The sequence below is a fragment of the Typopeltis vanoorti genome, chromosome 3 (assembly GCF_054136105.1).
Source record: "Typopeltis vanoorti isolate ZY-2024b chromosome 3, IOZ_Tvanoo_1.0, whole genome shotgun sequence".
NCBI classification, from domain to species: domain Eukaryota; kingdom Metazoa; phylum Arthropoda; class Arachnida; order Uropygi; family Thelyphonidae; genus Typopeltis; species Typopeltis vanoorti.
In genome coordinates this window covers 16,552,028-16,696,206 of record NC_143551.1, presented here as the reverse complement: position 1 = coordinate 16,696,206, position 144,179 = coordinate 16,552,028, and the positions used below count along the sequence as shown (strand labels likewise).

The following is a 144,179-nucleotide window of genomic DNA, read 5'->3' as shown; positions in this document are numbered from 1 at the left end:
GAAGCATGGTTATCAACACTATCCTATCTTTCAGGTATTTTGTTCGAAATTAAATGAACCAAATCTCTCCCGGAAATTCTTTAACTGTTCTTGATGATGCCTACGACAAAATAAATGCATTTGTGAAAATAAAAAACGGGTGTTGTGCATTAGTTATGTAAAAGACAGATAATTTGCACCTTTTCCAACATTGGAATCCTTTTTAGTGGAAAATGATCTTTTTGTTGATTTTGAGACTTCTGGAAATTGTTCGTCACCACCTCAAAACTCTGAAACAGAAATTTGAAATATATTTTCGGAATAATTTTATAAGAAATTTCTGTGGGTTCGAGATCTATTTCAGGCTTATAGTCACGAAAACGACCTTTCATTATCGAAAAAAGAACACTTAATCGAACTTTCAAGTAACAGTGGGCTTAAAATGCAATTCCGTGACCTTGGTTTGGCTAGATTCTGGATCTCGCCTTCAGTGAGAAGTGAATTTCCTGAATTATCTGAAGAAGCATTGAAAGTCGTCATGCAGTTTTTTAACAATTTGTCTTTGCGAGAAGGGATTTTCATTGCTCCTTCAAATAAAAACAAAATACAGAAAACACCCACACACTAACGTATACAAAATACGTTATTGTGTGTGTGTGTGTGTGTGTGTGTGTGTGTGTGTGTGTGTGTGTGTGTGTGTGTGTGTGTGTGTGTGTGTGTGTGTGTGTGTGTGTGTGTGTGTGTGTGTGTGTGTGTGTGTGCGTGCGTGCGTGCGTGCGTGCGTGCGTGCGTGCGTGCGCGTGTGTGTGTGTGCCTATCTTCGACTGAAGTTGACCAATATTAAGCAAGATATCCAGCAACTCTGAAAAGGCCGAGAAGCTGAACTCTCATTAAAAGTAAGTAGTAACATAATTAGATCATATTATTTATTTGTACTACAGTTTCCGATTATTCTCGTTACTGGTTTTGGAATTAATCCATTTCCAAAATCGAACAAAATCGGGGATGAAACGAAAGTTACGCAAATTGACTTCACGATGAGGCTCAGCTCTGCAGGCGAGAAGGATAGCTGCTCGCGTTCCGTTTAGTGAAGTTCCGTATCTCGAATCCGTCACATGCAGACAACAACATCCTTACGGTTATGGATTGTACAGAAACACACATCAGAACGTAACGAATACAAGCATCACACAGGACGGATATAAATAAGACCACCACACGATTAATGGATCTGCCAGATTTACGATGACTACTGTTTTGACTCTGGATAAAACAGGACGGATATAATTAAAACCCCATCATAACACGATTAGTACAGATTGTATGCGTGTGGTATATACGGCATACGGTCGATGGCGGGAAAACGCACCCGATCACGTGGATGGCACTTTGCGACTGACATCGTGGGTTGGACTGTTTATAGATATCGGGAATGACCTCACATAAAAGGATGTCTTAAATTTTTTTTGCTGGTCATGGAAAACCCATCAGGGAAATAAGGCGATTCGTATCGTCCGGAAGTGTGTGTGTGTGTAAGGGGGGTGGATGGGGGCACTAATAGCTTTGGGGTGTTCTGAGTGAAATTTTTGGGTATATGCAGGGAATGGTTTGGACAGGACAAGGAATGTCATCCATCATGGAATCCATGGATGTCAAGTTCGTATTCAGTATTATGATGAATGGAGTAAGATAAGAACAACATTTTACCCTCGTCTCACAACGCACTTAGCGAATGTAACAGTTTACATGTCGCAGGTCGAATCAGAGAGTACGTGAAGATCAAAGTTGCTGTGGGTAGATGTTGGCAGATGAATGAAGGTATCTTCATTCATCTGCCAATTCAATTCAATGAAGATGAATGAAAGGCGCTGACATTCCCCATTCATTTGCCCATGGTACCATTGGCGCTAAAAATGTTGTTGTGGGGTGAGCTTAATTGGTGAGGGCAGATGAATGGGGATAACATATAAAATATAAAATTTGTAGTAGGCAGATGAATGGGGATATCAGCGGGACGGCGCTGACATACCCATTTATTTACCCACAGCAAATCGGAAACTGATAACCTTTATTATTATTATTATTATTATTATTATTATTATTATTATTATTATTATTATTATTATTATTATTATTATTATTATTATTATTATTATTATTATTACGGAAGACTCCAGTGGGTCCTTAGACTCATCGAAGGAGGCCCTAAACATCATGTTCACACAAGTATACGACATTCTCACAGTATCCCTCATACCTTGCCTTGAACTCACTCACCGTCATAGCACCCACAACAGACTCTGGCAGCTTATTCCACTCATTTACCACTCTAAAAGTAAAGAACCCCGCTCTAACGCCCCTGCTAACCACACTCTAGCCCATCTTCCATAGGTGTCCCCCTAGTTCTCCCACCACCAGTCCTGATCTAAAACATATCCTCTGAATTAATCCTGTAGAAACCCTATAGCAATTTGAATGGCTCAATCATATCTCCCATTTTCCGTCTATCAACTAATTTCTGCAACCCACAAATCTTCAGCCTGTTCTCATAACGTTCATTCCATAGACCTGCTATCATCTTGGTCACTCGCCTCTGGATCCTCTGCACCTCCTCCCCATCAAGAAGAAACCTAGGTGACCAAATCTGGGCACAGTAGTCGAGATGAGATCTTATCAAGGCTCGGTATAGAGGTACAATAACTTGCTTGTCTCTGCTCGTCAAAGTATTAGTCAACAACCAAGTGAGTTGATGAGCTGATTTAGCCACTTTTTCAATGTGCCCCCTAAACTTCAACTCCTTATCCACCAACACTCCCAAGTCCCTGGCCTCATCAATTTCCTGGAGTGGAGTACAGTTCCACCAATGTGGTATACTGCTGCTAATCTTTTCACCCCAAAATGCATAACCTTACATTTTGGCAGATTAAATTGACATCCATTCTCCTTAGCCCAGAACTCCAATCTATCCAAGTCGTCCTGCAAGATTTCGACATCTTCTGCATTCACTATTGCCCTACCCAACTTTGCATCATCAGGGAACAAATGAACTGTTCCTCTTAGTTCCTTCGCCATATCGCTAATGAACAAATTAAACAGCAGTGGTCCAAGAACAGAACGCTGCGGCACACCACTAGTCACAGGCCGTCTTTTGGACTCTACTCCTGAATAAACTACTCTCTGATATCTCTCCATCAACCACCCACCTATTCATCTCACCAACCCTATATCCATTCCCATATGTTGTAGTTTACGGATTAGAATTCCATGTGGTATCCTGTCAAATGCCTTAGCCAGGTCCAGCAGTATCACGGTTAACCCATTACCCTTATCCAGTTCAGCCGTCACTGTGTTATAAAACTTGAGCAAGTTACTAAGGCATGATCTACCCTTCACAAAGCCATGCTGTCCCCCATACAATATCTCATTTTCATCAATCCATTCCTGTATTTTTCCCTTGACTACTTTCTCCAAGACCTTGACAATGACTCCTGCTATGCTGATCGGTCGGTAATTTGCAACAGTAGTCTTGGATCATCCTTTATGCAGTGGAACTATTTACCCCTCTTTCCACACCTGCGGGACTAAACCAGACCCAAGACTCAGATTAAACAACATGGTCAAGGGCACTGATAATTCTTTAGCCGTTTCACGTAAGACTCGAGTTAGTATACCATCCAATCCCACAGATGTTTTCACATTAAGGTTCTGTAATAGACTATTCACCTCCACTTCATTCATCACAATTCCCGTATAAACTAATGGTTCCTTCATTTTTTTCAATGTCACCACCTGGATGATATATTCTTGCAAAGTGCTCTCTCAGTAATTCCTCTATATTGACTGATTCAGTGACCTCCTTACCCTCGTCATTCCTTAAAATCATTCTGCTGTGTACAGTTTTTTTTTTTGCTTGCAGCATATTGAAAGAACTGTTTGGGATTCTCTTTAGCTTGCATAGCTAGCTTCCTTTCATAATCCACATCCACTTTTGCTTTTTTTTACCACACTCGTTACAACTTCTGGCCTGCGCCTTATACCGTTCGTGTGCCTTCAGGTCACCTTTCTCTATAAATTCCCTTCACAGTTGTTGTTGTTTTTTTTTTTTTTTGCAGCTCAAGCTTAATGGTGCTATTCACCCATTTAACCCCTTCTTGATTTACTATTCGGATCCTAGGTATACAATCAGCCATAACCTCCTGTAAATGCTCCTTGACCACTTCCCATGCTCCATCGACATCCAGCCCTTGCAGTTTTACATGACATGGCACTGAACCAAGCAATCTCCTAAGCTTGTCATACTTGCCAGCACGGTAATTCCACATATACCCCGTCTTAATCGAAAACTCCACACCTTTAGCCACCTCCCAGGTCAAGACCTTATGATCACTCTTACCAATAGGTGGCAACATGGTCATATTCATTACAGTCAAATTCTGAGATGCTATTACCAGGTCAAGCACTCTCACACCCCTAGTATTTTCAATTATATGCTGTCTCAGATAGTTATCCCTTAATAATTGAATAAAATCCAGTTCCTTCCTCACATATGTCCTCTCCTCCTTCCAATCAATGTTACCATAGTTGAAATCCAAATAATAATTACCCTCCTTCCACTCATTGCTTCTATTTGCTTATGCATACTATCTCCACCATTTATTCCATCACCTGGTCTATAGCAGCACCCAACTGTATATTTTGTTCTGCCAGTCAAAATCTCACACCAAATAGCCTCAAATAAGCTCTTTTCATTATCCTGCAATACACCTTCAATTCTCCTTGGCTGTAGTTCATCCGCTATCATCAATAACACTCCTCCCCCATTTTATTCTCTCTGTCCCTCCTGAACACATTACACCCTACACATTCTATCCCACTAACTATATCATCTTCCGTCAGCCATGTTTCACTAATGCCAATAACCTGTGGCCAGGAAGAGCCAATTAAGGCCAAAAATTCTTCCTTCTTGTTCCTAATACTCCTGGCATTAGTATACATGAAATGCAGTGATCCCTTTGTCCCACCGCTACCTTGATGCGTTATTCTAAATGTCCCAATCTCATTTTTTGTCCTTAGTGCTCGCTCAGGTACATTATATGCATTCTTACACTCAACTGTATCACTGATGTCCGCATATCCACTCTCCCCCCTCCTTGGTAGTTCTAGTTTCCCTGGTTCTGCACATCCATTTTCACTTCATTCAGCAACACTTTTTCCAGTCTCCGCGCACCACAACCATTCAAATGCAGGCCATCCATCTTGTATAAATCCTTTCGCCCATCAAACTCATTCCACAAGTCCACGAATTCCACACCACACCGTCTGCATAACTTGCGCATAAAGTCATTTGCGATTATGGCCCTCCTTCTAAACTCCTCTCTATCGTACCGTGGAAACAGACTTACCATCCTAACTCTGTCACTCTTTTATTTCGCTTCCTTTAACAATACTTTCAAGTCCTCTCTCATAAAAAATTTATCTCCTTTCAACTCATTCGTAACCGCAACAACTTTACATTCTTTGAATTCTGTCACCCTCTGATTTTGCACTCGAATACTCTCACCTACATTCTTAAATTTCGCACCCGGTAAGTACGATTTAGTTCTTTGTTTAATAAAAATTAAAACGTTGTTCAGTGATGATACACTTCTAATCGTTTACTTCCAACTTAATTAAGTTTCCATATGTATTTATCAATGTTTGTGCACATGTAAAATGTTGTACATGTAATATGTTAATATTTGTAAATATGCAAATGTAATATGTATATGTATATGTTGTAAATGTATATGTAAATATTGGTAATCCGCACATACATTTAAAACCAATTACATAACTTAGTGGTCCGTAGAATTGTTTTAGGCATTTTATTGGTCCTTGGCTTAGAAAGGTTGAGAAACGCTAGTATAAAGTGTTTTTTACTACCTTCGTTTTCTGCCAGGAAAGCGCATTAAAAATCATAAGTGTGTTAATCTCAAGCTGAGCACTTTATTTTTTGGTGAGTTACATACAATATGTAATGCTTTTTTTATGTTTCGATTTATGTTTTTGCACAAGCAAAAACGTAAATCCAAGTCCATCCGCATCTCTGGTCGAAAGTGACAAAACTAACATTTGGTCAATTGAAAAAAGGAAAACAATCATCCAACCACGAGCTTATTTAAACTTGAAATAATTCAATATCAGATTTAGTTTTTATACCTCTATCCAACTTGGCTTCGTCTGAAGAAAATTGAATTTCTCCATTTAAATCAGAAGGCATATCATTAATATATAAGCTAAATATGAGGGAATGCACTTGTAACTGTCCCTATCTCTCTCTTTCTGATACATCACTGCTCTATGACCAATAACTGGATATCTGTCTCTTAAACATTTTCCAGTCCTTGACACCAACCTCACAATTCAAAACTATAATGGTGGGAATACTAAAACAGAGGGAATTATAGACTTGTTCCGAAGAAAAGCCTTATATTAGTACAAAAGACAGTGTCTCTTTCCTAATGAGAGAGAGAGAGATAGAGAGAGAGAGAAATGAATGCGAAGTATTTTTAATGATAATTAACCTTATCTTAAGAAGGTAATTCATGTATATAATAAAGAGGGTAGATATAATTGCATTTGTCGACAAATTTGAACCGAGAGAGAGAGAGAGAGAGAGAGAGAGAACACCATCACAATTAAATGGACAGAAGCGAGAGAAAACTGGCGCCAACTTATAGTTTGAAACAGGGTGCTGGCTCATAACATGGAAATTTCCTCAAACTCTCTAAACCAGAGCCTAAATCAGATTTATCAAAACCTCACGACGCATGCAACTCCAGTGATGTAATAAATATAGTTTAATCCTTTATCCAAGTGTGTAAGCAAACAAAGTTTATCCCTGATGTATCTTCAGGACTGAGGAATCTCTTGGTAAAGGTGGCCCTTCCCTTAATGCATAGCATTATACATGTCCGCAAGGAGATGTGCTTTGAATTATGGGAGATACAAAGACAAAGAGGGATGAGAGCTTGGTCCACCTTTACCACGAGTTGCCTCAGTCCTGGAGATACTTCAGGCGAAAACTGTGTTTGCTTACACTTGAATAAAGGATTAAACTAAATTTATTATAGTCTAACCAAGTGGGGAAAAAACTTCCAACAACTTGAGAGATGGATTCCATCCTTGTTGTTTACGGTATAAACAACACCAAGAGAGGGGAAAATGTATTCATTAACATGATCACCATATATCTCTGATACGTACACAGCACTAAACTACATAATTCACGAAAACAATTTAAATTATAAGTTTAAATTTTAACTAGCAATAGACCTGATGCACTTACATGGCGCCCTCGATTGTCCGGATAATCACAAAGCTAATTTAGAGAAGTTATTCTCTAAATTACCCAGGTCTTAAAATGATCTCCTGGATCTTTCATAAATTAATGCAACCATATTAAAATTTTCACGACCCAGGAATCCATTGAAATGGTATTTATATTCCGAGATGTCGGAACATAAATTCTATTTCAAAATGTATAAGTTTCCGAATGAACTTTCATTCCGCAAATGATAAACATATATATATAGCCTTCTCGTCCGTCCTAGGACAGGTTTCGTCCCTAATGAGGGTTTACCGGCGTATTTGTGCAGCCGGTTCGCTAATCCTCTGCTGCATCCCATAAGGGCGAGATTCATGACTGGCTAACTTGGCTATGACTGAGGAATATCCTGAGCTCCTCACGTCATCGACGAGAATCGAACCTAGGACACTCCTTCTTCTGGCATATGGTTGCGTAGCGCATAGCCACTAGGCTAATCGCGGGGACTATATATATGAACAGCTTTCGTAAATATTTAATCCAAAACTATGGCCAATTCTCATCACCATCTCTGAAAATGCTGCAAGTATAGAATTTGATAAATTTAAGAAATCCCATCTTAAAAAAATTTGCAACTCTTCAACAGTGAAGCTATTCTCGATTGTAACTGTGATAAGAACGCGCACTAATGAAATCAACTAAAGTATCCACTTTCAGTTTCAGAAGACGCGGTCATGGCGGCTTGTACATAACACTGTGACACTGCAGAATCCCCAAGGAAAAAACGAAAAAATTAAATTTTGTTTGTGTTTATAAATAATAGCAATGCTTACAACAAAATGCGATGCATGTTAAAGGTTACGGCTTGAGTTTGGTCTTTGACTGAAAAGTTAATAACTGGAATTGTTCGATTAACGCTTTAGATTACGAAACAAATGCACTGCGATCTAACTCAGAGTCAGAATTATCACGATCGATCAGTTGAGGCTAGACTCGCTGATATTCGTTTGCATTGCCACTGCACGTAAAAAGTGAATCCTACACTGCACGCAGAGTATTGTCGCTACAGATAAATTGTATGCTTGCGTTCGTTATTTCTGTGAGATACAAAACTTTTATTATTGGTGTGGGTGCGTGGTGAGTGTGAAATATTTTTGGTAAATCTGATTTTATTCTCTTAACCTAACATATAATTATTTATTTATTACAGATAAAAGGCTGAATTTTCAATTTAAAAAAAAACATGATTTCATAAATTACAAATTTTAATGAAAAGGTTATTGAAAAATTTTGTCAAAGCAAAAACAGAAGAATGGATTTTATTTTCTAGTAACATTTTAACATGTTCATTGCCAATCAAGCGATATCGCTTGATGCGAATCCTCACCAAACGGCCGATCACGCGTTATCGCGTGGACGTCGCTAACTAAATAAAAAAATAAAAAAATTTGGACATCACACGAAATTCCAATTTTCAGCTTGGCAATGAAAGTGTTAAGAAAGCAAATTTTAATATGTATTACTTATTAATAAATTGGTTACTGATTAGGAAAAATGAATTATTTTCTTATTTTCTATATGCAGCATCCCCACTTAAAATTTCCACGTGCCACCACTGCAGTCAATGCAACTAGTTGTGGGCATTATTTCTCCATCGTGAACTAAAAAAAATATCAATTCTGGAAATTGTGACAAGCTTAGAATATGGTATGCATGATCTCACACCCAACTGGGCTAACAACATTCGTTAGGATGTGGCTGGTATTCTAAAAACATCCAAAACTCTTAAGAGTAACATTCCAACTAATTAAATATCAACACTTAAAAATTTATATAGGAACAAACGAATTATATTAACTAAAGCCGAAAACGGAAAGCGTACTGTAATTATGAACCAAATAGATTACAATAGAAAAATGAAGCAGCTTCTTCATTCAACTCCTTCATGAAGCAGCCAACAGCCGAAAACAAACTTCATCATAATAAACGAAAGTACAATTGTCTTCCCTTTTTAGATACACTAATCACACGACCTCGTAATGGCTCTTTTCCCTCTATTTGCAGAACGCTCACTCATAGAAGAAGGTAACATGCTTATTAAACAATCACACCACCACTCATTCCAACAGTATGGCATCCTATAAAAACTTGCTCACCGAGCCAAGGATATTTATTCAAATCACACACAGCACTTGAAACTGAGCTCAGGGACCTTAACAACAACGTATTAGCCAATGGCTACAGCCAACACCATATAGATAAATATTGCATGGACCCATATCCTTCCAACATGTTAACACACAGGATCACAAAAATAACCATTCCCATGCTATGTGTTGAAGGTCTATCTGAAAACAAATAGCCAAACGTCTATGCAAATATGATCTACATGCCATTCGCAAACATTTTATTCAGCTAACTCCCTTTATGCGTTCTCTTAAAGATCAACTGCATCTTTTTTAACATCTCAGAGGTCCTTTTGTCTGCTGCTTGGCCTACTTTGGAAAGGCTAGTACAGTTAATATCTGCCTTTAAAGAACGCAAACATTATATCGGCACTCATCTATATGCCAAATCAGGATTGTCAAGCTATGCTCTGGATATTCCTTCACATAGGATCAGATGGATTAAAACATCTCTATTATATTGAAGGAGAGAATAATTATCTTTGCAATTATCATCATTTTGAAGCACTCTTCCAACCTCAACAATTATGGCTGTATTAATTTACGAAAGTTTGGGCGACTATCATTTTAGAGCCTGATATCATGACATCTATATATTAAGTTTGTGATTATCGGACAAATAGAAGGAGCCATCTCAGGACATTAGTTTCTATTGTCAGTTAAAATTTAAATTGTTTATCCCACAGTTATGTTTAGTGCTGATCATTAACCCAAAAATTTCAGTGATTTTAATAAATATATATTTTCCCTCTCTTCGTGTTGTTTATACCGTTAAATATTATTATGTATCATCAACTACACCTATGCCTTTCTATACGTATCCTGGAGACTTTACTAGAAAATATAAATATCTATCCATGTTATCCACTGTAAATGTCCTAACCACATATTCGAGTAACAGAACTACTCGGTCGTCATGAGAAAAACCTTCTTTTACTGTTATGAAAAAAAGTGTTAGTAACCTGCCACAGAGACGATCTCTTGTTCTTCTACTACTCTTGTTCTTGTTCTTCAAGCTATTAAAGAAGGGATTAAAGGCAGTTGATTATCATGTAATCAACTGCCTTTAATCCCTTCTTTAATAGCTTATTTCGTGAAGCTTCCTGTAAGATGATTCCGTCCTCAAGAACTTATCATACACAGATTTGGATGATATTGTATATTTCATGTACAAGGATGAAATAACTATTTCGCAGGACACTCAGTAATCCTGGAAGTCACAATGTAAGGAGTGAGTTTTACATAGATTGCGAGTATAACACATTGGGATGTTTCTGGTATTATTTTGCAGGAGGATAATAATGACCACTTGGGTATCCACACCTTGTTTCTTACTGATGTACAGGTAAACCAACACAAGGCAGAATTGCCATCATTAAACATGAGAAAAAGAGAAAGATTTCGGAATATATTTCTTAGCAGTTTTAATGGTAAGGGCTAAAGCGGAAAGTGCCATCAACAGCAAATGGACACGCCAGGAATAATTCTCAGAACGTAAAATCAATCACAAGTGAAAGAATTCAAGCGCTTTCAGAACGTAACTATGTGATAATGCATTCTGTAAGATTACACAGAAGAAAGCTTTCAGTACCTGGGGAGTAGGGTGAAAAGAAGGGGTCACATTTAAATATTTTCTAAGTGTGTGGTTATTAAGAGTGTACGGACTAGCGTTTTTACTTGGAGAGTGGTGAAGGAGCGGAATGCATTGCCGGAGGCAATTGTGATTGAGCCAACAGTGAATAGGTTTAAGGAGATGTATGGTAGTTATTGTGTGAATGGATAGACTGAGTTTCCCGCGTCAAGTCTTTTGACTCTACGAAGTACTAACATAAATAATAATAATAACAAACTGATAATGATAATTCATTTGTCGTCTATGTTTTGCATAATGTTCTGGTACGTAGCAGTTCCGTTTGTAATGTCTCCAAAGTTAACCTTTAATATGATCACTCATATGAAGGAATACACATGTGAGTCATAAGAAGAAACTGAATAATCTTTGGAGTTTACAGCAGATGTTTTTTGATTAAAACAAATAAGACAATGTGACGAATATGTAAAGATTAAAGTAGAGTGAATTTAAAAAAATGTAGCAAGTGCAGAAAATCAGTTGCCTCACACCAAAATATACTAGGTGGAGATTTATTCTTTTGAATAGGTTTTCAAAAGGATCACTCTGTGTGGTGGCCCATTCGATGACGCAGTGAGCTTGGGATGATGGTAAATAAAATTAAAGAAAAAAATTTTTAAATTTTGCCCATTCCCCAGTGACATCACACACAAGTATACTGAGTTGTCCCATTAAAGAATGTTGCTGACCCTTGATTTAAGACATCCTTTTTTTCCAGACGTATAAGTCATATGCGAAGTGACGGGAATAATTAAAATATCGCATCATTATTAAAGCGATATCGCAATAAAATATCATTAGTCTTTATGTGTTTCAGCCCTGATGGGAATTTATATTATTATTTTGTCTTTCAGTAGAGAGAGCTTAAACAAAAAGCGATGTTATCATTCCGATTGTTTTTCCAAAGTATACGTCATCTGCAAACATTTCCACTAGATGATGGGTGGGGGGGGGGGGGGGTGGGGGGGGGGGGGGGTGGGGGGGGGGGGGGGTGGGGGGGGGGGGGGGTGGGGGGGGGGGGGGGTGGGGGGGGGGGGGGGTGGGGGGGGGGGGGGGTGGGGGGGGGGGGGGGTGGGGGGGGGGGGGGGTGGGGGGGGGGGGGGGTGGGGGGGGGGGGGGGTGGGGGGGGGGGGGGGTGGGGGGGGGGGGGGGTGGGGGGGGGGGGGGGTGGGGGGGGGGGGGGGTGGGGGGGGGGGGGGGTGGGGGGGGGGGGGGGTGGGGGGGGGGGGGGGTGGGGGGGGGGGGGGGTGGGGGGGGGGGGGGGTGGGGGGGGGGGGGGGTGGGGGGGGGGGGGGGTGGGGGGGGGGGGGGGTGGGGGGGGGGGGGGGTGGGGGGGGGGGGGGGTGGGGGGGGGGGGGGGTGGGGGGGGGGGGGGGTGGGGGGGGGGGGGGGTGGGGGGGGGGGGGGGTGGGGGGGGGGGGGGGTGGGGGGGGGGGGGGGAAAAATACTCTAAAAAGCAGAGACAAACAGGTTATTGTTCCTTTGTATCGAGCCTTGTTAAGATCCCATCTAGACTACTGTGCCCAGATGTGGGCGCCAGTGTTTTTTTCTTGATGGGGAGGAGGTGGAGAGGATCCAGTGACGAGTAACCAAGATGACAGCAGGTCTATGGAGTGAACCTTATGAGAACAGGTTGAAGATCTGTGGGTTGCAGAAATTGGTTGATAGGAGGAAAAGTGGTGATATGATTGAGACATTCAAATTACTGAAGAGTTTCTATAAGATTAATTCAGAAGATATTTTTGAGAATAGGACTGGTGATGGGAGAACTATGGGCCATCCATGGAAACTGAGCAAGAGTGTAATTTGCAAGGGTGTTAGAACTAGGTTTTTTAATTGGAGAGTGGTAAATGAGTGGAATGGGCTGCCAGAGTCTGTTGTGGGTGCCATGACTGTGAATGAGTTCAAGGCCAAGTAAGATAGATACTGTGAGAATGTACTGTCATCATATAGTTTTAGGAATGTTTCGTGCAGACAAAACCAAACGCGTATGCGTCTATTTGGAATAGCCAATGACGTTGTTTGCAATGAAATCGACGATTTTTATTCGATAAATTCATCCAGCTCTCGATTATCAGTGAATGTTTTTGTTATTGTTGCGTTTTGAGAAACAACACCAGTCGTTTCGACTTCTGGACAGCCATTGACCGAATCCTTGTCCCTGAAACGGTATCTTCGGCATCATCATGTTCAATACTATATATAGAAGTCTTTATATGGAACTGAATGTACTTCTTGAATTCCACTGCTAGTACACACTTGCCCATCTTTAAGTGTAGAGAGAGATTACTCTAGGTTTTTTACCCTGATTGATTCTTTTCAAATTCAATTATTTTCGGAATCGGGGGGACCATACTGCATGCCTGGTTTTCTGATTTAGCTGGCTAGAGAATGTGTTATAACATAATTTGGTTGGCAGGCTTACAAGTGCCAGGCGATAGTATCATCTTTCGTTTCTGAATTCAAATATATTTTTCTTGACATAATCTTGTGATTTCTTTCCGGACACTCAATACAAAGCAAGTGAAGAGGACAGTAAGTTATTTTATGTAATTAAAAACTTTATTTTAGCGATTCCAATGAAATATACATAAAGGCCACGGAACTGAAACTATCAAGCAGATATATATTGTACTTCACTCACGCCACACACACTTGGTAAGGTGTGTCACCACTCCTTCTAGGCAATTATTTAAGAAGGCTACGTGTAAGTAATTGTCAATAGTGTTTCTTGCATTGGTAAAAACAAATGATCTTTCGGAAGTCGACAAAGGACTTATTGTGGATGCCAGTCTGGCTGAGGCCACGATTTTGAAAACAACAGAGCTGAAATGGTTTCTCAAAGGGTGAGCTATCTCGGCTGTTTAATCAGTGGAAAAACAAAACACTTCTGTGAGAGGTGTAACTGTGTTCTTAAGACAGTGATGTGTCTTAAGCGAAATGTATCTCAAGAAAGAGATACATTTCGCTTGATGAGGCGTCTATGGGCAAACAGAACTTCCTGATTGAAGCACTGAATGAAGATTGTTTTCTTCGCAATCTCACCTACTTATGCAAAGCGAAATATAGAGGATCGATATTTGCAATTGAATGCCTAAACTTAAAATCTCTCCTCTCTTCTTCCTGTAAGTATTAGGTATAGTCGCCTATTACGATTTGAAACTAGAAATCCCGACGGAATCGGTCGGTGAATCCTATTCCAGGAGTGTCCAATGTCTGTTATAGATGCGTGTGTTCACCGGCTTTTTCCAGTTCTGGGAGACGAAAATCCGGGTTTCCGGGTGAACCCCCCCCTATCTCCGTATGAGACCGGCTAATTCACCTTTCGTCTAGATAATAGACGAAAGGGGTGAGACTAGATAAAGGTTCCTCAGGTCACTGAAAGAAATCGAACCCAGGTCTTTACGACCAAAGGGCTTTCTCTGTACCTACTGAGCTACGAAGGCTCTATACTTAAAACAAAATTTATAATTCAGTTTCTGATATGTGTAGATATAAAACTATGTAATTAATAAATTATACAGAAACATCGTGTATTAGTAGTAGTGAAGAAAACCTATTTCTGCTATGCTTCTTCCCGATCACTTGTCGAATACGTTTGCCAAGTCGTGCCTTCAGAAAAGCTGATTACAACAACAGAAGAAGTGTAGACCCTGTATTGGTCTCTTAAACTAAGTACAGGCATGGTCTGGACTTAGATCAAGAGGACTAAGTTCAGGCCAACAAGCCAACCAGGCCTGGTTGGCTAAGTGGCTAGCGTACCCAATCTCCATCCATTAGGAAGCGACTTCGAATCTCGCCGAGGGCATGAATGTTTGGGATTGTCTGTAGGTGAGTATCATAGCCCTGTTTGAAACCAGCTCTCCCTTTATTGAAGGTCTGAAGGTGCTTGAAAAACTTCCCTACTTGCTCTCTATTTTCCGGACCAAGTCAAATTAAATATGAATTACAAAAAAAAATTGAAAATTGATAAAAATGGAAAACAATTCTTACCCCAACCACGGTACAAATGTACTACAGGTTAACAAATAAATTTTGAAACACTTAAAAATATTTTCTTCGTTTGAGAGTAATGCGCACAACTCAATCATATCTCAGGTATCTCCTCTGTTGAATGTTACTGTAATTACGGATAAAAAAAATCCCACTAAAAGCAACAATTAATATTTTAAACATATAAAAGGTAAAGTGCAAAAAATACGAAATATATTCCCAAAATGCCAAAATTTAACCAAACTTTCACTAATAAAATATTCCTATTTAACCAACATCGAAGACATCAACACAAATACTTTTAATGTACAACAACACTTGCAGGCATCAAAATTCGTTCTGCTGTTCCTTCCAGATCCCACACGAGCATCTTTAATTACCACTGTTCGCTTCAACAATCTTGACGACATCTTGCATGATACCTTTATTTAAAAGGCATCATGCAACAACAACATGCTCTCTGTCATTGCTAAAGATTTAGAATGCTGTAATTCATAATCTCCTTACCTCAGGTTATAGCTTTCATTCACTCCTTTAAGCTGTCCGAATTCAGATAACCATTGCTATCCACTTACGCTCGTTATCTATTGCAGTTGATTTCAAACAGTCTGTTTACCAAGCTATGAGGTTATCATGAAAGGAGGTTTAACTTCATAACACGAACTGACTCCTCTTCTACATCACATCGAGCAGGAAGAGATGACAAATTCTTGCTGAAAATCATGATTTAACTCAATCTGTCAAACTAACATTCAGAATACTAGATAATAATCATCGGGTTTTCAAACATTTTGGTCATTTATTAAGATTCTATCTACAAACATTGATGAATATTTCTTTCGTTTTATCAACTCCTGAACATTCGGCCATAACCTTATGAGCGTATCAAACGTTACGATTTGTTCTCCCACCGATCACATCCTCTACCCTATGTTATTATAGTGGTACTGGAGATTGGAGAGCCTCTACAATTTTGGACTTTTATTCCATGTTTTGATTTCTCCAGTCCAAGCACTTGCTTTGGCGAAGTACTGGAAATAATTTTTACTGAAAAAAGGGTTTTTATTCGCAACTCCATTCTAAATTCCGCCATCTTTCCAAGTTATTCTCCAGAAATTGCCAAGATATAAATACAACATACTGTCAATTGCTCAAGTCAAAACTACAACTTATCCCTCAGCTTACACTAAAAAGGGAAACGTTTTTAGAAAATCCCCCCCCCCAAAAAAAACCGAAGAGCCAAGTGCATAAATCTACTGCTCAAGTGTGTTCGAGCCTTCCTTTTCCTAAATAAATCGGGCATAACTTCTTCCTTCTGCTTTCCACTTTTCTCATATTCTAATGCAACAATGGAAACATAACCAAATAACATTAATAATTAGCCAAATATCTTAATCAGTCTCTTCCCCAGCTCAAGTATCATTCAACTCTAATAAACGCATGAGTAACTTCACTTAATAGAGCACCACAAACCGCCCATAGTATTCGTCTTCTGCCCTTTCACAGGACATCAATATAGCAATATAGTTTTGTTCTTTTATACAAAGTACTGCTTTAGATCATGTACTTCCAGACTATCAGCATAACCTTAAAAACCTGTGCCCTAGAATTCGCTCCTATCCTGTATTGGCTTTGCAAGCTGCCATGCTAATGACTCATTTTTAAACACCAAACCAGCCACTGCCATTCCACAACTTTCCTGTAATCAAGTGCGAAGAAAAATAGCCAGAAGTCGACATTCCAGCGCAGTTCAACTGCAAGCATGTGAAACCGATTTCTTAATTTTACCCTTCAGTCCATCCACGTCTAATTTTTGTAACATCTTTTCCGATATTATTTTTCTCGGTGTATAATATACCGCAACTTTTCAAGAGTATTATCAATACGATAGCTTCTAGTCGAGTACCGATTAGATTATAACGTAGATGATTAGCAGCTAGAAACACATTTCGTAGTATAGATTTGATTCTAATATCAGGCAAACATATTTATTTCAGCCGATTTACTGCTTATTCGAATCTTAGTATAGGCTAGTAAATGTTTTAATCCTAATTTCAATTCCTGATGACAGAATCACAATATATTGCACAATAACACCAATCAGGACTGTTCACTTTTTCGTTTACCATACCAGCACTTTTTCGATTACGGACTTAGATCACGCCTCCTCCTCTCCTGAAGCGTTCCAGTGTCCTGTATTGGCTGTGATGTACACGCCACAATAGACCTTATTCCTTGACATAAATTCCTTTCATCACTGCATTCAACTTTCTCCTCAATGTACTCTACTAGATTCTTGAACCTTTTTTCTATAAAGTAAAAAAGTTTCTTTTCTTTTTTTAGTGCTTCAGCATTGCATTTATGAAGTTCACTTTTTGGTAGATGCTGACGATGTTTCTATTGCTTGATAGCAATTGAAACAAGACTCGCTTATAAATATGACAACAACAACAAAACATCTTGACTTTTTGTAGATTTTGGTTCTATTCAATAATGTGGATTATAAACTACCACCTTAATTCATTTTCCAATTCTATAACCATTTTCTGGAATGTTTCATGGTATATCAATATACCTAAGTTACATAAGTATTTTAATTCTGAATTAATAATATACTGGCAATTTATACTCAATTGATACTTAATCATAGATTTCGTAGCTTCCCAACACAGCAAAAAAAACCCAATAAATAATAACCAACTGGTGACATTCTCAGATAAGCTTACATATAAGCTTCGAGGATGAAAGCAGAGAAATTAGTTCTCATCCAAGATGTATCATATGTAAACAAATGCATGTAATGTACGTATCACATGTAAACCAATGTATGTAATGTATGTATTATATATAAACTAATGTATGTAATGTAAGTATCATATGCAATCAAATGTGTGTAATGTAAGTATCATATGTAAACAAATGTAAGTAATGTATCATATGTAATCAATTGTATGTAATGTATGTAATAACTGTAACAAAAGTATGCAATATAGAGTGATTATTTCCATTGATATTGTATATATAGAGTGTCAAATTGCAAAGAAACATCTGTAATAATCATCATTATGAATACTATAATAACATACGTTGTAAACAGTTATTGTTGTTATTATTATTTTAAAAAATTTATGTACGAGAAAGTATTTGTTATGCATAATTGTGTTCATATAATGTATGTAATTTATTTGAGAAATAATATAAATAATAATAATAAATAAATATAAACATTTTATTATTATAGGCCGCTGTGTAGGCATACGAACGGGTGCATGGTGATATCGCTGCTCCCATTTTTTATACTTTTTAAAGTGGTTCCAACTCCTGTTTTTATTTTGAAAGTGTTCCCAAGTAACTTGATTCTCTAAAACTTGATTCTCTAAAACTACAATATGAACGTTTAAATCAGAAACAACATAAAGATGATCTTGTCATAAACGGTCTTCCTGAAACTGCACCTACAAAAAACCTCAGAGACGTAGTTTTGAATTTAGGCCATGCAATTGATATCCCCCTACAGCTTAACGAAATTCAGACCGTCAATCGGATTCCTAGGAAGAACAAAAAATAAGGCTTGTCACGACCTGCACCAATCATAGTTCGTCTTACAAGCAAGTCCACAAGAGACAATCTAAATCCAGCAGACAAAAAAAAAAAAAAAACAGTCACCAAGGACTTGAACGCATTGCAAGACACCTTACTACACTAATCTTCCTATCCGAATATTTAACTCCATTCAACCAGATTCTGTTATATCAAGCAAAAAAAGCAAAAACAGAAAAACGTACCAATTTTGGTGGATCAGAGATTGCCAAGATATTCTTGAGAAAGTCATAAACTTCAAAACCGATACATATTAAAAGCTCAGAAAACATAGAAAGGCTGCGACAGTGAAAACAAAAAACCTCTCCTAATTAGTTCAAAAAAGTTATAATATTATTTTATAATATTTCGTTATAATATTTCCAGGGAGTCAAGAACTCGTCAAGGAAGGCTAAAAATCGCCCAAACCAGGTGTCGTATACTCCCTTAAATTCATTCAGACTAGATGCACTCACTACCCCTAAGAGTAAATTATTCCACTCACTCACTGCTCTCAGGGAGAAAAACCTAGCTCTTATCTCTATTTCTTGACTGTGAACAAACCTAACCTCCATCGATGCCCCCGTGTTCTTTCCCCACCTTCCACATAACGAAAAATTTCATCAGTTGAAATGCTATAACAGTCATTCAAATGTTTAGAGACCCCCTATCATATCACCCCTCTTTCTCCTGTTAACCAGCTGCAATCCACATACTCACAATATGTCCTCATAATCTGTTCTTTGAACCCTTTCCACCATCACTCTTCTTTGCACCCTTTCCACAGCTTCTTTATCCCCTTGGAACCCGGGAGACGAAATCTGCGCACAGTAATCCAGGTGTGATCTTATCAAAGCCTTATAAAGAGGCAAAATGGCTTCCTTATGCTTACATGTCAAGGTTCGCTACAACATCGAAATTATCCACTGAGTTGTATTTGCAACTTTTGCTACGTGACCTTTCAACTTTGAATTCCTATCCACCAATATGACAGGATCCCTAGCCTCTTCAATTTCTTTTAGCATAACCCGACTAATATAACATGCCTCTGGAACTCTAATCACGCCAAAGTGCATAACTTTACACTTACAAACATTAAACTGGTAGTCATTTTCGTTTACTTAAATTTCCAACCTGTTCAAATCAGTTTGTGAGTGCTGAATATCGGTCGCATCCATGATTGCTCTGCATCTTCGCATCATCAACAAACAATTGTGCGTCTTCTGTTAGACCCTGATTGATGTCATTTATATATAAATAATAATGGATAATAAATACTTATATTTGCCCAAGCATTAAACCCTGAGGTCACCTTAGATCTATCTGATTCACACCCACTGTATACTTTTTGATATCTGTCTGTCAACCATCCCCTGATCCAAGTCAATAGATTATGTTCCAATCCCATATTTTCCAGTTTACACAACAGCCTATCGTGTGGTATCCTATCAAATGCCTTAGAAATATCCAACATTATCATATTGTATTCATTCTCTTCATCCAACTCTACCCGAGCATTGTTATAAAATATGAGCAAATTGCCAAAACAAGTTCTTCCTTTTGTAAACCCATGCTGTTCCTCGCCGAGTATAGCATGATTGTGTACCCATTTCTGTATGCAAAAACTGATGTGTCTAACTACCGACCTATCAGTATCTCTAAAATCTTCACTACTACACCAAAGATACTGAGAGATCGGTAGTTAAGCCCATCAGATTTTGCATCACCCTTGTTCATTGGAACTATCATACATTCCTGTGGTATCGTTCCTGAGATGAGACTCAAGTTATACGAACATGTGAAAGACGTAGCCGTTTCGGCTGACCATTCTTTTAGCAAACGGGCTGATATTCCATCTGTCCCTATTGACAAATTATTATCCAGGTTATGCAATAGCTCTTCAACCTCATTTTGATGCACATCTAACTCTTTTTCTAATGTAGCAGTAGCGCAGTGAACGACGTTTACATCTGGGTAATACATCTTAGCAAATATACGTCTATATTTCTGAAATCTTTTTTTTTTTTCTTATAATGTAATTATTAGAGCCCTGAAGCTGCTTGAAACATTCCATGTCTAATCTCTAGAGGAAAAATTCCCAACTATGTGAAATATAAATAAATATGCAAAAAATATACTAATGAAATCACTAAAAAAAGGCCTTAGCCCGTCTGCTGTACAAATCTTCAAAATGTTTACAAATAAATATTTCGTGGGCTAGAATGCCTCTAGCCCACCAAACAAAAATGCTTTATCCTTCTTTTGAATAAGTTTACATGCTGAATGGTTCCATCTTAGTTTAATATCAGCAAATGGGGTGAATATATCCTATCGCAATATTTCTGACATCTTTGTAATTTCATCAGAATCAGCCTTGCATTTATTAGAGCCATAGTAAAAACAAAACTACTGTTACTCCACGGTACTCTTAGTGATGTGCAATCCACATAGTGAAAAAAAGATGACGAAATCCCGTACAAAGAAACAAAATATATATAAAAAAACACCTCACAATTTCAGTTTGTGCACTGCGCCTCTTATAAGAAACTTGACACTCGAAAAAGTAAGTTAAGAATCACATACACTTACATTCTATAAGTGAGTCAGATTTCTGTCTGTCTGCGGCGATACCATCCCGATAAACGGCTACACTTCCTCCTGTCTCACCAATTCACCAAGGGCAAAAGGACTCCCTTGCAAAGCACCATAGTTTAAGCAGTAGATCGCTGTAGTCAAAGGTGTAGTCTCACGTAATACAGTTGTAAATCGGTGTTTCATGAGTCATTAATAGATGTAGTATAGACGAATTATAGGCCAACTAAATAGACGTCTCTTGTCGTTGTCAACCAAATATTTCTCAACATATAAGAGGTATTGCATAAATCTTCCCACACGCAAAAGACAAAGACATAAATTTTCTTAATATATATTGTGACGCAAAACTTACATTGCAATTTCATACGAAGATTTATGTGAGGTAAATGGGTAATAAAATGCAAGTTTATTGGTAGCTTTCATTTTGAAACTAGAAATTCGGAATGAATCAGTTAGTAGATGGATGGAAAGATAAGAGAGCAATATTTATTCCAAACATTATTTTCAAAAAATACAATATACATCTGCTAACTTTGGCATGTGATCATCCGATTAATTAATGCGTTGATTCAACTCCAAACCGATAACATAACCTTTCCTTCAAAAAAGGCCGAGGATATCAACTACTAATCAGAATCAAAACTAAAGTTTCATCGGTTACTCGAAGTTATCAATCCCCTGTTAGCATAACCAATCCCAGTTCTGAATCATGCATCCAATCCTATCCAAACCACAGTGATATAGATCCTCATCTGATTCATTAAAAAAATAGGAACTTTCTATTTAAGTTCAGTGTTGTGACATCATCAACCGACAGTATATTTAAATTCGTAATGGCCCACGCTGTATCAGATTGACAGATTCACATTGTAATGGTTCTTCGAAATAGTCATGACTTATGAATTGCATTCTCTGTTTTTCTTCTTCTGCTTCGTTTAGCTTTGGGGGTTCTACCTCCCAATGCTTTCCGATGTTCATTTGGAGGCTGATCATATGCTGGAAACTTAAAGAACACATTAGCTCCAATGTGCAGTAAGTGTTATTGTTATTTATATTATTACGTATTTGGCAATTTTAGATTTCTTTATGTAATGTTTCTGCATGTCATAAGCTGATTACCTTAATTTGTTGAAGATAATTCTAGGAATCACAGATATGAGTTAACTTCTCCGTATATGGAAATTAACCTTGTGTGATCTCTTTTGTTTTGTAGTTAATGGTTTGACGGCAACAACCGTCATCTTTAATTAGGATAAAAAATAATGAGCATTGGTCTGTTTTCCTCTTGCTGGAAAATATTTTATAAAAAATACTTCTGCGGAAGAGAATATAAGTGAGTGGATGTTGAAGGAAGATCCAGAAAATGAACTTTATTACAACAAAATGTCCCCATACAGACGTTTGCTAGTATCAGAATTATAATGTGACTTCTTTCTGGAACTGCTCTCCTTCTTGTTTCCAGTGTCATTGATGGTAAGATCCATCTTTAGCATCCGAGTGATCTCTGCACTTCGAAAACAAATGGAAGAGTACTGGGGAAGCCACATTGCTGACTACATCGCTAGAACTCATCTCCCACGATGAGGCGATTCGTTCTGAATGAATTTTCTACATACAGTGCCAACCTACAAAACACCCGGTTCAGGAGATTAGATCAACCTTCTACTCATTTTTTGTAAAATAACAATATTTAGAGTTAATGATGATAACAACTGCTAATGTTTGCGCGAATGTCACCCATCATCCACGATAGACTAAAAATGATGAGTTCGAAACGAGATCGTGTTGATGAGAAAGAACTTTTATTCACTTGGTGTAGTTAAATCGAAAGAACATGTGGTTCTCAAACATGATGCTTTCACAACACGACCATAATCACTGTGAGTGTTTCTAATAAACAGGAACCTCAGTCATTCATTTATATTACAAATTCACAGCACATAATGCACGTGATATTTCTTTCTAGCAACGGAATTATACAAAGAAAACTTTATATGATTTACATTTTTTCAAGCTCAGAAACGTATTTTATCAGACAAAAGTACAGAAATAAAGTACAAAAAGAAAAGAAAAAACTAATTTTACAAATTGTATAGTATTGTTTACTTCGATGCATATTTTTTCTAAATGTTGTAATTGTTATTTTTATTCTTGTTGCATGCTATTTATATATAACTTCTTCAGAAATTAAGAATTTTATCTAATTGCATTTATCGAGATTGTTATGATTTGATAGCATGATGCATTGTTTTTCAAGATGTAGCAAAAGTTATCTTTTGTGCGGTGAATCGTACGAGTCTAGAAGTGGATATGGTATAAGTACGAGTCTAGAAGTGGAAGTGGATAACTCTTTGGATATGGTAGCTGATCTGATAAAGGTAAAGAAGTTTTTCTAACAAATATTCAACGAATTGCATGCAAGATTTTATATAAAATCAGAAGAGGTACTTTCTGGTACTGTAGATTATGCAACACACACACACACACACACGCACGCACGTGCGTGCGTATGCTGGGCAATCCCATTATTGTTCCTTTATACATGCCTAGTCAATATATTTTGGGCGTGCAGCTCAGCTCCGCCAGAAATGTATGTCCTTGATGTTGGGGTTGTTACAGGAATGAAAGTATGTTTTTATTACTTTATGTTTGTTATCTGAATTCGACCCACGAAAAAGTCTAAACCATTCGTATCTTAGTACAACTGGCTCTTTGACCTCTCCTGTAGGGATCAAACACGGAACTTTTTCAAGCTATTTCATGCCTCGCAAACAGTACCCCTCTGACAGATGTTTTGCTGAGAACCACCAGAATAACTCAGTGTTCAGTGTAAAATAAACTCCGAACTTGTCAGGAATATTAGGAGGTATCCTACTGAAAGAGGAATGGCTAGTATTAATTTGAAGATTGGAATAGAGTTTAGTGACACAGCAGAATGGAACTCAGGAAAGAGGAGTCACAATCACCTTTCATGCATGAATTTTGCAAGCAGAAAATAATACTGTTTTATTTCTGCCAACGGACCTCGATATCACACTCTAGCAATATGGCATATCTCATACATTGCTACTGTATTCGGATATACAGTTGTTCTTTTGCTCACAAAAGCAGCAGCTGCTACCAACTGATGCAGCCTGTTTTCAGTAAATCAGAAAAATTTCCAACGTGTCAAAATTACTCATACATTTAATAGGTCTATTTGTTATTCCAAATTGAGAAATGTCAGAGAGTAATACAGTGCATGTACTACTCTTTATGTATCAGCAGACTCTCTGATAGCGAGTTGATCAGAGACGAAGAAGGAACCATAATATTCGATTAGGTTGATACCTGCCATATTCATATGCTAAGGTACTGCAACTAAAAAGAAAGTTTAAGTCGCCTCAGGCTAGTTAAACGAAATACTTTTTGAGGAAAAAGAAAGCTGTGATTTTCATTTGGATTCCGTCCTATCCAATATGGTGATGTGGTAAGCTTATCATAGTACTATCGTATCGTCTCTCTTCTAAACTGTGTATTTTAATTACTCCTAAAAGTGTAGTTGTGCATAGGATCCCCACATCATGCCACTGTTGTTGCCAGCTGCGAATCTGACTCACTTACAGGATGTAGCAGTGACACTCTCAAGCGTGATACATCCTAACGCTTTCTCAGTAGATATCGTTCATATCTTCCTGTTTTTTGTCATTTTTTCTCACTACTCATTATGATTATGATCATGAAGATTATCTAATGATTATGCAAGTAGGTTTTTGAGTGAATCTGTTAGTAGAGATTGAAGAAGAGACAGAAAGAGAGAGAGACAGAGAGAGAGAGAGAGAGAGAGAGAGAGATCCGGTAGAAATTCAAAGTTCTCTTTTCTGTGCGTCAACATGACATATTAATGCAAAAAAAAATCAGCTTTCCAAAAATGAATGACGTGCTTTATTTTGCAATCAATTTTCCAAAGTCAAGCTGCAACAGAATGAATTTGGAATGTTCGCTAGTGAAGTTACCGTGATATTACGAAAATTCATATTATCCAATCAGATTCAAAGAGTGTTCATTTTTGGGCAATAGACAATATTGTCTAATTGTACAATATTGCCTATTGCCTGAACTCCTAGTTTATACTCTGCCGGCATGGTTGGCCGAGTGGTTAATCGAGGGGTCGCCAAACTTCTTTGACCATCGACCCCTTCAAGAGTTTCGTTGACATTTTATCGACCCCCTCTATTTTACTGTTATGTAATTATAATATAATTATAATAGGACAAGCAAAAATATGCTTATGTGAGTTTTAGATTGTTTATTTTATAGTTACGGTGTTAATTGTATGTATAATATAGTATATATTATTATATTACTATTACTACTACTATTACTATCACTAGTAATATCACTGTTATTACTAGTGATATTAATATCACTGGTATTACTACCAGTCCTGCTCAACTCTTCAACATAGAGAAGTTTAATTAGTGAATGAATAGCGATTGAATTATAATCTGTATGTTGATGAATTTTAGAACGCTAACGCTCACTTGTATGTCGATGCGCAAAAATGAGACTGGGGTCGAATACGTGTAAGTAAATGAGAACCGCGCACGTGTTGCAATCTCACTCCCGCCGCGCTGGTTGGGCAGGAACCACCACATCCGTTTATTGGTAAATACGTCATTTTGGCCTACTTGATTGTCCTATAACTATTTTCATGACCTTGCTCCATCTTACAGGTCCTATTCATGTCACTGTTCCCACGATTCACTCATTATTGCGTTGTCATTCAGGATGGAGGTAATCCAAGTTAACCAAATTAAATATTACCTGTACAATGATGTTTTATATTTTTCTATCGACCCCTGAGCCCGAATCGACCCCTAACAATGTTATATCGACCCCTGGGAGTCGATATCGACCACTTTGGCGACCACTGGGTTAACCTATTCGCTCTCCAACCAGAAGACTGCGGGTTCGAATCCCGCTGTGGGCATGGATGTTTGCGATTGTCTGTGAAAGTTGTTGATTTCTTTAGCTGTATACAAAATGTTCAAATAATAGTATTAGATTTCTATAACAATAATCTTCATCAACTACTTAGTATAAGCCGTCAATAAGCTGCAAATACTTATCGGGAATTCTGCTACTCTCTTGTAGCAGAATTCCAGGAACTCTCTTGTTGCTGGACACATTACTTCATTTACTGGCGATAATATCGCTGAAAATATATTAGAAACAAGAAACAATCTAAAAATAGTTTGACTTAGCTCCTCAAATAGTAACAATTTTTCTAATTTTTCTCTTTAAAGTTTTATCTTGGGACCATATTTTTATTTTGGGTTTCAGTACTAAAATAGAAAGGTTCAAAACCAAGGACCAAGTTAACCAGTTTAGAGATTCATAAATCTGAATTTCATTCTCTATCCTAGATATCCAAGTTCGCAACTCATGTGTTTACCTACAAAGCGCTACTTGGTAAGAAAGGTGAAGATCGTTGAGTTTTTTTTCTCTGCATACTAAATCAAATCCATTACTCTACAGACATATATATAGACACTTTATAGACATATATAGACACTTTAAACCTCCGAATTCGTGCTGCAAAAAACCTCTTTCAAGTTATCAAAGGAATATACTTATGAGAAGATGAGACACTGGATGGAAAAAATGCTTCAACCCACAAACATATCATGTCTGTAATCCGAGAGTTGTTGTCGGAAAAACATAAATATTGAAATGCTACTCACAATTCTAAACCGTTTTACACAAATCCCAAATTTCAGTGACGTAATAGCCCTTGTGTTCCTGGTAGAGGAATATTTCTTCCTCCTATATTATTCTGGCTTTTAATTGATTAAGTCAGCAACCTGAAAGATGCAACAGGTTTGCATCCGCGAAGATTGGATGTCAGCAATCATGTCGTCCTCAAAATCGGATAATTCCTACGTTCAAATCAATCAATACAGCGAGAAAGTGATAGAATTATTTAGGCTGCATAGGTTTGGTAAGAAGCAATCATCAATAGAAAAATAACTACTGATGGATACGTCATCATCTGGCTACAAATAAGGTAGTTAAGAGTGGTCAAGGCTTATCCTTTCACATTCTCTTTCAAGGAAACTTTGGATGGCTTTATGATTTTATTTGTGATAAACGCCGTGAAATAGCCAGAAATTAACTTCTTCAGCACCTCTCATTCAAGAGCCTTATACACTGTTTCGCGGTTCATCATCATTTCTTCTAGAATATCTAAATCTGTACTACTACTACTGTGTTAAAGATACTGTAAAAAAGATGAAGGCAACGATGACTGCTTTAAATTTCTATTATGATTATCCAACCAGATTTCAAAAAATATCTTATACAACCTTTATATTTTGTGACATGTTCGTGATCAAAAAATAAAAACAAATCAACTAACGCCTTTTATTCCCTAATAAGGAGTAAGCGAGGCCTTTATACCCTATCTAGCTTTTGGAGACTGAGTGGGCAGTTCAATCTCCACCAGTAGCCAATCAGAGATAGCTGGCCCATGTCTATCATTAATTATAGCAGCCGCCGATGAAGAGGCTGGCAAACAAGTGCTGCCATCTCTTGGTACCTAACCCTAACAAGAGAGGTCACTGTCTGAAATAATGTGGGTACTACGGTCGATTTTCTTGAGTTTACGGGACGAAAAACCCGAGTTTCCGGGAGGAAAAACCCGCTTGCCTGTGCCAAAGATCGACTAACTCGGGAACCGGTCGAAGATAGGCTTAGAAAAAGCTCCTCCAGTCAGCGACTAGACTAGAACCTAGGTCTAACTTCAAGCGGTCAAGCGCAGAGGACGCAAGCGCCACTTCAACTGAGCTACCAGGCCTTTCATGTTCGTGATAATTACAAATAAATTTACAGCTGTGATATTTACTAAAAAATAAAATGAACGTACAAAAAAAATGCAAAATCTTTAAATTAAACGAAGTCGCTAACACCTGATGGCTCGAATTTTAGTCCATTTGGGAATAAAATTCGTTCTCATAAATCTGGAAATACTTTAATTATTAACCATATTCAGGATATTATTTTTACTTTCCTTAAATTAATTATGTAGTAGAAATTTTAATCCACGATTTCTCAAAATGATTTCGAATGCATTTGTCCACTTTGGTTGTGAATCACACAGTTATTACTGTAGTAATCGTTATTTTAAAAATATTAAGACAATGCCTCAGGTGGCGCTCTGAGTGTAACATATATACTACAGTTGTGGTTGCAAGATATCTTTGTACTGTAGATTGGCGAGTTTGAGTTACCCTCAAACTTGCCGTATGGACATTTTCAGGTAATAATTTGAAAAATATTATATGAGGTTGTCCTTATAATGTAATTTAAAGAAATATAGTTTTGGGGCTTAAATTATAATTTTAAAAACTGGGCCAACTGCATTAAAACTCGTTTACTAATGAAGTAGTTGTGTCGTCTGCTCAATTCGGAGAGTGGCATTAACGAGTAAGTATTTAAGCATTTTTTTCCAGCAATTCCTACGTAATTGTTCAAATCTCACATTGAATGTAATTTCAAGAAGCATCTAAATACAATTACAAAAATCCAGAAAGTATAACTATGACAGTCATACTAATTTTTATAGCAATGAGCGCTATCAGCTTAACAACAAATAAGTGTTTGCAGAAATATCGCCAATTCAGTTGGAATAATGGCTAATTTCTCCCACGTTATAAAGAACTACTGAGACAGAAGAGGCTGGAAATATCTGTTTTAACGTTTTTATTAAGTTAATAATGCGTTTCCTGACTTAAGACGCTACGTTTTTTCGAAGATTGTAGATTCAATACATATTTCTGTTATTTCCTTTATGGCTCGTTAGCTGCATTTTTGTTTTTATAGGGTCGTTTCTCTTTCTTGAACGACATGATCAGTGGCGCACCCAGAGGGGGGAAAGGGGGCCCTGGAAATCCCCAAAGAAAAACGAAAAAAAAAAAAAAAACACTAGAAAATTCCCCAAAAATCTTTTCCTAATTAAAATTCATTCTTTTTATTTATGTTGTGGCGTGTCTTATATTTCTATACTACTTAAGAATTAGCGGTCACATAAGGTGGAAATACTCTATAGCTCTGGGGAATCACTGCCGCTGTGAATATAAGGCGAAAAGTAGTGCTGGGGCGTACTGAGCACTACTCAGTTGAGTGGAGTAGCGCTTTAAATTAAATTAAATTAAATTTAAAAAAAAAACGAAATAAATAAATCCTATAACGGCTTTCATTCTCTAACGGAAGTGGAACTGTTTGAGCACTAAATTTTGGAAATCTTCAGAAGTTTGTCTTCCCCCTCAGCAATCACTAACTATTCATCGCATGGCAACCAATGATTTGTTGACATCCGGTGAGGGAGTACGGCAGACAATGGTAGACATCTACACTTCGAAACTTGAACTATTATTGTTTGAATAATGTGAGGTCTATGGGCTGATTTCTCCGCGTTTCGGGGAGGAAACCCTAACCGACTATCGCATCGCATCTCAAATGGTACACTCCGAAAAAGCAAACATTCCAATATCTTCTACAGTCACTTTACAGATATAAGTGGTCTTAGGTTCTGACTTCAGTGATGTTCAGTTCCTTCTACAGTCTAGAAAACCACACATACTATTGTTCAAAGAAATCTTAAATTTTAACGTCACCAATCACTATTCGTTTGATTTTCCCAGTTACGCTCTTTTTTGATTAGTTTCGTCCAATGGTGGCGCTTATGTGTATGATCGTTCTGAAATACCATATCATAGAAGCTCCAACTCAGAATCGCCATCTTTTTAATCTTCATTTGCTAAAAACTTCTCCGTCTCATGCTATCAAATCCATTTGTCTCTGTCTGTCTCCTACTACCACCAACTATTTTAACCTATTTTTGATTTCCTTTCTTTAAATGTGAATTTTTATAAGTCTGACTTTCTGAACATTAAAGTTAGAAAAGTCAGCCTTACGATGCTATTCACATCGTTAGTCCATTTTTCTGATATTCAATTTCATCTGCGCTAAGCACATGTCGAGATTCAGGTGAAAATTCAGTATGCACATTCCAACATTTACTCAACTCTTTTTAGAAATGCTGGCTAATATTTAAATCAAAATAATCTTCCTTTATGTTGCATTGTCGTGAAGGAATCGCTTAACAATTATAAATGCCAAATATATATCGAAAAGATTCGAATATTGTGAATATGGCAACTTAACTAATCTTCTCCACTTCATTTTAGTTTCCATAAATGAAATAGACCTTGAAATTTGGAACATTTGCTGTCTGACCCAACGTTCTAAGATAGAGATACAAAACGGAACAATTTCTACCGTTTTCCATACATCCCCCATTGTCCTCGAGTGTTCTCCTGAATGGCAGTCAGAATTTCGAAAAACAAATACCTTCAGATTCTAGACTTTTAAAGGCACATTTCGATATAAACTCTCTGGTGAATGTAAGGGACAAAGTCTTATTGCTCTCCTTCGCTGATAGTAATTCTATCTGCGAAGAGCAGATAATAGAATTACTTTTAATAGGAGTGGTAAATGAGTCAAATGACAGTAATTCTATCAGCTGATCTTCGCTGTCTTCAAATAATACTATTTCATTTATTATTCAGCGACCTATTTTGTTGGAATTAAGATTCGTAACGACGACAATGCAGTTGAATTCAAATCCGTTCGATTCTTCCATTCATATTATGTACCGCGGTGACGAGCGTGTTGAGTTCAATTGGTCTGTCTCATAGTCTATTTATTAATACAGTTTGGGATCGAGGAAGTTTATAAAAGTTGACACACAATGTAGGAGTTTTGTAAGTATCAAATAATGTTGAAGATAATCATTACAAGCAGTATTGGTTTCTTAGTTAAATTCTTACGTCTCTGTAGCACCGTTCAACACAGAAGATACCCTTTGGTTAGACAGACCTGGGTTTCAATATGGTCCAGGATTGGAGGGGTTTAATGACACTCCCTTCCCCTGGAACCAGACAGAGAAGCGGGTCGCATTGAATACTTTTCGTGGTGATACACACTCCTCAAACTCTCTTCTTCTTCGGCTGTAATTTCGCTGTGTGTGTGTGTGTGTGTGCGTGTGTGTGTGTGTGTGTGTGTGTGTGTGTGTGTGTGTGTGTGTGTGTGTGTGTGTGTGTGTGTGTGTGTGTGTGTGTGTGTGTGTGTGTGTGTGTGTGTGTGTGTGTGTGTGTGTGTGTGTGTGTGTGTGTGTAACAACTCTTCTTGTCTTTAATTTCAGAATAAAGATGTTTTCGTTTATCATATGTTCAGTTACTCGTCACATACATATTCGCGCGCGTGCATCCATAGTTTTCTTAACTTCATGTGACTGATTATGCTGGAAGCAACCATGGTAAAGATGGAACAATTAACATAATTTTTGTACCAAATTTTACTTATAGGATGAATCAAGTTGTGTAATGAGCGCTTAAATCTAGTCAAATCACTGATTTGGCGCTCCACTCCCTCTTCATACTGTTTTCTATTTTTAGCTACTAAGCTAATGTGTGAGGTTTCAAATTATATCGGAGGCCCATTTATTAAAACCCTTAATTAATAAATTCTCTGATCATCTTTACAACACTTCAGAGATGTGAGAAATGGTTAAGAATTAGGTTAATCATCGCCATCCGAAATGCATGGATTATTTCTGTGATTATTTCTTGCGTTTTAGAGTGGCGTATTGGAATGGCAAAATTGTAGTTGATTCCCTCCTAATAACGTTTTCATTTTGAGTGAAGGCCTGAAGGCCTCTTGATTTTTGACAACATTTTATCCACTGAACAGTTATGCGAAGTGGTGATTGTACCGACCTAGATCCTAAGGTAAATGAATCAGCTTGACCAATACACGACACGAGATCCTCGCTATGAGTTGTGTGTTGTGTGCTTCCATTGATTTTGAAGGCTGTGCTTCAAATTGCTCTTCGTCACCATAGTCTGGTGAAGATGAGCAAAGTTTTCAAGCAGTCCATGAAGAAAAAACTCTTCATGGACAGCTTGGAAACAACGAGCAGATGCGACGAAAATAACTTTAAATTGCACTGTGAATGGGCGATTCATGCAACCTTTAATTAACAGTAATCCGACCTTGGAGCGAAAGATAAATAAAAATCATTTGTCTTGCCTCCGTGGAAAATTTTGTTGAATCGCTAGCAACTTCCTTCACTTCTCGTGACTCTGGTTTCTTTATTTCTGATGGTTAGTGTCGCTACGACTGCAGTCAGTGAACGTTTTCCTGGTCCATCACACTTTTTTCACTTCACAGTAACATTTCTGCCCACATCTCTCTCTCTCTCTCTCTCTTTCTCTCTCTCTCTCGCTCTCTCTCTCTCTTGGTGACTACTGACATATCTCATTTCTTTTGTTGTTGTAGCAAATAATTCATGGTTTCGTTCATTACGACACTTAATCTGTGTAATGCTGCATGTTCAGTGGGCTTTCTTTCCAGTCTACATATATTTTGTGATTCATTTTTACTGTGCAGTAACCTGAAAGAAAAGTGCCCATAATATTTTTAAAAATAAATATATTTATGAGTGAGCTCAGTCGACTGACTAAGCCCAAATCAGCAAAATTCACTATAGAGAATTATGTCAATTTCAATATTCCGTATCACACTATGAGGCATTAGGAATAACAATTTCTAGAAATAACGTGGAAGCTGATCTGGTTGTTCTTTTTCTAGTTATTTATTGACATTTCACGTCACTCAGTTCCCCGTGGTCATTCCCGTACCTCATAGGGTTTTTGGGAATGAACCCTTCTGCTAGAAAAAGTGACAAGGTCGCAGATACCCTTTCCACGCAGAATTAGTAAGACAGTCACAAACAACCATGCTTCTGGCTGGATTCGAATCAACAACCTCTTACCTGGAGAACGGATAAATGCTTGTTTGTTTGGATTTACTGCCGAAGATTGTTTGCCAGTTTTGTGGGATGAAAAACCGAGTTTGGGGTAACATATTTCTATTACCTTCTTATGAGACGGGCTAACTCACTCTCAGTTGAAAATCGTGATAAAAAGTCTTCGCTTTGTAGACAGGATTCGAACCCATGTCTTTCCAACTAAAGAGAAATGACATGCAACAGCGTGGAATTGTTACGGAATAAATTTTAAAATTTGTGAGTAACTCTGATCCTAGATAACCTACCCTTATTTCAACAGTTGATTTATTTCAAACGTTATAACCGAGAAATTTAACTTATTGAAACAGCGATAATTACAAAGGGAAAAGAATTTCAAACTTCTGCAGGTAAGAATTGTATGTTTCAGAATGATGCGAAATAGGAAAAGAAATGAATCCACATGCAGAAAAGGAAATATGCGAGAAAACTGTTTAACGTTTCTTCTAATAAAAAAAAACACATGAAAAGTGGTAAACCAGGCGTCTTTTGTGTTTGAATGGTCTTTCTCCCAGTTATTTAAAAGTAATCTATCGCTTTGTGTCACGAATCGACTTATAATTGTAACCAACGGGAGAAACGTTTTGTTCTGATATCATAAAAGAAGTTTGGACTTACATGGACACGCAATGCGTTAGTCGTATTGATTTATCGGTTTTATTGTCAGTGTTATTATTATAATAATTATTTTGTTTTATAAAAATGTAGAGTTCATGTTTTGCAGTTAGTCCTATTCTGTTATCATTTTTTACTTTTGCTACCCTAGAAACTCGACTTTTTCGTCCCGTAAGCTCAAGAAAATTGACTGTCGAGCCCTCACTAACAATGGCATATGGTTAGGATTAGGATACACGAGATGGCAGCACTTGTTTGCCGTCTCCTCACTGGATGCCGCTTAAAAAATTAGTCTTGGGCCTGCGATCTCTGATTGGCTACCAGTGGAGATTAAACTGCTCGCTCGGTATCTAAAAGTTAGAAATGGCTAAAACGGCTTCGCCTACTCCCTATAAATGAATAAAAAGAGCATTTTTTATTACTATAAACTTTCGTCTTCTTCTGTGACAACAGAAAACTGAATCTTTGCCTATGATGTATATGCAAACATATCATTTCTAAATAGCGACTAAGTTATTTGAAAATACCTTTGAATAACTCTAAAAATACTTTATTAGTATTTTTATTTTCTGCATTTTTAACTCGAATACCTTTTAGCGCTTACTTTTTTTTTAGTTGGCATTTTGATAAGTAGAAAGCAAATGCTGTTTTCTGTTTGATTCGTTTGTTTTGATTAACATATACTGTATGTGTGTAGTGCGATTGTAATGAAATGGTTTAAAGATCAATTTGATATTCTGTGGATTCGTCGCTGCTTATTTATGATTGGGTATATATGTATCTATGTGGTACTATAAACATATCGTGAGAAACTTTTGATTTTATTCTGTTTTACTTATTCTCAAGTGACTGATTTCACAGAATAATGTGTTAAAAAAACAGGTATTATATAAGCCTGACAAACTGGCGAACAGTTACAATCTCTGTCATAGAAACTACATGAATACCCTTGTTTTTGATGATGGGCGAGAAACGGCTTGATCCACATAAATATGCGAAACAGTTGGTTCCCTGTTCTTTGGATCAGAGCGAAACAAGAAATACAATAAATCCGTATGTCTTCGTTGACGTTGTGGATATTGAGAACTAGGAAAGGACATTTGTGCTCCTACGAAGGCTCCTTCCCAAGGTAAATTATATGGGTGATGATAATCGAAAATTGGCATTGGATGTGTTTGTGGCTGTGGCGGGACTACATCTGGGGGTGGATAGCCACCTCGAAAATTTGGGCTATTTGAATCTCCCGTTGTAATATGTCCGTGCCATCCTGGATGAGTTTGGTATACAGGTGGATACTGTGGCTGTGGTTGATGATGATCACGATAACGATGTAAGTAATCATCTACTGCTGTGGTCTGGAATGGTGCTGCGTCCAGTAGCTTGGTGTTATTTATACGATGTTCATTTAATTCAGGTTTTGCCTGAAAGAAAATATAAGTGTGACCATTAAATAAAGATTTTACTCTCTTTAGAACAACTACTTTGGTTTAGCTAATCAAAGTATGAACTATAATAATATGGTATGATTTCAAAAATGAATTCTTTATTCTCCACTTTTATGCAAATTCACATTTTAAGCGAGTAGAACTGTACAAAGTTAGGAAAGCATTTTATACTTATAACCACTACTTAGTAGCATTTGCAGTAGATTTTTAATGGTTCTGTGACAGGGAAAGTTTTATCAGATCAGATTTTGAAAAATTACCAAAAACTATCATTCGTAGAACACCAAGAAAAAGCTTTCGAAAAAATTTTGAAGATTAATTAGTGGCGAAGCCATTTGAGCTGAAAAGCTGAGTTGAACAAAATGAAATGCATTATTTTGTTAAAAAAAGTCATACATAATTAAAATGCCACTTTTTTTTTGAGGACTATATCTATTATAGAGTCAGTACCGCTTTCATAAAATTCTACGATTTATCTAAGGGATGTAACAGATATCTAATAAATTAAACCTTTGTTGTTTATTTAATTACTGTATATTAGACTAGAGGTGACGGTTGTATGATAGGCAGGCTGTCCTAAATCTTTAACTTTCTGTTTTCGCTTTTTAATCTTAAGTCTTTTTTTAATCTTTACTGGAAGATAATTTTAATAGGACTAATCCATTACGTTAACCATAATTTTCAACATTTTAAGACTCCTCATTGTTACAAAAATGCTGAAGTATTTTTTAATACTGTAACATAATTTATGATGTTATAGTTGTATACGGTAATATAGCCTTACTGTAATTAGCGCTACGTAATATTGGACGTTCATAACAGGCCTCAGATGCTGTTGCAACAGAGAAAAAATAAATATTTTTAGTTGTGAGTGTGTTGCAATTTCTCGAATCTTTTAAACCAATAACCAATAAGGTACTCACCAAATGTGGTGGATTGCTTTCACATTGCTGCAAGAAATAAAAGAAGGTATTACTTTAAACAGAATTAATTTAAACGTAATTATTAATTTAAAACAAAACATTGACCATTGATATGTCTAATAAATATGTAAGCTCATAAAGAATTAAAAACTGAAGAAAGCAATTTATTTCATGAGTATATGTTTAAACTAAATTGACTAGAAACGACATTATCGTTACGTAAAATATTAAACATTCAAGTTTCCTAGCAGCCCCCATATGCTGTTGCAACAGAACATATGTTCGTAGTTTAGTGTATCTGAAATAAGAGTATTGTCAAAACATTGTGACACATACTACCTGAATTCGGAGACAACCTAGCAACGATCTGGAGTCGAATCGCGTCTAGAATATGCAATTTCATTTTATAAAGGCTTTTTCAGCTAAAGGTGAGTTAGCGGTCTCGTGGCAACGAGAAAAATGGCTAGAAAAGTGGCTAGAAAAAAAACACACTCGTTTTATTGACATAATACGCTGGTTTCATAGCCTTAAATGTTTCGGCTGTAATTTCAAATAGCCACATCCAATATACAAAACTGTTTCGTGAAAAATATATATAAAATATTAATTGGCAATCTTATTATTTTATTGATTACAAAAAATAATGCAAGTGTTTAAGTAAAAGTCTGATTTCAGAGAACTACGAATTTTTACTTGATTGTATTTCACATTTTATATTGCGTTATTCATTTGGTAATTTTTGAAACTAGAAAATGATAGATGTATTAGAAAATCAAATTATACAAGAAAATTATTCGTACCTTAACTACGCTGAAAAGTATTTTTAAGACATTTTGTAGAAACATTCCATTCTCCATTATGCCGTCGAAGATGCACTGGTTTGCTTGAAAATGACTCTGCAGTGAGAAAATAATAATAATTTTATGTTACATTACATACCACTGCCTAACAGACTAAGACTAGAATTCGAAGTTTTTTTTTCACAAAATCTTTTAATGATCCTTTTCGTTAATTGATTCAAGAATAAAACGGAATCACTTATTAAATGAATGCTGTGGTGTTCGTTTATTCACAAACTTTATTAGCTAATTTATTTCTGATCAATCTTTGGTACTATAAGCCATGTCGAAACTTGATTTATAGTACCAAACTCAGAAAACGTGGATATAGAACTAACTCTGCTTCATACAGCAAGCTTGGTTTAGCAACACCAGATATCAGCAATTGTCTGCCGTAATTTTATCAAAAGTCTACAAATCGTCAGAAGTACTGAACTCAACTACTGATGATGACTGACATTGGAATCGATTGTCGCCGATTTCTAAAATTTAAGACAAAAATGAAATGTTTCGCATGTTCCTATTAATGCGAAAAGAGACCACAGATTATTTATTTATTTCAGTTTTTTTTAATTTATGGATATATGGTTTCATTTATTCCTCCTCTTATACCTGCAACGTTCCTTATAATCCAATGTCCCGTATTTTAATGAAAATATAAAATTATAAATATTATGTTAAGCAATTATAATTTTCAATATTCTTTTCGAATAATTGTGTTTACAGTTTACGGTGGCGGCATGGTGGCGACGGTCCCTTCCATTGGTCGCTTTTTATTTAGTATTTTTTTTAATTAATTTTTTTATTTTTTATTTAGTTTATTTTATTTATATTTCTGTATTTGCTTATTTTCAAACAGTTCTTATTTGGATATTGTGAGGTGCGGTATCGGTACAGTACGTGAATGTTTTTGCAATAATTAAAAACTAATATCTCTCCTTTTTCGAATGTGCGATATTTGGTTAACGTATGAAATATATAATTAAAGGTAAATTAATTTTCTTTATTAATTATTCAATGATTATACGATGATTATTCGAAAAAAAATGGAATTTTATTGCAAAAAAGAAAACATAACGACGAAGTTGAATTCAAAATCTGTAGACCGGCGTATGGGACATGATCGGATATTACACAACACATTAACATACAGAAACACAAATTGAACATTTCCAGTTCCAGTTCCAAAAGTATTGATACTTATTTTGTAAAACCAAATACCAGCAATGTAAGAAAGTTATTGCTGCCCAAATAACTATGGCATTTCATGGCATAAAGCATCGTCATTCTTTTAACTCTAATGATTGCAGCAGCAAAGTTATTCCTATAATATTTTCAGACCGGCCCAAATCAGCCATGTCCTGTATTCGAAAAACCGAATAAAGGCCATGGCTGATCCATGTCCCGTATTTGGTTTTCCAAAATCTAGCAACCCTAACACCAGCCCATATCTCAAACTATTCAGCTTTTGTTTTCCATTTTATTTCCATTATGCATTGCATGGCATCTAATAATTATTCATAAAGTCTCTCTATCAATACTGTGAAATGTTTTGGCAAAATCTAAAATTTAGTTATAACGAGCTTCTAAATTCTATAGTTTGTTCACTGATATTACTTAAAGTAAAATGAGATGTACTAGACTCCCACCTGTTCTAAAACCAACGTGCCCATTCCTTAATAACCTTTCTATTTCAATTATTAATTCTTATTCAAAATCGTATTTCGCTTTTCTTGAGATCTTTTTATGGAATTATAGTTATTCTGTCATTGCATTGTTTTGGAATCTTTCCAGTCTCTGGCGGCACATTACTAAAGATCATTTGCAGTTAATCAGCAGCAATTTCGTTAGTTGCTTTTTTGCATTTCTGTTGTTCTATTTAGCATTGCTGCTTTGTGTAATCACTGTCTTCAACAATGTCTCTTCACCATTCTCCAAACGGAGTGGAATTCTATTATATTAAGACATTAAAAAATATCTGGTCATGCTAAAGTTCTTAACCGATTCTACAGTTATGACTGTCGTAAACACAACGTTATGCTTTGATTTTAATGCAAGAAAGAACTGCTTTCTTTAGCTGGTGTACTGTAAGAATATCAAAATTATTCAGCTGCTCTGACTCTAACGGTTTTAAAATATAGGTTTAGTTTTGGGAAGAGATAGAAATCAGAGGGAGCCAAATCTGGGGAATAGGATGGATCTTCCAACAAATCATAGTGCAGATCCCTTAATTTCTCCATTGCCAAAACACCTTTGTGGGCAGGTGCATTGTCCTGATGAAAGATGATTTTTTTCTTCTGCAAAACAGGTCTTTTCTCACGAATATTTTCGTCTCAGCTGTTTAAAAGATCGTAATAATATTCCAAGGTTATTGTTTCCATTTTCAAGATAATTAATAAACAAAATGCCTTTAGCATCCCAAAACACCGATGCCATGACCTTTCCTGTTGATGGAACTGACTTTGTCTTCTTTGGCGCTGAACAACTGACTCTGTCCACTGTTCTGACTGCTGTTTGGATTCTGGTGTGTAATGGTGAATTCAAGTCTCATCCATAGTAATAAATCGATGCACAAAATCAATTTTATTCTTGTTAAAACGCTCCAAGCTCTGTTCAGAGATTTTCATGCCAGGGTGTTTTTTAATCTGTGAGCAAGCGCGGCACCCATCTTGCGAAAACCTTTTTCATTTCCAATTCTTTCTTCATGCAAAATATATCCTACACGTTCTTTTGAAATGCCTATAGTCTCAGCAATTTCACGTACTTTGACTCGCATCGTCGCATAACATATCACGCACTTGATCAATGATTTCTGGTGTTGTTACACTTTTTGGACGTCCTTCACGTGGATCATCTTCAAGGTTGGTACGCCCACGTTTAAACTCGCAGCCTATTTCGTAATTGTCGAAAACGAAGGGGAAGAGTGCCCATAAACGTTTATGAACTTGGGACGAATTTCCTTTGCCGTTAAACCTTCCTTTACAGAGAATTTTATAACCGCTTGATACTCAATTTTATCCATTTCAAGGGATACAGACAACACTTTTGCTTCAGACAGCTGTATGAAACAAATTACTCGATAGAATGACTTGCAATTTCACGTCAATGCTTATGACAGATTTACCAACGTAGAAAAAAAAACATTTTCCGGTATTGTTGCCATCTACAGTCGAGGCCGAGAACTTTTCAGCCCACCCTCGTATTCAAACTGTTTAAAATGGCTGATTTTGATACAATACAGACGATAAAAATGCATATTGTTTTAAATTTTATATGATTTTGGGAAGGAAAATCTTGTTGCTAGTAGGTCTTATATTTCAAAGATTTATTCTGTTCCTATTCAATAGCGACTTTTAATATGTGGGAGAAACTATTGAACTCATCTGATACTCTAAGATCAGCACATTCATTTCCAGTATTCCTCAGAAAGAAAGAAATGCCAGTGGAAAGGGAAAGAAAACTAATTGAAACTACAATAAGTTAGAAATAATTCAGTGGGTTGACCACTAATGTCTTGAACGGCTAGAATTCCAAAATTCTAGCCGCTGAAGAATTAGAATGCGGCTGATATCATAGTCGCATTTGTTTGTTGATTTAACTGTGAGCAAGAAAGTATCAGGGGATGTTAATTTAGTAGTGGTTCTATGAGTGTCTGTTATATCGTTAATTAGCAAAAATGGACAACAGTGTATTCGTAACTTGAACACTTTATATAATGACATTGCATCAAAGAATAAAGCATATTATCTTGAGAAAAGCTTTAGTCTTTTATAAGAACAAAATAAGCATCGATTTCTGAATAACGAGAGGAACCTTTAGTAAAAGTGGAAGGTTTTTTCCTACTGGAAACTCAGGTTGTTTTTTTATCTCTGAAAACAGGCAAACTTGCCCGTGACCACACATAATTCCAGACATGGAACACTTCAGGGAATGATGACAGCATGCATTGCTCCAGCTAGGAAGTAGTAACTTGTGACCTTTACCTCATCTCCAATCCAAATGCCAATTCTGGTATCCTGGATATTCCCATACACTAACAACAACAGCAAAGCCATCAGCGTTTAAACTGGAATTAAGAAATCGAATTATAACTGGAACTAACAAAACACTGCTTGAATATTAATTTTTGATCATATTTAGCACAAGTGGGGACGGGAGCGAGACGTATATTTATACGAAGTGACAGCTCGTATCGGATAACCAGGTTTATAAAATTTTCCCCTGACCAAAAACGAGGGATAAATAATGGTATACGGGACAGTATTCTTTACTTGGTTAAATTAAGAATTTTATTCTATTTAAGATTTTGCAGTGATAAAGCATTTTATTAATGTTCGTAGAAGAATTCACTCTAATTTTCTGTTTAGAGTTGTTAAGAATTTCATCATGATAATCTTTTTATTTTGTATTTAACGTGACTGTAAAATCACTCCTCTGAAATCGTCTAATAATAAAAATTTGGTTGCTTTTTTTTAACTATTTGTTGCATAATAAGATGAGGTGGGCGATCTTGTCGCTAATTGTAATATTAATACTACCATTTAGTTTCTTAAAGAAAATCTCTTTAATGAGGCCTTGCCATCTAATTTCGTTTGTATTTTAATAATGAATTCGTTTTCGAAACATCTGGTAGGATGAAGTACGAAACGTAAACTATTACTTAAGATTTCTACCCCGGTAACACTGCAAGTATAGTTATATAGATGTGTTACTACTACTACTATGTTTGTCTGGCTGCTTCATAGCGCCAATAGAATGCGGTAGTTAAGATCAAGGGGGAGGGGAGGGAGAATAAGCAATCCCTCCACCGAGATCGGTTAGTTTACTTTTCCAATAAATTTCTCTGGGTTCATAAAGAAAGATCGTATATTACACAGTGAAGAAAGGATTTTACCTCTGGTACGATATGTTCTCCATGGATAAACTGGCACTGATATGTAATCAGGTCTTCAAGTGCCAATAACTTCGTTCCAACGCCCACAACGCATTGTTGGAATATCTGCACTAACTGAAAATAAAAGAAACTATTAAAACTATCAAAAATGTAAGACATTTTTACATTTTCATTCAGAGTTTAATCGACATCTGTTGGAATACACTTGGATTAAAAATTGTTGTCAAATATTCTCAGAAGGCCATAAAAACGTGAGAAAAATAAACAGAAAACATAATTTTCTGATTATTTGTTAAATCCAGAGAAATTAACTTTTAGTTCTTTCACGAGAAGGATTTGAACTTGTTTTCTTGGATTTTGTGAATTTTATTATTACTAAATTATTACTAAGACAGAAATATGCAGTATATTACACTGTTATTCGTTGGGAGTTAATTTTATATCACATTATTAGATGGAAAGAAATGCAACAAAAATGTTATAGATCTCTTTTATTAGAATGTTGTACACGATGAGCCTTCAGTTATGAATATTTGACTCGTGCCTTTTAACTAGTGCAATATGCAATACCATGGATAACTCCAATGCCGCAGGTTGTATTTTCATGAGCTCTCTGAGCAATTTCGAAAATCAAAATATATGACTGTGAAAGAACAAATGATTCTCACATTTAATAATTAATTTAATTAATTATTTAAGGAGATTATATGCATTTCTTAAGATTTCTTGAATATGATTGATGATTAAAGCAGATGTATTGATCCATTGGCCATGGGAATCCTTTTTAATTTTTCTTGTTTTTGAGGTCTCTCTTTTTGAGCATTTTCTGTTTCATTTCTTCTCCAGTTGGTCGCAAATGTATTTATAGCATTCTTCTTCTTACAAATATTCTCTAAAAAAACTGTCATATTCAACAAATACAAATACAAAAATGACTAAACGAAACTGGATTTATTTCCTGTTACTTTCTATAGGGATTAATTAAGGTTAAAAGTAAGAAGAATATGCAAAAGAATATTCTTCTTAATTTAAATAAACTTGAATTCACCATATGGGGACACTTCTAGTCTGTATGAGTTAAATCTCTCCTTTTAGGGTTAGCAGTTACCGGTGGGTCTACTGCTGGCGTATTTTCAGAATAATGATTACATTACGATAACCTTGCATCACCGCAGAGCGCTGATATGAACGCAGTCAGACACGTGCCACTCATTACTAATAACTCGACTAACATTATTTGTTGCGTGGTATTCTGAAAATGCAAAGTAACTAGGTGTGTGCGCAATTCATAATAGAAGCGTGTACAACTTGACAACAAAAGTAAATAGTAAAAAAAAAGTAAAATACTTACCGGAAATTCTATCAGTCGCTCTTCTAAACACAAAAAGTCTCTTACTGGAGCTAAAATATCTGAAAGTAGTCATTTAAACTAGCATTAATTCATATATCACTTGAACAAGATTATATTTACAAGTTGCATTTTTCTTTGTCGTCATCAAGCATGAAATAGTTGTAATATAACTCTAAGGTGATTCGAAAATAAAATACGTTGTCCATTCTGTAAAAGTTATTTGAAACAAACAATTTACAACAAGACCGCCGACGTATTTGTACAAGTGGCTCAAGTATATGCTTTCCAACCAAAAGCTCGCGGGTTCGTATCCGGCCTTGGGCACGGATGATTGTGATTAATGTCCTTTTGTGAGATCATCATATATATATATATATATATATATATATAGAGAGAGAGAGAGAGAGAGAGAGAGAGAGAAAGAAAGTATTTTACCTTGGGTATAATAAATGTTAAAAATACCAAGCTATTTTTAAACCTGGTTTTACTCCATTTCCCAAGTAAGCAAACAGACAAATAAGTCAAGTTTGCTTGCTTGGGACTTTGTCGGTTGCAAGTCTAGCTGATCCTGCACATGGTGCAAGTCCAAGGCAACTCATGGTAAAAGTAGAATAAGCTCTGATCACCAATCTTAATATTTACCCTTAATGCAAAGCACATCTCCTGGAGGAGATGTATGATGCTTTGTATTAAAGGCAAGGGGCCACTACCCAGACCGGTTTCGACCTTTATTGAGGTCTCATCAGTGGGAGCCAGGCTAGAAATACCAAGATTTTAGTAATACAGAGCTTATAAGTATTTTACCAGAACAAGTTACCATAAGGTGTTTTAACCTTATTAAATAAATCTCAGGAGAAGATATAAATGTAGAAAGTATTTTACCTTGGGTATAATAAACCTGGTTTTACTCCGTTTCCCAAGTAAGCAAACAGACAAACTAGTCAAGTTTTTGCGCCTGCAAGTGTTGCAAGTGTAGCTGACCCTGCACGTAGTGCAAGACTTTTACATGTTTTTACAACTTTTACCATGAGTTATCTTGGTCTTGCACTACGTGCAGGAATACGTCCCAGGCATATGCCAGTCCCGAGCCCTGATAAATTGTGGGACTGGGGAAAGCAATGGTGAACTACCCTGCAAAAATCTCACCAGAAATACTTTGTGGGCATTGACTACGAAGTCACCTACTGTCGGAAACGACCGAAAGGGAAAACCAGGTGAAGGTAACCTTATGAGACATTAGTATCTATAATCGAACAGCTCTTATAAAGGTGTCTTGCTTCCCAGACGTGATTTGATTCTACTAGTTGTTACAGCCGAAGGACAAATATCATGTCATTTTGATAGGATGCCTTACCAAGGAACTTGTCCTTTAAAGATACTGTTTTATGTTCCACGCTAAAAATATCTAAATGTATTCCAGAAATATCAAAATTAGTAAAAACAGTGATCTCGGTTTTAACTTTCCTCTTATTCCTGATTCGTAACATATACCGATTCTTGGCTGCAGTGCCTGTACAAATACAGTAAGTACTGTTTCTTGATTAAAAAGCGAATTGCTTAAAACCTCATACCTGCTGCTAATAATGTCCTTATATTAACCAGTGAATTGAATCAAGAAATTAATTCAGATACGCATTCATCAAAGCGTAATATTATTTTTACATATTTAAGTATGAGTGACTTCAAAACTCACTTTTACTTTATGGGGGAAGTGAAATATTTAGTCTTGATGAGGTCTTCAAGTTTGATCAGAATTCATCACCCACAAAGAACCGATTCGATTCATATGAAGTCTCATCTCACGATGAGAATGTTCGTAACAGAACGTGTGATAATCTTGACACATGCACACAGTTGTCAAATATAAAATAAAATAATAATAATATACCTCTCTCTTGCTTATCCCGTTCAATATCTGGTTTTTGTACACTATATTTGCTGGCTTCATTATAAAATATTAATACCAGAAATACTTACGTTTAATATTTTTATTGTCACATTTTCGGCTAAATTTCATAGCCATTGTCCATATAATTATAGGAAAATTCAAAAAAAAGAATAATTTAATTGAAATCACGTGATATCATGTGCAATATTGGCTGTAGGAGACCAGCCTCCACGTGCATAGATATTCAAAATAAATTACAATAAAGTGATTTAGTTCATTAATTATTTTTAAATAATTAATGAACTAAATCAATTTTTAATTGATTTTTCAATTGGTTTTAATTTTTAAATAATAATTACGAATCTATTAAGCAAGAGATTCGCAAGAAAAGGACGATGTGGAAGGAATACCGTTTGCATAAGGATGACGTCCTTTATGAACGTTAAAAGCAGCAGGCTAGATTAGTCACAAATGTTGTACGGAAAGCAAAGTCTGATTATGAAAATAAACTGGCTCTGCGTGCGAAAGACAACCTACAAGAATTTTATCGATATGCTGCAAGCAAAAGAAAGAATGAATATGAAAGGATAACTCTTCTAAGTCCAGATGGCGTAAGGGTTCCAGATGCCGAAGAGGTTGTTCAGTTAATGAGTGTCCATTTCGTTAAAAGCTATCAACCTAGTGAACGCAACATTGAGCTCACTCTTACCTCTTCACTAGATGAAGAAACGCAAGTGTGTGAGTCCGAGGTATTAGAGCTGTTTCTCGCACTGAATAAGAATTCAGCAATAGGCACTGATGGAACATCAGCACGTGTGCTTAACGAGTGTTCAGCTGAACTGGCCATTCCTTTGACTAGGATGTTTAATATGAGTCTCAGAACAGGGAAGATTCTCCAGGAATGTAAGGAATGGATGGTAATTCCATTGCACAAGGGTGGTGCAAAGACCAATGTATCCAACTATCGACCAATTAGTATCTCAAGAGTGGTGGTGAAGATTTTGGAAAAATTGATTAGGGCTCGCATTCAGAAATGGGCTGACAGTGAATCTCTACTTTGCAATGAACCACATGGGTTTACTAAGGAAAGGTCATGTTTTAGTGCTCACATTCTATAACATGTTATCATTGAACTAGACGTGGGGAATGGATACACCATGATACTTTTGGATTTTACTAAGGCTTTAGACAGAATACAACATGACAGACTACTGCATAAATTGGAGAAAATGGGTTTGGGTTATACAATATTAGCATGGATAAGAGGATGGCTGACTGACATATCAAAAAAGTGGTCTACAGGGGATCTGAATCTGCAAGGTTTAAGGTCCACTGTTATTCAATCTGTACATTAATGATATTGGAAAGGATTTGACAAGCGACATATAGTTATTTGTTGATATGCAAAGATAAGTATAGTAATCAGGAATGCTGCTGATATGCAGTCTTTGCAGAGTGATTTGAATAGGCTGGTATTGTGGGCATGGTAAAATGTGTGTCAGTTCAATGTCAGTAAATGTAAACTCATTCACTTCGGCATGATTAGACATCCAATGTCGTATTATATTGGTGGGATTGGGCTAGAAGAAACTGATGATGCTAGGGATCTTGGAGTGTTAATAGATAGGAAGTTGAAGTTTAGGGACCATGTGGCAAAGATTGCAAATGCAACACAAAAGATAATTGCAATGCTGAAATGAACGTTCACATGTAAAGATAAGGATGTTATTTGCCTCTTTTCAAGGCCTTGATAAGACCTCACCAGGACTATTGTGGCAGGTCTGGTCTCCTGGTTTCCGTTGTGAGTCTGATATATTGGAAAGAGTAGAAAGGACAGTGTTAAAAATGAGATCAAATTGCGGAATACTAATTATGAAGACAGATTGAGAATTTGTAGACTGCAGACACTAGCAAATAGGAGAAAGAAGGGTGATATGATTGAGACTTACAAACTTCTAAAAGGATCATATAGGATTTCAATTGATGGAATTTTTCAATTTATGAGGGTCGGAAAGGACGAGAGTGCATCCTTGGAAGCTGAGAATTAAGGCCCCCAAGAAGGGTGTGGGGGCTAGATTTTTCTCTCAGAGGGTGGTGCGTGATTGGATTGGATTGTCATTGGATGTTGTGAGTGCAAGCAGTGTGAATGAATTCAAGAATAAGTATGATAGCTGGTGTGTGTAGTATGTGAACTCCCTCTATGAGTCTCTGACTCCCTGGAGGTTTCACTTAATAATAATAATAATAATAATAATAATAATAATAATAATAATAATAATAAATTATAAACAAAATTTAATTACAATCATGGAACAGATGAATGGTGAGTATTGGTTAATATAACTTCCCAAAATTGAAAACGTTTTAGGCAATCGTTTTTGTTCAGATTCGGATGGGAATGTGGTGTGCTTCATAGCTTTCTTTGTTGAGTCTTTCTTTAAAAAAAGTAACTTTTGTGACACTTTGGTTTTGTTCTACTGAATTCTATGTCTTGTAGATAAAGCGTGGTTTGCTAAACCGGATTTGTTGGGTTCGTTAAGAGAAATGTATTCCTGATGTTCTTCCAGACAAATTTGTGCAGATCAACCAGTTTGTCCATAATAAGATCAGCCACAAGAGCAGGGGATTCTATAAATTCCAGGATAAGATAGAGAAAGACATTTGTCTTTTAGTGAGATAAAGAATGTATTAAGTTTGCGAACTGGACGAAAAGCAACTTCTACATTAACCTGCATAAGTAATCTTGCTTTTTTTTTCAGAAACTCCCTTAACACGTTCAGTGCCAATCACGCGATATCGCGCGATGCGAGCTCTCACCAAACGGCCGATCACGCGTTATCGCGTGAACGTCGTTACCTAAATAAGCTAATAAAAAAAAGTTGGCCACCACACGAAATTCCAATTTTCAGCTTGGCAATGAAAGTGTTAACATGTGGAATAGAAATTCTGTAAATTTCTTCTCGAGGAGGATTAGGGACGACAGCCATAATTATTGATTATTTTTGATAGTTTTGTATTATAATCATTTAAACTAAAGGTAGTTCTGATAATAAACATTTCTTTGTTTAAACGTAAATCTGTAGAAGAAATTTATTGAGCTCTGTCAACTAAGGATTTGATTACACCATATTTCTGACAAGGGTGATGATGAGAATTAGAATTTACCAGTATTCCAGCATGAGTTGGCGTTCTATATACTGAGAACTGTAAACTGCCATTTAGTTGATGTAGATTGAGAACATCCAGAAAAGGAAGACAGTTGTTGTCTTCTACTTCTAGGGTAAATATGATTCTTTGGTTAATGAATTAATTTTTCTAAGAAATTCACGAAAATCAGACAAAGAGGAGTTCCATACAGCATCGCAACGTATCTGTACCAAACCGATGGTTTAGGTGAAATAACGTCCAGAATATGTTGTTTGAAATGTTCCATAAAGTAATTGGCTAGAGTTGGGGAAAAGGGAGACCCCCATATTCCGGGTTGTTCCCTTTTTTTCATATTGCACATAATATCGGCTGCACATAATCCATTAGGTAAAAATGCAAGGCAAAAATGAGTTTTCCGTCTGACTTATTTACACTCACACACACGTAGTCAATAATTTTAAAAATATATTAAAACGTTTCAGTTTCTGAATTTCTACTGCGAGTATCTCGCCACGGATCTGTTTGCCCTTGCATTAGTCAGTAGCCGAAACATTCAATTAAACCGAATCTCGCCCTGCATACGAAAAACGATGACCATTTCTTTAAAATACGATATCAAATAGGATTTCAACTCTCGCTGAAATCCTAAATTTACTTCGAATTCTAAAAGCACGTTAACAGTCTATAAACTTATATTCTCGGTAATTAAAGGATACAGTGATAATTTCTTGGTACTTACCACATAGATTTTCTAGAAGCAAAGTGGTCAAATCATGATTCTTGCCGTCGGTGGGTCGGAAATTGGACAAACAAAAGATCGCAAATGCGAACGCTTTGCATATATTCGTCATTGTTCCTGGTGCTCTGCTATGCGGCAGTGGAATTTTTGTAAAGCTAATATTATCAGAATTCGATTCTTTTAAAGGTCACCTTCGACTAAAGCTATCTTCGATGAATGTCAGGCGCAAAGTCTCTTCATGTCTCGAGTGACAAAATATGATCTATGAGATGAAAATAGGCCACCTTGAAGATAAAATTCACGCAAGAGATGCTCCTGTCCCGAATGTGCTAAATCGCTGGTGTGATAAGGCATATGAGAATTTACCATCTGCTTCTACATATTTATATATGTAAATCATTCCGTCAGTGTCAATTACATGAATTTCGTTATCCGTCAGCGCCACCTGTCGATACAAGCACAAGCACTAAGAGATTATTTTATGCATCTTGTCAAAGAAGAAAATCCTGTCAAAGAAAAGAAGTGCATTCCCATAATGCACTAAATAAGTTACGATGCTCCTAATTTAAACTAGCATTTATAGGTATTCGTGGGTATTCTTACAGTAATGCGATTAAAAATTAGTTTATACGTGGAGAAAAAAAAACCACTTGTCTGCTTGCGCCAATGATCAACTATGGAATCAGCTTTAAAAAGAACTTAGAAAAGGTTTCTCTAGTATCAGCAATTCGATACTCGTGTGACGTTCTTTTAACCTCTGTAGAGTGCATCTATGAACCTGTAACCAGAAGATCAACCCATACTTGGTTAGGAGAAAATAACAAACACGAGAAAAAGTTTTACGAACCCAGAAATTGATTACTTTTACATGATGGAAGTTAAGCAAGAAATAACGAAGTTTGACGCGTTTTTTTCCAGATCCAGATCCATAAATCTCTTGAAGGCATCTTATTATTACTGACAGCAGCTTTAATTGAAATCCAAATCTCTTTCCCTCGCAGCCTAAATGTCGCCTCATCTTTCTGCAACCAGAGTGAGTTAATTGCAAATTTGAGATTCGTACTGAAATGGGTTTAATATCAGAAAGATTCTTAAAACGGTCGTAGGCACGAATTTCGGATCTTATTGACTGTTTCATTCGCGGAAGTGCATTTTGAATATTTAACGACGCTTGACGAATTTGTGGAAATTGGCAGCAAATTTTAATTAATATCACTTCAGTTTACAGCTCTTATTCGTTACTTACTGACCTTATTGCTCTCCGTGAAGCAACGACACTTCTGTTTCTATACAGCGGGAAAATTACATAAATGGCTAAATTCTCTGTGGCAGACCGTGCTTTATTTGTAATCCATTGAGTATATGTTGCTAAGAGTGTTATTGGTGACAGTTCAAAGTGTTAAAAATCTTTCGATGTTTTTAAATATAGAATTATAATTCCAAATATTTAAAGTATTTGTTTTCATAAAATTGTTTACGTTAGCGATTATCTTAAATAAATAAATAAATATGCTCTATTATTTTTTCAATTCGCACGGGTATATAACAGGTACAAGCGGGTATATATATATACTTTTATGTTTTCATGCATTGACCTTATATATAAGGTCAAAGAAAGAATTGGAACACAGTTGACGTAGAGATTCCTTGTCTTCTCTGACACACGATCCACTCGATGAGCCTTCTTTCATTGTCTGGATACTGAGATCCTTTCCTTCGACTAACCTGTTTTGTTCTAGATAGCTCATTCAGGCAATCGAGCTGCTTCCCTGTTGTCGCTTTCTTCTGCGTTGGATGATGACAGATGAAGAGTTGGTGTCTAGCTGTATACGATGCTCGCTGGCGACCCATACCATCCATGAAAATGTGACACTATAAATTGTCACATTTTCATGGATGGTATTTCGATTGCGCTAGCTTGAAATTCTAATCTGAACTGTTTCGTACAGTAATTTTGATGTGACTATAGTGCTGCTTTGTTTGATAACTGCTTGCTTCTGAATGTTTAGTTTGCCCTGGTCCTAACAGGTACTTAAGCGCTCACCACCGTTCCAAGTAATCTTGGACTTGGCAACCCTAACTCACAGATAAGGTAGTTAGCCCCATGCCTCCCAGTGTGTGTCCTTTGTCTGCAGATGCGTTTGTTGATAGGGCCGGTTTGTCTGTTATAGGGGGAGAAAGAACCAGAGTTTTGGTGTGAAAAAAAAAACCTACCTCCGTATGAGATCAGCTAGCTCACCTTTCGTTAAAAGGTGAGAAACTTCTGTGTAGAAAATAGGACCAACTCAATTCTCCCTCCTGGTAAACTACTTCTGGTTCACCATATGTTCGCTAAGTGGCGATGCCTATGCCTGAGTTGAAATTGACTAGCATTTCACAATGCAGTAAAAAAAAAAAAATACCGATAGGCTGTGTTTTCTAATGGCATTATTTCTTTATAAACAAATCTACTCACACGAGGCGATATATTCACAAACTTTTTCATCATCCTCTTCAATAGGGTTCATCACAATAGGATAAACAAAGGATCCTTCGGAGTTCGATAAAGGGCTTATTGTGGGTGCCGGTCTGGCTAGACCCACGATTTTGAAAACAGCAGAGCTGATTGGTTTCTCAAAAGGTGACATATCCCGGCTGTTTAATCAGTGGAAAAATAACCCACATTGCTTGTCTAAGAGCCGTTACTTAGGGCCTGTTCAGAACGAGATCGCCGTTTTCTGAGTAGGATTGTACAAACAAATAGAACTTCCTGTGGCCAGCAGTTGACCGGAGCATTTAATGAAGGCTGTCCTGGGCCCGAACTACTCAGTAAATTGAAGAGGGTATTAGCAGTTCCATGCCTATATGGAAACCACTGATTTCTTCAGTTTCAAATTCATTGTCCGGTATGTGTATATAATATGCATGGCGTTTTGGAAGTTACCAAGGCCTTAAAATGCTTATCGTGCGTAAGTGAAGGTAACAATCTGTTAAAACAGTATTCTTACTTCACACAGAATATAAAATATTTCTGTTATTCACATTTTCTTTAATGGGATATTTGAAATTAATATTAATTTTGTTTATTCTGTGGAATTTTTCATAAGATGAATCCTTTATTTTCATTGAATAGAGCGGGTAATATTAAATGAGGGGATATTAAAAAAAGGAAACGTATGTAATTGATAATCGAATTTAATTTAATTTTAATTGGTAACTAGCCATAATAGAAGTCATAACTCAAAACTGACTTATTAAACATTTGCTATCTGGACATGAGCCGATAATTAATACTAAGAAGAGTTAGTAATTGGAAATGGAACTTATTATCCATTCGTTCTTAAATATTCAATTATTGAAACACATAATTCGACATGTGCATCGGAAATTAGATGAAAACAATAATGGAAGCTTACAAGACTGCTCAACACCTTAGCAGGATAGTAGAGAAAATGGGGCCCTATTTAGAAGTACACTTTTGTACATTTACGGACTAATAAATAAGACCATAAATAATTTTTTTTAGTTCTTAACAGCTGAAGATGAGTTATACAGTAGATGGGCATAGTTTGATATGATTTTCGAGAGTTCAGCCTAAATATTCTCTCTCTCTCTCTCTCTCTCTTCTTGCTAGGCGATGTATACCTTACATGCTATAATGCACACGAATTTTTTCAGGCAACCCCGATTGCTCTGGAAACCAGACATTTAAGCTGTTTTCTCAACCATTTCAGTCCTCACAATAAGAATGATATTGATCTCTCAATGTTCATTTAAAATGTTTACAGTAATTGTATAATAAAAACAACAAAACAAATTTAGTTTCAGTCATGTCTCATAACAATTTTGAGTGTAGATTTGTGGATAAAAATGTGTGGGGGGGGGGGGAGAACTCAGAAACATCTACTATTTCAAGACTCACAAACCCATGCTGTAAAAGAATACGAAACAACAGCCCGTTGGTTGCCGTCCATTCTGTTACTAAAACGAAAATCGAGAGATGTGCTACTGCAAATTTGTTTTTCAGGATTTTTTCTCAGAATATTTGTTAATAGATAAGTGATTTGTCTATTCGACTTCGAAAAGTATGATTTTCAATCAAGCATTCTCAACCAGCCTGTAATAAATATTGCAGCATGATAAATAAGCATTTTTAATTAAAATTAGTTGATTAAAACATTCAAATTCTTCTGAATTCGTTTCAATTAGCGATGTTTATAAATTAGAACATTCTCCCTAATGGTACTAAATATTATAAAATAGAATTTCTTATGTCTTAATTTCTACGTTTGTATTATTTTTTCTTTCCGATAGATGGCAGTAAAAGTCTATTCTGCTCCACTGCAACAGCTAGCATTTCAGAATCTAGTTCGCTTCAGAAAAAGAAAATACCAATGGGCTGTGTTTCTAATGGCATTATTTCTTTATACACAAATTTACTCACACTAGGCGATATATTCACAAATATTTTCATCATCCTCGTCCCAACAACATGGTATCTTAAAAATTCTTACATGCATAGGCCCTAACCTCTATTGCTACCAAGCTTCCCTCACATCTAAATTTTCCTTTATTCGTCACACTTTCCTATCCAGTGGATATAATTCTCAAAAAAAAATTTTTTTTTTAATTAGAACTGTTGTTCCTTCCAGTATCACACATTCTCTCTCTCTCTCTCTCTCTCTCTCTCTCTCTCTCAACGTACTAAAATACAGTAATGATATTCTGGACAACTCAAAACTAATTAGAACTTTAAAGAAATATAATCTCTGTACTGCTTTTAAAACCCCATAAGCTGACTGCTCTTATCCGGTTTCCTAACCCTTCTAATTCAGTTTCAGATGCATACAAAGTTCATTATTCGTATGAACTGTCGTATTGTGTACAAATAGCAGATCTAATATCATCCACTTTGAAAAACACAAGAAATACATCTGCTACTACAGTTATGGTTAGTCAGGTCTAGTTGACATGGTTCGACACCTTACACAAAATCAAATGTTAAAAATGTTACAAAGTACAAACATGATTGTAAGGAATCGGTAGCATGTTTATAAAACTAACGAAACCTCATTAAACATCGTTGTGTGAAACTTCTCAATATTTGAGAGACCTCAATGACTATGGCTACCTAACAGTGTTTGCATAGAGCATCCCTCTCTTAGGACTTCGAGCTTACAATCTAACATTTTTCCACTTGTTTTATTTATTATTTGTGTGTGTGAGAGAGAGAAAGAGAGAGAGAGAGAGAGAGAGAGAGAATGCGTGCGTGCGTGTACGCGCATTGTTACAATTTCTATATTGTATTTCTGATGATGACTCTGTCACATAAACGAAATGTTGAACAAATAAGCCAGTATTTAATTTATATTGGGTCGCATTCATTTCTTTAAATCATAATATGATAACACAATCTCTGGTAAGAGTCTAAGTACAAATATTCCAGGAATCTGTAATTTAATCTTGCTTTTATTTGTTTATTTATTTAGTACATTTTGCTACATTCGCCAAAGCAATATTGCCATGTGTTTCACACTTGATGAAGTAAAGCTCTCAAATTTAGTGAACGAAAAAAATTAAAGAATATGTTTTATTTCATTGTGCTAGTTAATAAATAGATATAATCCATGCTTCAATGAGAGAGAGAGAGAGAGAGAGAGAGAAAGAGACAGTTACATATATAGAATCTAATATCTGACTGGTGGTAGAATAATCAAAGACTAGTCTATCGTTGCTACAGTGTGTGTGTGTGTGTGTGTGTGTGTGTGTGTGTGTGTGTGTGTGTGTGTGTGTGTGTGTGTGTGTGTGTGTGTGTGTGTGTGTGTGTGTGTGTGTGTGTGTGTGTGTGTGTGTGTGTGTGTGTGTGTGTGTGTGTGTGTGTGTGTGTTATTATCCTTCACATATTTAACTTTATCTTGCAGTTATTTTGCCAGATCTCTTCCAAGTATTCTTGGATATCATCAGCTCACAAAACAGTATAGAAAAAGCCAGCCCATTGCCACACACGAAGAGAAACAAAATTCCTTTAATATCTCCCACGTGGATGGCTTGTGTATCTTTCACCACTGTTTCATTGGCGGTCAATCTTCTCAAGTAAAGTCGATCGGATAAGCATTTCTCCATTAAACCTGCCTCCAAGTATCTGATCAGTCTGTAAGAAAAGAAACGAATAAATTAAGTTGGATACCTTGCTCAGCAAAAATATAATATTGATACGGTCAAGCGACAGTCATTTATTCGGCAGGTCATTTTTATAATCTTACGAAAAAAGCATCCTACAAGTCACGGAAATAGTCGGTCAGTGTATTTATTCAAAAAAAAAAAAAAAAACGCACGAGAAAAAAAAAAAAAATTGCCCAAAGTTTTAATCCTAAAAGTGAGATTCCTTAGATGTTAATTAATTGGCTACTAATTTAGTATAATAATTTAAAATAATTTAGTATTTTTGTAATAAAAACAAAATGTTAATTAAACATTGCTATATTTAACTGCTACAAAATTGTTTAAATTAATTACTACAGTTGCTTACATTAAATAAAATCATTAATTAAAATAACAATTTAAATAGTTGTAATCATATTATTAAGTAGTTTGATATATCGCGAAGCAGTTTTGGACTATTACAACAACAAAAAAAAAAAAAAAAAATCAGCATTACAAAAAAAAAATGTGAAGATGCCGTACACAAAATGACAATTTTGTTGCAGAGTAAAATTTCCTTGAAGTCCTTTTGTGCTTCTGCACTGCTTTCATAACATTGATATCAGTGGAGCCTAACAAAGGCTCCACTGATATCAATCTTTGGAGCCTAATGTTAGGCTCCAAAATCTGGCTAAAGAGAATGAAATAAAGATTATAATTAAAAAACTTAATTAAAAACCTAATTTTAATAAGAAAGTCTTAAAATAAAAAGATTTTCCTTACGCTAGATCAAACACTTCTCTACATGGATCCCCTTTCTGTAAAGCCAGAGAAGCTTGGGTAGTGTAAAAGTTATCTTCGCTAAAGTGGAAGTTATCAATTCCAAGTATAGTGGCTTCCATCAGAGCTAACTGTTGGGCTATGACAAACGCTGTTTTAGTGTTTAGGACTTCCGGCATAGCATCTTGTACATTATCAATTTCACTCATAGATTTTCCAATTTTATTCATTATTCCCGATGGTGCCATCTATAAGGAAATTTTTAAAAAAGTAAATTTGTTTTGATTTTAACTTACTACGCTAACAAAAGCATAAAAACAGTGAAGATGAAAGACAAATACAAGACGATTGCATATTAAAGGCGTCACCTGAAATGACTTTGTTATTGCAGAGTTCTTCAAAGAAATGCACCTGATGCGCCCCTCAGTGGTGACTTTAGCAAGTTGTTCAACGGTCCTAATGGGTTCTTCCATTTGTAGGATGACTAAGAAAGACAGCAAATTGCCGCTGTAACCAAACAGCAAAATCATGACAGCCAACAGCCAGAACAGGAAAATGAATCTGCAAGCCTTCCATCTCGACAATGGACCCAGAACATCTAGCACACATTACGATATGCAATGTAAGTAAGAAAATGATCAGAGACAAAGATATTTTTAAATTTGAAAAATTAAAAAAAAAAAGCTTCCGTTTTTATGAATGGAATCTTTTCAAATTTCTACAATACAAAAAAGCTTAAATGATACATTTTAGTTAGTAAATTATTACCTTTATCCTCTGTAATAGTATGTGTCATGTTATTAAATGGACAAACAAGAAAAGAATCTTGAAAATCAACTATTTGATGAAGCGGGGGTATTTTTCTCTTCTATTTACTATATACTACACTAGATGGCAGTGCATGTGTTTAATAACAGCCAGTAGAATGTAAATTCCCTAAATATTCCATTACTATTATTTATTTATTTTTCAGATTTTGAAAGTTATTTATACTTAAAAAAAAACAGTTATAAAATATTTATAATAAACTATTTTGATTTATTATATATTATAATATATTTCTGACAACACTTTCTTAAATATTCTTAATAAATATTTTATTAAAATGTTATCGGATGGTTACATACAACTGGAGATCAATATAAGTTTATTTTTTCTTGAAATAAATGTTACGCTAATATCAAGATGGGTTTCTTTTTAGACAAAAATGCCAATGACGTTATATTTCTTTATGCAATAAAGCATGTAGCTTTATTGGAATGATGAGTGTGGCATTGAAAAAAAATTGTCATAATGTAAAAGAATGGAAGTGAATCTGTAAAACGGAAATAATAAAGTCAGAGTATTTTACACCTTACCTGAACAATTCACAAGAGTACACGACAAAGTCCAAAAGACTTGCATGATGCGAGGTCTTGGTAATTTGTTCAGCTTAGCCTCGAGGGAGCCAATAATATACAGCAAGAGTGTGACAGCCGCCAGGGATACACCTATTGCTAGCCATAACTAAAAAATGGGGAGAAAAAAACACGTTAATGGCAATATCTGTATACATATATTCAAAACTATTTACTTAAAGTTTAAACGTATCCGTTAGATTACTATATTTAACTTCCGTAATTTTTCTGAGCTAAACAAAATCAGTGTCATAAAATGTCAACTGAAGTTCGAAATTTGTTTGGTCTGCTTTCTATGCGTGTATATCATCGCTTCTTACCTCAGGTGTAAAAGGGTTAACTAGTGCCATAGATTTTGATTTTGGACTCGGAGTTCTAGTGACGAATATCAGGGAGTCATAAAAGAATGGGATGGTGAAGTCCACCACTTGCCATCTTTCGTATGTGTTGGTTATAAACTGCAAAGCCAAGTCTGCTTCCTACAAAAATAAAATTAGAAAGGTTTTATCGATTTGCTATCACAGACACGTTACATTGCTTAATAATGATATGTTACAATTTCTATGGTGTTTCACATATTCATCTACTGTATTGTTTCTCTTCTTATTGATTGTTCTTTGCTAGTAATATACAGAGAGAAAACGTAGAAAAGGGACATCTAAAAATGGATGATTGCATATTTTCACTATAGGTATAGTTACCTATCATTGTTATTCTTATCGTTTATTATTCCTTTTATGGGGATCTCACTCACTGAACGTTATACGCCTATAGCATATTAGTATCGTAAAGGGCTAAAGCTAGATAATCCGAAATCCTTCTTTGCAGATCAAGCGTTGAAATATTTGAAGCCAGAAATTTAGATTTTTAATAAGTTGAGTGTTGGTCTGTCAGTGGGCGATAAATTTTATCTCCTACTTAAGATATTCATAAATATTCATGCTCATGTCCGCTGTGTAATTCGAAGCGACTGCTTGTTGGTTGGAGAATTATTCATTTCGACAACTGGATCTTCATGTTATGATCTAATTATATATGAAATCTCGTGCATTACGTACTGGGTTTCAGTGGCAGAAACCTTGTACTTGATGTATTTTTATGCAATTCAGGCCGAGTTTCTTTTTAGCCACAGCAGGAATTCGTTCCTCATTGAAATAAAGGATGAAGATTTCTTTCACATTGAAAGGAAACAATCATTATGTTCTTGATTTTCGTCAAGACCTGCCTGGTTTATTAAAACACCGCATGCTATGGTGAAAGCACTGACGACTCAACGAAGCTATAGAATAATATCTAGTGCCAGCAAATCATAATGCCAGCCGGATGTCCCAGACATGGAATGTTCAGGTCCAGGCACGTCTAATATCAGTAATATTTGCATCCCCTCCTAGAATACAACCAATACAGTTTTTATTGTCGTTGTTGTTTCTCTGCATAAATACCGCAGTGCTTTCAGATGGTTACTTTTAAACATACGTTGGAAACTAATATCTATGTGTGTGTGACCAATATATTAAGGAAAACAATGGCTTCTACTCTTCTGAGAAACCTTGAATGACAGATAAACAACCTTGAAGCATGTTTAATGACAAATAAACAGTACTAATTTCATATTTTAATGCTGAAAAGTGGTGTTGATGGATGAGAGAGCAGGATTTATTCTTGGTTTGAATTTAGCACCGAATTTCAAGAATTTTTAATAAATTATTTCAATGGCGCTTTTTTTTTTTTTTTTTGCATGAGCAAAATCTCTTAAAATGCCATCTCTTAGAATTATAATACCGCAGGAACCTTTTGGTTGGTGATCATTAATGGATCCAGCACACAATTAATTTCGTTCCACTTTTGCACCCTATTTTCATAAAACGGATGGAATTTATCTTTGTGCCTTATTGTATTTCAGGCACAAATCCTTAATGGCACAAAACTTACGACTAGTTTGACTATCAGAAATCTGCGATCTACGCATTATTCCAAAGAGCAGCATTCTCCTTAACCAGTTCTTATAATTATGTAACTAACAGGTTAAAATATTTGAGCAACGAAATTTCGATAGTTTATATTTCTTTGGATTTTGCCGAAACAATTTATGATATCGGCAACAAAGCTGGTATATCCCAAGAATTCTGTAGAGCGATAGCACGTTTGTGAAAATTCGAATATCTTGTGAAATGTTACAACGCCTTTAAACAAAAAAAAAAAAAAAAAAAATCGGAAAAATTGTGAACAAATTTTGTTAGAAATATAGTCCATACTGCTCGTATCAAAAGCATAAGCAACATTGTTATGACAAGAATTCAACTGAATAAATGTATATGCTATAAGAAAAAATCACCTACATTAGTAAACAGTACGCAAAACCATATTAAAATCAGTTTTGAAATACGAGGGTGGTCTGAAAATTTCTCGGCCTAACAATATAAAAACGAATTTATAATTTCAAATTTTTTTTTTTCAACATAATCTCCCTTAAGACTAATGCATTTATTCCAGCAATGCTCCAGTGCCCTTATCCCGTCCCTGTAGTGGTTCTGAGTAAGCTCTGCAAACCGGGTCTTTTCTCACGAATAATTTTTTCGTCTAGTCTGGTTAAAAGATCGGAATAATATTCCCCGGTTATTGTTTCACCCTTTTCAAGATAATTAACAAACAAAATGCCTTTAGCATCCCAAAACACCGATGCCATGACCTTTCCTGCTGATGGAACAGACTTTGTCTTCTTTGGCGCCGAACAACCGGTTTCAGTCCACTGTTTTGACTTCTGTTTGGATTCTGGTGTGTAATGGTGAATCCAAGCCTCATCCATAGTAAGAAATCGACACACAAAATCAGTTTTATTCTTAATAAAATGCTCCAAGTACTCTTCAGAGATTTTCATGCGTGTGCGTTTTTCATCTGCTGTGAGTAAGCGCAGCATCCATCTTTCGCAAGGCTTTTTCATATGTAATTCTTCATGCAAAATATATCCTACACGTTCTTTTGAAATGCCTATAATCTCAACAATTTCACGCACTTTGACTCTCTAGTCATCCGATATATTATAGTTGACTTGATCAATGATTTCGGGTGTTGTTACACTTTTTGGACTTTCCTTTACGTGGATCATCTTCGTTTAAACTCGGCAGCCCATGTCTTAATTGTCGAAAACGAAGGAGAAGAGTGCCCATAAACTTTTATGAACTTCGAATGAATTCGTTTTGGCGTTAAACATTCACGATACTCAATTTTATCAATTTCAAGGGATTCAGACAATACTTTTGCTTCAGTTTGTATAAAACAAATTACTTGATAGAATGACTTGAAATTTCACATGGATGCTTATGACAGATGTACCAACTTAGAAAAAAAATTTTTGTCAATAGTGTTGCCATCTATGGTTGAAGCTGAGAACTTTTCAGACCACTCTCGTATTGATATGAAAGTTGAGTTGGAAATAAAACTTCGGACTAATTCCTAATCAAGTAAAAATGTAAAAGTTGTAAAGAAAATGAAGGGAGAGAAACGATGTCATCAACGACAAAATCATATTAAAAATTCGGATATTAGAAAAGATCTTGACATTAAAATATTGAAAATGTTTAAGAATCGCATATATAAGAAAATATTTTCGTCGAACAAAAGTAAAAATTATCAAAACAAATATTATAATGACAGTGGAAAAGACCCAACGGAAGCTGGATTTACATTGTTCATAAGAATATTAGAAGGCAGAAATTTTGATGTGACCAAATGGGACACTAAAAAGAATTGCATAATTTGGAAGAAGTTTGGCAGCAAACTATTAACGAAACCATAATGCCAAAGCTTCTCTTTAAAATCCATTTCGGGAAATAATGATTACAATGTATTCGATCTATTGTGGAAATGTGAATCTCATAGTTGAGAGATTCTCATCAATTCTGCATCACTACGCGAAATCAATAAGTCCACCAAACACTGAAATGCTGATGATAATTTGTTAATGCAATTCCAGTGTTTGCTTTGGTTGCAGTTCATGCGAGTTGGTTTCTGAAATCGTATAAAATGGAGCGACATTAAAACCATCTTTCACCACAGAATCGCTTTTTGTTGTTGTTGCTGCTGCTCAGAATGGTAGATGAGAAAATGTTAGTAACCAACAGTCGATATATCGAATTTTTTATCTTTTAATCGGTCCTAATAATGTTGTGTGTATTGATTATACACACAACAAAGTTAAGCTCATGGAAAACAATTTTCGTGACAACAATTCGTTGTTATGGTGTGTGTGTGTGGGGGGGGGGTATCCTATGTTATTGAAAACTCGGCATGCTGTGCACCTGGCAAACTAATTTCTAAACTTATAGTAGTACTTTTAAAAAATGTTTTTCCTAATCATTTTGCTTCGAATTTTCTCTCTCTCTCTTTTCTCTTTTTTTTTTCTTCTTTGTTTTTCTTGCTTGGCATTCATAAAATTATGGTTTCTGTTCCATATTGAACTCATTAAAATGTGCACAAATCTTAAATATTTCACACAATGGACCACAATTCTTACATCTGGAGGCTTCCCCTAAGAGACCCCTAAAATCCTTTGCTTAGTAATAATGTAGAGAATCATACGGTCGATGTACCTTACCATTCCTTTTACTGCTTTTCAGATTTCTTTATGTTTCTTGAATCACCAACAGATATTTCCTTCTGCTAACCGTTTATTACAATTAGCATCAATAATTTCTTAGCTTCGGTTTTTTTCTAAATCTATTTACTCATGTGCAGTGATTAAGAGCAGTTTAACTTCAGAAACATAGAAAAAATTTCTTAATCTTCTTCTTCGTTCATTCCATCTATTGTTGTACTTTGGAACAACAAGATAAAAAAAAAACTTATCGCTATTTGAAGAATCGAAAAATAAGAAGTTATTTCGCAAATAAGAATTTCTCTGTTGAATGTGATTTGACTACATTACGTTAAATTATATTATAGTTTCCATAACAGCCGACGAATGCATCCAATATTTTTAACATTATGAATTAAAGACTTGAATTCTGTTTACCTTTCTGACCAGGTATCCAACCAGTCCTGACCAATTTCCTTCCTTTGTCTTAAATCCTGGATATCCATCTTTCGCAAACCGCGAGAGTACTCTGTAAATTGTATTCAACAAGTTAAATTTCAAGCTATGTTCTTTGGTTCATGCTCTCTCTCTCTCTCTCTCTCTCTCTCTCTCTCTCTCTCTCTCTCTCTCTCTCTCTTTCTCTCATTTATACTTGTAAATGGAACTTCCAGATTTTTTTAACATAAATATATAAACTGAAATATATTTATTTAAGTTAAGGGATATTGCATCCCATATTGTTTCTTAGCCGAATAAGAAACCCAAAGAGTTTCATGCCGAATATAGAAACTATATAAAGTTCGGCGATTCCAAGCGTAAGCAAATACCTGGATAGCAGCACCTGAACCCTTTGGTAGTGCAAATGGGTCAGGTGCTGAGGCAACTCATAGAAAGGGTGGAGCAAGCTCCGATCACTATTCTTGGTATTTACCCATAATGTGAACTTAGCTCCTAGGAGCTGTATTATTGTTCAACATTATGAGAGAAGGTCACTACCCAGACCGGTTTCAACCTTTATTGAGGTTTCATCAGTGAGTAGGTAGACCTAGTTAATACCAAGTTTGTAGCGAACAGAACTTACATCCCTTCTGTGAGAAGGGATGTAAGCTACAAACTTGGTATTAACTAGGTCTATTAATACAAAATACCTTCACTGATGAGACCTCAATAAAGGTTGAAACCGGTCTAGGTAGTGACCTTTTCTCACTCATAATGTAGAACAGTAATACAGCTCCTAGGAACTGGGTTTCACATTATGGGTAAATACCAAGAATAGTGATCGGAGCTTGCTCCATCCTTTCTATGAGTTGCCTCAGCTTGCACTACCTTCAAGGGTCAGGTGCTGCACTATCCAGGTATTTGCTTACGCTTGGAATCGCCGAACTTTATATAGTTTCTATATTCGGCATGAAACTCTTTGAGTTTCTTATTCGGCTAAGAAACAATATGGGATGTAATATCCCTTAACTTAAAGAAGTTCATGTCACAAAATTGAAGCCTTTGGCTCTTCATATAATTTGAAATATATTTGTTTCGGAAAATTTTCATTGTGGTTCTTAGCATTCTTCATACGCTAATTAGTGACTGTTTATAGAGACGAACTAGATCTTTTGACACTTCTCCGTTCATTATCACATGGTACCCAAGTGTAACAAAATAAAAACTGATAAATGAAATACCATAATATGTATCTTTAACAATTTACAGTAATAACAAAAATTGGGAGTGTGGGGGGGGATTATTGTATTCATTTGATAGATTTTCCTATTATAGTAATACATCTATAACTTTCACTATTTGTAAAGAAGCGTGTTAACTTTTTGAAGAAATTGAATACCATTCGTGCTACTAGAACATTTGCTGTTACAGAGAGAGAGAGAGAGAGAGAGAGAGAGAGAGAGAGAGAGAGAGAGAGAGAGAGAGAGAGAGAGAGAGAGAGTGACAGGTGGAAATGTAATTACTCATAAATAAGATTTCACTCAGAACATAAAACTATACTTGAGAATGATGCATTGTGAGGAGTTTCAACAATCTTTCACAAATTTAAAACAATAATAATACTAATATTATTTGCCTCTTGTATTTCATGATGTTTTGACAAATTACGTTTGCTGTTATGTCGCTAAACTAATCCCATCAGATTTGGAAGAATGATTTTGCCCAATAATTATTGGAATATTTTAATGTGGTTCCATCTACTGACGAAAAGAAGAAATTCAAATGTATTGTCAAATTTTTTGTGAAATAATTTTTAATTAATCTATTTCTATATATATTTTATTTATTAATTTTATAAATATAATTATTTATTAACTAATCATTAATCATCTTTAATAATATAATTAGCTTAGTTATGCTTCAACTATAACTATTCTATTGTTATCAATTATTACATTATTAAGGGAACGATTTTTCGAAAATAAAATAATAGAAACGTTGCTCGTTTATTACGTCTAACTATTTCTAAAAATTATATTTCTTATATGTTACAACTGTACAAATTTACTCAATTATTATGAAAATATATAGCATGTATTTAAAATAAATTTAAGATGCATTTTTCATTCTTTATGACATGCATATGTTTGGTTTTATTTTATGAGAATTCACTGCACAAATAAAATAGTGCTAACCGTCAGTGGAAAAAAAACTTTAGAGTTCCGAGATACTTACAAGAACTTCAGAGATCTTCTCAGATAAATACCCAAGTCGTAGACACATCCGGATGCTTTGAATCTGACGCCATCCCATTTCAACTCGAAGATATCAGTTGACTTGTAGAATGAAAAATAAAAATCATTAAAAAAATAATAATAAGCAATGCTCAGTCGAAATTACGAAAAAATTTACTTGTGGAACTAGCATTAATAAACATACTTCACGTGCGTCCATCGATAAGTCAGTTGATAAAAGTTACCATTTTTGTTTACCATACTTGCTACCGGTTCAAATCCCGTGTGATGCATGAATATTTGCAAAAAGTCTGTTCTAAGCAACTTCTAATAGGTCCTTGAATATAATATCTAATAAAACATATTACCTAGACACAGCATTAAAAAAGTTATTGAAAGCATAGCAGAATGTGGAGATAGGATTATGTTTACATTATAAACATAAACAAGTTAGATTTATAGGAAGCTAAGCTCCTCTGTCTATAACAGGCCATGTGACCTAATGCATAATAGAAAAAGAAATAGATTTGAATGGAATATTCTCTTTTTTTTTAAAAATAATTTGCTGGAAGTGAAGATTGTTCAGCACTCTTATTGAACAATCTGCATGAAATAAAATATTAATACACAAAAACCAACTTAAAAGGACAACTGCTAATTAGATCTACAAAAGCTATGAAAGGTTCTTGTTCTCATCTTATGAATTTGCTAAATAGAAACACGAAATAGATGCGAGTGTTCTGTGGTATACTCTGCTCTTTTATTTAGCATCCCGGGTGTGTTTTCCCCTTTTTGTCTCGTAGTGGACGGTGGTGGTTCTCTGACGCAAATATTTCATTCTGTCACATTTAACAGATTTCATTTGGGTTGACATCCGATCACTCTTCGGAATTTGTTGGACTGAAATGCCGTTTTCCATTTCTCATGGGTCTAATGTGTCGGTTTGTCTATTGCAGGGATGCACAGACCGCGGTCCTCCGTTGATTTGCTGGCTGCCCGCCTCACCGTGTATTATTTTAACTTTAACAAGTTACGCGATAGGTAATTTTTAAAAATGGAACATGCGCAAAGCAAAGTGGCTGTGACGTCACGATTGCTGTTTGCTTACGATAATCGATTAGTAATAATGTTAAAAAATTTTATAATTCGTCTATTTGTCATATGAGTATTTTGTTTTCGTGGGTGTGGTTGCTACAATTAATTATCACCCCTAGGAAACGGTAAAAAATACATTTTACAATGGATAAAGCAGGGCCAAGTAGGAAACGCAAAAACTACAGGATGAAAAACGGCAGTTTCAGGATCGCTGGACTGAAAAATATGGTTTTGTGCAGTCGTTTAATAATATCGTGTGCTTGATTTGCAAAAGTGCTGTAGCCATACCAAAAGAATACAATATAAGGAGACACTATGAAAGTCTGCATTCTACATTTTCAAATCTACCCGAAGAACTACGTAAACAAAAGATTTAATTTTTGAAACGATAATTGACAGGTCAGCCAGTGATGTTTACAAAACCTATTCAAAATTCGGAAATCGCAACAGAAATAAGTTTTGAAATATCTCGCCTTATAGCAAAAAGGTTTCGACCATTTACATACGGATATTTCGTTAAAGATTGCCTTGAGATAGCTGCTAAAAAATTTGTCCTGAATCAGCCAAAAATGTTGAGAAAATTCAGTTAAACAGATGACTGTGCAAAGAAGAATTACTGCAATGTCGGAAAATGTAAAGGACCAATTAACATTCAAAGAAATTTGCCTATTTTTCATTAGCTATTGATGAATCAACTGACATTACTTCCACAGCCCAGTTGTTAATATTTACACATGGAATAACGCAAGAGTTTGAGGTAAGTGAGGAGCTGATTGGAATGAGTTCATTGTCAGATCAAACGAAAGGTAATGACATGTTCACTGGGCTTTTGGAATAGTATTCCAAAATTGTTTTAGATCTGACAAAATTTTCAGGTTGCACGACTGACGAAGCTCCTTCCACGATAGGAGCTAATTCTGGATTGGTAACATTATTGAAACAGCATTTGGGACGGCACGATGATTAGTTGATACAGTTCCACTGTATAATCCACCAGGAGTGTCCTAAGAAACTTGAATTTGAACATGTCATGAAAGTTGTGGTTTCAACGATTAATTTTATAAAATCCTGTGGCCTTAATCACTGACAATTTAAAACGTTTCTTGAAGACATTGAAAGTGAATATGATGACTTAATTTTTTACAAAGAAGTGAGGTGGCTAAGTCGTGGACAAACATTGGAGCGTTTCCTAAATTTAATTGATGAAATTGAAATCTTCATGACAGAAAAAAACAAAAACGTTCTTCATAAAAAATCCGAATTGGTTATGTGACTTAGCCTTTCTGGTTGACATTACTAATCATTTAAATACGTTAAATACGCGACTTCAGGGCAAACATCAATTGGTTATCAACTTTCAAGGAATTACATCCATTTTCCTAATTATAAGAAAGTTTCTGAAAAGTTCAATGTCAACTTCAAAACCGTGTATGTTGAAAAGATTGATAACTTGATATCAGCGTTCAAGGATCTGTTTTCTGATTTTAAAAAAGTGAAACCCTTGCTAGATTTATTTAGCAATCCTTTTGCCATTTTGCCCGAAAATGCACCCAAATCAGCACAACTTGAACTCATCAACATTCAAAACGGTGAGAACCTGCGAAATAAATTTAACGAAGGCAATTTATTAAACTTCCATCGTTGTGTCGATAAAAACAATTATAAATGGTTGCTACATAATGCATTAAAATGTGCAAGCCTCTTTGGCTCAACATATATTTGTTCACAAACTTTTTCAGTCACGAATATTAACAAATCGAAAAATAGGAACCGCTTTGACTGATGAAAATGTAGAATCCATTGGCTAATTACTGAAAGCGACTTGAATACGTTCATGTGAAGTTTGAATGACTGGATGTAACCAATACCTACCAGGAAGATGATGGCGTTGATCATCACTCTCCGAATAACACACTGATCAGCAATAAGGCCTTTAGGGGGCCTAGTAGAGTTAAATGATACGGTGAATCGTAGAGGGTTGCGCTTTGGTGTAGCCGATGTTCTGTGTTTCCAGTTGAATGTCTTTATCTCGATTCGACATTGTTCATTCTGCAAACAAATTTGTTAAAAAGAATTCAGAATAAATACTAAAGTGAAACTATTGAAACAAACAATTGCATAATAATCATAAGGGGCGCCATTGAACCCTGATATTCGTCGTTACTGCAAAATACTTGCCGTTGGAGTGAGAATTGCAACTTGTAAGTTTGTGCTATAAATTTTGCGAAGCGTCTCCACACTGGTGTTCTTAGTCACAATAATCCATTTCAGTGCTTGCTTTTCAAACTGACGTGTGTTATTCTAGAAAAAAATGCCATTGGTTAGCGATAACAGAATCAATCAAGTCAGTAGATTCCAAATCCTAAACTGTAATAATAGCAAACGAATTTAGTGCATTAAGTAATATTGCTAAAGTCTGTGCTAGTGTTACCTGAAGAACAAGATCCTTAAAACCGTTGAAGTGAGGAGTCAAATAAAAAATATGAAGGGGTGTTCTCTTTGTGGCAAGATCTTTGAAAATACCTTTATTGCCAAGATAAACATTTAATGTGTGAAGCATATCTGGATGCTGTTCCATCACAATAGTCTTCATACCGATGTCATGAATATGCTGGATCGTCTCCAAGAGTTGAGTTTCATCTACGAAATAGTTGAAGAATACTTTACAAAAATTTGGTATTTAAGAATAAAATGTCAGTCTAGGGTATTTTTATTTCTTATATGACATCTCTTTAGCTATAATTCACAATCATAATCAATAAACAATCATTAACATTTAAAAAGTTTGTGTTCAAACCTGTTTGGGTGGAATAGACGATCAGAATATCCTTTAGTCCAAGGTTGCTCATCAGCTGGGCAACGAAGTGGCTAGAGGTTTTCTTAGAGCATTCGTTTAATATTATGGAATCTGCTGAGAAGAAAGAAAGCGTGTGTTATTAGTGACACAATTTCAATAAATAGTAAACTCCATCTGTCCTAAAAATTAAAACAGAAATATTCATTTTTCTAAGGGAAATATTTTTGATTACTTAAAGGTCAGTCTAGAATACTATATGCCGCAATATTTTATCAAAGTAGTAAAATTAATTTATAGCGGAATTGTTGTAACTCTTATACCATAGTATAAATATTCATTCGTTTGCTAGCAATTGCTCTGAGGCAATGAGGCATTCGGTGAAACAGAATTGCAATAAAGTAATAAATATATTGAATTATACTTATTGCAGTCATTTTGTTTCACCGAATGCCTCATTGCCTCAGAGCAATTGCTAGCAAACGAATGAATATTTATACTATGGTATAAGAGTTACAACAATTCCGCTATTGTTGTAACAAACAATTGCATAATAATCATAAGTGCAAAGTACTGTCTTAATTTCAGCCATTACTGCTAAAGTTTATTGACGAACAAGATCTCTAAATATTACTCCCAGTGATATTTTGTGATCATCTTTTTCATTTCTTGAGACCTTTCTTTAAATTCATCACCACAAAACTAGCAAACGCATTTAAGAAATTGTTGCTTACTATTCACTGAACAGAACGCTTTGGGAAGGAACATGAAGAGAATAAAACATACAAGTGCATCATGGATTGCCATATTTTCCGACGGCGTACACTGACAACTGCAGCATGTGCACATCAATTTATAGAAAACGCAATTCACATTGCTTTTATCACTGTTGGTTTCAACAGAGAAGGTACTCCAATCCATCGATGGAGCAGATCGAAGTCTTTCGCCCCAGTGAGCAAATCACTGCAGCATGACTTGCTCTGACATTGAAGGTCCAAAACATAAAGCGGATCACCTCGTTATTATTTTGATTGAATCCAAATGAGAAATTAAATATAGAGTAGATCACAGTCTTTTTTGAGATAATATGCTATTAAGAAAGATAATTAAGATAGAATGGTCATCTCTTTTCCATTAAGTATTCTCGTTGTTTCTTCTAGCAATAACGAAACATTTTAAATAAAAAGTATTTAGTTTGGTAAAAGCTAAAATATAATATAAAATTTCGTTCAGATGATCAAGGGGTCATTATGTTTGTGCTTCATACTCAGGCAGTTGCTTTTCATCAGGATAATTTCCAATCCAAAATGGCCTGCTCGTCGGTTATTGCACACGTCCTAAATGGACACGCACACACACAAGTTTTCTGTAAGTCATTTCGCTAAATTGATATTATTTTTTCTTTCTGATTGTCTTTTATCTCGCGTACAAACAAGAAATAAACATTTCTTCTATTTGAACCTCTTTATATCTAAAGCTAAACTTCACATTAAACATAGTCGACAATAGAAAGATCTGCCAAGAGAAGTAGAAAAAAGAGAAATAAATCTTTACTCACTAAAATACGTGAATCTCCAAGGTGTTCCAGAATGCATTGTGGAAAGCTGCTCGGTAATCGATTAGTGTTGATGATGCCCTTTGGTTCCGTTTAGGACATGAAGAACCTTTGCAGAATTTCAGCTGAAGGAAGTTTAACCGGTGTCGATGCGGCTGGAAAAGCTTTCCCCCTCTGGAAAACTTGAGTGTTTTTTTTTTTTTTTGTCTTACAAAAACAAGCAAACCAGCCCTGAAGAATGCACACGCAGTAAGAGACAATACGTCAGCTTCCTAATCTTGTTCACTTCGACTTAATTCCAAACATCAGCCAGCTCTAGCTCAGGTAATTCTATCGAACACACTTTGCGTTTTTAAAAATCCATCTGTTCTCATCATCCATATTTTGTACAGAACATTCTCTAAAATAATATCTTTTATTAATCCCTCACGAAGTATTTAAAAAAGAAAGGATGGACCTCGTGTATTATAAGGCACAACTATATTAGCATTTTGGAGCGACGTACTGCAAGTAAAAAGTGGTACGTTTGCAGAGGCCTATTCCACATATCTGGGAGATTTGGGTCCCATACCATCCCAAGTTGGCCAGGTGGCTTGGAACGTCGGCCTACTAGGTGAGGCTAATACCTAGGAGAGAAGGCAAACTCTCACTGCATAAAGTCAAATGAAATACTGTAGCAAAATATGAAAGATCCACCACTATCCCTCTAACAGTAAAGGAACGAGGGAAGGAGCAAGAAGAAAAGAAAGAAGGGGGAGAGGCCAGTCTACAGATAATATAACAGATATTATATATTAAATTAAATTTTGTTGCCAGCTGGAAGTGATTTCGCCTGTTTGGCCACATTTTCTGTCCACGTTAGCAAGCATGGATAATGAGCTAATACGGAGAGCAGTATCCGAAATGAAAATACGGTCGACTTTCAAAGATCAAACACTTTTACACACTTTGTCGTATCGTTATATTTACTCGATGAGTGCATCTTGAACACTCTGGTTTGCGCAGCACACATCCAATTACACTCTGTAAGTGTTCAGTGCTACACGTATGTTTCATATTTAGTATAGTGGACATGTTTCATTCCAGTTAATGGTGATCATAATTCAATGTTATGACAATTACTGAAAAAAGAGAGCCAAAAATCAGATCGGAGCTTGCTCCACCTTTACCACGAGTTGCCCTGTCATGAAAGGTTGGCGTACGCTTGTATCCGCATGAAACTTTTATAGTCTCTATATTCGGCATGAAACTCTTGTAATTTCTATATTCGGCAATGAAATCATGTTGGATTTAATATCTACTTAATTTGAATAGTTTTGACAATTGTTTATTTGAAAGAATCAAGAAGTATTAAAGGGGTTTCGATTGCTTTTACACGACTGTGGGTTGCTCTCCAGACAACCCCAAAGAAGTGTTGCTAAATGTAACTCCGATATATATAACTCAGCGCTTCCCAAACTGTGGGCCGTGAAATAATGAAAATAAATTGAAAATGTTTTAAGACTAAGTGAGTTTTTTTAATCTTAAAAGAAACGTATTTAATTTTTATTATTTATTACTTATTTTTTTTTTTTTTATATTTTAATGGGGGAAAAATCACACATTGGTGCGGGTTCACAAATTTTGCTAAATGTAATATTTGCATTTGATTTTTGCAATATTCGCTGTAGTATGTTTTGTATTGAATATAAATACAATAAATATTATAATAATATATGTCTATATTACGATTTTTTTTCTGGGGGGGGGGCGTGAAATATTTTAATTTTTCCAAAGGGGACCGTGACATTTAGAAGTTTGGGAAGCATTGATATAACTGACTGAAGTTATGTGCACGCTCTGGTCGTTCTCGGAAACACTGAAATCTTGGGACATTTGTAACAGCTCTAATTGGAAGCTCAAAGAATTGCAAATATGAGATTTAGTCTCTCAATTACAAAAAGACTAATAATTGAATCGATGAAACATTTCCTCGTTAAATTTTGTGTGAATTTATTCTCGAATTTTGCTTATGTAACTGTTTTCTTCTGCATTTAAAACCCGGAATCGTCTTGCTTTGTGTCACTTCCTTTCCCCCCCCCCCTTCATTTTAACCAGGAGAGAAAGCTGACACCCCTGCATCACCCAACTCTACAGTTCCTTTGGAGTTTGTCACCGGTCTCCATTTCTGTACGTCTTCAGCTCTCACATAACAACTACCCAACGATCCAGGATGCACTATTTGAGATCGGAGCAGTTATCGAAAGGTCCCTCCACCATAATGTTGTGCGTGAAGATTGCAGTGGTGTGTGTCGCCCTCGTGTTCACGCAAGTGGAATCTCTGAGTGATAGTCATTTGGACTTCATACTTGCTAGAGTGTGTGGTAAGTACAGAAAAAAAAAATTAATATCATTTTCGCATGTTATTCAAAGAACACTTAAATAAACTCGTTAAGATGCAATTTAAATAATGCGTAATGTGTGAACTTATGGTGATTTCATTACGATAGTGAAACGTGTCAATGACGTCACAATGGTTGCTCTGCATTTTCCGAAGACTTTGTTTTACTTTATCGATTCATTTATTTATTTAAAAATTGTTATTATTGATATAATGAAAAATTAAAATATTTTATTTGCTAGATTTTAGACTTTATTTGCTAGATAAAGGTACGAAGTTATTCATAGAACTAAAAAAAAAATTATGATAACGGTTTTCTCCCTTCTATAGCTTCAATGATCGTAAAACTCAGACTCAGAACCGACTGGCCAATCAGAGAGAAGATTAAATGTGGAGATGAAGTAATCGGTTAAAAATGTAAAGCTCTCAAGAATGTAGAAAATTTTCAATAAAATTAAAAAACACATATAGAATACCGAAGTAAATGATATATTATTTAAAATTATTTTAAACTATTACATAAAAATTGAAGCTATAAATCAAATAATGAGATATATCAATCCACCATTTTATTATTAATATAATCTTGCTTGTATAATTTGAGTAGTTCAGGTATTTGCGCTTGTAGACGGATGTTCAAGCAAACCGGAATATCTATATTTCAGTTTGTGGATGGGTACAAACAATTTGGTATCTGGCTAAACTAAATGTATAGCAATGAAAATCAAATGGCGTTAAATCTGAGAAGCACGAATTTTGGATAAGTTGTGGAATGTCGATATCTATAGACGAATATTTAGAAAAAAATCATTTAAATGAGATTTGGAATAGATTGTCAGAAAAGTAAAGTAACGGCTAATTCACATAAATAAAATAGAATTTCTAAATGCCATATTTTTTAAACATTATATTAACAAACTCATTAGAAGTACATTACTTTATTAGTATGAATTTTATATGTAATTCGTCTCTTGGACATAACAGGAATGTAGTAACTGTTCTTGTGAGCTCAACATGACAAGAAGGTTATTTTTTATGTGCTTCCCACACACGAAAGGTTTCGTAAAACAAGAGTACCGCGGGTTGACTAAGGGTTTGTTCTAATTTTAATTAATTATATATATATATATATATATTGTCCTTTAATTAAATTTTTACATTGTTCGCAAACATTGCTCATACCCATGATGAAAATTATTATCCACCTAAAGACAAGACAATCACAAACCTTCATGTCCACACAGCATTCGAACTCGCAGGTTATTGGTTGGAAAGTGGGTTAGGCAAATCACTCGGCCAACCAGGCCGGCAACGAAGATACGTATGTCAACAAATAGTCAACGGATAGGGAGTTGAAGACCAAACCAGCCCATCCTTTCCAATCAACTGAAGAATAGTTTCACCTGAAGGTTATCGAGCCGTGCACATTCCAATAAAAGTTAACTGTTTGGGAATATTTTATTTAAAACTTAAAAGACTGTGTTATAATAGATTATGTTTTTCAACAATAAAGATCATCGCTTTACCTACCTACCATCCGGCGTTACATCCTGTTGTGAGCTTCCTGTACAACTTGGCTCCACGATCTTCTGTCCTTAACTAATCTCTCCCAGCCTTTCACTTTCATAACAGTCAAGTCTCAGATTACGTTATCAATCCATCTTAATCTCGATCTTCCTTTTTTCCTTGTTGCATATATCTTCTCTCCCTCTCAGTATTCTTCTTAGCATACGGAAGTCTTCTATTCTCTCTACATGCCCTAACCATTGCAATCTTTGCGCTTTTATAAACCTAACAATATCTTCTTCTTTTAGTATCTGAGTAATTTCTTTGTATTCTCCATACACTGTTTTCTTCAACAGGTCCATAAATTCTTCTCATAATCTTCTTTTCAAATTTCCTCAAATTGTCTTGGTCTTTTTCACTAAGAGTCCATGCTTCGCTTCCATATGTAACCACCAAAGATCATCGCTTTATGTGGTTATATTTTGTTTGTTTGTTTTACAATTAACAAACAAACTTATTTTTATTTACTTTTAGTTAACAGGAAATTATCAAAAATTCGAAATTGCTTATATGAACTCAGATCTTAATTGAACGAGTAAAAAAAGGTCAATATTTATGCGTCTTACACATCGCAATTGTAAGAAAGAATGGTGATTTATTGATGAAAACTCAACATGTCCTTGACTCGTTTTGAAAAACCAGCGACTGGCGAATATTCAGCTCGAAATGCTACAGCTATCCAATACGTTCTAACTTTAGTATTAGCTAGACGAGTTAAAAATAATCCATAAATAAATAAACTTAGTGCGCTAACGAATGTTATTTTCCAAAGGGATTAGGTGAGGTTTCTTAATCCTAACTTGCTTTCTGGAAAGGATGAGGAAGCAATAATCCATCCTTAGCCAATCACAGATAGCTGGTCCAAGACTATCAAGGATTTGTAATTAGCATCTGGAAAGAGTATGGAAGACAGCTGCCGCCATCTAGTGGACCCTAATTCTAACACTATATATATTATTATCGGAAATAGTGACAGTTCTAACGTCGATTTTCTTAAGATACAGGGTTTAAAATCGGAGTTTCCAGGAGGAGAAAAAAACTATTTTCCCGTGCCAGCGATCGACTAAGTCGGGAACTTATATATATATATATATATATATATATATATTTATTTATTTATTTATTTATTTATTTATTTATTTATTTATTTATCCATTTATCTTTTTATCCATTTGTTGCCATAAGATCAGTATTTTCTTTCGAAAAATAAATGGCCTCCTAATTAATTAGTTCGGTCATTTAGTATGCGATAATCTTTATCATCGCCTTTAACTGAAGGTAGGTAAACAGGTCTGATATAAAATGGCAGAGTTTTACTACTAAAAATTTGGGATTTTATTCATGCAACCAAACAAACAGGCCAACGAAACCCATAGAGGTTACATACAGATATTTAGGCATAAGGTTAATCGGCTAGTTTATGCTAATTTTATGGTTATGAAGACCAATCGGGATAGGTCATGTGCCTCAGTGGCCTTTGAGTACCACGGATCACTGCTATTTTTAAATAAGATTGTGAAAAATAAAATTTGATTTAATTTTTAATTCAGATATGCAAACTCCTTTTTAAAAGAACTTAAATAAGTATTTTTAAACGACTCATTAGCATACTCTAGTAAAACTGCTCAAATTAGTTGATGTTGATCGTTTTACGAAGCCCTGAAGTTATTTAGCGGCAGCATTTTCTAAACCCAAACTGGCTCATTAAAAAGTTTTTTTTCCCTAAAAATATCCCTAATTTCATTTAGCCAATTTGTTAATATTTTTAAAAATCTGAAAGGAATGGCTGATGCCTCTAATTGTTAAGGTCATTTTTTCACTGTTTTTTTATGAGCTGGTATTGTCACAGCCTTCTTGAATTCTGTTGGAAGTGTGCCAGCCATCAGTCATAGGTTAAAAATATAAACTAAAGGATCCAGATATATTTGAACAACACGTCTCTCGCTATACCGATTTTTATAACTTCGTGTCACAGAGTGCAAAGTTATTTTAATCCTATTATAATATATTTAACTTCATGTTTGCAAGTGGAGAAAAATATGTAGAAATTCTCAAATCGTATACAGTTTTGAAGCTTTTATATTCTTGATTTAGCAGCTTGATCCTAAATCTTTTTAGAAGTTTAGTGATGTTTATCGTAAATATTAATTAGTGATTTTATAGAACCTCCGCAACTCAGCAGGTATAGACGAAGCCCTTTGGTGGGAAAGACCTGGGTTCGATTCTCGTCCGTGACTTGAGGAACCTTTATCTGGTGTCTTTGGACTAAAGGTAAGTTAGCCAGTCTCATACGGAGGTAGAAGGTTTTTTTCAACCCGAAATTCGGGTTTTTCGTCCCTCAGAACAGACAAACTGGACCCATGAATACACACGGATCTACAGTGATCAATATGTATATACTTAATCCCTCATTAGGGGGCTAACCCCCCCACCCCCATCAGGGACGGGGGAGAAATCTCTATACAAATATTATTATTATTGATTTTTTTTGATTGATTGATTAAACTCAAACACTTTATTTTCACAAACCAATACACGTATGACAATTACAGAAGATACAAACTCCGGATGGATATCTCGCACAATGTTGATAAATGCACAGAGATATTCTCATTCCAGCATCAGAATAGCAATGAATTCCTATAATGAAGTCGGGCATGTTAGTGCAGAATATATTTTTTCGGTATTCCTATTTTTAGAGCATATGGTACGATGCACTCCAGTAAATAACCTCCTCTCGGCAACCGGCATAGCTAAACACATTCATCAGATTTGAATGATGTGTATCGGGATGCTTCTCTCCACAGTGCACACCTTTCCAAAAGGAGTGCTGTCCAAACACGGAGAATGGAATGGCGAATTTAATAGTCAATGTTCTACGGCAGATAGGCAGTTATAGATGCCCTGAACCATCTAGATTAAGAAAATCGACGCATTTTCTACATGATACGTGACAGGAGCAATGCAATATCCTTCCCTATCCGTTTCTGTCAGTTTTATGCCATCTACTTAGCTGTTCCTTGGGATTTTACCATCATGTTTTCATCTTTGGCTAACAACAATCCCAGTATTCCCCAAAAATATATTTCTAAATAATGATTAGACACTACTCACTATGTAGAGTGAACATTAATAGAGTAAATCACTTTTAACAAAATGAATTCGCTTAAACTATTTCAACAGGTCCCTGATTTCAAAACAACCGAAGACTATTTTCCTTTATAAACGTTAATTTATTATTTTTATTCCTCAGAAACATTTGTTGTATTCCTCTGAATAAGTGCGTCATTAAAAAAAATTAAAAAAAGCCACTCGAGTTCTGACAGAGGAGGAACATACGACAGAAAATGAACAACATCATTATTATTCTTATTGTGTGTTTGGAAAATTCGTCAAGTATCTTTTCGGGAAAACGTTCTAAACGATCCATAGGATTCATTCTTCTTTTGATGTTTAAATTTTCAATTAAAAAATGTTATTGAAAATTCTATTCATATCCTTACATTTCTCAAAACAACCAATTCATTTTTAAAAAATTGTAAATTCTGAAAAATGAGTTTATTCTCAGAAGAAGCTCGTCTTAAAAGAAAATAAAGATATAGATATCTGTTTCAGAATTGTGTTGTATTCCAGTGTTTATGATTGTTTCTGAGAACAATATACTGTGAAATATGAGGTCCTGGAAACTGGGGCGAAATATTTTCCCGAACGATAGCTTATTCAGTGTCATTCTCTGAAAACAGCTCCGTCACAGCCACTGGAGACATTCGGTTTCAAATATCGAATAATTTCAGAATTTTTAAGGCAGGAAGTACCAGGAATCAACAATATCAGATTGTGTAAAGCTAAATATCCAAATTTATAAATAACTTCAGAGGAAAACTGGTTTAGGATTATCGATAAAATTTTCATTTCGATGGATTTAAAAGTGGCTGATAAGCTAATCTACGCTGAACTCAATCTTTTAATATTTATTTGTTTATGCCTATTCTTATGTGTTTTCCTATGTGCCTACTTCTTTTTTATCAGGGTAAAGTTCGCCAAGTATTATTACGGAAAGAAACCTTCAAAAGATGCTTCCGTCGAACAACTGTATTAGGAGGAACTTTGACCCTGTTCTATGCTTCTTGTAAATTCCTAACTCATCGTTTACATGATTTGTTTTAATTTATAAAAATGGAATAACTGATAGTTGTATTCCTATTAGATACATAACATTATCTAAACCTCAAATAAACTATTTAAAAAAAAATAAAGAGCAATTAAATATTAAGAAAAAGTAAAAGAAATGTAACAGCAAACATTAAAAAAAAAAACGTTTGCTTTCTTATTCGATCAATAGATGGCGCTATGTTCCAAGTATCATCATTGTGGCTTCATTGGGAAATGTTTGAATGCTCTTCATTCAAAACAAAACCCTTTGGTTTTAGAGTTCTTTCCAGAATCTCATCAATCTCTTTTAGTCTTGAAATTCACTGCAATATCCTTTACTTTCAGCTGATAAGAATGTCGTGGATGAATTCTATTGCGTTACTGAAATCCAAGATCTGCCGGTGAGTATTTGTTCATTTCGTTTGTAATACCGAATTAACGTTGAGATTAATTAAAATGGATAATTCAACAACACGCACTTATTGTGCAATCGCTGTTCTGTTCTATTTTCTTTAACTTTTCTTACATTTTCGTTTCTGTAATTATTACTAGAATGTCTACCACTTACTTTTCAATCTTTTATCACACTTTGATTTTTTTTTTTTTTTTTTTTCAGTATTGGCAAGAATTAGGTTCATGTGCAGCAAGATATAATATTCTGATTCATTCGCCGATAGATGCCGTTGAACTTCACTGTGGTGGGAGAAATGGTCCCCGTCAGGTGGGTTATACAAAAGTTTCAATCGAAAATTTCAATTAGTGAACAAATAGGAAATACTTAAATGAATAAATAAATAAATTCGGTTATCTGTTAAAGGATACAACACTATCTCAAATTGTATCGGTTTATTATATTGTGATATTCTTTCGTGTGTTTATGGGACTCTCACTCAAGAAAGCTCGTTTACCTATAGCACGATCGAGTCGTGGGCAGTGGGCATTCATACCCCGCTTATTGGAGCCCACTTTAGACCTCCATAAGCGGCGATAAAACTCATCTTCCATCTAAGAACAATCACAAGCATCCATGCCCACGCAGTGATTCGAACCTACAAGGCTAATGATCAGAGATACGCTAACCCCTCTCTAGGCCAGCAACTGTACGGCACGCCACTGCTTGGTGTAAAGTTTAGACAACACTGGAACTTCCTGTTCTAGACATTGCATGTTCATATTGCTTTGTGCTTCCAGTAAGCAAGGAAGAGCGTCATTCCAGACGATTGAAATCACCCGCTACTTACAATGATTTTTGTTCAGCGATTTACCACAACTATCCTATCCTTCTCATCCGTCCTAGGACTGGTAAAAGGCAAGAAAAACCCTCCTATCCACGCCCAAGACTGGCTAACTTGGCTATGTCTGAGAAAGATCCTTAAGCTCTTCACGTCGGTGACAGGAATCGAACCCACTCCTTTCCCAGACATATGGTTGCGAACCGCAAAGCCACTAGACTAACCACAACTAAATAGTTAAATTTTGAGTATTTTGACCAGCAAATAATTGATATAATATATCAACAAGATTAAAAATGGTTATGCAAGTTTTTGTAAGAACCCAAATTTCATCAAAATTTTTCCACCCATAGTGACGTAGCTATATGATTATAGACAGCAGAATAGACCTCTTAGGATTAATCGATCCCAAATGGTTTTTATTATGAAAAATGTGAATCATTTCACACTCATGATGAATATATCGTTTCATATTTCTGTTCGAGTGTAGTATCTTTTAATTAAATTATTTTTACCTCAAACGTTCCTCTTATGAAGATAATATCAAGTCCAATAGAAAACTGTTTTCTTTGCGAGGCGAGACTGATTGCAATTATTTGCTGTCTTCATAAGTTATTAAGTGGTATGCTTCTTTACTTGATCTGCTTTATTTCTTCACGAGATTGCATATATATAAATTTAAAAAAAAATAAAAACTGCTACTTATTCACCAACGCACGTTGCATGCTTTATCAGTAAGTGGAATCATTCTATCTGATCGCTCGGTCAAATGAACAGCTTTTCCTCTAAGTGGTCTACACGTTGTTGGTTCATATCCCACTATGGAATAGATGTTGTGTAAATATCTTTCGATTTCTTCCTCGGATGTGACACTACAACTATTCTTATCGAAGCAACTTGAAAAACAGCCTCTGGAGCAGTATTCTCAAATTACCTTACCTTAGCTGGTAATACGTACGCCATCTTTACATGGTTGTGATTAACATAAAAAAGACCAGTTCGTAAGACGGCTGTTACCTTTCTTAAAGTCTATCTGAAATATCCGATTTCTAAATTAAAATTTCAACGTCATCGTTTTCATTTAAATGAAATACCAGTAAAGTGTGTGTGTGAGATAGAGAGAGAAATAAATTATTTGTCTTTGCCTTTAATAATCATTATCCGTGCAGTTATTTCTATAAATATTATTTTTATGACACGGCATGGGTTGTTTCTTCTTTCTTTTACAGTTAATCTACAAGATAAAGGATTGTGTTCTGGCTAATATCCATGCAAAGAGCGGCCTTCCTGAACCTTTAATTGTATCCAATCTGTTAACCACCTATCAGGTAAGGAATGGATTTTTATTTCGATTCCATTTCTTTGTAATTTGAAATTAGAATAACGTCAGAAAAGTTTACATTACGGATAACAAGGTTGTGACTTACCAATGTCCTTCATATTTACATTGGAATAACACACCTTAGATAAGAGTAAAGTCCTTTGAAAAAAAACGAAGGTTCTCTTTTAGCCCTTGTTTACAATTGTAAACTCCCATGCTGGCTCATCTCTATGTGTGTTATTTGCGTAATAAAGTAAACGTATTGCTTATTTATTAAACTGAGTTGTTCTAATAAATAATATCGCACTCTCGGTGTTCTTTAAACTTTTCTTTGCAAAATAAAATTGGTGATTTTGATGAACATCCTCTAATATGTCTTTTTTTTTTTAGCGATGTCATGGTCTTCCCCTCTTTGTAAGTATTAGTTATATATAACTAAATTTTAACAGTAATTTATGGGGGAGAAAATTAACTATAAATTAAGTTAATTTCTCAAGGAATCGTATATACGATGGCACATGGAGATTGCTTCTAAATAAAGTCTTTGTAAGAATTAACGAATGGGAGACGAGACTCGTCATCGGAAAACCTTTAACTGCCAGGTTCAGCAGATTATGTAATTCACAAATTGTTTCATTTTCTTCCCGTCTTTGGGGTCAAGGAATTCTAGGGACTCCTTCCTAGATTTCTGTTAACAATCTTCCTACATTTCCCTCCTGATTAACGTTGCTAAACAAACTCCGAAATGATTTTATTCCGACGATAAACTTCTGACTCGTAAAGAGTAATCTCACTTTAATGGTTCCGATGTTATCTCTCTTCTTGCAGCAGACACTCGGTGGAAGTGATGAGACCGCTCTTTGTCCACATGAGTTTGACGGATGACTTCGTACGTCCCGAGCGACTGTTCCAACTAATTTGCAATTATTAGAGTCAACTCATTTAGCGTACACTGGACCAAATCCAATTAAGTTATTTGCTAATTGGCTCTAGTCCACTGTAGATTTTGGTGTTGTTATTAAAGAAGTACTTAACTGTAAGCGACCTTATAAGTGGAGTCCTATTCCAGTGAATCTTCGTTTATTTTTACCGAACTATATGAACTATTGTGCTGCATTGACAGCGTTGATAAAACATTGGCTATTTTGAACAAAATGTAGCCAACGATGTGGTGATAACTGAAATATTATATCCGACATTTTGTTCGAATGTACATAATCAGCGCACCAGACATGTTAAGTTATAAAAATCAAAGAAGTCATTACTGTATACGCAGTATAAAAATAGCAGTAATAATATCTTTAATTATGAATCCTTCTTCGTTCTTACAGTTAAAAAAAAATGGAGAATATTCAATCATTGAAGTCGATTTCTACCGAGACACTATCATACTCTGAGCTCTCAGTAACTAGAATGTACTAGACTAAAGAATCGGATGATATCGGAAGAATCGACAGATTGGAATAAAGGATTAAACTAAAATTATTATAGTCTAACCAAGTGCAAAAATAAACTTCCAACATCTTTCTCTAAATCCAGAGTAATTCAATAATAAGGTGGTACACCGGTTGGCAACTCCTATAGGTAAATATGACCTCTCCTATTGCTTCTGCCTTAGTATCTCCACGTTTGAGTCTGCCTCCCACTGACGAGACCTCAATAAATGTTGAAACCTCCCATGCTGGACATGCTGGATATGAGAGGCTCTGCTTGGAGTAGGTTTTTGCCTGTCTCTGAGTAGAGCCACCGCTGAGATTATGGCTCTGTCTGGTGGTGGGGTGAGCCTGCCACTGGGTAGAGCCAATGCTGAGAAGTTCTTCTTGGTGACGGGGTGAGCCTGTCACTGAGTGGAACAAAGCTGAGTTGGGCGATTTTTCTGGATTGTCTAATTTTTAGAGAGGTCTTTACTTAAATACATCTCAATAAAGTTCGAAACCGGTCTGGGTAGTGGCCCTTCCCTTAATGCATAGCAGTATACATGTCCGCAAGGAGATGTGTTTTGCATTATGGGAGATGCTGAGACAAGGAGTAATGAGAGCTTGGTCCATCTTTGCTCGGAGTTTCCTGGTGTTGCACTACCTTACTCCAGTCCTGAAGATATTTTCAGGCGCAAACTTTGTTTGCTTACACTTGAATAAAGGATTAAACTAAATTTATTACAAACAGCGAAATTTTTGAAGTTTGTTGTAATCTTGTTGACAAAGTATATAGAAAATGCAATGTATTTAGGATAATCCATCTCGGGAATTGTCTGCATTTTTCTCTAACTGGCTTGAAATGAAGAACTAAATTTAGTTTTCTTGGAGTTAATGAAGTTTATATTTTACAAGTACACCTTCTTCTTCTAGCTCCTGTAGATCTGAGATAAGACTCCGATTTGGATCTAGTCTGGGATGAGAGAAGTTTCATACCAGCTTTGCAATCGAAGGTGAATTTACAAGTCTTGTAAAGAAGTGATAGTTGTTTTTAAACCCACAGATTTGTAATTTTCTTCTCTTCAAACCAAACAATCGATCAACAAAAACAAGCAATTAACAGACACAGCACGTTGTCCTCATTAGTTGATTCGCTCGTAATCCCAATTAATTCAAATTTATATTCAGTTGTTCAGGGGCAGTATAAATTCAGCTTCTTGCTTAAAGAACTTCTAATCTAGATTCTGCATTTCTGTCTCCACTTAATCCGATATCCAATTCCTTATTCTCGCAATAAAGGCTTCCGCCACTCAGCTTACTCCAGACGAATGGAATTCATAGCTGTTTGTTTTCATATGCTAACTTATTGGCTTGTTTGTTTGTATATTGTACTGAGAACCTGAGATTGCGAAGGAAACGCAACATTACAAACAATATGAACTTGCCCAGACACCTTGCAATCTTCACCACTGTTCATTTACTGCCTTTTATAGCTCTGTTTCCAATCCTGGCTTTTCCACATTCAGGCTTTTCGAACGCTTCTTTCCATTTACTACTAAGAGATTATCCACTTCCGTTTATCCCAACTTAAACAGTGTAGGGCCTCTGAACTCTCAGAAACAAAAACGCTAGATTAATCTTCTATATCACAAATCATTTGATTTGTTAATCCAACCATTTAGCTAGAGTTTACTAGCTGACGCCTTCGTGAATCATTTTAAAATGTTCTTTTTATTTTACATATAAACTCGTTGCATGGCAAGAGCTTCGCTTTTCTTTTTTGAAGCAGTTAAAAGGATAATTTTTCATATCCTTTATCGCTTTTCAATTCCATTTAATCCGATTGATTAAAACAATGGGGATGTTTAAGATTTATATTAGCTTTTTATCAACAGATTCAAACTGGACTCCAATTTAGCCATTAATCTGAGAGAAATATCTAGGCCATGTCTTTAATTGCTTGTGTTGTGTTTTTTTTTTTTTTTTTTGCTTTTTTGAAAAGTGATGTGTTTCGAATCGAACAATTTACGAGGTATGATAATGTTTTCAGACTGGCTAATGATCTAGTACCTTTTAGGATACTACAGCTGATGGAGATGAGCTTCTCCATCAGCTGTAGTATCCTAAAAGGTACTAGATCATTAGCTGTTTATTTTTAAGTTGTAACGTGCGTTATAACGTGGAAATGTGGAACCACAGCACCCCCAATTTTTTTCGATACATAAATATATTTATTAATTTATTTATATTTGCTTGTAATATTTAATTTGATCATCAAGGACGAAGGCGAAGGACGCTAGCAGCACGGCGTTTACCACAGTGTCATATTGTTACCCGCGCAAGCACATGCACGTCATAGTGAGATGCGTGCTGTTAGTGTAATGCGGCACTGTCCGTCGCGCAGTTCCACTGTTGTTTATATGCAGTTTGCGCCAGTAGTAGAGTGTTCGTAATGCTTATCGTGTTTACTCCGCCTCTTTAAATATTTGGGCATTACAATTAAAGGATTTAATTGCAATGTCCAAAAGTTGTAAATCCATTCCATTAATTATATTTAAAGGAATGGATTTTATTTTTAAGTAAATTTGAATTATACTAAACTGCATAATTTTATCGATAATAAACAATATTTTTTCATGTTTCATTTTTACCATAATTTTGATATTTTATCAAAACACGTGTACACTGTACTTCCAGTGTGTATGTATATTTCGAAAGTTGCAGCACTCACGATTTCATGCCACGAGCCGCCACTGGATAGGACGTTGCGTATGTTGTAACATTTCGAAAAGGAAACAATGAATAAAATTCAGACGTTTCCTTGCTTTTCCAAGTTCAAAAGTCTGAAGGGAAAACCTAATTATTATTTTTATTTTATTTATTATTTTCTTAGACAGTAGTGGAATTGTGCGGACGGTTTCATTCTTAGCAGAAACACTGAGACGGTATTTATATTCATATATTCTCTACACAGACAGAGAAAACGATCTGAGAACCTCAAAATGATTGAATTCTCTCGCAAAACACCTTCATTTTTGCTTGATATTTACTGGAATTCTTAAATGGAACATTACAACCGTTGCTCTCTCAGCTCCCCACATCTGGCCTCTCGCAACAAGCAATGAAAAAATAAAATAAAGATTTCATGATGTCATAGTGATTAGAACTGGCAACTTATGCTTACCATGATGAAAACGAGATTTCCAATTTCTGATCGAAATATTCCCAATATTTTCGAGAGAGAAAAAAGTACAATGAGGAAGGTTTTGATCAGCTTTCGTGCGATGAAAAATTGCCATTTGAACCTACGAAAGACTACTGGAAGGAAACGAAAACAAAGTCCGAAGATGCGTATAATCAACGTCAAAATTAAAACCAATTTTGACAAAACTGTTTAACTCTAAATTGCTTTGTTTATAGTTAAAAATGAAGCACAACAGGAGAAATACATTCCGATTTATGATTCACCAATCACCATCGTCGTTATTTCCAGATATACCCTCAATGGATTTTACGGAAACTTTGAAAACACCGTAAGGTTCCCGAACATCAGTTTTCTTACAAATTAAATTGTTATTTGTTATCATTAAAGCCCCTGTTAAAATGACCGTATAACCTGAGATTATCTCTTAATAGTAACAATCTCAAGTTTGTTGCTGATTTTCTTACAAAATTCACACCACAATCAAGCCATCTAATCAGAATCCTTAAATTACAAGACCTTAGGGTCCATGACTGGCCAAGTAACTTTCGCTTGCTTGATTTTAATAGAATAAGTGGCTTGTTTTATGCAGATAACTGAAAATACTTTTACTGAAGAGATTACCACAAATAACTGAACATACGTTAGCTACACTTAAATAGCAATGGCAAGGTTTTTCCTTTACGAAAGTGCAGTTTTACATTTCTCACTATATAATACACACACACACACACACACACACACACACACACACACACACACACACACACACACACACACACACACACACACACACACACATTACCCACGCTCTGGATGAAAAACTCCAGTTTCAGGTTGCGAAAACGATGCCACAACTGCATAATACTAGCTAACTTATCTTCAGTCGAAATGTCCTTAGAATGATTCTTAAGTACAAATGAAAATTATCGCAAGTTCTTCTCCAAGTGTCTCCTCTACAATTTTTCTTAGGTTATTCTCAAGCATGCTTCAATAATCTTACACATCTGTAAGCAAATTTTGTTCTAATTTTCTCACTCTGTTTCCTTTTAGTTTTTAGAAATGGTTACTAGGAGAGCTCCACTCAAATCATCTTGGATTCGTTCCTTCTGAGTCAGCCTTATTTCATACTGGAACATTATAAATTCTGAATCCGCCTTGATGTTCTGAGTTTTCTATCCACGCAAACCCTTCGTCATATGTCTCCATTGCTGAGTAATTTTTCAGATTTTTGCTAATGGATCTTGTTTTTAGACCCTGTCTTCTTCTCCAAGAATATTTGTAACTCTTTGAGTCTATAGTTCTTCTTTTATACACTTGTCTTGACTTGGTCTTGAGATATCACAATCAAACTAAGAAAATATATTTGTAACTGTGAGAAAATTTGTAAAGAAAAATTTATAAATGTATGCAAGAAAAATGATGGAGTGCAATTGCTGAAATATTTCCTTCGTAAATGAACACAGAGAAAGAAATAACGAAGAGTTAACATTTGGAAGAAGTTTGTGGTCAGGTGAGAATAAGAGATAACGAACAAATTATTCCAGAGAAAAGTCTGAAATTATCGTATAGAGAGCTGAATGCGATCCACGCTTGTCTATAGGAATTTATACAGTAGAGCGTAATCAATAAAGAAAGAGCAATGCGCTTCATTTCGGCGAAGTAAATTGCATAAGCAAAGTGGATATTAAAGATCCAACATTATTTCAAAACGGAATGTATGTAAAAACGAAAGTTTCGTAAATTTAACCCAACGTGCTTACAAGAATCCAATCATTTCCATCGGAGTTGCCTTAGTTTGCACTACATAAAAGAACACGACCGCTGCCCAAGCGTCCGTATTCGTCTTTTAAAAGTTTAAGATGCTCTCTAGAGCAACATTTCAAACACAAATGTTGTGGGTAAGGAACTTAAGAGAAAGATTAGGAAAGCGATCAAGAAAATGCGGATACATAAATGGAGAAGATATGGAGCGCTTACTCGAATGGCCTAATCATTAGCTACTGCAATGGATGGTGTTAGAGAGTATTTAGAACTTTAGTCCCAAGAAATTCAAACCACGAAATAGTAGAGTACGGAAACGAGTTATTCTAACAAAAAATTATGATCTTTGAAACTTTAGTGATCTGCGCTATTCAATCAAGTAAACATAAGTGATTTTTATACTAATCAGATTCTTCTATCCACATTTTTGCACTCCTTAATCATTCAGTCTAAACTTAGAATTTCTTTATTTTAGTTTTGTTTACTGTGCTAATTCCCATGATAATAATCCTCATTGTTTTTTTTTCAGTTGCCATTCGTTCCCAACCCTATGCCAATACGACCAGAGACTCTGATACCTGAGAATCCTCCTCCTCAACCACCAAATCCAAACCCAATCCCACAACCTTCTTCTTATAAACCACTGGGAATAGAAAAGCGCGACGTTCACCAAGAGAAACACTTAACGGTGGAATCGGTTGACTCAAAACAAGAACCCACGAAATCAGAACCAGTGGAAGTAAAAAAGAAAAAGGTGACAATCGACGTACAAACACACAAGAAAGATGTTCCAACTGTACAGTTGCAGGGCACTGCTAACATTCCCATAGAGATTCCAATATTAACACAGCCGCTAGAACCAGCCTTCGGCTACAAAATACCCGTCGAAGCCGCTCCAGTGAACTTAGAACAGTTCCGTTACGACATTATAGCAGATCCAGTAACAGTAGACATGAAACCCCCGAACATGCTCACACCTTACGATTTTGTCAAACGCCAGAGAGCACCTCCCAAACATTCCCCACCTCCTTTCCGTCCCCAATATCTCCATCCGATACCTGATGTCCCGAAAGACCGTCCAGTACCACAACCCTCGTATCCGGAATCCCAACCCATTTCACCTGACCTCGCAAAAGAGCATGCAATCCCACCACCCCTTTATCGGGAAACCTCACCCGTTTATCAAGAGCCCCCACCCGAGGACTCAAACTGCAGCTGTTTGGACATGTAGGATGCTAAAATAAAATCTTTTCATTGCTTATCTGCTATTTGCATTTCTTTGTTTGTCCCCAACACATCAACTCCTGTTTCTTATTTTCACGATATGTTAACTGCCTTCATGCCTTTGGGAGTATAAATTTTCTTTATAAACAAAGAAAGGTTTCTTTAAATGCAATTTGTTTAGTTCCAAAAGCCAATGTAGTGTTTCATTAGCTAAATATAACTGTTTTGATTTAGGTATTGTAGTCCATATCGCTATTTTATTTTTAAAATCAGATAAGAACTCACATAGCACACTGATGCTGGCTGTGCCACATTTATTTTTCTTCTGTGTTCGTTTTCTATTGTCGTCTCTGTTATCTGCTTTTGATGCAAATACACCGATACGTTTCTTCACAGCGACATTCCTTTTCCTATCTTTAATAATTTAGATCGTGCTTAAATCTGAAGCAACTTTAACTTCACCCGTGTTTGTGCTCATTTCAGAGGATCTGTGATACATTACACACAGAGAGGAATACAAATGGAACGGCTATATTTCTGATCAACGTATCAGATATATTACCTGCTTTTACCGGAATAGCACGTTCCAGTGGAAGGAACAACGTGGAAGCGATTAAATGCCATGTTTATCTACGTCAGTAGTAACAAGAGAGCTCTCTGGAATGCAGGATTTGTCGGTGAGGTACTCAACTCCATGGAATCTTAATTGTTTACTGTTAATCTTCCAAAAGGCATTAATTTCACTTTTTGAGATTCAAATTAATTTCAATTCAATTAACAAATGAATGCCACTATCAGTTTGTCAAAAAAATGTACAAATTTCTTAGATCTTGATGTCACACGCGTCCAGCGCTATAAGGCCTTTTTGTATTTGATGTCCTTGATATCATGAAATTTATTTTTTATTTTTTTAATAATTCAATAAAATTTTCTTGGAACCTGTGTGGCTAACTTTCACATCAAAACACAATTCTAAGAAAAAATAAGATTTTTTTTCTGGTCTCCTACAGGCAATATTATTTCAACTGAAAATCCCCTGGTCTAAGCAGCTGTTTAAGAATGCTGCTTGCCAGCAATCGTCAATAGTCTTTGACCACAAAGGGAAAAACAAACGATCGTTGGGTGTTCTATAAAGCTTATTGTAGGTACCAGTCTGGGTGGAATCACGATTTTGAAAACAACAGAGCTGAACTGGTTTTTTCAAAAGGTGAGATATCCTTGGTGTTTAATCATTGAAAAAATAACCCACATTGCTTGTCTAAGAGTCGTAACTGTGGTCCTAAGACAACCTTGTCAGGAATGAGATCACCGTTATCTGAGAAGGCTTGTACGAACAAACAGAACTTCCTGTGTGCAGCAATTGGCCAAGTATTTAACGAAGGTTGTTCCCGACGCATCTCAAAGTGCGCAGGAAATTCAAGAGGATCGGTACTGGCAGTCGCATCCTTTATACGTATAATAGGACAATGTGATAAGTGTGGATTAGCCTATTCAACAGCACTTACTTTTTTTATGTTTTTATTTACCAGCCAACTTACTGATAGACTGACTGTTTTATGAAGCTCATTCCTCACGACGACATGGAAGTATACATCGACATTGATTTAAAATTTCAGCGTATACTACATAATGTACCAATCTCACGAGTAACCAGTGGTGTAAGTAATAACTAATTTTACCCTAAGAATATAACATGTTCATGATCATGTGATAAACAGTTCAAACTTGAAAGAAATGAAAACACTTTATTTATCCACAACGAGAAAACATCTTGTAGTGAAAATATTCTCTTTTTTTTAAGCCACAGTATAAAAATGAATTGTTGTTATACAAAGGAATTATGAGCCTTTAGATTGATACTTTTTTAGCATTTGTAAATATAAGTTTAGATTAAAGATTAACATGGAGGGAATAGAACAGCACCGCCAGCTGTGTACACCAATACCAATTACTCCGTAGTGTTTCTCAAATAGCTGTACTCTCGCGATGCCTAGAAAGAGAACTGTATCAGGGATCGTAAGCTGTACTGAGGGATGTTGGAAAAACTTTTGCGTCTTTGCTTGCTTCTGTAGCGGGATCCTCATACAGAATAAATGGAAGATTCTGTCTTTCTCATCGCACCTCAGTAATCAATGCAAATATCAGCAAAATATTTCTGCAGCCGCACCTCAACAGTGACTCGGTATGACGCTTTTCCTTAAAGCGCCACCTGGTGAGCAATTAACTTTCATGCAAATTCCTTGAAGATATCACCCATTTAAAAAAAAAAACGCTATTAATGCTCCACTGCAAATGAAATCAGCTTTACTGGAATATCTCTTAAATATCGAAACAATAATGAATAGGTCCTTCCTTTCAAAGTTTTCTTTTGAAGTCACGTGTTCCGATTTCATACAGGTCTTAAAAATCTTTATCATTTATGTTATGAAAGCCCAACTTCTGATCTTCATTCAACTTGAGTCATAAAATGTAATGCACAAAATCACACAACCCCAGTCAAATAACGTGTGAATCCATTAACACCTGCTGTGAAAATTGTCTTGTAAGGTTCGCATGCTTTGGAAGCAGGGGACATCACCTTGCACTGTTCTGTGGAGGCAAAACTTTACTACTCACACCTAAACCACCTAAGCTATGAGTATCGATGAAAGTATTTATTTCTTCCTACAAATGTCGTTTCAATGAAGGAAATATAATAATCTAGATGCCTTTGTACATGCAGTGGAGAGCCATATAAGCATGTTAAACATTCAGAAAGAGTTCACTGTCGAAATCTGTGAGTGGGACCTTAGCCAGTCAAGCACCTCCTCACGTCAGCGGCCACCCTCTATTGCTGATCGAGATAATGTCCTGCAGTGGGAGTGAAAGTACTCGGACACTGAACCGGAGCTCTGAGTTCTGCATGGGGATTGGATGGTACATGAGGAAAGAGATTGCAACTTGAAGCACTGGAAGAGGATGGATAAGGATCAGATGGAGATTGCCTCTGAAAATGATAACGATTCGGAATATCCAGCCTCTCCGGAATGCACGTAGCTTCGTTCTCGTTGGATTCACGGACAAACGGTTCCTTCTGGGGATCGTCACGGCAGCCGTATTCAGAGGAGGTGTTCAAAGGGTTGCCATCGTGCATGTGAAGGTGAGTAGGCCTGTTCCAGGAAGAGCTGGAGTTTGGAGTGGGTATGCCGTAATATCCGTAACTGGTTGTCGAAAGAATGTGCATATAAGGATCGACAGAATACGGAGTTGTCATAGGTGGCGCTCTCATCGCTTCTCTTTCGTGGTACCTGTAAGCAGCATTATCCATGGAAGAGGCGGTGTTGCTATCGGCCGCTGGAGAAAGCCTTGGAGAACCTGAAATCAAGAAACAAAATTAAGAAAATTCCAGACTAAATCGATTAAGTATTTTAATGAATAAAGAAGCATTAAATAATTTCGTACTTATTGCAAATTATATATCATAATGGTATGTTACTTGTCTTAACATACATATAAATCTAACAGCTTTACTAAATAAAATAAGTGTCAAAATACGTGCCTGCGTGCGTTCCTGCACGTGCTCACGGTTTTGTTTCACAGTAGTAGTGTCTCTACTTCAAAAAAAAAAAAAATTATTCTCTCGGAAAGACTTCTATAAAACCAAACTGAGTTCTTTTGATTTTAGTCTGCAAAGATTTTACGTCAAAGCTAATCAAAGTTTGTGCACAAAATGCATTCTATTTCATTCGACCAATTATAATATGTGCTGACTGATGACTCTAACCTACTGGAACCAAAATTAAAGTCATCTGGTTATTTTCAATCGGGATTAGATACCAAATATTACCAAAATTTTCAATCAGAGTAACTACGTTATATACACAGCAAAAGAACAGACAACTACGGACTGTAATATAAAAATGTCGTATTACAGATCGTATAACAATCTGCATGCAAATATTGTATACTGCTGATATAGTTCATTTGTATCAAGAATGGATTTGGTTTATTTCGAAATACGGGTGGAGAAATTCAAATAATAACGCCAGTGTATATTTTGCATGTTATCGAGTATTCTGCTAGAATTTTTCTGCTTTGAGGGAAGAAACAAATCCCACTACCTTCGTTATAAGACAGGCTTTCTCTGTTGAAAATATCTGATGAAGGTTCTTTGCGTCTTGGACAAGATTTGAACCCAGGTCTTTCCAACTAAAGGGTAAATATCGATCTCTGCTCTATTGCCCAAGGAAAACGAGAATAAACTTAAACAACTATGGGCTGGAATTTCTGGGAAAGTTAGTATACACAGTCGGTTTAGACGACGATTTCGAATCCTTCATCAGAGCTGTTCAGGTGAAGGTGAGTCAGTCGGCCTCATATGGGGAAGGCAGGATTGGTTTTCTCCCGGAAACGCAGGTGTGTCATCTCGAAACACCTCACAAGGTGACCAGCACGCAATTGGGTCATAAGATAACATGTATACTAACTACTTTGTGAGAGCATTGGCCGCGTGACTGGAAATCTGGGAATCATTTCTTAAATATAACTGTAGGACTAATTCTGAGATTTCTTCCTACACGCTCATTAGCGAGAATTAAAAGGAATGTTGATATCTACGATAAGAAAGTTTGAACCTACTTGACATTGAAGAAGAACATGGTTCTGGCAGTGGCGACATCTTTTGGTGATGAGATGAAGCTGATTGATAACCAGAGAGTTGGCAAGAACTCATCAGAACTTCTGCTTTGTGTCCAGATGTCGACCCCACATTGGATCTGATGTCAGGAGGAGTGCCTACGCTGCTTGGACTGTGTGCTTCCGGTGAGGAGGGACAATTAGTGTTGCAGCTCTTAGGGGGTTTCCGTCTTCTGGGTTGGTATTTGTAGTCGGGATGGTCCTTCTTATGTTGGTTCCGAAGTCTGTCCGCTTCTTCTACAAATGGTCGTCTTTCTTCATCGCTGAGAACCCTACAAAAAAAAAAAAACGGAAAAGTGTTTGGGCTATTTTGGGCTGGGCATATGAAAGAGTATTTGACAGCAAGTAAAAAAGAAATTCAACATATGAAGGTTCATATTCATTCGTTTTCATTATTTTTTGGTATTAAAATGATACCTTAGAATATAGTATGACGCAGAAACTGGTTACTTTGTGCTAAAAGAAATGCTTTACAAAAAAATAAAAAATAAAAATAAATAAAATGAACGCAAAAAAATGCCAATTATGCAAGTCTAAAATCAAAACTTGCCGAATTTGGTATGCATACGTAAATCAGCTTACTATATTTGTTGTTTCCGAAGTCTGTTTTTTTTTTAAGCTAATATCCATTTTTAGGTGACATACGATTTTTTCACATTTGTAATGTTTTATGCCTTTTTTCGCTGCGAAATTGCTACGGATATCTAAAATGGATTTTAGCTATTTGTACAAGACTGTTTATGACAATAATGCGTGAATTAAAAATAAAGGGATGTGTTCAAAGAGAAAACATCTCATAGGAACAAATTCCAGAAATATTTCCGCTTCCTCTTCTACTCACGCCTCCTTGCCTTTACTTAAACTAAAAATGTTCCATCGAAAACACGCTAGTCGCTTCCATAATACAAAAAAAAAAGTAATTAGGTAACTTCTTCTTTAATAATTTACGATGCATCCGTAACATCCCTCCTACTTACTGTAAATGGGAGTGCACGAAATAGCAGAGCGAGGGTAAAGTGACAAATGAAATTTCATAATTATTTCTATTTTTATTAATTGAATTTCTTATAGAGAGATAACCAATTGTCAAGATAACAAAAAGTCATTTTTCTGGACATTCTTCATTATTCTCAAAGAAACTGATTCGGAACCTCTCGTGTTACTAACAACGTTTAAAACCAGGCCATCATTTATTGCCACCGTATAGATTTTTGTCCTACTGTTTCTCGTCAGGGAAAACAGCATAGATAACATCTTCGGTGACTCGTTGTTGCCACAAATCCATGGCCCGTCAAACGCAGGGAAGCTGAAGCCTCTCAGCAATTCCCAAATATCGACAGATATTGACTGTGCTTTGGGTGCATTTATCGGTTAGCTCTGATGGTATTGATGGTTTGCTATTAAGAGGTGTAGTCAAAATTAGGCGGTCACCAAGTGGAATTAGCGAGGCATGCAGTTTATGTGAAACTGTCGATTGCTTTACAAACCATATTTATAGGAAGCTAAACATGATACAAAACTAATTTAAAACTTCGTCTTCTGGATTATTTCAATTTTTAATATAAGCACTTACTCCTTCAGTACTACCCACAGTTTAGAACCTACTGCTATCCAAGAGAAAATTGGAATCAGTTCTTTTATCTTTTTCCCTAATTTATCCTACGATAATAATCATGTTTTTTTTTACAATGCGATCAGTGAAGTATGTGTAAGAGATTACTATGCAAATAATTCATTGTAAAAATTAAAACTACGACCAAGAAGTACTCCATCATTTTATTTAGTATTAATTTATTTACAGAATCCTCCATAGCAAGAGTATCCCGACGATATATCGATATCAGCTTCATAGACAAAGGGGTTAGATGACGAAAATAGCATTTTATATAATAACTGCTGTATCGCTGTGTACCGCCGTTGAGACGATGCCTCCTTGGTTGAGTGGTAGAAAAAAATAAAAAATAAAATCTCACTCCAAATCTCATCTTGGAAAGAAGCAGTGAAATTCCTTTGACTTTTCAGACAAGATTAAGACATCGTCAAATCCAGCAGTCTGTTTCGACATAGCTATTTGACAGAGAATGCTGAAGCCTTATCATTTCAGTTGCCTGGATTCAAAGGTAATTTTAAACACTCAACACAAAAACTGAACGAGAAAAATCACAGGATTCACTAAAGCTGTTTTACCATCGCCGAAATCTAATGGATTGCACTTCGTGGTTAAGCAGGTATTCACGTTTCGTTTGACAGACTAAAGATATAAATATAATTATTTGTAAATTTATTTTCTTCGCAAAACAAACACATCAATGAGCTACCCTATGGTGAACTATTTTGAGTATTTAAGTAGATGTTCAGCGCTGTGTTAGTAACAAAAGATGCACACGAGAAAATTCTCATCTAAAAGTGGCAGCTAAATATGATATAAAGGGATTAAAAATGCGTTTCAAAGGAACCATTAAGTAATTTTAAACTGCTTTTACAATCGACGAGAGGGGTGGTGATAAGTAAGAGTCGCTAGTGTGTCCAGCGCGAGGTACTTTAGCTGCTCTTCCTCTGCGGGGAAATAATAAAATAGCGACCAATTTCATATTAATATACACGTATATGTTGACTGGATGTCCATATGGGTTCAACAAAAGTTATAAGATCTCTTGTATTTACAAATAATAGGAAAACAGTAAGAGGTTAATTTCTGAGGAAAAATTATTATTTTTATTGCAATGTATTTTTTTTTTCTTTTTTCTTCCAGTCTTAGTTGAAGCACACATGCAGATGAATTTGCCATTTATCGTTTAAAAATGCATCCTTGTGGATAATACAAGTACACTTGGAGTATGCATATTAAATGACGTAAAACTCATTGAAAAGCATCTTGGTTCTTGCGGAAAATTTGTTTACTTTCAATGCAATGAAAGAATTAACTTTAATTGTGAAAAATATCTGCGGACATTGAACCTCCGCTAAATTCACAACTTTCAGCAACCATCGGGTTCCAAACAAAGCCGTCTACACATATAATTCATATAGAAGCTGTGTTGAAAACAGTTTGCTTTTAGGGATGCTATTTTTGTGATTCCCATCCCCAGGAACAATAAATATCTACGATAACTGATTATGCCAGTGACAATAAAATGATGGAAGCAAAATGGAATCTAATATCACATTTGCTTTCAAAATGTTACGCAAACACATACTGATTAATATCGGTCAATATCATATTGGTCAAAATCGGTGCATCAGTTTAGTTTAAAATAATCGGACCTCCTGTTTGGAAAATTGTTTAGCAACTCGTGTTGCTTAAGTTCAGTGGCATATGCAGAGCACCACCTATTTTAATTATGCCATCAATGATAAAGGATCCCACCAAACAGTAAACCATTACGACTCCTTGTCAAAACGACACCCTAATATCTTGAATATGAAATGTATAGCTTCCTATTTGCTGCGTGAATATTAAGAGAAAGTCATGAAATTACTGTAACTCAGTGCCAACCGGCTTTCTGGTCCGTTGTTTTAGATAATGAACTACAGCAAGAATTCTATTCAGAAATACTCCTCTTTATGAATATGGAAATGTCGCCGACATTTCTATATTCTTCTTCACTTAACAGAACTTATAGGATGTGCTTGAGTGTTGTGTCAGACGACAGGAACCCACTTCACCATGTTACATCATGGAGTGAACAAATCTGTCTCTCTCTTCAAAAGCTCATTGATTGCGACAAGTACAAACAGTTCTAATGATACACAAGGATTGGTTTGATTTATTACGAATCGTTCTTCTCCACCCTTCTCTATGTACCATATAAAAAACGATTGTTTGTATCGTGCAGCATGGAAGACTATGCAGATTCGTAAGCTGTTCCGATTTACAAACCTGTCAAATTTTAGCGTATTTTGGTGGTTATGATAAGGATGTTATGAATACTGAGTACTTCCATATGCTCTCTTCACAAGTACTGTAGTCCTATCTTCATAGGCGCTGCTTAAAAAAAAGATTACTGACCAAGAAGAAGGAAAGAAAAATTGTTCATATTAAACTAGAATTCTTCGTATATTTTAATACATATATGAACATCTTAAGTAACAATGTACGTTTTGAATATTTAACTGAGAGAGAAAATAAAAGCAGCGCCGAAACCTTGGACCTTTAGCTCTCTCTCAACTGAACTATGAGCCTCCGTAGCTCACTCAGTATAAACGAAGCCCTTTGGTAGGAAAGACCTGGGTTCGATTCTCGTCCGTGACGTGAGGAGCCTTTATCTGGTTTCTTTTGACTAAAGGTGAGTTAGTCAGTCATACAGAGGGGGTTTCCACCAGGAAACTGGGGTTTTTCGTCCCCCAGAACACGCAAATCGTCCCCGTGGACACACATGGATTACAGTCATGAATACGTCCCAGCCATATGGCGGTCCCGAGTCCGGATAAAATTGCAGGGGGGAGGAGGGGAGCAATGGTGAACTATCCTTTAAAAAATCTCAACCTACAAAGTCACCTACGGTCGGAAACGACTGAAAGGGAAAATCACATCAGATCGACTGAACTATTACGGCACAGACACGTCTTTTTTTTTTCCTAAGATAATTAAAGCGAATGATGGATTTCCAATAAATTCGCTTGGAATAATAGAAAAATCATTACTTCGAAATTTAAATGCATCACTTTTTATTTTATTCTCTTCAAGGCCGCATTCAGATTTTATAATTCAGCAGGTCACTGTAACCATGGCAACTGTAATGCCAAAAATCGCATTATCGTGCTGTCAGGTCAATTTTGATTAAGGTTCAAATATTTGGCTTTGAAATAATGACGGATTCTTAGTAGCCGCTTATTTAATAGTGGTGTGTGGTCTTGAGGTATGTAAGTATTTACGTAAGTACTCCTTTAAATTTCATTAAAAAAAAAAAAAAAGTTATGAATATTTACGCATTAAAATGAGACTGATTAACGTTAAGAACCGAGTGGGGTGAATTGAGAGCTGTCTTTTCATGCCAACAGCAAATCAATGTGAGGCTACGTAGCATCATTTTTGCCCTTTTATCAACTACACTTAATGTCGTGAAGTTTTGCTTTCTTCATTAGTGATGGTTACAGTCATCATTCTCTGTTTGTTTAGCTGTTTACATACTTTTACATTTTGGTGTTTCGTCGTCGTTCCCATACGAAAATTGCACCTGCAGTAATTTAAGCAGTGGGGTTAATTTACTCCGGACGTAAGGAGGAGTGGCGTGTTTAATTTGCCTTCCTTTTTCAGAGGTACGTTCGAATCCGTTTTCGTCAACAGATGTGTGCGGTATACCGGGTTTAAAATGCGTGTTTGTTTTATTTCTTTTAGGCCTAGAGGAATATTTTTAAAATGCTTTTTAATTAAAGAAGAGTAAAAGCAACCAAATAAAACCCTCCCTGCATAATTTCAGATGTTTTGATATAATTTACGTAAATAACCAAACAATCAATTATTTAAATTTTCGACCGACCAACAAGCTATCAGATTATGAATCTGAGTGTAGTTAAAAGTGAGGAGGAGGGGTCGCAGAATCAGTTGGGTGGTTTATATGTCTTAAAGCAATATAACGTATCACTAATCTCGGTGACATAGTAAATATCACAGATGTTTCGTCCAATTTTTTTTTTCCTGTTTCGTCTCATGGTGCAATTTTTTTCACCCAGATTAATGCAATGAGTCAAACTGAATATATAATGCATTCCTAATTTCTTTGAAACAATAATGTACACGTACGACGATTTTGCTTACAAAAAAACTCCTTTGTGGCAACTAAATTATTCCCCACATAAATGCGTTCGCATTTGTATTTGTATAATAATTAATTGAATTGTTGAAACAGATCGTAAGTAGAAAATGAACTGCGTTGAAAGAGATAAAATCGTTTTTGTGCATCAGTGATTTCACCAATGTAAAAAAAATATATATAAAAAAAATATTACGCATCAGTCAAATAAATTTTCTGCATGGGTGAACGATGAACAACGGAAAAAAAGTTATGCAGGTAGAATACAAAACATAACCTCATTATATGTACAATGTAATATATATATATTTCACAGCAACCATGTTAACTGACTGCCGAGCATAGACGCAAGCAGTGCTCGCTATTGCGGGTTAGCTAGTCTCAATGGATAGGAAAGCAGATTTTATTATTATTATTATTATTATTATTATTATTATTATTATTATTATTATTATTATTATTATTATTATTATCTCCTGAAGAAATACGCGCATTTAACAGACATAATTCTCTGCTGATAGCCTTCGGCAACTGGGCAGAATTCAAACAAACACAAACCAAGTTTTTTTGTCATCCAAACAGCTGGAGTTTGGACTCGTACCAAAATCCTCATGATTAATGTCTTTAGGCTAGTTTATTAACAAATTATATATATTGAATTACGCATGGAGGAACACATGAGGGGCATTGCTTACAAGAGACAGCGAGCCAGTGCCTTATCAAGTCATATCCTTTTCTCGGCTAATCCTAATGATGAAACTCCCACTCATACAGTCCGCTGGGACAGATCTACTAACATCTTTCGTTGCCATGTTGAATTGGAGAGAAAAATCGTAGAATCTAGGGAAATCATCCTCAACCCTGAACATCTAAATAATAACTTGAGCTACAACCTCCCAGATAGTCATTCAGCTGTCATCATGTACTGGCGTTCACGTGATGCTGCAAGCACGCACTCTCCTAACAATGCAACAAACGAAAGAACAGCTTTAAATACAACCACAACGTTTTAATGTCAATTATGCATAGAGACTCTCTATGATGTTCATAGTTTATTTAAGCTTCAGTGTTTTAGTGTTTTTTCTTTTATAATGTCACCTGATGAAGGCTGTTATAAGCCGAAACTAGTCGTGTTTTACTATTAAACCCCTTTTTACCTAATTATGTTTAAGTCATTCAACTCATTTCACAATATGTATTTCAACCGAGTCAATGAATCATCATTCATATATATATAATCTAGAATATTTCGCCTGTCAAATGGATTTTGCTATTTGAAAATTGCGTTCACATAAAACCCTTCATATTAAACCTTTGACTGAAATCTAAATCCGTGTTCTGGATCATCCACGGTATTCACCTATCCTTCGTCGTAAGACTTTTTTTTGTTTCCAAAAGAGATATTTTCTGTTTTAGGGAAGGACTCGTTTCGAATCGGCTGAATATATTTAGTGCAACGCATCGATGCAATTCAAGAGGTTTCACTCAACAACTTAACTTTCCGTAATTTGGTCCGACAAACAGATCGGATTTTTTTATCGCCTACCCAGTTATCACATTCTATGAGATATCGGTTGACTAGATATAATTAAAAAAAAAAAAAAAGATTAAACCACGTTTAATTAATATAAACTTTAAAAAATGATTAAAAATAAATCGACTGGAAGCTATACTCTGTACCTGTTCATTTATGAATTGTCCAAATATTCAAGCCTGATGAAAATCTTAAATGTTAATCAAGCTCTCTTTTTCGGCTGTGATTTCATTAGGACATATCGTCCGGTATTTCTATACTACGTACACCACGAAAATTCAGTTGCTTCAATCCTGTTTTTGACTGCTTGCGCTGACTTGCGAAATGCAATTCGGTACAAGGGGAAGAGAGAATTAGTTGAAATTTTGAAACTATATTTGGTTTCTAGGGTAAAGGGTAAATGCAGTGCATTCAACTCCCCTCCCCCTCCTAGATATGGATGAAACCTTTTTTAGATAAATGAGTTGCTTCTTTTATAGACAAATTTTCGCGCAAAAACCACTCGTATAATATGTTTATAATGTTTCTCTTTATGTCTGAATTCGATGAAACGAAGCGAGGAGTGTGAACATGACATAATACTCGATTTTGTACTCTATCTGCACACCCGCTTTTTTTCACATCGAAATCGATTCATCCTCTCCGAATTCGTTTTATTATTTGACCTCTTCACTCCTACTATTATAATGATCATCCTTCCCAGATGAATGTTCTACTTCTTCTGTTAGATACATCGCGAGTATCGCTCATCTATTTTCTCTTCTCAGTTGATGTTTCTGCCTTACACGTGAGAGGGAGATACATACCGTTTGGTCAAAATTGTCTACATTTTTCAATCGAAGCCTACTGAACTGGTCTCAGGCAATAGTGACAGACTTTTCCTAAAAGTGAGGTTATTTCTTCAATAGAAAGCACAGAAACAAACACAGTCTGAACTATCGCAATCAAAACCTCGCTTTTCATATCGACCTCAGAATGTGTCAGATATCCCCCTGATGAAAATGCGTGGTATCGATTGCAGCATAAATCGCAAGTTGTCATTGCCCTAAACACTGTCTTAGGGCACTTTGTCACGCTAGCTACATTCCTTCAGCATGTCGCTTCTATTCTTACAAGTGTGGGTGGTATGAGCGTGCTGTTTCAGAAGATTTAGTTGAGTTGGGCTAGAATTATGGTGAAAGTAACTAAGACTAGTTTATCTACTTTGGGTAATAAAAATTCCAACTTTGCCTTTAGAATTTCACAGAGAACGTACAGTCTTTTCTTTTTGGAATAAAGTGCTACCACGTTGAAGTCCTTCATACGAGTGAAAATTAAAACCAAATAATGCAGACTGTTAAATAGTTCCTGAGATGATGATAGGTTCTACTTACATGATAACGTAGCCAGTGTCTTATATTATCAAAAGACTGGTATATAACAAATCAATGATAAACAAATGACCAGAAACTGATCATGTAGCAGTTAAAATAAAGTAATCGGAGAATTCGCTCAAGCAAATAGATGATCAATTGGAAGACGCAAGATACCTGAGTAAAAATGGAAACACATAATAAAAAAAGAGCTAGAAATAGATGGGAATAACTGGCAGAATACGAAATAACAGAATCAAATCAAATGTTGAGCAAGCCAGTAAATTCTGAAGTATGTCACTTCGCACAAATAGCCTCTGTGTGGTAAAGTTTAAAACATGCTGCTTCTGAATTGACTTGTAAATTATTTTGACATTTCATTAACTTTCATAGGAGCAATTCATTATGTGTAACAGGGGCAAAGGGGGGGGGGAATTCTGCACAGTGGAGTCAGGAGTTATATATCAACAGCTACCAACAGCGACACGATCTTATTATGCACATAATGATAGGATTTTCTGTGAATAATAAAGTAAGCGTTAATACTAAATTATGCACCAAAGGGTTGGAATTAGGTCAGTTCATGTCAGCTTGACTGCCTGTCTATTATACACTGCTTGACAAAATTAAAACAGCGAATAATCGAAGAATATAAAGTGTTAATCATCACTTTATGTTGATAATGCAAGCATATAATGATATAGGCATCTATATATAAAATGGTGATCACGTTTAATTCATGTTCATCCGTATAATCATCTCCCAAATACTGAAATAAATTTGTTAATAAATTATCATTTTATTATTGATAAAAGCATACGCCTTTTAAACACTTTATAGTGCTTCATGGGTGTTAAAAAGTTGCCGTAAATTACATATAAATTTAAATACGATTTTAAATAAGTATTGTAATATACAAAACTTTAAATATCTTCCTTTTAAAAACTTAACATTCATTATGTATGACATTTAAATAAACTCATGAAATTAAAGAGAAAAAAAAAACGTAACAAGTTGCTTCAAAGTATTTCATAGACTATGGATAGTCTCTGAGTACCGAGAAAGCATTTATAAAAATCAACTAAAAAAGGTTTTCAATAATGGTGAAGTTTTCTTCGTGGTTCATAGATGGCGCCTCTAAATTATATCATACGATCTACTTGAATAGCATCAAACGATAATATGTTTAATTCGTTTTTTGCTGAAATAAAAAAAAAAAGAATCGACAGTATAATTTTAGATAACTTAATGTAGCTTCAGCTGTGTACCAGAAACAGAGAAAGAAGATCCAAATTTATTAAGAAACGCAAAGGCATGCCGAAGACTTGCAGCGCATTCCATAAGATATTTATATCAGCTAGTTGCTGGCTGTTTCCTTGTCCGTGCATTCGTTTCCTCCAAATGAGTGAAGGAAGTATCGCCAGAGCAGCATTAAAACATACCGACTAGAGAGTATCTGTCTTTCCTGCATTTTGATCCGGCTTTAGATGTGTGCACATCCGGGTCGTATTCACAAGAATTGTAGCTGGTCATTAATATTTATAGATCTCCCTGTGTTTTTTCGCTCCTCTTCATGAGGAAACCGAATAGAATTTCATTGCCGGACTCTATTAACAAAGGATATTACATGCCAAACACTTTAATAAAGGTCGTTGGACGTATGGAAGAAAGAAAGAATTCTTACCTTAGCTACGAATTCTTTATAGGAGATTCTCCCTCGTAACGCGGGGATTAAACATGTTCGGTGGATTATCACTTTGGCTGAAGGAATCCGTTTGTTCATTTGTATCGAGATTGTTTCCTCGGGCAACGTCCCTTAATCCATCCCTCTCTTTCTGTTCCCTCAAGGAACATTCAAATTAATCTCCCTGCCGATGCATTTCGCTATTTTGCCCACAGTCTAAGCCACGTCTACTTAATTAATGGTAGTTCCTACGCTGCGGGGGAGTGAAAGGGTTAACTAACTACCTTTAAGACTCCTGCTGGTAAGAAAAGGTCATTTCACGGAATAGAAATAAGCAATGACCTCACCCGTGGACGATTTATAAGTTTCTGTGAAGGCTTCATTCGCTCTTGACTAAGGCGAAATTAATATTTGCAATTCATGCATTTTAGAAACACTGAATTCGTGTAGTCGAGTTCAGTGTTTTTTTTTGTTTTTTTTTACGAAAAAGCTTCATTTTAAGATCTCTCTCTCTCTCTCTCTCTCTCTCTCTCTCTCTCTCTCTCTCTCTCTCTCTCTCTCTCTCTCTCTCTATTGTGTATATATATTTTTTTCATAATTTCGAAGACTCTTTTTTTTTATAACTTCTCTGGCTTTTCCAAATTCTTCCACTCCTTTTTCAACAAATCGTCGCCTATATCCCTTTTAACGGTAGGTGTCGCTGCTAAGCTAATGGTGATTTAACTAAGCGTAAAACGTCAGCACTTTGAATCACTTCTTAATAGCGTTTTGCTGGCTCACAGCGGAACACTAACATCATTACATGCTTAAGCATGATTCGGCACACCTTAAGATCATTAGCTGCATTTTGAATTAGCTTCCGCTCAAATCCTGTTACGTTTCAACTCAGAAAACGATTAGCATGTCTTCAAATCTTCCTTTTTCATTTTCCTTCTTTCTTTTTGTCTCTACTTTCGTAAAAGTCTGTCAGCAAATTGTATGAAAAACTATTAAGCTACTACATGATCTCTGTAACTGTTACTCATCTGTATTTTTTTATATTTTTTTTCTACTATCTTAATTCAATAATTACCATATCACAACGGGTTTTGTAAAGAGAAATGTCGAAAATCGATATTTTCAGCTTTTGATGAATTGCCAGTAGCGACTCCCGCCATCTATCGACAATTCGTGGAACTACAGTAACATAAGCAAACTTAAAATAACATCTTCCTTAAAGGGCGTGTTCTTGAGCCATATCTCAAACTTTTAGTTAACTCTAATGATTTATGGTGCACAGCATCAAAGTAAGGAAATGTGTGTCTGTGAAATGTCGTAGATCACCAAAGTGAAAAGCGATGTTGATTGACGTTTATTTTCCCAGACCCTGATGTATTTTCTTCCATTTATCATATCTGGCAGTGATAAATTTCTATTTTCAAATTATCACGTGCCGAGTTCATAATGCAATTTATTTTGACTCTAGCTCACCCTTATATTTCATATTTATAACTTTTTTGTTTGTTTGTTTAGAATATTCAGATTCAAGATTAACACGATTTTCTCGGTCCAAGAAATTCTTTTTTCGATTTAGTAGGTCTTCATATAGCCAACAACTAAATTCTTAATTTAATCCACTATACTGGTAGCCTTACAGAGTACAACATTTTGCCCATTCTCTGTTGTTTTCATTGATATCAATGCACTTTAATTTCTTGAGAAACGACATAAATTAATCGCTTGCTTTATGGAGCTGATGTCACATCCTTTTCGAATTATTTAGCCACCATTTTTTTTAATCGAAGTTCTTAAATTTATTACAAAGATTCTAGATAAACGCTTAGTATGCAGTTGTTGTGACACTCATGAGACAGCTATAGGGAACTTCGCAACATTCTTTGGAAATATTTAGAAAGGAGGAAATGTCAATAATTTTTCACAGTGATGAAAAATGTTGAGTAAAAAATTATACAGCTTTTTGGAATTGTTCTGTCGTGGCTCAAAGATCCAGTAACATCTTTCCATGATGGAAGAATGTTACTGGATCTTTTTCAGGGAAAGCTAACCTGTTTAACACAGAAATGCTAAGCATTTTCGTTTTTTTTTAAAAAAAACATTAAGCTTTTCTTGTTTTTTAGCAAACAACAGATCATTTGATGATAAAATAAATAAATTTACTAGCTTACTGTCGCCTTATGCAAATGTAAACCAAATAAGAGAAGGATAGATGATGTAGATACGGTGTTCATTTATCGAATATCAGTTTTTGTAAATTGTTTTCTGTTTCGAAGAGCATTGCGTACTAGATTTACTTTCTTCTTCTGTTCTATAAGCAGCCCTCTCAGGAGAATAACAAATCCTAAATCTTACTTTAGAAGAGGAAACAATCAGAACTAAAACATTAAAACTGTTATCCGTAATTGGGAAGTTGAGAGGCGTGAACTATGATCAATGAAAATAGATCAGAGTTCACAGACGGCCGATCATAATTTGGGAGTGAGACGAATAAATTAAGAATCTTATTTATATCATACCAAAGTAATATCCGGTGAGACAATAAAATTTTCACTCAGTTTGCTTTTTTGCGTGCAAGAATTTCTATTCAAATAAGCTGCTTCCTTTCCAGATGTAGCATTTGATTCTCCTTCTCTTTTTGCAAGCTCAAGTTGGCACAGAAGCCACTTTTGATGACATCATCAGACTACACTTGCCCGAGGTTCAAAACATTTGTGCAATTGCTCGAATGCTGGGCTGGCTGTATCAAGGCGTGAAGGAAATATTTCGAATGGGACAGCACTGATTAGCAGGTTGTCGTTGGTCGTTGTATTTGAATTACAACTGAAAACAACAAAGGCTATGAAGACTGCACTATGCTTGCTGTATTCTTCAGGCCGGTTTGCCTTTTTTTTGGGGGGGGGGGGGAAACCCTGCCATCTTCGTATGAGACCAACTAACTTATTATCAAGTAAATGCCACCTTAAAACAAAGAAAAAGAAACCAACCTCGATATTTATGCCTTATATGCCGATGATTATTTTTCCCCATGCGGAGTGCTATATTCTAGTAGGCTTTTATATAAAACTGGACTCAAGAAAATAATATAAATACTAATTCTTCCTTATCAATTAAATGACCAAAAATTCGTCTTCTGTTAAAGGGTATTGGTTACTTAATTTTTAGGATTTGTTGCTATTTTTTGATGTCAAGACTGTTATTAGATGTTATGTGTGTTTTTAGGATAAAATTGAATTGGGACGATCAGCATGTGTCATGATCGTCCAATTTCTAGTTGAAGCTATTCTGGTTTAAGCCGTTTTCCAGAAATCTAAAACTTCTTTTTGCAGGTTGCAATTTATTTTATAACTCAACTGTTGATGCTTGATCTTCCCTCCATAACTTACCAAAGTAGTAGAGAGCAACTCAAGGACGATTTTATCAGTTCTAAGTATTCCACTTTAGATCGAAAAATTTCCTTATTTGTCAGCTTCTCGAGTGTTTCGGTAGTGATCGCGTATGGGAAGTCCTTAGCGGCAAACTGACATTCCATTCATTCATTTTTGGCTCCGTGTACACGTGTGATTGAAGAAATAGAGAAACATCACCTACCAGATGATGTTTCTCTATTTCTTCGATCGACCAATGTTTCCAACAAAATTTAAAAAAAAAAAAAAAAAGACAGTTTACAACATCAAAAAGCGTGCCAAGGCTACGTCACACTTAAATCTGCTAAAATCCTTGATGGAAAGTAAAAAAAAAAAAAAAAAAAGGAGAAATATCATTTTATGGCAAAATTGCGCTGGCCCGAAGTTCATTTATACTTGTAAATGTCTGGCGAAAACATCATTTCTGCTTGGAACCGAAAGGTCACGAATTCAAACTACTCCCATTTTAAGCTATTAAATCCTACTTCTTAGTGTCGGTAGTGCTGTAATTCACCAACCAATAAGAATATATGATTCATCAGGCAGCAACATAAATCAGACATTTACAGAGCGAGACACACGACACAAATGGAGATAGCACTTCGGTGGCAGTCTTGCCAGAAACTGTAGACAAAATCAAGATTCGCAATTGGCTACGAATGTGTGAAAGAAAGAACGAAAAGAAAAAGAATGGGCATGTGTGTGTGTGAGTGAGTGAGTGAGAGAGAGATTCTTGCTAATTTCTACACGTATGTGCACTCATTTGGGAGAACATGGATTTCGGGGAGCAGCTATGAGTTGACTGAGTGGAACAGGTGCCGTTGTTGTGCACGTGATGTAAAACAATACTGTAGGAAGGTCAAACCACAGTCTCGTCTAACGAGATGAGTCTCGCTTTGGCATCAGTAGGGATGCAAGGAATGATTTGGAAGTGCGAAGAGAATACAGAAAAAAAGAGAAGGTTGTCTCTGGAGATGTCTTTAGTGAGAATGCGTACACTGGGAGTAAAGGGAATCTTAGTATTGCATTTACTCTCACTATTCTGATTTCTATTGCAAAATATGTTCCATTTTGACACTGTAATGTTACTGAATTAAGATCCAGTTATTATTTTGGTACATTTCTGTGAGTTTATAGACTCTATGTCTATTTTATTCTTTGGATTCAGGAGATTCTATTTTATTATTTTCTTGAATATGTTTAAAACAAATTCTACATTATTTTATGATTCTAATAGTATACTCTATATACAAGATGATTCAAAAGTGTAAATTTGAATGAATTATGAAGAAAAAATAAGTTGAAGAGATGATGAATAGGATTTAAAATATTGGTAAAAATTCTTAATTGAATTTTATTAGGCTTCACGTAAATCTTACTAATCAGTTTTTCCCTAATTAGTTAAGCATCTGAACAAACTTGCACTTTCCCAAATACACAGGTAGATGATATTCAGGATCAACAACAAGCATTATCGTTAATTTCTAGCGTACAGCAGTAATATTGCTTTGTGTGTGTCACATGTTATCAATGGACTTGCGCTTTTCAAATGATTTTATATTAATAGTAGGTGACTTAAGTGCACGAATGGTAATTAATCAACACCATCTGTGATGGAAAATTGCAGAGAAATTACCTCAATGAAAAACCGAAAAAAGATTAATAGAATTTGCATCTTACAGCTTAAGAATAAGGAACAGTTTTTTAGATAAGATGCTTATGAACATCTTTATATTTACCTAAGTATTATTTACCTAAGTAGCTAGATTAAAAATCAATAACTGAGTACTTGATATCCAATAATAAATCAGCAAAGTGGATGAATGATGTAACAGTTTGGAAAGGTTTCAACATTCGTTCAGATCATCGTTTAGTAATTGGAAATAAAACAACACCACAAAATTGGGTAAAGAAAACATAATAAGCCATTTGGCTGGGGGAGGGGGTTACGATTAGGAACCAGGACCACTAGGCTATTACTTTCGTGTTGGTTTACTACTCGCCTCATCAAGCTTGTAGTACAAAACAAAACAAATAATCTTCAGCTGAAAAGTCTTATAAGAGTTCTTTGGGTCCTAGATAGGATTGAAATTCAGGTCTGTTCCGCCTCATGGAAATTAAATAAAATAAACAAAACAAAACAAAATAAACCAGCCAAACCCCCCCTCTTAAAGCATCGTTCCATAAAAACCAAGAGGCAAGCTCACAGTTAGTTTTCTGCTTTCTATATCTGATGACGTTTTGAAGTAAACGGCCAGCACCCGTCATGTTGTTGGCGTGCCGTGTGTATAACATACTTTATGTTCCATTTATTCTTTATTTTCAGTTCTTTTAAATTCATAGCTGGCGTAATTCATTTTTCATTATTGGTTTTAATTTTATTCACGTTTTTCGGCTATCTAATATTTGTATTTCTACGTTAACATCTGAATTCTTTATGATCAGCACTTCTAATTATATATCGTCTCAGATGTGATCAAGATCTTGTACCAAATTATATACCATCTTTACCTTCAAAATGTGCATATGTGTGTAAAATTAATAATCTTTCAATAATTAAACAAATCTCATATAATTATATGAGATAAATCTCTTGTAACCTAGTCGTCATAAAGGGGCTGTTCCATTGTCAAAAAAGCTTCGCTTTTTAATTTCGTATTCTCATTATGTTTTCAACCTCTTCGTTTAGAACTAGAACAAAAAATGCACATCAGATATTCAAGCATTAAAGTTCACCACAGTCCTCTGAGTCAGAAAAGCCTGTATTTTATTTATGTAGAGAGAGAAAGATAGAGAGAGAGAGAGAGAGAGAGATTATGCATTCTTATTTCTACATTCGCTCAGGAAAGAGTTGTTCACCATCAATTAGAAGTCATACCCAGCAATATTTCAGTAATTAAAACCTAAATTATAACTAACGAAGAACTGAAATATTTTGTCATCTGTTCTCCACTATAATAATGATGACTGACTTTTTTTTCGGTACTTCTTATCCCTTATAGATCATAATCATCCAAGAAATCAATTACTTAGACTGCAAGATTCCCTTACAGTGTACAGAGGAGTCTTAAGGCTCGTCTGATCTCAACAAATAGTTACCTAGCAACTAACACCCCCACATGCATCGGAACTTGCCTGCATCCTTTTTTTTTTTTTTATCCAGGTGGAGTAGGAAATTTCCTTCCCCTACATAGTGAACTGACCTTCCCGGAATCGCCCCAAGGAGCGGTGTCGTGTCCTGCTGAGCCTCCCTGGGAGCACTGATAGCAGGAAAAAGAAGGAGATGTTATACACACGAAGCATAGTTTCTCATGTGTTCTCAAAATGCTTGACACATCTGTAGATGCATCTCTGATTGCAGCACTTGAGAAGGAAAAGCTGGTGGTGAGAAATCACATAACCAGATGATCCGCGTGTCTCCACCATCAATTGTTGCCTTTGTCACATTTCTCTTCGAGTGTGTGCTCGCGCAACAGAATTCGTTGTTAGCAAATACCTCAAATAAATGATTGCTTGCATACCATTTACTCTGTGTGTGTGTGTGTGTGTATGTGTGCGTGCGCTGGAAGACATTAACAACTACTTCTTAACGCAAACACACACGCAAACTTTATGGCGAGGATGGTCTTAAAAAAAAAATCTGTTTCTTCGTAAGGAGAGAAAGGAAAATTCCCGTTGTAAAGATAAATCCATAACCACGATGCATCTGCATTTCGAGTCTTTGTTTCTAACCTTCATGAATAACTGCTACAGTAAAGGGGATGAAAGTTATGTATACACGTGACGGAAGGGAGACAAACAAACGGGTGTACATTTACTCGTCGGGACTCAGAGGACGACAACAACAAAAAAAAAAAAAGGGAAGGGAAGAGAAGAGAAAAAGAAAGAAAGAAATGGGCAGTACTGGATGCCATCCAACCAGTACGGGCAAGTGTCGCGATAAAAATAAAGAAACGCAGGCAAAGCTAAGATTAATGGCTATCTTTGGGTTGATTAATGGCAGATTTGAGTCGAGGAGTATCAGAGATCCCGTGCCTAATTAGTCTGACTTGATGCGCATGCAGATTGCCGCCTCGTAAGCTACTGACAGTGGGGATTCCGTCAGTGAATCGACAGCGTTCGCAAAACCTCTCCGAGGGCTTCTAAACGCATTTTTGCATCATTTATCAAGTTTTATGAAGGGATTGATTTACACGGGGCGTAACAGTTATTTTTCTACCGATTAGCGATTTCCTATTTGGAAACAGAACATCGGAATGCTCTGATCACATGGTCTGAAGACAATCTGTATCGTGTGGTAATACAACGTGTTCCGGCTGCCAGTACCGCTTCTGGATCGCATTTATCATCGCGATCGGAATTCGTTTGTTGTGAAGAACATCGCTATGAGTAATGACCACGTGACATTGCTACCAACCACATACTTAACATCGAGTACTAAGAAAAGATCATACAGAATGCAGATGGCTATTTTCGAATTCAGCTACCGGATAAAATGTTTAAAAACTGTGAAAAAACATGAATAAAATATATTAAAAAAAGAAACAATCATGATCTCGAAAGAGTTCTGTCAAGCTAATGAGCATTCTCTAAATGCGACCGACAGCTCAATGAATGATACATGAACTGGTCATTATATCCTGTAACTTGCATTCACGGCGCCATCTGTGCAAAACAGAGTAAATGTAGATTCATCGAACACAATATTTTTTCTTAGCCTCAGTTTCATTTTATTGATACCCATTCTGATATCAATAAATTTTCTGTATTTTGATTTTAAATGAGTTTCTTTCAAATAAGATAACAACGACGGTCGAAGTTCATATTTCAATATTTTCGTGCATGACTGAATGAATCTGTTAGGCTGATCTTGCATAATAAAAAGATGATTCAACTTGAAAGTTTTCTTTAAAATTTTGTGCACGTCTTGAGGTATATTATTCCCGACAAAGTTACCCTACCGGACATCACAATGTCATATCTTCTTAAACATTTTATTCGCGTTTGCAATGATAGCAAATAATCCAGCTTAAAGCTTGCCATTAGTTGTCGAGTAGCAGCCAATAAAGTTCAGGATGGTACCATATATTTTACCCATATAAAAAGGAATATTGCTTTTTCTTTATGCGTTCGTTCTAGTATAGTGAGGCCAAGGATTATAAGCATATTAAGGAATATACACGGAAAGTATAAACAGACTCTCGAAAATTTTGATATTAAAGCCGAGTCGATCACCTTTTATACACATAGTACGGAGTGAATTGTTTGTATTAATTACCAACCTACGAGAGTGTATTTTATAATTTCGGTCAGCTGCCTGTATTTACCAACTAATTTCTCTGTTCTTTATGAAGTAAAAACCCAATTTCAAAAAGTTCAGAGAAAAATTGTGCTCTTTCCGACAAAGAGTTTGATAACCATTCTTTTAACGTGACTGAGCAATCACTTAAACTTGTAAATGAAAACTTTTGGCACACGATGAATCATGAAAACGAGTAATCAATATTTCTATTTGTATCATTGTATGTATTCGTAGTATCATTCGTTAAAACTTTGTTGTTAAGTGATCGAAAAAAGCGTCAAAAAAAAAAAAAGATTAGCATGCATTGGGAAGGAAATGACTGATTCATTCTAGGGAGAAATAGAGAGGGAGGCTGCAGATCTTGTAGCTCTTTGCGATGTTAATTATTTTATAATAATGATTCTAGAAGAGGGTTTCCTAATTATCGAACTGTTAGACTATCCACAGTACTGATATGCGTTAGGTTTAGAGGTTGTGGGTAGGATCGTGGTAAAAAGCAATCATCTTTCAGGGATCTGTCAGCATATATGCTCAAAGGATTACGGTAGAGGCGAGCAGTAAAACGACTGTTCTTAAGTACTTTACACAACCAAATATCCATTTCCGTTTTGTCTTTTATGTGCTATTTTCCAGATCGATCCTAATTTAACAATCATCAGAGAACTCTAATATCTCTTGTTTCAGGTTCAGGTTTGTTCTCTCTCTCTCTCTCTCTCTCTCTCTCTCTCTCTCTCTCTCTCTCTCTCTCTCTCTCTCTCTCTCTCTCTCTCTCTCTCTCTCTCTCTTACACACACACACACACACACACACACACACACACACACACACACACACACACACACACACACACACACACACCTTAATTGTTTTAGCACTTAGGTAATTGTACCAAAATTAATGTCTGCTTCAAGATGTTAGAAGACCAAAGTCTGAGAGAATAATGCCTTGCTGGCCTGTAATGTAAATCACAATCATTCTTTAACAGTGTTTAAGACTATTACGACAGTTTGGATTTCAGTCATTAGTAAACTGGGAACAACGTTGTAGCATTAAGCTTTCCGTTACACTTTTGAATATGTTAGCGATAGGTGTAATATGATAGGTATGTATGGTATGATATTATTTTAATTGTGATACTAAAATTTCTTCGCTTAAAGCTAAGATTAGAAGTGACACAATAAATAAAAGTAAATATCATCTATCAAATACGAAATATAATCAAAATTCGTCAGTAAAGTTATTCGTGTTATCAATTGAATTTTGAATGTGCCTGTCAATTACCCATTACAGGTATTCAGAAATTCTGAATTGAGTTTCAAATAACACTTCAAAAACACCACCATGCTTTTATTGCATTTTGCATAACCTCAAATCATTAGAAATAAACTACAAAAAGTCACTTAAATATAAAGAGCCAATAGGCTTCATTTCAGCGATGTAAACATTATTTAAATTAAGGGGATATTAAATCCCGCATTGTTTTAAAACCGAATAAGAAACTCAGAGATTGGAATCAGAGAGTTTCATGCCGAATATAGTATAATAAACTATAAAAGAATCGGCGATTACTAGCGTGAGCTAATGCAAGTAGTCCTAGTACGTAGTACCATCTCGGGCAACTCGTTGCAAAGGTGGGTAAAGTCTGATCGCTATTCTTGGTATTTTCCATAATGTAAAAAACACATTTCCTAGGAAATGTATGCTGTTATTACATTATGGTGGGAGGTCACTACCCAGACGGGTTTCAGCCTTTTTTGAGGCTTCATCAGTGAGTAGCTAGACAAATAGATACCAAAGGGTATAACGAAAAGAACTTATATACTCTGCTATACGAGTTGTCAAAAAAGATGCATCCATTAAGTTACTTAAATATAAAGAGCCAATAGGCTTCATATACATAGGCATACTTCATAGGCATACACTTCCTAGGGAATATGTTTTTACATTATGGAAAATACCAAGAATAGCGATCAGAACTTTACCACCTTTGCTGCGAGTTGCCCGAGATTGTACTACGTACTAGGACTACTTGCATTAGCTCACGCTAGTAATCGCCGATACTTTTATAGTTTACTATATTCGGCATGAAACTCTCTGATTCCAATCTTTGAGTTTCTTATTCGGTTTTAAAACAATGTGGGATTTAATATCCCCTTAATTTAAATAACTACAAAAAGTCATATTAAAAATCCTTTTCGTTCCCCCAGATCTCTTTAATTTTAACATTAAAGATTTCTGGGGGAACGAAAAGGATATAAGACCCAATAAAATCTTTAATTTCAAAAACGGGGTATTCAACGCATGGCCCGCCGGCCATTTGAAAAAACAACTACTTAACATTAAAACGCGATTAAATAAAAAATAATTTCAATGAAGACCGCGGGCCACTAAGCTATACTGCAGTATTTAGAATTGTAAGATGCTTTCCAGATTCACAAGGAACGCTATGCATTTGATACTTTACATAAAATCCTATAAAAATAAATATTAAATAGACATGCTTCTTCAGCCATCTGCCAGCGCCAAGCGGTACTAACGTCGCAGGTAGATGGCTGAAGCAGTAGTTCGTTCGAGTGCGCTGTCTGGTGCCTTCCAGATACATCTCGAAGGTTCTCGATACTTCGTTATTTTCATATAAATACAAGAGGATCTCATCCACAGTCAGTCAGTGAGTCGTGAACAGAGTGATATTCGTGTATAAGCGCACGCAGGTTCGTCGTGTCAGCCATAGCCTATTGTGGTTTTATATTGCCAGACTTTTTTCATTACTGTAGACATATTCAGTGACTAATAACCGTTACACAACCATTTTGGGATCATTTTTTTGGGTTCACCTGCCATCACTATAGCGTAAAAAAGTACAAGTAAAAAGAGTAAATCAATTGATTCTTGTCGGGATTTTAATGAAAAGTGGACCAATTTGTACTTTTTTTTTTGTGCCGATCGACGATAAGTCAGTGTGTTTAATTTGTCGTAAGTCAGTTTCAAAAGAATACAATATAAATCGATAATGTGAGACAAAGCATGCGACCAATATCGATCACCTTCAAGGGCATCTTCGTGTGGACAAAATGAACCGTCTCCAAATTGATTTAAAATGCCAGCAGGGCACGTTTAAAAGGCAGAGGGAAGAGAGCGTCAAAGTAAATTATGTAATAGCTGAAAAAATTGCTAAAAAATCAAAAGCCTTCTTGGACGCCGAGTTTTTGAAAGAGTGTCTCATTGCTGCTGGGGAAAGTCTGTACCCAAATAATAAGGAAGTGTTCAAAAAGCCGAGTTTGTCTGGGGTAATTGTAGTTGTGTCATTGGCAAAATTACATTGAAGGAACTTTAAAAAAACGGTCGTCCGAATTTACGTCATATTAAGTTGCTTTAGATGAGAGCACAGATGTGAAGGATACAGCACAACTGGCTATCTTTGTCCGTGGCATTGATCAACAATTCAATCTGACAGAAGAACTGCTAGCGCTCGTACCTATGAAGGGAACGACGAAAGGCACTGATATTCTTGAAGCCGCCAAGAAAACGCTCCAGCGTTTCGACCTCAGCTTTATCAACCTCGAAGGTGTGGTAACTGATGGTGTTACCATCAGTTACCACAAAATAACGAAGAGTTTGTTGGCTGCTATGGAAAGAACCGGAACTAGAATGAAAAGATTTCGTTCATTACCACTGTTTAATCCACCAGGAGAAATTGTGCGCAAAAACTATTGGATTTGAGAAAGTGATGAAAGTTATTGTGACTGTCGTCAACATTATTAGGGCAAGAGGATTGAATCATCTTCAATTCCAAGAGTTTTTGATTCAAGGGTGCGAAGCGGATCACGGCGATGTGGTTTATTATAGTGATGTGCGTTGGTTGAGCAGAGGGAAGGGTCTTAAAAGAGTTTTTGACTTAAGAAGCGAAATATAGCAGACCAAGGGGAATCCAATTGAGAAATTTAACAATCCGAAGTAGATGATGGACTTTGCTTTGTGACGGACATCTCGTTGCATATGAATGACCTAAATACGCGGCTACAGCCCAAAGATAACTGGTGCACACTCTGTTTGATCACATCAAAGCTTTTGTGGCGAAGCTCAAACTTTGGGAGGCACAACTCGCAAAAAAACGACTTAACTCATTTTCAGCTTCTCGCTGAGCCCAACTGTTCGTCTCTTGATGAATACGTTACAAAATAGCCGTGTTGTGAAGTGAGTTCGAAGAGAGATTTAGTGATTTTCTTAACCAACAGTCTTCTTTAGATTTATTTTCAATGCCATTCCGTGTCAATGCTGCCGAAATACCAGGCTCAGTACAAATGGAGTTGCTTGAACTCCAAAACAACTCTTCTTTGAGAGAAAAATTATTCAATGTGCCCTTGCTTACATTTTACAAAGACTACATTTCTGAGGACGCATTCCCTAATCTTCGCCGGCATGCTTTGAAGATGTACGCTTTGTTAGGAAATACATACTTATGTGAGCAGTTCTTCTCTAGAACTCAGATTACGGACCAACATCTCGAGAATACTCTGCGCATAGCGACTTCTAACATTGATGCCAACATCGACAAGCTGGTCAAGGAAAAGCATTGAAAAGTTTTTCATTGACATTGTAAAAAATGAATGTTTTCTTCATTAAATTATCTTTTTTCAAGTATAGATTGCATTTATTTATCATGAACCGACTCCTACCTACGCTCAAAGCTGAGTTTGTTTATTTTTATAGGATTTTATGTAAAGTATCAAATGCCAACGTTCCTTGTGAATCTAGAAAGCATCATACAATTCTAAATACCTCAATATAGCTTAGTGGCCCGCGGGCTTCATTGGAATCTTTCATGCGGCCCGCACTCTCTGAAAGGTTGAAAATCCCTGGTTTACGATATGCTCATGAACGATCTTTATTTAATAATCACACCAATTTCAGATTCGTTAATTTCCTAGATTGTATAGCAGAAGCAGTGAACCTGAGATTTTAGATTTTTTATATGAATCCACCCAAGCAAAGTTGATAACTTTGCAGTATGCTAATCACCAAGGATTACATCATCCAGAAACTCCCATTTAGACACTAAACAAGGAACTTTAAAAAGTCCTGGACGGACTACATTAGCTCACACCGGGACGATGTAATTCATCTCCACCGGAAGTCATTCACACACATCCATTCTCACAGTAGGATTGTAATCCACGATCTACTGGTTACAGAGTGAAAACGCTGGCGATGAGTCACAACAACAACATAATCCGGTACGTCCAAAATTACAAAGCGGAACAGTGGAAATAATACTGCAGATCTCCATCTCTTTCGAAAGAGGATCGCTGTAATTTTGTGATGTTGTCTAAATAAGTTGTAGCATTTAATTACTTAAAAAGAGGATAGCACTTACAAGGCAGCATCAAGCATAACTTTTCTAAAACGAAATCCCTCCTGACCAAATAAATAAAAAAATTATAAAAAAAAAAAAAGAAAGTTCGATTGAGCCATCGAGCTACGAGGTGAATGTAGCCTGCCGGATACGGGGTAGAATGATTTTTTATCATTCAAAACAGAAAAGCTCTTTGAACAGAACTGTCTTTTCTTTTGGCTGCCATCTACGAAATGAATGTTTGTGTGTTTCATTGATTTTTAAAAATTTTTGTTAATTTTGTTAATTTACGAACAGAAGCTGTGATTTTTGGATCTTATGCTTAGAACACTAAAATTTATTTCGGAAATATCATCGTACATTTTTTTTGTCCATCCCAAAAACTTCAAGCTAAAAATCTATATGACACTCTATGTCAATATTCATTTATTCTGCTATCAGTTTCACAGTCAAGTGTTTTATTCCTAGGATTTTTTCCATATTTTATGGTATAGTGATGGAAGATTGACTGAGGCATTTTCTTTCCCGAAAATGCCTCAGTCAATCATTTTCAATATCTTTTCTACCATAACAAAACCATCTCACATGATGTCTGAATATCACATCCTCTCTGTAAACATGGATTTGTAATAAAACAGATGTCTGTTTTGTTACCAATACGATATTGTTTTTATTCCAGATATTTGTAAACCTATATACTTTAGCCAAGAAAGGGTTATGGATTAGGTTAGAAAACTGTTCTGGATACGAAACATGATACATCTATCCAAGCTACTTTACGCCCATAAAATTGGAATAGTCTCACGTCCTGTAATGAAAATCATCTAGAAACTTTTCCAGTATTCATACCATAGCGGGATTTGAATGCATACCCTCTTGGTTGAATAACATAGACGATATCCGCTTAGCCAATGAAACTGGTATTTTTATGAAAGACGAATTAATAAAGCTATATCTGTAAAAGCATTGCCAACCACGTTACACTAATGACATCAAAACGACTGTATACAAAATAGAATCAAACGTATTCAAAAATATTCTAATTGTCGCTATGGATTCACTATTGCTACATTTTCTCCCTGATAAAATCTGTCTCCTTACTTTATTGTTGGAGTTTGTATATTAGAGAGTGAGAAAAACACAGACAGCGGGGCTGTATAAAAGCAAAAGTTAATATTTAACTGAACAGCATGCGTTTAATGGTTGTGTTTATTCTACGAAATGGGTTCCAAGAATTTTTACATTTTGATCGAATATTTTATCATTTCTTCTCCAATCAGTAATTAGTACATAAACTCTGCATCTTGATATGGTTTCGATTAATAGATAGTTTGGATTTGTTGCTACAACTATTCTGAATGTGGTCGATTTAATAAGAGGTGTGAAATAGATTAAGACACTTTTTGCTTCAAATCATATTGTTCAACCATGTGTCGACCAAATTTGCAACACAAGTGTTTTCTGCACATCAGAAAACTGAGAGCAAATGGACTCATACAATGGGGGAATCTATGAGTGCAATTTCTTTCACTTCTGTAAGTCGCATGATTCAAGCATTTTCGAGAAAGGAATACAGCTATTTCTTATGCTACAAAAGGTCTCCTGATAAATTCAGCATAGCTCATCTTTCCATTAACGTCAAGTAATTTGGCTTTATTGAAACCTAACTAATGCTGCCATAGGGTGGTTGATCCAATCTGTAAAATTCAATCTAATTGTATTAAACCGGTATTAAAACGAAGGGAGATTTTATGGAGTGATCCAATGTCTACAGTTCACATCATTCAACATCAATTCAATTTCGAAAAATTTCAAAATTTGACATTAAAAAAATGGGAGTATTGCTTCCTCCTCAGCCACTTGCACGCCAATCTTTATCAGAAAAATTTGGAGTATAGTTCGTTGTTAAGTTGTTTAGGTTCCCTTGATAATTTCCGCAAAACCAGACCAAAAAGAGAGAGAGAGAAGAGAGAGAGAGAGAGAGAGAGAGAGAGAGAGAGAGAGAGAGAGAGAGAGCAAGAGAGAGAGAGAGAGAGAAAGAGAGAGAGAGGATATACCTCAGCACCTCAACAGATCTCAGTTTTTCGACTGTTTTGCTATTTCATTTAAAAACATAAGTGTGACATTTCATTAACAAAACTTCACATCATAGTAATATGTGAGTCAAGGTCAAGTACTGAGAAAGCCAGAAGTTGGATGCAGTTTAATTACTTAGCTGACATTATGTTTTAAGTGTTTAGAAATTTCTTCTAAAATTCAAGCAGTGTCATGATAGCAACAACAATATTTGTAATTATTAAAAATAATGTCAGTCAAGTTGCTGCTTTAAAACTGCAGCAAACCTTTGCTAGGTGCAGTACATCGAGATACAGCAGAATGTTTATGTTGCATGCGGTTTTTTTTACCTGACTTATGTGTAATCACGTGTAAAACACCGTCGAGTGCGAATGATCTATTAACAGTATCCTCTGCCAGTGATAAAAGGTCGATTGATTTTGTATCTGTAACAGTCATTCATTTCACTTGGTAGGGAAAAACCTCTAAGAAGCTAAGCAACCATTGGATGTTTTGTGGTCAAGAGACCATATTCCAAATTTTGGCCGAAACTGCATTGGCTCTTTCGTGGGGTTCAATACAACGTTGATTTCGGGGTTTCCACCTGCACATCAGTCAGGTAAAAAGAACATAAACATTCTGCTGTACCTTTCACAAATATTTCGGTTGTTTCCATGTTCTTGCATTGGAAGATCAATGGAAAGGACCCTGTATACATATAAGTTTTTATATAAAATATTAGTCAAATATTTGCTTGAATTTCGAAGAATCAATGATTTTGATTCTGTTATTCAGTTTATTTCAAATATTGGAAGCCTATCTCACACATTGTCTCCAAAGAGCAATATGCTGTTTTGCAAAAAGAGATAATTTTTTTTTCGGATAAAGAAAAACGCTAAAGACAGTATAGCATATATCATGAGAGCTAAGTGGGAAAAGAGCATATGAATATTATGAAGCAAGAGATGACATGAAGGCTGGACGAAATAAAGAAAGATGGAAATTAGGTATTTTTCTGGTAGCTAAAAAGTAATTACATTAATATATTACTAATATTTGAAAGAATTATGATCCCATTTTGACTATATTCTTTCTAATTAAGTTGATTAGAAATGATTCAACTTAGACGACCTTTAAGGCCCACAACTTCTCCAGGTTGGATTTCGCCGCCAATCTCTAATTGTAGGATAGGAGATAATATTTGAGTAAATATATATTCTAGTGTGTATATTACTGTGCTCTCCTGGCAAGTTTCCCGGACGAGAAACCCTTCTTCTCCCCTCCCCCGTTTGAGACTGGATAACTTACATTCAACTGAAAAGCCCTGATAAAGGGTCTGTCCTTCCTTAAGTTCGTGTACACCGTTCAAATTTAAACAATTAAAATAACAAGGGCGTACCTCATATACAGTGATCCGGTTTTACCGGTAAGTACACTGATTTTAATGATTCTGAAGGCATACAGATCTCTTTTTTTTATTGTTCTTATATACAAATGCCTCTGGTAGAATTCATATATATTCTTGTAGGATCCAACTCCAGTTCTGCAGGAATTTCAAAACGGTGTCCTTATTAAAGGAGATGTAATGAGTGATTTTTATTCTACATAATTCTTCTTTCTAGCGCTTTTTATCCTCCCGGGTGGGCGTTGAAATTCAAATTACTGTATAAAAGAATAGAGAAACAAAGATCGTTTGGACCATTAAAGTTGTTGATCTAACTCGACCTCTTTTAATTAGCATTACTTTTTATTGTGAAGTTTGGTACTTCTAATACAACATGGTAGAATCTTTGACGTTTGATCTCTCTCTCAGCCAATTATGATAACCCAAGTGGTTCCACAATACCATCATTGATAAAACTAATCTGATAGTACCAATGATGTCGTAACTGTAAACAAAGAAACAGTTAGTACCGATACAAAAATAGCCATAGCATGTTCCCCCTGCACTAAATGCACAAAATAAGAATCTTGATGCCAGAGAGCCAACTTTTGAAATCAGGGTTCACGTTATTCAGGACAAAAGAAGACAATTGCGTAAGAAGAAGACTATAATTTCAAACTTCATGTTGATACCTCTAAGGCATATAATCCGTTTGGAATAAAGGGCGTTTAAATAGCCGTTTAAATCTTATGGTCTGTTGTCTGTGTTTTCTAATCGGGTTTCCCGCTTCCCTACTCGTCACACACACACACACACACACACACACACACACACACACACACACACACACACACACACACACACACACACACACACACACACACACACACACACACACACACACACACACACACACACACACACACACACACACGTGCCAGTAAATAGACTTAGAATCTCAAACTTGCAACTGATTTCAGAATATTTAAAGATTTTATCATCAATTATATTCATTCAATACACGATTTCTTCTCTCTCTTTAATGAAGCGAGAATCCCTCTGGAGCCATTAACAGTACGAGTAGATAAAAGTGGCATTTTTAATACAGGAAACTTCAGTTCTTCTCCTGTAAAAGAAATAAGTTAGCTACTGAACGTATGCACTTGATAGAAACAATGCAAATTATTGTAGTTGCTTCGGAGTTTTTCAAAATCTCGAATACAAAGTTGATGAAGTCTACTATTTTCATCTTTCTTGTTTGACAAATCTTGTTCAATAAAAATGAACTAAATTTCTGGAATCCTCATATTTCTCTCTAAACACTTTTATTTATTTATTCGTGTGGGATTCCCCCGTTCCTCGACCGCCCCTTTAGGACTGGTTGAGCCCTCCTAATGAGAGATTAATATGTATTTTTTGACTGTAGCAGCTTGTGTTCAGGGCCCGTTTGCCGGTCCTGAGGGACGAAAAACCCGAATTTTCCGTGAGAAAAAACACTATCTTCGTATGAGACCGGCTAACTCACCTTTAATCGAAAGAGGCCAGATAAAGGTTCGTCACGTCATGGACGGGAATCGAACCCAGGTCTTTCTGACCAAATCACTTCGTCTATACCGACTGAACTACGGAGGCAGTGAAGATCACACATAATTATATCCATTTTAATACTAGCACATTTCTTGGGAAAAAAAGAAGCTAAAACAAACACACAAATTCTTAGATAATTTATGATCTCTCTCTCTCTCTCTTCGAGTCTGCAGACTCCAATGTTTAAATTCAACATTTTAAGGAATAGGTTTTCTCTTTTAATCCAGGTGTTATTTCATTACTTTTACTACTGACTTGTAGACAACTCGAATACGCCAAAAGTACTCTCACCAAAAAAAAATCCTTGACTGTGAAAAACAGGACATTTATATTGTTAATTATCTTCCTCTCATCGCTCACTCTCGGATACAAAAGAACTATCACGACAGTGTTCGTTGTTTTCCAGACTTTCCTTCGGCACTCTTCATTAGAACTGGCATTAAGAGTTTCTTCTAAAGTTAAGAAGACATGTAGCATAATGTTTCAATTCACTGTTCAGCTCTAAACTGACAGAATAATTGTTTTTTCTCATTCATTCATTCATTCATTCATTCATTCGCACGACTACTGCAGCTTTTCTTTACAAAAACCTCTGTTCGTATGTGCATCTTAAAAAAGAACGCTACACTATTCAGATTGAGTGTGAATCAGTTTATTCTTTCTTTCTTTCTTTTTGTTTCAATGAAGAAATTTTGTGCTTAAAATAATTAAAAAAATAAGAAAAGAAACAGAGGCAAGAAAGGCGGAAGATATTTCCTAGTAGACGAAATTACAAACTAAAGAAGATCATGACATGTTATGAAAATAACTCTATTAATAAAGTTAAGGGGATAATAAATCCCTTATTATTTTAAAGTCGGATACGAAACTCGGAGATCGAAATCCATCGAAATCTGAGTTTCATGCCGAAGAACTATCGGCGAGTCCAAGCGTAAATCGTCACGTACAACAGTATGGCAACTCGTGTCAAAGGTAGAGCATGAGACCTCAATAAAGGTCGAAACCGGTCTGGGTAGTGGCCTCTCCTCATAATGTAAAACAGTAACACATCTCCTAGGAGCTGCATTTTACATTATGAGAAAATATTAAGGACAGTGACGAAGCTTGCTCCACCTTTGACACGAGTTGCACTAGTGTTGTACTACACAAGTGATGACTTACGCTTGGACTCGCCGATAGTTCTTCGGCATGAAACTCTTAGATTTCGATGGATTTCGATCTCCAAGTTTAGTATCCGACTTTAAAATAATAAGGGATTTATTATCCCCTTAACTTAATTTACCGGCAGAAAAATAGCCTCTTGGCTCTTTATTGTAGTAACTCTAATAATAATAATAATAATAATAATAATAATAATAATAATAATAATAATAATAATAATAATAATAATAATAATAATAATAATAACCGTATCCCCACAAACGGTATTAGATATATTTTCGTTTGTGATCGTTCGTTGGTGGTTCACATAAAAAATATTCTAATATCATCTTGTAAACTCCGTTATATTGGCTACAAGGAATTGGCTATTAAGATATGTTTCGAAGATAGTTGTCATTACGGGACAATGAATAAGGATGAAGCCTGGAATACTCTTATATTAAATTTACCTGTAGAACAAGTGGAAATTGAAATCGAAAATGTTGCACTTGAAATAAGCTGGGAAAGAATTCTTTCCCAGAATTTTTGCATGAGCGTTTTTCGATTTTTGTGCAATAACAAAGATATTTTATTATAAAGTTTTGTAGATAAAATAATACTCAACGTATAGAAAGATTGTTCTTAGTTAGCCAATATTAGTTCGTCTTGAATCTCAGTTGAAATAATTTTATTTTAATAAAAACTGCAAACTAAAATTAAAATCAAAATGAAAAAAGACAAGGTGACGTCACTTTCTTTATGAGGTTTTCTTTCGGCTTTTTTTTTCAAGAGTTAATTATAATTGTTTTGCGAGGATTTAATACGGAATTTCAGATCAGCACGTCGAGCAGACAAAAAAAAAAAAACTGTAAAGGATCAGTGATGTCAATTGAAAACCATTAGCTGCAACTGATATTTCACTGAATAGTCTTTGACATCATCAGAATTGAACAATGTATAGAAGAAGACGAGATTAAAAGAGGGTGTCCCACAATTCTCACTTGCCGCTGTAAATGCGCCGACACTTTCAAAGATAAGATATAAAAGAGTATTTGTACAGGGTGTCCCAAAATTCACGCAAGAAGTAATATTTTGATAGAAAACACAGGTTTTTAATTAAAAATTGTAATTTCTTATTGATTCATAAAGTATACAGTATAGGGTTATGCATGGAATAGCATATCGGGTAAATGGCCTCCACGGCTTTGCTGGCACATACACACTCTTTTGTCGAAATTTTCCATAACCGTTTTGCAAAAATGTGGCTGAATTTCGTTGATACAGCGCTCAATTTTCTCCTTCAAGGCGTGGGGGTGGTCGTGGGCTTGTTGGCATAAACCTTAGACTTCAAAACAAACCAAAGAAAAAGTCCAACGCCGTTAAGTCACATGATTTGGGCGGCCAATTCTGATCACCAAAACGGGAAATTACACTACCAGGAAATGACTAATGCAGTAATTGAATTGTTTCTCGGGCTGTATGGCATGTGGCACCGTCTTGTTGAAACCACATGTCGTCCACATCCATATCTTGCAATTTAGGCACAAAAAAAAACTGGATTACCATGTCGCGATAGCGAGCACCATTAACTGTTATTGCCTTACCAGCAGCATTTTCGAAGAAGAATGGACCGATGATGCCTCCAGCCCAAATTCCGCACCAAACAGTGACACGTTATGGATGCATTTGTTTCTCAACAATCACTCGTGGATTTTCTGAACCCCAAATGCGACAATTTTGTCGATTAACGAAGCCATCAAGATGAAAATGAGCTTCATCGCTGAAGATGATTTTGTTCGAAAAATAAGCATCCACTTGTTCCATAATCCATTCAACGAAATCTCTTCGCTGTGTGTGGTCATTTTTAATAACCCTGAACTGTCAGCTGTCACGCTGTCTTTTTTTCTCGTTGGCAACACTTTACCGCACAAATGGTACTAAATTTAAATCTTGCGTGAATTTTAGGACACCCCGTATAAGTTGATTAAGACGTAGACGATTATGAAGATCTGAAGCAAGATATACACAAAATAGGACAAATTAGGGGAGACCTATGAAGAATGACAATCCTTAAATATAAGGACTAAGTGAAACAATTACATATCAAAAGTTTTTATTGTGTGTCTTCCCATTCTAGAAACATTGATACAATCATTGTTATTTAAATTTGACTCTAGAATAATGATTCAAATATTATTTTAAAAAAAACGGATAATCAAATAATTGAAAAAAACGAAACTTTTCAATTGTTTACTTTTGCTTATCAAATCTTTTTAATCGCTTTTCACTTATGTAAAAAACACTTTCATTTACGACATTAATCCGGTTTTGGTTGTAATTATGTGAATAAATTTACAGTCGTTTCTTCAGAAGAGCATGAGTCCATTAATAATCAATGAATCGACATGCTTCAAATAATACAAAGGGATAACAGACAAGGTTCACAAGTAATACTTATTGAAAGTACTTTTGATTCAAGGATATCCAAGTGGAAGAAATATGATTCAAGAAGAGAGAGGAGTGGTCAAGATAATGAAAGAGGTTCAACAGTCGTCTGAAAGCCATGCAGCAAGTAGCAATAATCATAATAGGAAACTAAAAATCACATCCGAAAGTATGCAAAGAGATCTTAACGTGAATGAGAGACTCATTGAGTTAATGGGGTTGAAGAGAGGGCAAGATGTTTATGTTGAACAAAACTCGAAAGAGCCAATCAAAGTAAATGCGGGAAAAACTCTCTGATTCTGCCATCCCATCAGTGGGTCGTCAGAACGTTCAGGTATAAATTAGTTGACATGAAACAGGTGATAATTTGTTATTGGAGTCAATAAATGGTTGAAAAAAATCATTACCCTTCTATTCAATTCCTGTTAACTGCGATACCATAAAGGTTGCTTGTCTTTTGGTCTCATACAAAGATGTTAGAATATTTTCAGTCAGTTAGTCGGTTTTACCCCCCCCCCCCCAAAAGTGGGCGGACCAGCCTTGTAAACACACACACACACACACACACACACACACACACACACACACACACACACACACACACACAAACGTTTATAGGTATCTACATCCCGCCATTAGGGAGATTCAGCAAAAAATTGATATGATAACTGCATTAAAATCGTAACCACGGGACACTCAACCCACCCTTGGGGGGGGGGGGGGGGGGGTAAGATAAAGAATTTGGCACTGAACATATCTGAATATCTTCTAGTCAAAATTCATCATCAACAACAACAACCATGGGTCCAATACCCGTAGGTGTCTGATGCCATCTTGATATGATTCTTCTATAGCATTTTATTTTGTGCAAGACGACTCAGTTTGTGTATAGAGTTTTCGCACCATTTGACGATGTCATCGCCCCATTCTCTGTTTGGTCTTCTTTTTTGTTATTCAAAATTAAGTGGATATTGAATAGCACTTTATTTCTTTTTTGTTATTTCTAGTCAAAATTATGGTCATTAATGCTCTTCTTATAAGGTGTAGTGGGTCATCAAGACAAGTGAAACTAATGATACGCGAATGCCATTCTATTCCAAGGATGTGATCATCTCATAACCTCACTCTTCTTAAAGATAACTTTCCAAGCATTAAACATTAGAAATATTTCGACCATTTTGTGTTTAATTCTTAGTCGAGTGACAAGAATTTCTCTAAGTTCTCCCTCATCAAATCAGTTAATGGGCATTTAACGAAATTTAACTTCACCCTACTAAAATTCGGCTTCATTCAGATATTATGTTAAGCTTGATTCCAATTAGACCGATATGAGTTACAGCAAGTTTTTTCTTCTAATCATAGCATACGATTGAGGTCACAATTTGATAACATCTGGAAGATTCAAAGAGAATGATTTACGGTGGTAAATTTCAAGAATTGATAATAATCTGAACCTGTTTATAGAACGTATTATTGAATGAAAGAAAGAAAATATCCAAAGAGAGGCATATTTATGTCTCTAATGATTTCCTGATGATTTTTTATCTCAAATGGTGTCAGTACTGATGATGGGTTACTATCTGAAGACTCCATTTGAAAGACCGCCCACATCTATGCGGGGCGACTAGAATGCCTTCGACATTTTTGTCCCTCAAGGAACTGAAAATTAGGCCTCAGTTCATGAATTATATGAAAATATCAGTTGATTTGTGTTCCGCAATTAGAAGACTCGGTAGGAAAGGCATTTATGTCCTTACCGCTGTTAGTCACGTTTTCTATATTCATTATGGAGAAAAATGTGGAGGATGAAAAAAATGTTCACGTGCAGTAGCAAGAGTCCCAGTTCGTGTGTGCCTTTCGTATCCTGCCACGCCTCGTCTTATAAGTGTGCTTCCACTTTTTGTTGCTTAGACACTAGTTATTCCACAACGTTTTCTTATAATTTTCTTTCTTTTCTTCATAAAACATGTTTTGCCATCCTTTTCACAACAGAGATACTAAAGAATGCCTCCGTGAATGCCTTTGGTTTGAAAAACTTCGGTTCGAGTCCCGTCAGGTATCAGTGAACATTAATTCGAACTTTTCGAATTCAAGTCAGTTAGCTAGTTTCAAGCAATATCTGAATTTTTGCTTCTAGCGAAACAGATAAACTGGCCTGCGAGCTGGTTTGGTCATGATTCGCAGACCTTGTTGGTCGAGAGAATAGCGTCTCTAGTTTCCAGACTACGGATTCCAGCCCATTGTAGCTTGGGCAAACTACGTTTTATGGTGAGAGATGCTTGAGGTTTTTCAGTATGAGAACACCAGCCCGCTTACTTGAAACTTCAAAAGGCTTGATAAAGTATTGTTCAGTCTCGAGCTCAAGGTATCAAACCGTGGTCAACTGCGGTTCTGAACTGTAACTTTATGTTCTTGCGTATGTGGGATTTAGTTAATGAATTTTATTACAAGTAAGTCGCAATTAAACAAGGTAAATATTCATCGAGTGTTTGAAAAATAGGTAAATATCATGATACTGTATATTAAAACACAGCTCAAATTACTCGCAGATACAGAATAAACATATCTAAGGAGCACAAAATATGAATTACAGATCAGTCTATCAAGGCGCCATAATGTGTGTGTGTGTGTGTGTGTGTGTGTGTGTGTGTGTGTGTGTGTGTGTGTGTGTGTGTGTGTGTGTGTGTGTGTGTGTGTGTGTGTGTGTGTGTGTGTGTGTGTGTGTGTGTGTGCATGCGTGCAACGCCCATAAATTTATTTAAACGTGCATCTAAATATGCATGTTTAAATAAACATACATATTTAAATGATTTTTGTCCATTTGTCGTCTGCCTCTCCGTCACATTTATGATATTTGGAATTCTGGTCGTCATCGTCAGTGATTTCCCTAGGCCCTTAAACCCCCAAGACTTTCTACGTTAGCTTGGATTTGGCAACATGAATTCTAAGACAAGACCTCTAAGTGTGCTTTTGTATGTAAACTGGCAGTTCTTATGATTGTAAGATAATAAATAAAACTGATTTTTCGGAAAAACCTCCCACCACTAGTATGAGAACAGCTAACTCGCCTTCAACCCCAATGTCCCTGATAAAGACATGCTGGAGGGAGAGGGGGTTCGAACTCAGGTCTTTCGGTTCAATAACATTGTCGAAACCGACCGATCTATGGAGGCTTGATATTTGGATAGATTGGTATATCCTATAGGTTCCTATAGGTTCCTTTTTAGCTTCCTAAAAAACCTGCTTAATGGGGAAAAATTAACAAAACGATTCAAAGTGATATAAAAAGCAACAACTCCTTTTTCTCTGACCGGATGGAATTTATTAACATTTGGTAACTCCAATTTCTAAAATCTGTTGCGTCAACTGTCTTCGTTTTAAGGAAAGCATTTTAGTGGCAAATTAGGCAACACGAATTTAAACAATGCAAACATTATATGCTATATTTGCAGAAAAGAAAGGGTATGAAATAGATAAGTAAATGAACGTGTATAACATAGAAGCTAAAAGTGTTGTAGATTCAATTGTCTTTCTGATGAATGATACCATGATACAAGAATGATACGGCTAAACATTTTTGATGAGTGCATTTTGTTGTTTTCATAATGGACTTCCCGTTAGATGTACTTGTAGAAAGTATGGAGGTCTACTAATTTTCAATTTTCAGGTCTTAAAAAATAAAAATAAAAAAAAACATGGAGATCTGAAAAAGAGCATTCATCAGCCAAGAACAAATTGTCATAGAGAATATATGCAATTGTAAAACATGTGGGATTATGAACGCAGGATTAGCTGACCTATCCTAGTAAACATATTTTAAAGTGGCTGAGTAGTACATCGGTTTTAAAAAAACTATTGAGCTTAATATATTATCAGAAAACGAGAAGCGATATACATCTGTAAGTAAACAAAATAAAAAAAAAACTTTGCCTTAACCATCCAAGTATACGTTAGTGCGGTGGAGCAATTCCAACGTATGTTGAAGACTTGGAAACAACCATGGAATAGGAAATAATTATCGTATTTTTCTGGATGTCTTTTGTATCTATTAACTTTGCACAAACTTTCCTCACAGTCAGATTTTCAATCAAATTAGTATTATAGTGGACTCTCTGCTAATATTTAATCACCAATCATCTTTTTGTCTTGATATATTCTAATATGATTGAATTGGATGTCCAGATTGCTTATCAATAATTTCATCCTCCAGAACGAATTTGTAGTCAATAACATTTCCTTATCATCATCAGAAAAATAAGATCGGGATGGCTCATCTCCATATAATATGGTTCAGTATTTCCATCATTTGAACGTTTTAAAACAAAAAAAAAGTCCTCTCACACCCTTTCATTCATTCCTAAAAGGAAGAAAGCGTCAACGCTTTAGCTCTAACTTATTAACTTTTGAAAATCCGTTGATAACCGATTGCCACTCTCACTGGTCATAGATAGTTGAGGTTAGCTACTCACTATTTGAAGACTTCTCATATGGCAGATAACTACCATACTCGGAGAATTTACCATGCATAAATTGATATGCCATCTAGCAGTACTAGATGGCGGCAGTTGTCTGCCATCACCAACGAGCGTATGGCGGACAAATGTAGCTATCTAATACACGTAAATACTAATCGTTATATTCTTTTCGGAAACAGGATGAATTCTAAGGTTGACAATTTTGAGTTGCAGGGATTAGAACCAACGTTTTGCTGGAAAAAGTCCCACTTCAAAAAATCCAGTAATTCGAAAAAAGATGGAGAAAATGCCTAGGGGGGGGGAGGCTTTCTCTATTCAATAACTAGAATCACATTCATACGGTTCGTTTTCGACTTTAAGCAAAAAACGTTTGACATTGATTCTTTTCCATATATTGGATGCTCATTTCTTTGAGGAAAACACCTACCAACCAAAACAATTTCTGACAACCCAATGCTCTCGAAATTTTATTTATTGGTGTGTGTTCCCCCCCCCCGTTCCTTGACTGTCCTTCAGGACTGGTTGAGCCCCTTCTACTGAGGGATTAAATATGTGTTTTTTATGACTGTAGATCCGTGTGTGTTCATGGGCCAGTTTGCTTGTTCTGGGGGACAAAAAACCTACCTCGTATGAGACTGGCTAACTCACCTTTAGTCGAAAGAGACCAGATAAAGATTCCTCACGTCATGTGACGGGAATCGAACCGAGGTCTTTCTGACCAAAGGGCTATACTGACTGAACTACGAAGGCTCGCTATCGAAATAATTTGACCACTATAGAGAGTTCAAAGATACAGAAACACATCACCATAATCTGTTAGTATGAGTGAACTTCGCAATCTACCATGAATCACAAGAGAACCCAAGAAATCAGAGAAATATCACAAAATTTATTTAAAGTAGTAATAAACCGTACACAATCGGAATTCCCATCAGGACTTCGAAGCATTTCAGTACACGGGTTAAAGCCATCAGTCTATTGTTATTTTCTATTTCGTTTTTTTTTTCACACAGTGATGAAATCGTTGGTTCTAAAGTGATGGAGCGAGATTTTTTTTTTTTTTTTCTCAGTAGATTTTCGTTCAGTTCTTACTGAACGAAATCTACTTACCCATCGTCACATAAACAAATTTGGCTGAAACAAGATTCATTCTGTGTGTGTGTGTGTGTGTGTGTGTGTGTGTGTGTGTGTGTGTGTGTGTGTGTGTGTGTGTGTGTGTGTGTGTGTGTGTGTGTGTGTGTGTGTGTGTGTGTGTGTGTGTGTGTGTGTGTGTGAGAGAGAGAGAGAGAGAGAGAGAGAGATTTTAATTCTACAGCAGTATGAACACTTTAGTTCACCAGCTGAACTTAAAAATAATAATTAATAAATAAATAGTTAATAGTGTTCCACGTGCCTTTCCGCATACCACCCTCAGAAATCAAGGCGTCCAGCTAGCCGTAGATTACACCTACGGCAGAATGAAATTTTTGAATGAATTTTCTGGTGACTTAATGAACAGTCTCGATGCAGATAAAACTTGTTTATCTGCATCATGGAACCGACGTACAACTTCTATCACTGTCCAGGAAAAGGCAAATAAAATAAAATAAACGATAACTCATTAGGCTCTACAAGTGCACCAAAACGTTCTCCTTCCAGATGCGTAACTTTAATTTCTGTTGGCTGTTTAGTGTTTTGTAAATATCCACTCTCATCACGGAAATTCTATCCACCCGGCCACCTGGGCGCTGCCCGAGTGAAAAGCGTCTCTGCGTTATTCCAACCATTCGTGGGCGGAATCGCAATAAAATATAAATATGTGTTTGAAACTGAGCGACTCATTTATGTTCACACTATACAATAGTAATCAGACCATGACAAAGATAGAATCTTATAACACCGATCCAACTTGAAATGCAGTAAACAGGAGGTGCTATATCTCCATCTATAATAAGAACATGGAGAAAAGTTGGCATTTTACTGAATCTAAATGTATTTTGTCAGCTAGTGAGCAATTTGCCGCCCAGGTCGACTGGGTTGACAGCATTCTCCACTTCCCAACCAAGAGGTCCTGAGTTTGATTACGTTGTGATGGAGATGTTTGTGAATGTCTTTAAATGGTAGATGAATTTCATTCCCCGGTGTGCGACCATTACCCTGCTTACTGGAGGTTTGAAGTGGTTTGAAAAAGTTTCATATTTGGTCTCTAGAACATAGTTTCTGTAGTTTTGAACCGTTAACCCGTCATCCATAGTACTAATGTATGATAGGTCTACAACCTTCTTGTGGATTCGTTTAAAAAAATCGAAGAGAATATAATTAGATGATCACAACTTTTAGACCACTTCCAAACCCAGCATAAAGCATCAAAAAACAGTCGAATGGCGACCACTTGAGAGATATTTGATTCTCATTTTCGATTCTGACCGAATTGACAAAGCTCTCTTTCAGCACATACGATAATAAAAGCTGTTTTAAGTAACATTACTGCTATATTTCTTACACAGGATTGACCAGTATAAAGCAAAATATTAAATGGCAAAAGGCATTGAAATCGAAATAAAGTCGTTTGTGATGCATCAAAGAATCTTTTTGGATTTTAGCCTAAAAGACTTCTTGTTGAACTTGTTAAAATTTTCCTGGTTAAGTTAATGTTGGATGATATATGCATAATATATTTCTTAGTTTTCTAACCGTCATTACAACGATATGAAAATTGGACTAATTTTGGAAATCAGGCAAAAGTTTCAAATAAATAAATATTTATTTCTTTTATTCACCTCAGATGTTTTACTCTCAGAATCCTGCAATATTAATATGCTGGTGACAACGCCATGATATCAGTACATGTGATACTGCAATTTAAAAGTGATTCATTCTATTAGTGGTCCATAAAAATAGTCTGGAAACAATCAACTGAATTTGTTATGTAAGCAAATATTTTAAAAATCTCAAAACAAGTTTTTACAGCTCCCATCGTTTTTATTTCGTTTGGTATTTCATATATTCCTCTGATATGCGTGGCTACTTCGGAGAATTGTGGTTTGCAAGTTTGCAGCCTGTAGGTTTTAATTCCTTTGTGCAAATGGATGTGCAGATGGTAAAAGATTTTTATTTCCTTCGCGTGATACCATCACTTTACTTAATATTGCTCTAAAGTGACATATAAAAAAACTAGGTGATGCAAGACTTATGAAACTTTTAGTTGACCCAAGACACTGATTTGCGTTACAAACTCAAACTTTTCAGGGTGAAATTACCGTAAAAAAGTAACAGAATTTTTTTTGTGTGCAGATCTCAACAATCGCTTTGTTCCATTTTTTTTTTCATGTTGATGAAATGCGAATATCTTTGTACAGTAGACTGGACGAAACAAAACGTCCATGGTAATTTATACAGGTAAAGATATCCACAGAAAATACGAAATCATGTGTTGAAGTAGCGTCTTATAGCTTTGGAAAACTATAGAATTCACATGCACTAAGGTATAAACTAGCCTAAAGAAAAGTTTTGTAACTTAACTTATTCTTGTCAGCAGACTGGATTTTCCATTCAAAGAGAAGCGAAAAGAGAAAATTTTTCGTTATCTAGAGTGTCATTCATCGTTCTTTCTTCAGGACCTTCAGTGAGCTCACCTTTTACTCCTCACCCCCTCTTCTCCATGTAGAATTCACTTAATGAAGATCACAAAGCTCTGCTGATGGACATCAGCAAGCCGAGAATTTCCCTCAGATGCGCTAACAATCATTTTTGAATCATCAGGCGAGCTGTTCTTTTTAATTATGAGTAGAATGCGGAGAGAGAGAGAGAGAGAGAGAGAGAGAGAGAGAGAGAGAGAGAGAGAGAGAGAGAGAGAGATGAGAAAAGAAATGCCTACTTACCTCCAAAGTTTTCCTAGGGTTTTGCTCAATTCCGCATTATGAAGGTGAGGGTAATGTTCCGCCAATTTTCTGCGTGCTGCTTGTGCCCACACCATGAAAGCGTTCATAGGTCTCTTGACATGTGCACGAGTGCGCGCCTGCCGTCTGTTTTCCAAAGACCAGTCGTAATTCTGAAGCACTTTACTCACGGCTTCTTCCAGAGTCCTGCCTGATTCGTGGGGCGGTGGCCCCTCGGTGGGATCTTCACTGCCGCTACCGCTGCTGCTCGAGGGACTGTCTCCCGGACAAGATACATCCTCGGGTCTGTCCATCCCGTGGGCAGGAAACATGTTGTGGAAACTATTGGCGTATTGTTCTGGGAAAGTAGAGTGTCTTAGAAGTATCGCATGCTGCCATATCCAAAGTAAGGTTTGCTAATACTCAGCCGGATGCACACGTTGAAAGCACCGAAAAAAAGGAGAAAGGTCACAACCTTCGTCACCATTTCTTCACCCACCCCAGGTCTCCACACGGCCACGTGACCAGCTGTAAAAAACGGCAGTCCGCGTGTACATTTATATGTTTATAGATTCCTCTTTCTTCGCCGACAAACTGCTCCGTAAGCTCACCGCTCAGACTACGATGCCGTCTACTTCCGTGTTCGGACGTAAATGATACAACACGGCAGGAACTAGAGCCAACCTAGCCCTGCCTTCATTGGACATCGGCCAACTACCGCCGTCTCTTTCACACCGCATGGCCCAACCAGCTCGTGTGATGTCTGCTCTCCCCCATTTTTTTCGTTTCGTTCTCTCTTTTCTTCTTATTTTTTTCCTTCCTTCGTTTTATCTCTTCTTCAGTCTCTCGACCTTACACAATAGTGGCTTTATTGGCAAGATCACAGCAAGAGAGACCGACTGAGTAGCATAGCTTAACATCGCTAGTAAGTTAAAAATTCTCTCTCTCTCTCTCTCTCTCTCTCTCTCTAAAACTTGTATTAAACTTTTAGTTTTGTTCTTTTAATTCTACTCCCTAAGTAATCCTAGACAATAATTGTTAAAGATTTTAAATATGAAATAAAATAACCTGAAAAGTATCAAGAAAAATGGATTCTCACATTTTTCACACATAGCTCCACATCAGTGAAAGGCTACTACAGTTTCATTAACACGTGTTCTACAGTCTAACTTCCCCGCAGAATGACATTTGTTCTATCTGAATTTTCAGCAATAACATATTTGTAGCATTTTAACTACATTCTTAAGTGGAGAATGTACAGGTTAAATCCTTCACCCATGGCCCATCCAGGAGTCTCGTACATGTAATGCCGATAACTGAAATCTTAAGGGAGCCGAATTAGATTGGTCGACTGTTTTTTTTTTTCTTCTTATAAACGGTTTAAGAAATTTAAGTAATAATATTTATTTAATGATTAAAATGAATACATACAGAATTAAAATGCTTCGTCATGTTACGCACTCTGAAACCTTCCTGGCCGATGGTTCCCATTGCTGTCATCTAAGGTCTTCCAAATATGTAATGTTGAGCAATGAGAGCCTCCATATACAGAACGGCGCCTCGGGCAAGGGTTTACTCTCGATGTATCGCTTGGAAGCCGGAAATCATAATTACAAGTGAAGAAAGTATGATGGAGAAACCGGACATCAGTGTCAACAAGGAGAACAATAGTTTGGCCTAATATATGTTATTGACTGTTACAAGTCAAGCTTATGAGCTGACCAGTCTATACAACTCCAAAGTATATTTAACTATCAATAAAAGATGTGAACCAAAAATCTGTAAAGATGTTAGTAAAGTGAGTGTTTATTTTTTTCTGGGAAACATGGAGATAATGTCTCATTTATTTCTCGTTAGCCGAAAATTTCAGTACCCTTAGAAAATTTCAGATGTCGTTATCTGCCTTCATTACACCTTTCTTTGTTTTTTTCCCCGACATTTTCTGATTATTAATATTATTTTTATATTACACACTATTTTATCCTTAACGTGCTTAGTCAGCAGTTGCGTATTACAAAGTTCTACTCTATTAAAATATAATAAAAGTTTATATGATTTTGCATGTGATTCCACACTCCATATAAAAGGCATAGCAAGATGTTTCTTGTTCTTATAAAATTATTTTGAAACATTTTTAAGCTTTAAAAGGCCAGTAGGAGCTTTAAAGGGTATCTAGATGAACCAGTTTAGCATGTCGAAGGAAACCTAATTGGATGAAATTTGCGATTTTGCTGCACCCTATCAGAAAATAGGGGATCCGACTTGATACACACATCGCAGGATCACGCATAACCAATGGGCATGTCAAAATTGCGTGAAATTTAAAATGAGGGATTTCTAAGGAACCCATTCAGTCGTGCAAGCGAAATAATTTGAATTAGAAAAAAAAAATTTCATTGAAAATATTAGGTTCAATTAAATATTTCGTACAATTGGTGTGATTAGAGTAAATCGAAAAATTTGCGAATATTTCAACTTAATATATTTTAATGCTATAAATATTTCCGAATATATGCATTAATGATGTATCCATAATGTATTTTTCTGACAGGTGGAGACATTCTATTGGCTGTTACGGCATTCAAAACATGATGGTGTTTCTCCAGTTCGTGTCCATATCAGGAGAACAGCAAAATCAAAGTCTTAGGAAATTTTTAATCCAAGAATATTACACCAATGACCGTGGATGATTTCTATATGAGAAGAAATGTTAGTCAAGCAACATGATATATTAGTGATATGACTATTTCAGACAGATATAAATGATGAGGAAAGGTCTAGCCTGACAAAAACGTCAGCTTTTGGAATAAAAAGGGAATAAATTTGGATAATGTTTCTGTTAATGCCATACCATATTGCGATATGTTTCTTTGTTTTTGAGGTGCTATTCAATATTTGCCGCATTCTGAACTGTTCCTGCTTCCTTACGAGTCTCCGTAGCTTTCGGTAATAACGATGCTATTAAGTTGGAAAGACCTGGATTCGAACCCCTTCTAAGACAGAACGAATCTTCATATGAGTTTTTCAAATGAAGATGAGTTAGTTGGTCTCATGCGGTGGTGAAGTTTTTTTCCCTAACGATAACTCGAATTTTTCATCCCAGTACAGCAGGCTACAGCATCCCAGCATCCCAGTACAGCATCCCAGGTACAGCATCTCAGTACAGCTAAGAAGAACACACAAACAATTAGCAGACTTAATACAGTGGTATCATGCCATAGGTGTATCCATAATGTTATATTCCATCACATTATATCACACGTTTTTCTCATCCCGGAAAATCCCGACTTCACTGTTCCTCTACCAACAGAAAGAAATACCTCATTTTTGTAACACATAACGGCCAGTTCAGTTTCTATTCACTTTTCTCATACTTTTTCATACAACGTATACCAAGCAGACAAATGTGATATTTCACAAAACACAACCGCACATAGTCGAAATGATTATAACAACGATAGTAACTCAAGTCCAAATAATCTGACCTACAGATTAGACTTAGAATCGAATCATTGCACATAATGATTAAAAATCCTGAACTGGAGAATTTAAGGGCAGCATAACTTTCAAGTCTATATCGACAAAACCAAAGGGTTTTGTCAATATCGACAGTGCTCTGGAGGCTCCAGAAGATGTCTTCCTCTATTTCTTATAATAATAAAAAAAAATTGTTCCCCATTGCTTCTTCTTCTATCTGCACTAATCCTTATAGCATTTTCTTGTTCCCGTTGATATCTTCCTTCAACTTATATGTAATATATGTAATTTTTTATCTTATTTTTTTACTAATTTTATTTTCCATGGCTCTCATTATAATTAATTCTATCATTATTTGTTCTAGTCTTTATAGATATTAGTAAAACTTTATTTTGTAACATAACTGTTTCAACCAACATGTTTCTTTTCTTTTTCTGTTTTCACTTCTTTACGCATTTCTTTTGCTGTTTCTTGCATTATAACTCGAAAAAAATTCCGATTCTTCATCTACGTTATTTGCAACTCATAGACCTTGAACCTGCTCGGAGACTCCGAGACTTGCTTTATTTTAGTCCGTTTCAATACCCGCCAGCTTCAACTTCGTGTGTCTTTTTTTTTTCTTGCCACATTTATTTTCCACACACACCTTAATTATATATAATCTCCATATATAAACTATGATCTCCATTTAAGGCATTAGATGGTTGATATTCAGGACTACTCTGCTCCATTTTTATCAAGGATAAAATTTAGAAATGAATTTAGAAAGAATACCAAGAAGAGTGCATAAAATGAAAGTTAAAAGGAAAATACCAGAATGAAGATCATTGAAAAGATAGAGATGCAGATAATAGAAAATTCTAAAAGAAATTTGAGCTGGAACTGTTCATGAAGATGGGATAAGGGCGGATAAAAAAGAAGTACAGAGCTTTGATTCACCTGACCTGATAGTTTTGGATCGAAGTTATGGATAACAATTTGATACAATCTTATCTCTGACTATAAATCAACATAGGATTTTCTTGTTAAAAAAATAACGTAATTCGCTAACGCCTTTTATTCACCAAAGAGAGTAAAGCGAGGCCATTTAGCCGTAACTAACTTTCTGAAGACTGGTAGGCAACCAATCTTGTTCCTTAGCCATCACTAACATCTGGACAATGGCAAACAGTAATCTTCATTGGTTTCCTATGAAATTAGATAATAAGAATAAGATAATAATAATAAAATGAGGTAATAAAAATTACAGACTTAATTGTTTGTAGATTTTGGATAAATGTGAAAAGAAAGAGTGATTATAACAGGAGAGATAAAAATTCTGAGTTGATGATAGACATCATAAATGATGGACGAAAGAAAATTAGGGAGATATAATTAGGAATAGAGTTCAGTGATAAAGCTGGTAGAATTAATATAAAAAGAGAAATACATGTTGAATGCAAGGGTTAAGAAATTTATGAACTCTGTGTCGATAAAACTGGTTGCAAAGATAAAATGAAATAAGTAAAGAAAATAATCAAGAAAACGTAAAACTCTGAGTTAAATTTGTATATAGGCTAGAGGGTAATATAATGTTGCAAATAGGAACATATAGCTTCCTATATACGTATCTATCTGTAATATTTATACACCTATGAAAATATATACCAATAAAAATATATCATTGATAAACGAATAATAAATAAGATGCAATGAAAAAAGAAATTTTCTGGTTAGAAAATTTTTGACCAGAGAGAGTACTGGAAACGTAATCACGTCCAACTTCTCCTGCCATAAAGATCTCAAATCAGTAGTTGATTCGACACATAGCGCATCAGGACATTGTGGGTGGGAAAGAAGCTAAGAAGGAATCAAATGATGTGTCTCTGGAACATATCAATGGATTCCTGGGAAGACAGAGTGAGGAAGACTGTTTCAGAGAGGAGAGGTAGATGAAATGAAAGAGGAGAAAAGAGAAGTTGATTCTGTAGATCTGAAGATGGAGTAATTAAATATTGACTAGCAACTGATTGTGTTCTTTATAGTCTTAAAAGAAAGTGGAGGAATCACGGTGGCCAGTTCAACAGCATTCATCCAGCAACAGCAACCTTTTTCTTGACATGAATATATTCTGAAACAATATCTATAAGCATTTAAACAAATTTTCAACAGCTTTCTTTGATTTTCAAAATGTGTAAGCATATATTAGATCGCAAGTAATACCTAACGAAAAGTTCACGGATATAACTAAACGAAATACCACCTAATTCGAACAAGTAATGATACGCAGCAATTTTTCAGAACTGAAATAAACTCATTCCATCAGATCTAATAAGATTATAACAATGTAGCAATGATTCAAATGTCTCTATATACAATATTTTTCATGAATAATCTTGTTTTAATGAAAGACATTAGACTTCTAGATAACCCTCTGCTTGAAGGTGATTCTACATTCAGCCTGTTTTGCATGTTCAGACTGTTTCAACTGATCATAATTAACGTTACTTTCATATTCATCTCAATGAACTGATGAAGATCTTTCGGATTGGCAAAAGTAGGATAAACCATCCATACATGCAAGAAATAATCAACATCTCGGAAAGTTAATGGATAAAGCTTATCATTGGCAGAATAAAAAAAATTATGGACAGGACGAAAGGCAACTAGAATGCCAAGTGTCATTAGCATCTTCGCGAGATCCGCAAGGTATCTTAAACATAAGAAATGGTCATGATTGACTTCCTGTTGATAGGTTGAAGAAAACTGGTTGCAATGTAATTGTTTATTGCTTTGCTAATGAAGGAATCTCTGAAAGAAATCAGATCGTGTGGGGGAGGGATGGAGGTATGTGTGTGTCTACTCTTTCGGAAAATGAGAACTGGAGTGCCCCTCCATCTGGTTGAGGAAGAATAAAGAGGTGCCAGAAAAAATATTATGATTATTTTCGTTTAGTTTCTAGTGTAAAATGTATCTCTAGTAGAATATCATCATATTTTGGTGAGAAATTTTAAACAGCAAAAATGTTATCCATATATCTCTATCATTAGGATGAATGTTATAGAGTTGTTCAAAATGCTCCACGAATTATCCAATATGGGAGGCAGAGGACTTTCTGTCATTCATCATACCTTCTATTTGATGATGAAGTAGCACTGACGAAAATTAAAATATCAAGCTTGCTGCATTAAATTACAAAATCAAACCATTTGATGGCATTCAAAGGAAAATATTGCAAAACGTATGTTTGTCAACAAGGACTAATGAATATGTTCGTGGAACCAAGATGAAGTGTAGAAGTTTATTATTATTATTATTATTATTATTATTATTATTATTATTATTATTATTAATAAATAAAGCAGACTTGTCTATGAACCCAGAGAGTACGATGGTGAGTTGTTTATCAAGCTTATATCTAGGACAATTAATGTAACCTGATATAGAATTTAAAGGAATGCCTTTTCTTATGAATCTTGAGAGGACATCCACCTAAAGTTACCATATCAAGGAGAATTCATCTACGAATTTCTTCAATCTGTCAATCCCACTTTTAGTGAACTGGACAATACAAAGTAGTCAGAAGGATTAAAATAATCTTCCTTTAGTATCATTCCTTTCTTGAACTGATATTAGTTTTCCATTATCAGCTTTCATGCTGATAAAGTTATTCATTTTACAGCTTCAAACTCGGAATGTGATAGATTCGGAAGGTATTTATAGAGAATGTGAGAGGCTTTAGATCGAACACTATTAGCCGTCTAGAGGAACATTAAGCAGGTCTCTTTCGAAGGAGTGAAACGAATCCATATAAATAAAACATTTGCCTTTTTTTACGTAAGTAACAGTTTTTATTTTTTCTGAATCATTTGATACCCTTCTAGTTATCTGAAGCAGCAGTACTTAGCCATTTTCAGCAGCTCTTAGTTCACTAATAAGTTCATGTTCTGGCTATCTATTTGTTATTGAAAACTGGAGACACATCATGGTTATGAAATTAGAAGAATTAAAATGTAATGAATTAAAATTATAAGTAACTAGAAATAAAAATTAAAAAACTTAATTAAGCAAGATATCTAAAAAAATCGGTTATGGCAAGCTAATGTGCCACGTCATACTTGGTGGTGGTTACTTCCAGTGTCGAGTATCAATAGCAAAATAAAAAACTAATAATATCACTATGAGCAAACTAGATGGATCCTTCATTCTTCAGTCAATACCCTTTGTATGAAAATACCTGAATTCAATCATTCTACAGGACGCAAGCAGCTTTCAGCTGAAGGGTGATTTAGCAGCTCTCTCATGGAGGTAACAAGGTTTTTCCCCCTCAATCTTTTCCAAAATAGGTAAACTAGCCAGAGAAGACAAGAAATTAATAGACATAGCAGACTCTGAAGTTTACATGAAACCAAGTTACTTCGCCGTAACAAGCCCATGAGTAAAGACGTTAAGTATAAGATGAGATAATAGCAAATAACAATACAATAAAAATATAATAAAAGCAAATAATTTGAATATATAAATGAATGTTGAGCAATATTCCTATACAATTATGTTTCTACCGAAATTATTGAGTTTGAGTAGAGTTTTAAACAAATCATGAATAAAGCCACACAAGATACACTTACTGCACTGTTAGTTATATAGTTATAAGATAATTAAAATAATTTCTAATTAAATATAGTGAATAAGTATTTAGTCATGTTAATTTTTATTATAAGGAAATGATAAAACCGGAAATATTTTATGAATTTTATTGTTTTGATAAATGTGGTATGATAAATGATATGATAAATTTTGATAAATGGTAAGCTGGAATCACTTATAAGTGATCCGAGCTTACCATTACTCTTTACGCTACTGAAGAATAATGCAATAAAATATTTATATTAAATCAAATCACCTTGCTATAGTCACAGTGAGTGCCAGGCTGGGTTATTCTTTGGGAATGGCAGCTTGATTAATTGTTGTTCAGACGAAAGTGAGGAAAGATACAAGAAGAAGACCAAGGATTTGTTGAAAATGGAAATGTATCTGGTACACTTCAATGAGTGTACGTCGAAACTTGAAGTAACTTTGAAAACAAGCTATCACGTTTGGTCTGCAATAGAGGGCATCGAATTACGTAACACCATACCATCTGTAGGCTACGAGTTGACAAGAAAGTCTTTTTGATTACTAGGCCTTCATTGAAGATATAAACCAAACAAAAGTAGAAAAAATAATCCATGAATAGTAATTTGAAATATCTTCAATGAAGGCCTAGTAATCAAAAAGACTTTCTTATCAACAGAAGATGCTCCATATCCTTGCTTATACTACACTTCTGTTTTTTCTATCCCAAATTTACAAACATGCAGTCTTACAAATGCAATAGAATAATTTACACTACATTTATAAATATTTAAATTTAATTTGAAAGTTAAATTATAAATTTTAATTTCATTTAGTATGTAAAATAGAAATTCAAATTTAATTATTGATCGACATTTTTGCATTGATATTTATTTATATTTAAGACTTTATTTAATCATTAACGTCAAGTAACTTTGGTTTCACGCTTTTTTTGCATATTTGTCAGATTTCCACTTGTATTATCATTCAACAGTTAACTTCTTTCATGCGTCTTGACTTATTAACTATAAAATGTTATAGTTTGAGTATGTGTCCACCTGAGAGAATCGTACGAATTTTAACCGATTTTCAACGCAAATTGGCAGAGGCATTTGCTATTCATACCGTGACGCAAAATTCATTAGAGCCACTGGATGAATCCTATGTCATACCACATACAATTGTAAGAAAGTAGAATCACAAATGTTGGACTTCGGTCAACAACATCACAAATGCCATTCACTGGTCATTCAAATGAGATGATATTTTCTCGTAATAATCACTTGCATATGAAAATTCCCGAGGAAGCTTTCTTATAACCTGAGCTATGGATTCACCTTACGCAAAGAGTGAAATCGAAAGCTTAACATCAGTGCTCCTTCCTACAGATCTTAATATTCACTGTGCAAGTTAAAGGTTAGCAAGGACAGGTGAACATGTTTGGTTATCCAAAATAGTATCAGAGATATTTTGGTTTCATTACATGCAAAACTGCTATTAAAGATTTTCATAACAACCCGTTTCGAGTATACAGTTTCAAACCTGTTCGAATTTGACTCATTTAAATGGTTATATTACATGCCTTAAATTCACTAAAGAATTCTTTCCGATCTCATTCTACTATGATCAGGACAACTGAGTCAGAAATTTCCTCCCTAGCATTTCTAAGAGACTACTTATACAACCAAACGCAGCGTGGAATAAATATTCTGAGATGTAGATTTTTAATAGGTCAATTCTTAAGAGCAATATATTACAGATTAAAGGTTTTTGATACTAATAATTTATTGCAGTAAAAAATTAAACTCTCAAAACCTGCTTAATATTTTTTCAGAAAAACCAATATGTATT

At 35.7% G+C, this 144,179-nt stretch overlaps 5 protein-coding genes and 1 long non-coding RNA gene across 9 annotated transcripts; 2 read left to right on the top strand and 4 right to left on the bottom strand.

The window, feature by feature from the left end:
* Window positions 1–34,596: 34,596 nt before the first annotated feature.
* On the bottom strand, window positions 34,597–49,338 carry LOC150107955 (uncharacterized). Its single transcript, XM_090390567.1, has 6 exons — window positions 49,021–49,338; window positions 43,247–43,305; window positions 41,896–42,009; window positions 36,963–37,058; window positions 36,163–36,189; window positions 34,597–35,215 (listed from the first exon to the last, which is right to left on the bottom strand). The coding sequence occupies exons 1-6, from the start codon at window positions 49,130–49,132 to the stop codon at window positions 34,730–34,732; spliced, it is 894 nt and encodes a 297-aa protein (XP_090246693.1). The 5' UTR covers window positions 49,133–49,338; the 3' UTR covers window positions 34,597–34,729.
* Window positions 49,339–49,705: 367 nt separating this feature from the next.
* On the top strand, window positions 49,706–64,649 carry LOC150107953 (uncharacterized). Its single transcript, XR_016548116.1, has 3 exons — window positions 49,706–50,053; window positions 56,312–56,542; window positions 64,494–64,649. It is a non-coding gene; the product is annotated as an uncharacterized LOC150107953 (long non-coding RNA).
* LOC150107954 (uncharacterized) lies at window positions 54,457–56,142 on the bottom strand. Its single transcript, XM_090415483.1, has 2 exons — window positions 55,924–56,142; window positions 54,457–55,150 (listed from the first exon to the last, which is right to left on the bottom strand). The coding sequence occupies exons 1-2, from the start codon at window positions 56,127–56,129 to the stop codon at window positions 54,910–54,912; spliced, it is 447 nt and encodes a 148-aa protein (XP_090271609.1). The 5' UTR covers window positions 56,130–56,142; the 3' UTR covers window positions 54,457–54,909.
* LOC150107952 (glutamate receptor ionotropic, kainate 5-like) lies at window positions 57,259–75,017 on the bottom strand. 4 transcript variants are annotated; one of them, XM_090390563.1, is made up of 9 exons: window positions 73,615–75,017; window positions 68,455–68,565; window positions 68,089–68,297; window positions 67,836–67,958; window positions 67,530–67,706; window positions 64,564–64,664; window positions 62,329–62,419; window positions 57,638–57,796; window positions 57,259–57,426 (listed from the first exon to the last, which is right to left on the bottom strand). In XM_090390563.1, the coding sequence occupies exons 1-9, from the start codon at window positions 73,631–73,633 to the stop codon at window positions 57,268–57,270; spliced, it is 1,149 nt and encodes a 382-aa protein (XP_090246689.1). In that variant the 5' UTR covers window positions 73,634–75,017; the 3' UTR covers window positions 57,259–57,267. The 4 variants fall into 4 exon arrangements, with proteins under 4 accessions (XP_090246689.1, XP_090246690.1, XP_090246691.1 ...); XM_090390564.1 differs by having other exon boundaries at window positions 68,455–68,568; window positions 73,917–75,017; XM_090390565.1 differs by having other exon boundaries at window positions 73,917–73,952.
* Window positions 72,185–88,299, top strand: LOC150107951 (uncharacterized). Its single transcript, XM_090390566.1, has 6 exons — window positions 72,185–72,369; window positions 78,450–78,505; window positions 78,721–78,825; window positions 80,566–80,664; window positions 81,048–81,071; window positions 87,568–88,299. The coding sequence occupies exons 1-6, from the start codon at window positions 72,219–72,221 to the stop codon at window positions 88,267–88,269; spliced, it is 1,137 nt and encodes a 378-aa protein (XP_090246692.1). The 5' UTR covers window positions 72,185–72,218; the 3' UTR covers window positions 88,270–88,299.
* A 143-nt stretch (window positions 88,300–88,442) lies between these two features.
* LOC150107950 (uncharacterized) lies at window positions 88,443–134,951 on the bottom strand. Its single transcript, XM_090390560.1, has 3 exons — window positions 134,262–134,951; window positions 92,880–93,208; window positions 88,443–91,616 (listed from the first exon to the last, which is right to left on the bottom strand). Exons 1-3 carry the CDS (start codon window positions 134,588–134,590, stop codon window positions 91,090–91,092), a joined length of 1,185 nt encoding a protein of 394 aa, XP_090246686.1. The 5' UTR covers window positions 134,591–134,951; the 3' UTR covers window positions 88,443–91,089.
* Window positions 134,952–144,179: the final 9,228 nt, after the last annotated feature.

Coding starts and splice junctions, on each gene's coding strand:
- LOC150107955 (XM_090390567.1), bottom strand. CDS start 49,132: ATGACGAATATATGCAAAGCGTTCGCATTTGCGATCTTTTGTTTGTCC. Junction 42,010..43,246: donor AGCGACTGATAGAATTTCCG/GTAAGTATTTTA, acceptor TTTTATTTTCAG/TTAGTGCAGATATTCCAACA. Junction 36,190..36,962: donor TACTTTTCAGCGTAGTTAAG/GTACGAATAATT, acceptor TATTTCTTGCAG/CAATGTGAAAGCAATCCACC.
- LOC150107954 (XM_090415483.1), bottom strand. CDS start 56,129: ATGAGTGAAATTGATAATGTACAAGATGCTATGCCGGAAGTCCTAAAC. Junction 55,151..55,923: donor AGAGAAGTGTTTGATCTAGC/GTAAGGAAAATC, acceptor CTTTTCTTACAG/ACTGATCAGATACTTGGAGG.
- LOC150107952 (XM_090390561.1), bottom strand. CDS start 70,046: ATGCATTCTGGAACACCTTGGAGATTCACGTATTTTA. Junction 68,566..70,009: donor TTGGAGATTCACGTATTTTA/GTGAGTAAAGAT, acceptor TCTTCTCAGCAG/ATTCCATAATATTAAACGAA. Junction 57,427..57,637: donor TTAACCCTTTTACACCTGAG/GTAAGAAGCGAT, acceptor CCCATTTTTTAG/TTATGGCTAGCAATAGGTGT.
- LOC150107951 (XM_090390566.1), top strand. CDS start 72,219: ATGCACTATTTGAGATCGGAGCAGTTATCGAAAGGTCCCTCCACCATA. Junction 78,506..78,720: donor CTGAAATCCAAGATCTGCCG/GTGAGTATTTGT, acceptor TTTTTTTTTCAG/TATTGGCAAGAATTAGGTTC. Junction 81,072..87,567: donor GTCATGGTCTTCCCCTCTTT/GTAAGTATTAGT, acceptor TTTTTTTTTCAG/TTGCCATTCGTTCCCAACCC.
- LOC150107950 (XM_090390560.1), bottom strand. CDS start 134,590: ATGTTTCCTGCCCACGGGATGGACAGACCCGAGGATGTATCTTGTCCG. Junction 93,209..134,261: donor ACCCTAGGAAAACTTTGGAG/GTAAGTAGGCAT, acceptor TTTTTTTTGTAG/GGTTCTCAGCGATGAAGAAA. Junction 91,617..92,879: donor ATGTTCTTCTTCAATGTCAA/GTAGGTTCAAAC, acceptor TCTTGATTTCAG/GTTCTCCAAGGCTTTCTCCA.